The sequence below is a fragment of the Amblyomma americanum genome, chromosome 1, assembly GCF_052857255.1.
Source record: "Amblyomma americanum isolate KBUSLIRL-KWMA chromosome 1, ASM5285725v1, whole genome shotgun sequence".
Classification (NCBI taxonomy): domain Eukaryota; kingdom Metazoa; phylum Arthropoda; class Arachnida; order Ixodida; family Ixodidae; genus Amblyomma; species Amblyomma americanum.
In genome coordinates this window covers 331,247,862-331,392,040 of record NC_135497.1, presented here as the reverse complement: position 1 = coordinate 331,392,040, position 144,179 = coordinate 331,247,862, and the positions used below count along the sequence as shown (strand labels likewise).

Genomic DNA, 144,179 nt, shown 5'->3' with positions numbered 1-144,179 from the left:
CAGTGTCCCTTTAAGGCGAAAGCCTTTATGGCTCATCCTCGCGGTGTCCGTCCGTCCGTCCGTCCGTCCGTGACACTCTTCAACTCGATAACAAAAAAAATATTTGTGCACGATAGCATACGAACCAACATCCTTCCATTCCGCAGCTTACCTGCTAACGACTTCGCTACTTCCTGCCGACGTATATGTCGCTCTCCTCGCGTAGGACACTGGACTACGTTTCTTGGAAGGCGTCGAATCAGATGGATGCCTCCCAAACGCCATCCAGTGTCTCCAGCATTTAAGATTCACAAACAATTGTGTACTTAATCAACATCTTAACAGTGACACAAGCAGCAACACCGCGCTATAAAGGCTTTCGCCTCACCGCACTTTAGGTCAACAAGGTGCCCCTGAATTTTTTCATCTCGACGCATCAAAACAGAGGAAGTGGCTGAAGGAAGAATTAAACGTGCGTACGCCACAAGAAAAAAAAGAAAGAATAAACATTTAGTGTATTTGCAAGCTTTTGCCAGGTTTTATGCACAGAATGGTAGACACTTGGGCTTGTTGCGTCATTTCAAGGGTAGCGCAAAAAATACAGGGACACAGGAAGACAACACACACGTCGCTAAATTCCAACAAAAAGATTTTTTTGGCGAACGAAGGGTGGTTTTTTATACCGACTTACCATTCAACCCTTATCAAACCATGCGCTAGCAAAGCGTATCAAACAGATATGAGAGTTTCTTTGGCAACAGAGCGACTGAAGGGCTACTAATACAGTCATCTTCCAACAAGAAAATCCATTCCCTTTCAATTAGTCGCTCTGTTGCGAAAGGAGCTCTCATATCTGACTGATACGCTTTGCTAGCGCATGGCATGACAGTGATTGTATGATGAGTCGGTATAAAAAACCACCCTTCCTTTGGGAAATAAATCTTTGTAGGAAGTTAGCGCTGTGTGTGTTGTCTTTCTGTGTCCCTGTCTTTTTTGCGCTACGTTTTCTACCTTTATTTACAGACATTTAACTGTTAGTGATGTGATCAACCGAGGAAAGTTTAACGTCTTATTTGCACAACCGCATATTACACACGCGAGGAACCGAAGCGACGAGGGGGTAAGCGGCACGTCGTGTTCCTCTGTTTTTGGCGCGTGGAACCGCGGAAAGAAGAGCTTTTAAGTTTCGGTCGAGATCTGCAGCCAAAACTACACCCCCAGCTTCCTAGCCTCTCGTACCGCAGGCGTAGAGCAATACGTAGACGAGCGCGGCTTGAAGCAGCCTAGACCAGTAATGCAGCAAACTGTCCACTTGACCAAGCGCAGCCAATGGGACTAGCGGCGGCGACGAGAAAGCCAAGAAAACTAATATGGAACTGTCAAAGTCCTAGAGATGGCGCTCGCGACTCTCTTAGATGAAAGCGGCAACGGAAGTGGGGCCGCATCTCGGTGGCAAGTTTCCAACTTTCCTTATCTAAAAACGTTGGTTGGGGTGCTTCAATGACGCTGAAGTCAAGGCACCGTACGTAGTTGTGATTGTGATCTTACGTGCGCCGAACGACACTGCTGCCAGACATCTACGTCTTTTCTGGCAGAAATTCGGAAGCTTCGTGTCCACATTGCGCGTTACGCAGGCGCCACGTGCCAGCTGTTTTTGTAACAGGAGTAAAATTAGCGCATCTCTGTGCAACCGCTGTGCAAATGTGCCATCCATACCGCCGTCATCGCATTCAGTCAAATAAAAACTGCGTTTTCCAAAAGGAAATCTCTCTTGCATAAACAACCATCACACACGCGCACAAGCACACCACCGACGCCCACTTATACTCTGCACGAGTGTCTGCACAGGCCATGCGCCACGCTGTTGCCACTCGCGACGTAAGTGAAACGTTTAGCACTACCTGAAAAAACAGCTAAGGACGGAGGAAACCACAACAAGCGTTCCATTGCGATACATACCGCTGCGCTTCCGAAGTCGGTGCAGCATCGATGGCGGCGCAAATGCTGGTGATAGCTCGCTCAAACTGCGAGCAGATCAAGCTGATAGATCACGAGGCACCGGACGAATACACTTTTCGATTGGCGCACGTCGTGTCGCATGCCGCAGTCGCTTCCCATCGACGTACGAGTGACATTTGTGCTCGCTGCGCATGACCGGGTGCGCAAGCACCGGTTCGCGGCATTAGTGGGAGCGCTGGGACGTGCTTAACTACGTCTCGACATCGGCAACCTGATATTCAGTTGGCCGCTACTCGTATCGACATCTAGTTGGCACGAATATCAACGCTGAGGCGGCCAAGTAGTGCTCAGGATATTAATTGTTGCCTCCGTTCGCTTGGAAATTGGGCTTTTGCATCAAGCTGGAATAAACTGACTCATCGTATTTGGTCTCGTTGGGCTCCTCTAACGCTTCGACTGCTACTGACCTCAAGTGGAAGAAAGAAAAGCTCCAGTGCAGCTGCGCAACAGACTGCCACAGCATCACGCCACAGTCGTGAAGGAGACCCAGGCGACAACAGACCTCTTCCCGTCGCGACCGTGGGAAAAATTCACCGCTCGTTTACCGTTGTGCGAACGCGACTCTCAGCAACGGGTGGCTTTGAGCGAAGTACTTACAACAGTTGGAGTGTCATGTGACTCGATGCAAGGGTGTATACCTCCGTTGTGTTTGTGCCCCTACACTCGCAGTCGCGCACGCTCAAGCTAGAGAATGCGCTTTGCTTAACGTTATAAAATACAAGGGTGCAGTAACCAGTGCTGGGGTGCGGGGGGTGAGCGGTCATAAAAACCGACAATGAGGCCGTGATATCAACGAGCGTGCCTTCGACCGATGTGGATTGCGAGTATGTCTTGCTGTCCTGGTGAGCAACATTTTTTCTTGTCTTGTGACTGAGCACAGATATGAAGGGAGCCTAACACCCTCACAACGGCTTAGCGCGTGGCGCGATGGGAATTCCCCCCTTTGTCTTGTGTCTACGAAAAGCATTGTTTTCTTCTAAAGCCACGAAGGAGACGATAACAACTGGGCATTAGGCAACGATGCATAAGTTGATATGTTATCTTTCTTGGAACTCAGCATCCTGCATCGTTTTTATAGTGAACTTTAGTTGTGAATGGTTTCGCAAACAGGTACGCTGAGGGCAATAGAAATCACATATTCAGCAAGTGTTCAGGGACTACTTAGATTTTATAAAAAGTTAAACATAAGCACCACATATATAGGCGAAGTCATGCAAAAAGAAAATGCAGCACAGATTCGGCACGTGGCATTCTCACAGCAGGTGGAATTCTAGAATGCCTCGCTATACACGGTAGCGCATTGGTTTGGCAACCCAAGTGCATGATATCTGCAGTAGCTCCCTGATTAACGTTTATGTCTGAGCGCTTACTCATCCACCGGCTTCCCCCGCACTTGATCCACGCTGACTCAAGGTGCCTAGCTGCTCGGGAACATCAACGAATCTCGTTAATCCCGAGCAGTGATTTTAATGGTCAAAACATTCGTGGCGGCAGCTGCACTTGCCTGCCTCTGAGGTTCGTAGCGTTGTCACAGCAGGTGGAATTCTAGAATGCCTCGCTATACACGGTAGCGCATTGGTTCGGCAACACAAGTGCATGATATCTGCAGTAGCTCCCTGATTAACGTTTATGTCTGAGCGCTTACTTATCCACCGGCTTCCCCCGCACTTGATCCACGCTGATTCAAGGTGCCTAGCTTCTCGGGAACATCAACGAATCTCGTTAATCCCAAGCAGTGATTTTAATGGTCAAAACAGTCGTGGCGGCAGCTGCACTTGCCTGCCTCTGAGTTTCGTGGCGTTGTCACAAGCTGGAAATAGCAAACTCAAATTTAAAGCATGCATGTGTGACATTGCAGGGCGAGATCACAAGGAAACATATATGTTGGGGCAGAAAAGACAACGACAAGCAACTGGTATGCTTTCTATCTCGTTAGGTTGAGGCTGCAAACATAAAGCGTGCGTAAAAGTAAGCGTAACTAACTGGTTACTTTGGTAAGCGTAACGGCGCACGCATGCTTATTTTGTTCCCATAGGCACCTCAGGCGCCTCACCGTGAGGTCCTTGCCGCTCTCCTCTTGGACGCTTTATACGTGGCCGTTTTTAAACAGGCGCCCTCCTCGAGGCAATATCGCTGGCGGAAAATAGCCGAAAGGGCCCTCGAAGGCTTTAAAACCGTGAAAAACGGTCACCGCTGCCTTATAAAATGCCTTGCTCAACTGCCCGACTGCAGCCTCAAGGCTACTCGGCGCCGGTGTTGCTAGCGCGTTGAACGCTGTGCTCCAGTGGCTCTGCCTGGCCACTTAAGGTTGCCTGAAATCGTGTATTTACAATCGCGGATTTTGCGTAGCTGTATGCGGAAGCGTCGCCTAACGAGGTAATGAACTTGATGTTCCGCAGTTCCCGCATCGACAGAGCTAGGTACAGCCGGAGACGTACAAAACTGGCGGGCTACTCTTTGGAACTCCTTGAAAGTCGCTAATGTGGTGTGTAACTTTTATATGCTACGTCGGGAAAAGAGTGCGTAGAAGTAACATGACGCGGATATTCTGGACTAGAATTTAGCCATGAACAACAAGGACGTCCGCCATACCTTTATTGAGAACCAACTGGGAACGTTGGACGTATCTTTAGATGCTTTGTAATAATATTTAGTGACAAAGATGACGTCAAAGACCTGAAAGCCTGTACACCGTTTAGTCTGTTCGTCGTGCACAAGACATTGAAGGACTTAATACAACACGACTTGTAGCGGCAGTAACTTTAACTTGCCCGTTCTCAACTACTACCGCCATAAACCGTTTCATGCTGTTCACATGCACCGAATACCTCTACATCTTAAATTTTTAGGAAGTAAGCCACCAGGACGTCCATTTGACAAAGTTTCAATGTTTGTACGTTTTAGCCCATCTTCATCATATTTTAGTGCTTATAGTAAAGGGATCATAACGTGTACGCCAATCTGGCATTAAAACTGATATATCGCGGTTGGTAGATATATACTTCATTTCTACTGCACCACAACTCCCGAAATCGTTAGCGCTACTAGCAGCAGGCGCTACCATACCTTAATACGCCGGCAGCTGCTCACGCAGACGAGGCAGTAGTTGATTACCAAATTGCTCGCCTTTTGGGAGAGGTAATCAAGGTCCACCAATGCCACAAACATCTAGCTTCGCAATCGATTGGCTCCACCACCATCAATTACTGCTCGTCAGCGCTCTCATTCAATGACTGGATTCACTTATACTGTCTATGCTACCAAACATGTTTCTTACATCTCGGCCATGTTTTATAACCAATCAGTTGTCCAATCAGACACCCGTGCTTTTACAAACCGTGGAATTTTATCCAACCATGCCCTATACTTGCATTTCTGGTGTGGTTCAGTAGATCTACAGACGCCCTAAGGGGGAGAGTTAAAACCCATCTTCTTAGAGACAAGCGTAAGGAGCCCTACGCCTTGCCCACTCCGTCCGTACGGACAACCGTCGTTTGCACACCACGTTCCATCTCGTCCCCGCCAGGAAACGCGGCAGTGCTTTAGGTCAGCCTCCAGTACACCCTCTCGAGTTAAGGCTGCTTATTGTTTATCCGTTGCCATGTTCTTGGCGATTCAGGTTTTAGTACAGAGGGACTTTATCGCGCCGCATTGTACTGTGGTTACTTTTCTTGCAATCTCCGTGGCTGGCATGTGCGGGATGCCTTCGCGAACATGTTCCTTGTTTTGCTCGTTTAGCTCATTTCAGCCACATTTGCAATGCGACAAACTTGCGGTGCACCGCACTTATGGGCCGGATCTACATGCAAGCTGGGCTTTGATTCATGAAGTAGCGATCACGACACTGCAACAATACGCCTCCCCTCTTCAAAACTGGGGCTGCTGCGTCAAAAGCACCGCGCCGTGAGTTTGGACAACTTCTCCTCAACCATTAATGCTATCTTTCTGTGATGCCGCACTATACTTCGTTTCATGCATCAGGCGCAACACTGTCAAAGCTAGCGCACTTTTTTGCGCTGCCCGCATCCGCGACCAAAGAGTAGTGCGTTCCTTGTGCTGAGCGAAAAATAGTGGATCCTTTGTCTGCAGGCTTACGACAGACACATTTGTCATGAACTTGATCAAATGGACACTTACTACTGACGTCACGCTGTACCTCTCTCGTGTCTTAGACCACTCGGGCACAGAGCAAGCGCGGAGTAACTCGCCTCCCTTTATTTTCCCGTCCGGACTACTTCCATACCTTTCACAGCGTTGCACCTGATGTATGAAACGGAGTATAGACTTCCTTGACCATCTGCAAAGCGCACTCACCTGTGCGACTGCCACTATCTGCTAAGCATAGATAGGCCAAGGCCAGATTTTGGGCGGCTAAACTTAGTGGCACGCCAAGATGCAGAGCCGGCAGCTGGTCAAGATCGTGCTTCCCACACACACGTGCTGGCCCAAATGATCTTGGTCCACCATGAACTGGACCTATCGCCATGCCATCCACATATATGGCGTGAGGATGAGAATTGGCGACCGCCCCTGGAGCAGTTTATATTCCATTCTTATTTTCGAAGTGACTTTTCACGGGAAAATCACTTTTGGGTCATTCTACGCCAAACGTCCCAGACGTAGAGCTTGACCATCTGGAATTTCTTCAAAAAAAATTCATGGTAACTTATCGTAATCTGCGTAATCAAAGCCTGAAATTTTTCTGTCGAAAAAAATTTATTCGTGAGGTGAGGGCAGTTTGAACACTCAGAAAATGCAAGAAACCCGGCAGGCACTGCTCAATAATTAATAAGAAAATCATATTTTTACAAAACACTTCTACACTATTTCATTGGCATTTGCACAGATTATGCCTTTCGATATAATTCGGGGCATGAAGCTATACAGGGCGTAAATATTTTTAAAAATCGTAAAAAGTATGCAACTCTACCATTTTTGCCGTTTGTTGTTTTAAATATCAGCTTGCTATCGCAAAATTCGGAAATAACCGTTTTGTTTTTCTAGAGGGCTAGTACCTATAAAAAATGTTACAAGTGATGAAACTGCGTACATGGAAGTAAAAAAAAAATTACTGAAGTTCCAAAAAGTGCGTTTTTAGCCATAAACGCTCGTTAATTTCACCCTGCGGTGTTCCAAGCAAAATACAAGCAATAACGGGTTACGTAGAACAGTTTATTCTCTTTCATTTCTGAAATTTTTTGTCGACGTAATTGTTGTTAAAAGCGAGAAAAAAAATTGAAGTTGAGCTCTCGCGCCGCAAGTTGCGTCGTCTCCTGACACACATCGGCTCAGGGCCAGTTTGCCCGAGTTCAGAGATGGGAATCTGAGAGCGTCCTCACCCTAACCTCATGAGGATTTCAATCGGTGAGGTGAGGGTGAGGGAGGATGGGCACAAGAAAATTCGTGAGTACGAGGGTGAGGGAGGAAAGACATGGTGAGGCGAGGGCGAGGGAGTGCAAGATGTACTGTCTGATGACGAGGGTTGGAGTCCGAACTATACCCCTGGCTAACTTTTTTGTCTGTGCAGCACGTTTTAAATTCCAACTCTAAAGCACTAGCTCTTGGGATGAAGGCTCCCGGGGAAGGCGTAGTTTCTGCAGAATGGAGGTACACTAGGTGAACACGAAAGGCGGAGAGCCGCACGCCTTCTCCGTCGCCGCGATGTACTACACCACTGACAATGCTATGCCGAAAAAAGCGCTCTTCTAACTCGAAAAGCCTATTATTTGAAACGCTTAGGCGCCCATGTGCTGTGCGATGTCACTGCACGTTAAAGATCCCCAGGTGGTCGAAATTTTTCCGCAGCCGTCCACTACGGCACCTCTTCCTTTCTTCTTTCACTCCCTTCTTTATCCCTTCTCTTACGGAGCTGTCCTGGTGTCCAACGATATATGAGACAGATAATGCGCCATTTCCTTTCCCAAAATCCAACTTTCAATTCATTTTTTTCAATTTTTCGATGGAGGTGAAACGCTAAGGCTCCCGTGTGCTGTGCGACGTGAGTGCACGTTAAATATCTCCAGGTGGTCGAAATTACTAAAGCGAAAGCTTCACTGGGCGCGAACAGGCGATTTCGCCGTGGCGGTGCTCCGAGGAGGCACATGACGTCACAACGTGCGCATCGCCACGGATTATTTCTATCTCTCTCGCTCCCTATTCACTACTGCGCATGCGCCACTAGCTGCACCGAGCCACAGGTGTTCGACCGCTGCGCAGCGCCTCTCCTCAAAATCCAACTTTCAATTTTCAGTTGCACAAGCACAAGGCGCCCGTGTGCTGTGCAATGTCAGTGCACGTTGAAGATCCCCAGGTGGTCGAAATTATTCCGGAGCCCTCCACTACGGCACCTATTCTTCCTTTCTTTTTTCAGTCCCTCATTTATCCCTTCCCTCACGGTGCGGTTCAGGTGTCCAAAGATATATGAGACAGATACTGCGCCATTTGCTTTCCCCAAAAACCAATTATTATTATTATTATTATTATTATTATTATTATTATTATTATTATTATTATTATTATTATTATTATTATTATTATTATTATTATTCAGTTTTCTCTTTCTTCTTTATCCCGGGTTCGAACCCGACCGCGGCGACTGCGTTTTTATGGAGGCAAAACGCTAAGGCGGCCGTGTGGTGTGCGATGTCAGTGCAGGTTAAATATCCCCAGGTGGTCGAAATTATTCCGGAGCCCTCCACTACGGCACCTCTCTCTTCCTTTCTTCTTTGACTCCCTCCTTTATTCCTTCCCTTACGGCGCGGTTCAGGTGCCCAACGATATATGAGACAGATACTGCGCCATTTCCTTTCCCCCAAAACCAATTATTATTATTATTATTATTATTATTATTATTATTATTATTATTATTATTATTATTATTATTATTATTATTATTATTATTATTATTATTGTTGTTATTATTATTATTATTTCCCTCCCTCCTTAATCTCTTCCTTTACGGCGTGGTTCGGGTGTCCACCGAGATATGTGAAACGGTTACTGTGCCATTTTTTTCCCTCTAAAACCAAACAAAACAAGTGGCCGACGGCGTTCATAGTGTTCATTGCTGTTGACAAGTTTGCAAAGGCCGTTCATTTTCATGAAAGGAAGGGCGTACAAATCGGCTCAGTGGGTCAGTGGAGACATCAATCTCGCTTTCAGGTTCGTGGCGTTGGTGTCCAGCTGCAAAAGCCTGCTTTGATTGAGTTCGGCACACTGGATAGGCAGCGCGCCCTCCCTGACACCCTGGGAGGTGGCATACAGTTAATGGTTGCTAGCGAGAGATTGATCACCAAATGAACGCTGCGGCCAAGCTATTGCTGCAGTGCCGCATGTCAGCCACAACGCTGTCAGCGATAATGCATTCAGGCCACATCTCTCTCTCACCACCGCCAAATGTATCAAAGCACGAACGATGCGTCCCCATTTCCAGGGAGGCAGTTATGCGCTCTTCCTTTCCATAAAGCCATCGCCGCCTAGAAGATTGCCGACGCCAACCCAATGAACACAGTGAACGCCGACATCTTTCGCCTTGCATATCCTAGATTAGCTGAGCTAATCCACATTAATTTTTCTCGAGCCCTCCACTACGGCACCTCTTTTCTTCCTGTCTTCGTTCGCTCCCTCCTTTATCCCTTCTCTTACGGCGCGCTTCAGGTGTCCGCTGATATGTGAGACAGATACGGCGCCATTTCCTTTTCCTCAAAACCAATTTTCATTTTCTATAGATCGTCAGGTTTCATTGTGTTCATTGCCGCTGGCGTTGACAACGTTCTATAGACTCCGTCGATTTATAGAACCGTTGATTTATAGATCTATAGAACCCGAGAACTAATTCAATTAAAACGAAAAATCAAGCGCTGCAGGAAGAAAAATAATAGAAATGCATCACTAATTACAGAATTAAGCGCCTCCCTCAGGCATGGGTTGCTAAAAGCAAGAGACAGGTATTTTGTCGAGACACTTGGTCGTTTTGCAGCAGAGAATCCTCGAAAATTCTGGCAGTACCTTTCGAATAAGGACAATAAAAAGTTAGAGCAAGTAACGGTTGACGGAGAACTTGTCACGGACAAAAAGGAAATGGCAGACAGGTTCAACCTCTATTTTCAAAGCGTATTTTCCAGACCTGATACGAGGATTGATAACATGTCAGTCAGCAATGGCACAAGCAACATTACTATCCCTTTGGAAGGTGTTACCGAACTTCTATTGCGATTGGATCCAAAAAAGTCAGCCGGCCCTGATAATATTCCCGCTGCATTCTTAAAACGGTATGAAGAAATTTTGGCAAGGTTTCTCGTCGTAATCTTTCAAAAATCTGTAGAGTCAGGCGTCGTGCCCCATGACTGGCGTGTTGCGCGTGTTGTACCTTTATAAACGAAAGGAAATCCATCGGAAATCAATAATTACCGCCAAATATCTCTCACCTCTATTCCTTGAAAATTAATCGAACATATTGTACTCAAATACTTTAACAGTTCTTTAGACACGAATGAAATAATTAGCAACAGGCAACATGGCTTCCGGCAACGTTTTTCCACTACTACGCAACTAATTGATACCATACATAATCTAACAAAAACTCTTGATAGTGGCGGTCAGGTAGATATAATTTTTCTGGATTTCTCCAAGGCGTTTGATAGAGTTCCTCACTCTAAATTAATATCTAAAATGAAAGAAATAGGTATCCCTTACCATATCATTGCTTGGGTTATGTCATATTTACAAAATAGAAAACAATATGTGGAAATTGATGGCAACTGCTCCCGCTTCCTAGATGTTCATTCAGGTGTTCCTCAGGGTTCAGTCTTGGGGCTTGTTTTATTTAATCTTTACATTAATGACCTGTTAGGCGTTCTGCAACAAAACACGTCGGCCAGGTTATTCGCCGATGACTGCCTTATTTTGAAAACCATTCATTCTGTATCCGATCAACTTCTCCTAAATTCGATCTTGCAGCTTCTTGCAGATTGGTGTAAAAAGTGGGATATGACAATTAATTATGACAAAACCGTTTATTTATGTGCTACGAACAAGATCAACAAAATGAAATTTTCGTATGGCATTGGGGACAACATAATTAGTCAAGTGGAAGAATACAGAAACCTGGGCATGACTTTAACATCTGATCTTAAATGGTCATCCCATATTTCCAGCATCTGCTCCTCTGCAAGGAAAAAGCTAGTCTTCTTAAAACATAAATTAGGCAATTCTTCAAGCGCACTAAGACTTCAAGCGTACAAAACAATTGTTAGACCAACTCTTGAATACGCCAGCATAGTACGGAACGCACACACTACAATTAACATTGAAAAACTAGTAAAAATCCAGAGATTAGCAGTAAGGTTCATATATAACCGATATAAGCGAAGGGACTCTCCGTCCGCCATGTTACATGAGGCAGCCCTTGAGCCATTGGCTGGAAGAAGAAAGGCTACCCGGCTGCGTTTTTTTCACTCTTTGTATTTTCAAAAACTAGGTATTCAGCCACAGGACTACTTCGAAAGGGGCTCAACCTCACCTTCACGACAAAAACATAGTCATAGTATCAAGCCAATATTTGCCCGCACGAAGTTCTACAAATATTCATTTTTCCCGAAAACAATATCTGACTGGAATTCTTTGCCTCATGATTCACCTCTCCTTTCTTCAACCTTTTGAGAGCCTATACACCTGACTGTACGGTTAGAAATTATGATTATTTATTAACAGTGCATAGTGTGCTTCTTTGTCGATGTGCCTGTATTTGGGGCATGTACTTTCACAAAGTGTAGTTGCTTTATAACCTTGCTTACGTATGTTAATATTTTTCTTGTTGCAAATTGTAACTTCACCATTGTTGCTGATTCCAAGGCATAGTGCTTACCTTTAAGAAATGTCTGTACATCACATCACATCACTTTATTTTTCCTTAAAGACACCTTTTTGGGTGTTACATAAGGGGTGGGGTTTACAAGATGCAGGCGATCACAGAAGTCGAAAATGTGGATGGACAGGTTATGGCAGCGACATGGTGGGGAAGGCCGTTCCAGTCAGTTGCTGTTCGTGAAAAAAATGAGTTCATGAAGGTAGTAGTACGGGCTCGTGGACGCAAAACTTGAAGAGGGTGACCGATACGATGGGATCTGCGTGGTGGGGGTGCGCAGATGTATGGTTCTTGTCTTAGGGGCGAATAAAAAAACTTGTGATACAAAACAAGACTGGCAATGCGACGGCAAGCAGAAAGATCACACAAACCTGATTGTAATTTTAGAGATGATATGCTAACGTCGTATGAGTATGAAGAGTGAATAAATCTGGTAGCTCGGTTTTGTACAGCTTCGGTGGCATTTGTTAAATATGCTTGATGAGGGTTCCAGATGGGCGATGCGTATTCCAGTTTAGTTCTGATAAGTGAGATGTATGCTTGTAGTCTGACGTGTTGAGGGGCTTCCCTCAGGTGACGTTTTAAGAAACCTAATGTTTTATTAGCTGATGATATCAGATTAGTTACGTGCAGTCGCCAAGATAAATCATCAGAAATGGTGATACCTAAGTATTGGTAAGACTGGACGAGGTCAACAGGGCAGTTAGAAACGGAATATTCAAAAACAAAAGGGTTGCGACGGCGGTGAAAAGACATGTACTTACATTTGTTAGGGTTGAGTGTCATCATCCACTGCGAACACCAGTTTAGTACGAGGTTTAGGTTTGCTTGAAGGGATTCTTGGTCAGAAGGGTTAGTTACCGAACGAATAATAACGCAATCGTCAGCGAACAAGCGGATATGGCAAGATACGCGCTGGGGTAAGTCGTTAATGTAAATGAGGAATAACAAGGGACCAAGGACGGAACCCTGCGGGACGCCAGAGGTGACTGGGAGCGGGTTGGAGGATTGGTTATTAATGTAGACAGACTGAGAGCGATGCGTGAGGAATTCGTTAATCCACGCGATGATGTTTGGATGTAGGTTTAACTGGGAAAGTTTAAGAAGCAAGCGTTGATGAGGTACTTTACCGAATGCCTTAGCGAAGTCTAAGAAGATGGCGTCAGTTTGCAGATTAATATCAAGGTTAGCGTGAATGTCATGAAGAAAAATGGCTAGTTGAGTCTCGCACGAAAAACCCTTACGAAAACCATGCTGTGACGGATGAAAGAAGTTATTGGAATCTAAGAACTGCATGATTTGGGAGTAAATGACGTGTTTCATGATTTTGCAGGGAATACTTGTTAATGAAATGGGCCGATAATTAAGAGGTGAATGAGTATTACCTGTTTTGTGCACGGGAACGACCTTCCCCACTTTCCAGTCGTCTGGAATGGTTCCTTCGGAGAGTGATTGCGAAAACAATAAACAGAAAATACTGGAACAGGCTGGGTTAGCGTTTTTCAAAATTTTTGGATTGATGTCATCTATGCCGGCGGCAGATGAATGTTTTATTTTATCTATTATGCACGAAATTACACTACTGCTGAAAGTTATGGCGTCCATGGCTGTAGTAATAATAAGTGGTAATGTAAAACATGGTGCTTGGGATTCGTCGGTGAAAACAGATGAAAATGCAGAGTTAAAGATGTCTGCACAGTCGGAATCAGCCACGATTTCACCAGCATTGTTAGTGAGGGTGATAGCGCGCGATTCCTTCGGGTTTATCACCTTCCAGAATTTCTTGGGGGTTATCAACTATCATGTTTGGTAGTACTACTTCGAAAAATGAACGCTTAGCACTTCCAATCTCGGCCAAGTATGCGTTCTCAGCTTCATAATATTTTTCCCATGCGTGGGGGTTTGCGTGGCGTTTCGCTGTACGAAATGCGCGTTTTTTCTTGTTTTCGAGCCTTTTCAGTGTCTTTGTGAGCCAGGGTTTCTGATTACTCTTTCGTAAACTGCATGACGGAATATATTTATTTGTTAGTTCGATAACTTTATGTTTGAAAAGGGTCCAGTTCACATTTACACTTCTGGAAAGACAGGACGTTTCAAAGACCGACAGAAAGTTTGTTATTTCAGAGTTGATTGCTTCATAGTTTCCCTTATCGTAGAGCCTAATAGTTTTCTGGGAAGTTTGTCTTAATTCAGGTGAGAAGTTAAAGGTGTCATGGATTACTTTATGGTCGCTGATTTCTCGGAGGCCTGTAATGAAATTAAGACTGTCTGGATGAGTGGTCAGTATGAGAACCAGAGTGTTCGCTGCTTCCCCTGCGACGCGTGTCGGTTCCGATACAACTTGGGTCAAGTTAAAATTAAGGCAAACGTCAATGAAGTCATTCGGCTCTTCTTGACTAACTATGGGCTGAGGTTGGTTACTCCAGTCGATATTGGGGTAATTGAAGTCCCCAAATAGTAGGATGTGTGCTTTAGGGTGCTTTGATACTAGTTTGTTCAGAACATTGTGAAGCTTGCGGGGAAAGTCGGGACTTTTGCGAGGCGGCCTATAACACACACCAATTAATAACGTCAGAGGTGAGGCGCGGCACATAATCCACAGCATTTCTAAGTCTGACGCGATATCAATGGCAGAACAAGACAATTGTTCGCTGACTGCAATTAGGACTCCTCCCCCACGAGAATACTTGCGATCAGCGCGAAAAAGATTAAAGTTGGGCAGGTCAAACAGAATTTCTGAGTCAGTGATATCGCTGTTCAGCCACGTTTCGGTCAATATAAGTAGATTGCTGCCTGACGAAGTTACAAGGTTCGATACGATATCGCGTTTCGGCAGGAAGCTGCGAACGTTAGTAAAGATTACTGATAGTGAAACGTTGGCGCGTGGCGTAGGTGGGGGATGAGCTGAGGGCGATGATCGGCAAGGATGAGCTGATTGCTAGGGTATTTCTCTTACAGATTCTAAAAGTTCATCGAAAACGTAATGTTTGGGGCCAATATGCAAAGTTTTAAATCTCAGGGAAAAAGGCACGGACTTCGCCCTGGCAAAAGCGACAAGATGTTTCCGGCAGTTTTGAACGCGGCGCGAAAAGTCTTCACCTACGCTGTAGTCTGTACCTTTGAATTTAGAACCTTTAGAAAGAATTGATTCTTTAGTTTTAAAGGATGTAAACTTAACGATAATTGGGCGTTTCCTGTCCTTAGAGTGTCGTCCGAGGCGATGGGCGCGTTCAATGTCGTTAGGGCTCAACTGGGTGTCCAGGTGGTCAGAGCAGTGGCGAGTGATCAAGTCTTCTGTAAGCGAATACGTTTCGGTGGGGTTGGTATCGGGTAAACCATAGAAAAGTAGGTTATTGCGCCGAGAGCGATTCTCTGCGTCATCTAGACGAGCTTCCAGCACACCAACTAAACGAGACGTTGCAGTCGAAGTGGCCTGAATCCCCTCCAGATCATTGCGGAGTGTAGACAGACTTTCGTAGTGAGTTTCTAAGGCGCTGAGACGCGTAGTTAGATTAGTTATTTTCAGGTCTATTGAGAGCAGTTGGCCCTTAAGCTCTTGCACTTCCTTAACCAATTCTGTCTGGCCAGTAGACATCTTTTTTAGTTCGCCAAGGATTACGTCTAGCTTGTCGGGGCCGGGGTTGCTCTCAATGTCACTGCACATCAGTAATAGGGACCGAACAACATGAAAGCACTCGATACAGGTAGCAAGGCAACACTGGGGGCTCGGAAGCTGTACCAAAAAGTAGTTGCTGGTTTTTTTTTTTGTGAATAGTGTTCGATGGTTACCAACCTGCATGGCGAAGACAAGTGGGTTATGCAAACGTGTTGTGGCACAGCCGCCGAGCCCACAGGGTGCGGTGGATGGTCGCTGCTCCTTTATAGATGGCATGGTGAGTGTTGTTGCTGACGATGGGGCCTCCCAGTCTGCGCTGAGTGTCAAGTTGACTTGAATCGGCGGGTTGGTAGTTGCTGCGCACAATGTCCTTCCGTCAGCCGCGCCGCGCAACGGCGCACGCTCAATCGCGGTCGCCCAGGTAGCGCAAAAGACAGCATTGTCTAATGCTAGGACCGATTCGGTCTGCAGTATTCTGTAAATAAAATAAATAAAATGAACTCGCTCCCTGGGACAGTGGACGCCTCCATCGCGCTTTGATGTACGAGGCGGTGGTGAGAGATGTGGGCTGCATGCATTAGCGCTGACAACATTGTGGAAGACACGCTGCGCTGCAGCAATAGGCCGCAGCATTCATTGGGTGACCAGCCTCTCGCGATCACTCATTAATTTAACTGCCACTTTCCAGGGTGGCAGGATGGGCGCACTGCCTATCCAGTGCGCGGAACGCACTCAGCGTTAGAAACGCCAAGTCTTGTGTAGCCATGTAACATCACAACTTTCCGCCGCCTATGCAGTCTCCCGTGCGGCCAGGAAACAACCGATCGCTCGGTCTCCAGCAGGTGGTTTATTGGCTGTAGATGTGAGCCTTCAGCTGCTTGGCAGCAGAGGTGGGCAAATGCCCTCATTTTTACTTTTCCTCCCTCACCTTCACTTTTGAATACATAGCCCTCCCTCACCCTCATCCTCATTTTGAAACGTTATCCGGCCCTCCCTCGCCCTCACCCTCACATCGTCGGCCCTCCCTCAACCTCACACTAACAGTCATTTTAAAATTCGAGTTTTATTTTCTAGTCTGCAGCTTCTGGCGTTATTACTCAGTAATAAACATACAAGCAAGCCCTCAAGGCTCTGTTGAACGAGAGGTTAGATGCTTATACTGTTGTCTGTGTGCAGGTACGTGTGTGTGAGCTGTTTGAGCTAATACGTGAGACAAAACCGAGACAGTTACGAGTTTGGCCCTAAGATATCACTCTGGTTTTACTTCTGGCACGCACTGCATGCATACATGCGCCCTCCACTTATAACATTTCATGGTAATCTATATTTATTTTGCTTATACTGCAATCCCCACTAAGAATTTTAGAACGATTGGATACAGATAAGAAAACATGACTTAATAACGCAAGCAATGAACACAAGAACAAAGTATAATAACGTACCTTGAAAATTTTGTAAAATAAGAATACACAACAGATTTTAAACAATACTGGAAATAAATGTCGACATAGATGATTTCGAAACGTGGTCATTGGTTAAGAGTTTCCCTTCAATTACTGCTCGTGGAGAGAATACTTTAAATGGTTATTACGCGTGGTAAATGGCCTTACTGTGCGTCTATGCCTAGGGGCGTAACCAGATGAAAAAGAAATTATTCTTGTAAGATCTGTCTTATATGGCCGTTAATAAATTCAAAAGACCAATTTTAGTCGTGACACACGGTTTCTTTGCGTTGATGAGGCCAAGTTCGCTTTTGTTAACAGTTTTGTCACTTACGTGCGTCCACATCTATTTTAAATGAATCGAGCTGCTTTTCTTGGCACCATTTCTATCTTATTAGTGTAAGTTTTAGTGAAAGTGTCCCACATAACGCATGCATAGTTTAGTATCGGGAGAATTATGTTTTTGTATGCCAGCAGTCGGACAGAAGGAGTAGGAAGTCTCGAAGCTCTCTTCAGAAAGAACAACATGCGCTTAACATTAGCCGTTATATAATCAATGTGCTTAGTCCAAGTGAAGTCATTAATGATCAGGAGTCCGAGATACTTACAATGTATCTCGAGAAAAGCTCGAGAAAAGTTTCGATAGGATGAATGTTAAGGTTTCTTATGTAAAGCGGCGTCTGTAGCAGTGAGCAGTACAGCTTTGTGGTCCGATATTCTATCTACTATCTGGCTATATTTTTTGACAGTAATTCATCCGCTCACAGAAAAAACAGGTCGAACATTGATTGAGAATTTCCCAGAAATATGGTATTTTATTCTACAATCTGCAGTAAGTAGAAGACAAAAGCAATGCCCAAGATAGCTTCATCATGGGGGTCGTGCTTTTTACCTGAAATAATTGACCAGTCTACTTCAGGCAAATTAATATATCCTGACAGTATAATGCGATTATTTGGTTTAACATTCGTGCACAAGTATTGTTTCAGTTCCTATAACACGGCAACGGTAGAGTCGGGGGGCCTGTAGATTGTTGCAATAATATATCTAACGTTTCCATTGTACGTTGTGCAAAAAATGCACTCTACATTGGGTACATCAGTCATTGGTAAAATTCACAGGGATGATTTAAACCGAATGCTGACATCTCCACCTCTACCATCACGATCCTTTCGGTACGAACTGTAGCCAGTGGTAATGAACTCAGTGTCAAACACTCTATTGTTAAGCCAAGTTTCTGTGAAAACCGCTATTTCAGGGTCGTGCAAAAGCAGAAGGGTCTTCATCTCAGTTGTCTTGCTTATGACGCTTCTGCAATTAACATTTAGTATTTTCAGGTTCTGAAGTCTCTTAGACGGGGGTCAGTTTGATTTCTTTCTAAGCCTGAAGCGAGGAGCTCATGTTTCATCCCAACCATGCAGTACGCGATTAACGCTTAGCTTATCGCAGATTACCTTTAAAGTTTGGCGCCCTTTTTCCCCTCTTCTTCACAGCTTTGCCACTGCTGTTTCCGTATTTCCCTAACTTGTTCAGAACAGTGATCAGCTAATGATTTTGAGATTTTTGGTGTATCGATTTTGAGTCGATTTTGGTGTTTTTGAATTAATAATATTGTCACGTGCTGCGCATGGGCTCTGAGGAATAAAGAAGACGTGCGGCGGCTGGAAGTAGAAGAGGAAGTCAAGTTTCCTGCCGCCGGCGCACCAGGCTCCTCTCGACCTGCCTTGTAAATATTATTTGTAAATAGAACCTGTAACAGTGTGGTGGAGGTGCTGCCATTTCATGCCATTTTCGCCACTCGACGCCGTACCACCCCAGACTAATGGACTGGTTGAACGTACCAATCGGACACTCACGACCATGCTGGCCATGTATGTCGATTCCCGCCATAAGAACTGGGACGACGTGCTTACCTTCATTACATACGCCTATAACACGTCGAGGCATGAAATAACTGGTTGCAGCCCATTCTTCCTTCTTTATGCCCGTCCGCCTCGAAGCTCCCTCGACAGCATCTTACCTTTCTCTCTCGACACCGAGCCTTCTATTGCCAACACTCTATGTCGCGCTGAAGAAGCCCGTCAGATTGCCCGGATACGCACCTTGGCATCACAGCATCGCTCTAAGCAGCGTTATGACCGCCGGCGCAAGGATGTCTCCTACCTGCCCGGTGACGTTGTATGGTTGTGGACGCCCCTACGCAAGCGTGGCTTATCAGAAAACCTGCTATCCCACTACACAGGCCCGTTCATCGTTGTTGCTCGCCTCAATGACCTCAACTATGTCATCTCTCCCCAATCAACGCAAGGACGCCGCTCAAGGACAACCCAGGTCGTGCATGTCACACGGCTGAAGCCATTCCACTCTCGGGACCCCGATTGATTGACTGGCCCAGAGGGCTTCGTCTGCGAACGGGGAAATGTCACGTGCTGCCCATGGGCTCTGAGGAATAAAGAAGACGTGCGGCGGCTGGAAGTAGAAGAGGAAGTCAAGTATCCTGCCGCCGGCGCACCAGGCTCCTCTCGACCTGCCTTGTAAATATTATTTGTAAATAGAATCTGTAACAATATGATCGTAATGTTTATTTTTTTTTACCGAATTGGAGGAGTTTCAAAACGACTGGTCGCGCATTATTTATTTTTTTTACACACCCTGTGGCATCTTCCGGCACCGCTCACTGTTACACCTTGTTCTATTAAAAAACTCCATCAATTACTTCCTTTGCCAGTTCCTTGCTAGTCTGCTCGTTAAAATCTTTCATTTCGTAAATTATCAGGTTATTTTTCGTGCCTCTGCTTTCTAAATCGTCTATTTGGTTTCTACTGTACTACGCTGCTCCTGAAGTTCCGATATAATGCCGATTTCATGTCTTTTACCTCCGTGGCTAAGACATCTAGGCCCGACAACTATATCTCAGTGCCATCAATTCGCTGAGTTAAACCGGGAAGTTTTTAAACACCGCCACAAGACAACAGATCTTTTGATAATGCGATGACGCAAGAAAGGAAACGCTGAACACACATTCGCCAGGGCAGCCTACCTAGAAAGCGATCGCCACTCCTGCAGCACTGTGCAGATTTGGAATCACTAATCTGGATGGCAAAGGAAAAGCAAAAGCTTATCATGCTGCCCCGTTTGCTGCTGCCATGCTCACTGTGCTAAAATGGACTGCTAGAATCAGTCAGCACGTTGTTGTGCCTGTGTACAAAAACTAATGTACGTTAAGAGTATTTAGAAAACAAATCAGTAGCGATGACACAGCGATTGCTCTGGGTCTTTTCAATTTCTAATCTTCCGCCGTTTCATGCGGTTTGCTACATGCTCGTCTGATGACGCTTCCACGCGCAAGGACGGAAAATAATGATGACCACGCTTTCAAACTACAGTGTGAACTCCCACGTTGGGCCATTTGCTAAAAAGCCGATGGGCAGCTAGTGATGACATCACAACGTCACGTGACCAAGGTAGCCCACGTGCTAGAAGCAGGCTTCAGACAGACAGACAACCACTTTTGGGCGGATTGGAAGCATAACATAGAAATAAAGTAATTCCTCAAGTTCAGACGCTGAAGTATCTCGGAGTAATATACGACTCTACTCTATCCTGGCGTCCACACATTGAGCAAGTTTCTCCAATAGGAGTTCTGGCCATTGGCATCCTGCGCAGGCTTTGTATTTGCTAGGTCAGGCATGACAAGGCATACACTTCTGATGATTTATAAAATGTACATCCGCCCAATTTTGGAGTTCGGCTGTGTTTTATTCTCACGAGCTCCTGCCTATAAACTTCTCCCTCTTGTGCTCTTGGAGCGTGAGGCGTTGCGCCTCTGTCTGGGTCTTCCAAAACATGTCGCCAATGCTGTTGTGCACCTTGAGGCGCGAATCACATCGTTATCAGTTAGGTTTCGCCTTTTAACAGTTCAAACATTTTTAAAATTTTGCGACTCACCTCTTCACGCCTCGAGTATAATATTTCTTAGTCAACCTTCCGCCTTTTTTAGTGCCGCCATGTCTCGTTTTCATACTCCGCAGATATATTTCGTGCAGTCCCTGCTTGATCCCATAAACATTCATTTCACATATGACCGCCAAATGAATAACCATTCATCTGTCCAGAATGAATTCGATGAAATTTTCCGATCGAATGCAGAGCTGCAGCCCTTTCCTCTTCGTCAGGGTTTGTTGCAGGACCAGCTAAGGCATTTTCCCTCTCATGACCTTATTTCTACCGATGCCTCGCAGGATCGCGAAAAGGCAGGTGTGGGAATTTTTTTCCCCTTCACTGGGTTGGTATTTTTCTCTCCGTGTTCCAGACTTCACTCCAATTTATCTGGCTGAATTATTAGCCGTAATTTAACCTTACGAAAATTAGAAACTACCGTTTCTCAGGTTGTAGTTATGACGCACTCTCTGTCCATTTGTTTATCCTTATCCTCACCCACTGAGTCTCGGGCATTACGCTTCTTTAAGTTCCTGATTCGGCTCCACCTAAATTCTGTAAGCTTGCTTTGGGTAACAGGTCCCATGGGCTTTCACTTAAATGAGGTTGCAGATTCCTTAGCAAGGGCCTCTCTCTGTGGCCCAATTATTGCTGTCCTGCCAGCCTGTTCATATACAGCTGCGGTGAGGTTTCGCAGCTACACAATATTTCAGGAATTTCCTGCCTCAGCTCTTACATCATCTCTCCCGAATATCAGCATCTTCTGCATCCTTGGAGTAGCGCTAGCGCAGACTAGAGGCCTCTTTCACGCGTTTGCGTTGCCAGGTTCCCCTTCTAAATTTCTACCTTCACAGATCTGGCCTGGCGGTTTCCCATTGCGCCCTTTTTGTGCCGAACCTGAGAAAATAGATCACTTCCAGCTGTTCTGCCACCGCTTCTCTCATTTGAGGAAGCGTCTTTTGCAAATTCCAATTCATCAACTGGGTTTGCCTGTGTCGTCCGCGGCTGTTCTTTCCATTGGCGCTTCTTTGTTTGGATGAAGCGACAGGAGTGTGCGCTCTGCTGTGCAAAATTTCATTAAAGAAACAAGGACTGAGGACCCCTGTCCTTGCGTCTTCCAGTCTATCAGCCTACATGCTATTACTACTCCTTTTCCCGTTAAAACGTTTCTGTATCCAGCAATAACCCGCCTGTGTCTTGGCCACTCCCCCGCAGTGGGTATGTGCCAGCATTGCTTGAGGCCTACCTAGCTATCTACAATGTGAGAGACTGGCACTTTCAACAACTACTCTCGTGAACGCGGCTATGTGACGAAGACGACGACACTGCAAGCACAGTACGAGAGCTTGGCAGTTCGTATAGGCAGGATGGTAGGACTTCTCCCAACTGATTGTTCAAATTAGGGAAATGTATGAACCGACCGACTTAAAATCGGAGTGGCAATCCTTCTTGGTGATGCGCTCAGCCTTTACCTCGCGTCTACTGCTCTGTTGCTGTCTTTTTGCGACGTGTTTCGTGGCGTATCCTAAAAGCTTTGTAAATATATTAGTTAGTGCAAATAGAACATATTTTCAATCTTATAAATGTCATACTTAAAGAAAATCCGTGGCGAAGGCGTAACTGATTTTTTAGTGCCGCCGCGAGTTCGGATCCCGCTCTCTCAGTTCAAATGTTTGTTATTTCTTTACTGTCTTCCCCCGGTGCGGTGTCGGCTTTCCGCTGCAGTGAGGCCCTTAAGCGGTCACTTAAAATAAAACATTATTGAGGCCACTTTAAAATCAAACAGCTCGCTGAAGTGCAGCATTTGGGCTGAATAATAGTAATCACTAACTCCCCGAGTCTGAAGTGAAAGATTCCTGTGGTTGCCATTTTAGTGCTCTATTGCTTCCAATCCGCCGAAAAGTGGTTGTCTGTCCGAAGCCTGCTTCTAGCACGTGGGCCACCTTGGTCACGTGACGTTGTGACTTCGTCACAAGCTGCCCATCGGATTGTGAGCAAACGACCCAATATGGCAGTTCAATTTAATGATTATTCGCGAGAGATTCCTCAGGAAGAACATAGGTCTCACAAGCCCCAGTGCTCGCAACACCTGCCATCGCAGGCCAGTGCAACGTAGCTTAACCTCTGTACCTCAGCGCCTGGAGCGGAGTCAGGACTCCCAGGCATATGTGATTGTAAATAATGACCAAGTCTACCGCAGTACACGTCTAAAATGATGCAAGAACACGCAACCTTACATCATATGACATATCCACCAAAGTAAGCATGTTCTTCAAATCAACAGCATAGAAAATCAGGATAAACCATGCGAAATAGGACTAACGATGCTGGCGCACGATAATTTATGGTTAACCCCAAGCGAAACTGCCCGTGATTTTTTTGCTTGCACGTCTACGCCTTACTCAAACACTGAGTGCCAATTACCTGTCATGTCTGCAAGACATTTAGTTCACAAAATCAGGCGCGCGATTACGCGGTCACAGCTCTTACCAGGGACAGAATTAAACCTAGAGACGTTGATGTTATTTGGAGAGCAGTACAACCTTTTCTTTTAGCACATCGTACAATGCAAGGCGGAGCGAGCGATGATTCAGACCAAGGTTGTTAAGGTGCTGCTTTATTTTTGTGATAAGACTACAGCGGTGGCCCTTGCCCACGACACTGCGGCACCCCTTTCCAGTACCGCAGTTCCAGAGAAAATAGACTATAGAAAGAAGATATGACATTACTGAACTACTCACAGCGTGAATAAAAAAATTCCACACCAACGCCGCCAACAGGCTTTGATTTGACAGTGGAATGCCGCAAAAGCTTATTTTGCGCTGCAACCAATACTGTAAAACCTCACTCAGTTGAAATCTGACTTCGTTTCGGCAAAGAAGGTCTAGAACTTGGCCTTACTAGGCATAATTTCAACGTGTTTTACTTTTCATTCTGAACATCCGACAGACTCGGGGCTGATAATGAAAAATGTTGACTACGGTACAATGGTTCCCGTTGGACTGGCAGTCACCCTCACCGCCCTCCCAGTGGCCCCTTGTTATCAAACTATACACGGTGTTTCATCGAATCCTTTACAATATGTAAAAAGAAAGGTTTCTGAGTTAGAAGAGTACATTTTTCGGCGGTGTAGTACATCACAACAACGGAGAAGGTGTGCAGAACCCGCGTTTCGTGTTCACCTCGTGTACCTCCTGAGTGCAGAAACTACGTGTTCCCCGGGATCTACACCCTACTAAGTAGAGTTTTAAAACGGGAATTCATAACAGACGGCACAGGCAAAAGCTTTATCCCGGAGTACGGTTAGGGCCACAACCCTCGCCCTCGAATAGTGAATTCTGCCCTCCCTCGCCCTCACCTCCTGATGTCTTCCCTCCATCGCCCTCACTTCACCATGCCTTTCCTCCCTCACCCTCGCCCTCACGTATGTTCATCCGGCCATCCTCCCTCACCCTCAGCTAACCGAGTGAAATCCTCATGAGGTGAGGGTGAGGACGCCCTCGTGAGGATGCCCATCTCTGTGTCCGACAGAAGCATCCATAGAGAGTGCGCTGTGACGCGGAGCGGACAGGCGCCTTTTTACATAACGAAGATGACAACAAAGATTGCGGTCCGCTGCAGGCGGTGTTTCCCAGTCATGACTCGGCACTGATTTATCATAGATAATGAATCATGAACACGATCCCAGACGCGCCAGATCACTCCCTGCCTAACTCATAGCTTGCAAAAGGCTAAGAGAGCAAATCAAAGCAATTCTCGCCTACCAGAGCCAGCGCGGCGTACATTGATGAAGTGAACCTGTGAAAAAATAGCGTGTCACTACAAAACTTCTCTATGTATGGTGATCGAATAAGTTTTTCATGTTGTCAAATTCTTTAATCACCGTGATAATACGTACGGAAAAGGCGATAAGGAAAAAAAACAAAAACAGTGGAAATTGCTGAGCTCGATTCTTCCTGATAATAGTGTATTTATTGTTGCGATGGTCGTGACAGGTGTCGTATACATCTACGGCTCGCTAAGATTTCTGTAGCTAATAACGGAACTCAGAGTTGGGACTAGCGAAAATACACTCGCACTCTTTTCATTTTTTGAAACTGTACTAGACTCCGTGGTCGACTTGCAGAAATGACCCATTAACCACATGAACTAGAATAATTACTCCAGTGCTTTGTTGAATTTATTGTCTACAGTCAATTTTAATGCCTACAGCGGACTTAATAGATCATACAGCAGCGATCAGGGCCAGGTTCCGTCCAGTTAAGTAAGCAGTTGCCTGTCATGAACAGCTGCTTGTCGACAGTGTATACCACAATGCACCTCTCGGCAAAGACAACAAGAGAAAAGCGATAAACTGTTCAGACTATTTCTTAACATTAGCTATAACTCCCAGCGCACGCTGGGAGACGGTTTATTAAAAAGATTAAAATATACCCAGTCTTGGCATCGTCCTTTCTGTCCATAAGTGTTCGGAACGGATCTCTGTCAGCGAGTGAACAACAGTTGACGCAGTGCACTGCAGCTCTCTGACACCACCATCGCATTTTCTTCTGGCGCAGTGGTTGTCGCCATGGGCAAGCCTCAAGCTGGCATAACCCTTAAACGTATCGCGATGTACGGCCAGTACGACGAGTGCCTCGGCATCCGGCATCAAGAGGGTCTCTTCCAAAGCAGGTACTGCAAGGTACACCTGTACCACGACGCCTTCCCAATGCCTCCCAAGCTGATGACGGCCGCCGAGAAGTTCATCAAGCACCACAAACTCTAAGTGAGTGCCAGCAGTTGGCGCCGCAGAAATTGGACGCATGTGGCGCGTGCTTCCTTCGCGGTATACACTGCACTACGGAAAACATCAGTACGATGCTGATCGCATTTGCACGACTTGCAGCGCTCGACGGAACCGAAACTCTTACGGAGAGGATGGTGGCAAAGAGCGCAAGAACTGAAGCAAGGATAACACCGTCAAGTCATGCACGCCCTAAAAGAGTACGGCATTCGTGCATTCAAAACATGTGCATGAATGCTTTTGAAAATCAACGGCTTTCGATTGACGACAGTCGGATGTTGTACGTTAACAATACAAGCCTTCATTGTTGCCCCCTCAAAGTGTTCGTGTTCTCTAACGGTGGATCTAGCATCAGTCGCTAAAACATTAAGTGGGCCATCACCGCTAGAGTTCATGCCACTGCATCTCTGGGCTGTTTCAGAGCTTCAGTTGGAGGGTCACATATTTAGAAGGGCGAATTTTATTGCGTTTGAGAGCGCTGAGGTTTTCAATGGTTTTATGTCGGCGCCTCACAGACAAATTTTAATGCGACTTTTCTGCTTAGTTTTGTTAGTTTTTTGTGTGTGTCCGTTTTTATGGCTGCTTAACTTACGAGTTCCTTTTGTTCTTTGCGTCTTTCATCTCTGTTGTAACAGTATCTCGGCAGTACAGTGCTTGCATACCTTGCGTGTGTCAGCAAGAAGACGTGCAAGTCATCATTGATTACTGTAAGTACACCCCGAGGTGCGAGGAATCACTTGCGTGTGTGTTCCAGCAGCTTCCACCACAGGCCTCGTAGCTTATGAGACCAAATCAAACAAAGACGACACCAGTATCGTGGTGCTCTTGTAAGGCTCCTCCTTTTGCCATAATTCAGCTAACCTTACAGTATTCCCATGTTCAAACCGATGTACTGCTTCTCATACCACCAACTCTTACAAAAGGCATCTCCATTTCTTCAAAGCAGCAGTGGGTGATCTCAAGGTAAATCTCAAGGCTCCGTGGTGCAAGATTGACCAGCCAGTCAAGCTCGACCAACGCCAAACCCTGATTGTGTAAGTAATGAGGAATATGTGCACTTTGAGACGTTGATTTATTTATTTTTTTTATTTTTTTATTTAATTTTAATGGGACCGACGGCAGCAGTTCAAGCAGAGCAGCGAAGAGGTAGACGAAGTGCAGCTGGGATTTCGAGTGATGCCGGTAAGTGTATCCATCGCGTCGCTGTTCGACCAACGCCCACCGACCTGCGCTTCTAATAAACACCTTTACACTTCGTGGGTGTGTCTCGGTTCCCGTCCCGCTCCTCATCCTGGAACTCCCAAGCGGAACGCTTCTCGTCCCAGCCACCATGCCGCAAGGTCCAAGCGAACCATCGCAGCCCATCCCTACCACCGTCCCCTGTTCCGGCTTGCCGCGCCAGCGTGAACAATCTTTAGAGGCACCAACGACCAGGACGTCCACGATTGGCTGTTCTATTACGAGCGCGTCAGCAGTTGCAATCTGTGGGACGATTTCGTTAAACTGAGCAACGTCCACTTCTACCTCACGGACGTTGCCAACCTACGGTTTCGCAACCATGAAGCCGACCTTTCCCACGTGGTCCTCCTTTAAGACGACCTTCCCCGACGTTTTATGCCGCCGCGCTGTCCGGAAACTTCGCGCCGAGCAACGTCTTCGTGCTCTAGCTCAGCTACCGCCAGAGGCATTCACTAGTTATATCAAGGATGTCGTTGACTTGTGCAAGCGTGTCAACCCGTCCATGACCGAAACTGATAAAGTCAATCGCATCCTTAAAGGGATCGCCGATTACGCTTTTCAGATGCTCCTGGCGAAGAACCCCAGCTCCGTCCCTAAGTCATCCAACTGTGCCAAAGCTACGAAGAACTACGAAAGCAACGCGCTTCTACGCGCCAGTCCGGCACGCCTGCGAAGTGTCTTGCTGGCTTGTCCCATAGTGTATCGTCTTCTGAACAGTCCCTGTTCATGCAGCACGTCGAAGACTTCGTCGGCGAAGAAGTCACTCGCCAGCTTTCTCTGCAACATCACATTCTCGACCTCCTCTGCCCTACTCCCGACCGGGCAGCATCCCTCACGGTCACTATCCGCCGTGCTATTCAGGAGCAGCTCGCTGCAGTTTTGCTATCCAGCCGCCCATTTCCACCTGTGGCAGCACCGCTCACCTATGCTGAAGCAGTCACCTGTACACGGCGGTCGCCCACCCCTGCCGCTTACCGTAGCAGCCCGGCCTTTTATGCTCCACCGGCGTCCATGCCACCGCCACAAGCCCCGTTTCGTCAGCCCCACCGACACCCTACGAACCCTAGGCGTACCGACGACAATCGACCAATGTGGACGCTTGCGGGCTTCCGGGCCATGTCGCACGTCTTTGCCGCCAGCGATCCCGTCGTTCTGGGGATGCCGTGCTCACGTTCCGCTACGATTCCGAGCGGCGCCCTTGCCTAGTGTCACTTCTGGCTCATCTACGCTTCGCCCCCAGTATCCTACTCGCCCCTCGACTTACCTCGCCGACGTCCCATTTCTCCGATGCTCCGCCGCCTGGACCCCGTCCCGGTCGAAAACTGAATGCGGCAGTTCTGGAGGTATTATTTATTTATTTATTTATTTATTTATTTATTTATTTATTTATTTATTTATTTATTTATTTATTTATTCATTTATTTATTTGTTTATCTATTTATTCATTTATTTAAATGTTTCTCTTTTTGAAAAACACAATCGTGCTTACTTTTTCCTAAGTGTGTGCGCGTGCATTCCATTCAGCGTGTATGCATTTCCTTTTTCTCCCTCAACTACCGATTGCTTTCAGCTCACTCTAGACCCATTTACGGCGCTGTGATTGAGCGCATAGCTTCTATTACGCCAGTTTCGCAGTCTGCCCTTGAGCAACCTATTGTAAAAAGGCTCGACCACTAAACCACGTCTGACTAGTATTGCAGGCAGCAGCAATTACGAGTTAATATGCGATTGCATTCCTCTCATATCAACGTGCTTGTCCTCTGGTCAACGTCTCTGCAATTGCAGCCAAAACGTGCCGGTGCCCAAAATAGTATCCGGAAGACGAACATTACAACAAAGCTTAATTATTGAGCAGTATAAGCGCGTAACCACTAATTGATAAATGTTCTCCGCACTTTCTTGCGAGACATGCATCGATGCCTGCATGGTTGTGCCTGTACGTAGCGAGGTAATCCAAGTTTTCCGCGATTTCGGCGCTCCAAAAACTTCTCTGGGCGCATAGATTTCCTCTCTTGTCACTACGGTAAACTGCCGTCGACTCAAAATTTTCAAAACTCTGTTTTGTTGTCCTTCCTATGTCGCTGCTGTGGGAATGCGAGTCGTCTAACCAGTTTTTGTAACTCGCCTCTTGGTGGTTGTGGGCTCTTCGTAAGTTGCGTTGCCTGTACGCACAGCCTAAGACACTTCTGTTTTACGCACTTTTTGCAGGTACATATTTGTGCTGTGGACGGATTTGGTCCGCTCCGGAAGTGCATAAAACATTTATACTACGGTGGTGGCGGCAGAAGACGACAAGTTGCCGAAATACAACGCCTTCGCAGTAAGAAAGTTTTTCGGTCGTGTGTCTTCGCTCAAACGAATGGCGCGACAAAAACAGGACATTGGAATAAGAACACAGCATGCGCGCGTGTTTGTCTTCTAACATTACCTTTTTTTTTGGCGCGCAATTCATTCCTGTGAAACTATGTATAACAACAAGCCGAAAGAGCCAGTCTTGTCGAGTTCATTTTTTCGCTCTCCAGTCGCGAGTGCAGTATCTGCAAACTCCACGCATGCGCGCACGAAGGCAGACACACGCACACATAGTGTCTGTGTGTTGTGAGTGTGTGTGTGCGGGGGGGGGGCGGGGAGGGGTCCTACGGTGCTCCTTCTCTCCTGAAAGTTATTTTGTACTCCCGATAGCCAGTGCCGCATCGACTGCAGTCGGCAGTGCACTCATAGGCGCATTCGTCAACTTGAATTATTGCTTCAATGTAGAAAGCATAGTAGTACAGCACTAATTATTTTGATAAAAAAAGTAAATGAAAAAGTAAGGCGGAAAATAGAGGCATCCAAGCTTAAAAAAGAAACTTTCGGTGCTTGTGTAAAAGGTTATATCGTATCCGGCCGCAAAGAACAGCCTGGGACTCTATCAGAACGTTGAAGCCTCAAGGAAAGTACTTTTACAAGGTTGGCAGACAAGAATAAGTGAACAGCTTCCAGCAAACCTCACGACGCGTTCTGTGATTCGGCAACGCGATGATGTCTGATGGCTTTGCCTCTGTCGCAGCTGTGAACATCGCTGGCGCCTTTTCGCAGGCTTCGTGCACGAAGCCGTGCAGTCTGTCTCCCTGCGGAGGGCCTTCAAGAAGCTGATGGAGATGTCCAACTGGGGAGACTACTCAAACAAGCTCGGATTCATCCACGGCGTTCGGGTCTTCTCGGCCACGTGGGTGGTGCTGGGACACAGCCACATGCTTCGAGACCTTCACGCCAGCTGTGAGTATCAAGGACGCTCCAGGGTGCTGGTGCGAAACCTAAAGGGAAGAAAAAGAGGAGGGGGCGCCAGAATCCTGGAAGGCAACAGTGTTGTTTAAAAAGCGTACTCACGTTAGTGTGAACAGAAATGATAACGCAGTCGTCGTTTAATTTGATTAGGCGCTCCGGCAAACCTTAAACAGGACTAGTAGGCTGGTGGTCGTCCTTGACACGCAACCGGACTCCACCTGGCACTCACTGAACGCGGCTAATCCAGACATGAAGATACCCTATACCTGATATTACCCGCCGCGGTGGCTCGGTGGATGTGGCGTCTGGCTGCCGAGTCCAGCGACGTGGAACCGAATCCCGGCCTGATTTCGACAAAGGCGAAATGCAAAGGGCGATCGTGTGCTGTGCGCTGTACGCGTACGTAGAAGTCCCCCAAGCAGTCGAAATTAATCCGGAGTCATTTACCATGGCGCTTCTCATAGCCTGCGTGGAGCTTCGGGACGTCGAAACTCATGTACCACTTACAAAGATACCACAACATGAACTTAACACGACAGATACGATTTAGTTGGGTCAAAAGTATGCCAGAATTAATGCAAATTCTCGCCTGGGTAGTTCAGTCACCAGATCTCAGCAGTGAATCAAGATGACAATAAACAGTTGTATATTTAGGATTTTTCAATTCCGTTCAGCTAATATGATTCGCGTCCTGCGTCGGGTACAAGAGGACTTCTTGCTTACTGTCCAGTTGAACTCCTTCATGGCTGTCGAGACATTTCTCGCCATAACGTGAGTATTGTAATGTCTTTGTTTTAGCGAATAACCGTTTAACGGATGAGAGGGCTATAGCAGCGCTTGAACTGGGACTGATGGCGACAGTAGACGGATAACACTTCGGGACTGATGGCGACGGTAGAGGGATTAAACTTCGGCAGGCACTGTCGCTACTCTTCTCTGATGGTTCCAGGCTGAGCGGTTGTCTGATGAATGAAGAATCGCGCACGACTGCGAGAAAAAAGTTCGTTTATATCCTTAATTCCACGCTTGTTGTAAAACAGCCAGTGAAAATGGCCGCGCGGAGACATTGCCTTCTACTCCTGCCGTTCGAATTTCCCGATTGAAAACTATCACCGGGACAAGGAAAGTGTTAGACAGCACAGGAAGCGAAAGCTGAAAATCTGGTTCTGTTTCAACCCCTGAATTTCGGAGGAAAAAGAAATGTCCGAATTATTCTTCTATTCTTGCAGTTCCGTGACATATGAAGTTTATTGGTTAAATCGACATAAAACAGGACTGAAATAACTCAGGAATAAGCTCCTAACTTAAATACGTAATACCCACACTAAATGCTAACAGGACTTCCCATAGTGACCCTGATATGTTTTGTTCTGCTTTTCTCGGTCTGTTTTCTTCACGAGAACCCCTTGAATGAATGAGAGATGCTTCATCTGCAGCAAAATCAAACTTTTGCAGCGGATTCCTTTCCAGCTATCTGGTGGCTAAGGCTCCCATGGTGGACGTTTCCCCGGTATTGCTCTACATCGTGGCGCTTGTGAGACACTATATCAGGTGAGTCGGAATGAGAAACAATGCCGGCATGTATTGCGCCGATACATAGTATAGAACTGAATGATTTACGCTGCATGGCTTCAACTACGAGCTTCGATTTGTGACGTGCTTTACTAAACGAATAAAGAGCCTAAGTAGAGTGTTTTGCAGAATATCAATGCGTAGAAAACAATGCGCACTTAACCTCTCTCCATATACTTCCTGTGTTTCCTCCCATAAGAGGGAATATGTTCACTTCTATATTTTCACTAAGCGCATTGTCCAAGTCACGGGACTGCAAGAAAACTACGACGACTTTTTGTTTCTTCCGGCTGCACTCACCAAGCTCTTTTGCCGCTTTTCTGTGGCGGTGAGCCCCATGCCTATCGAAAGCTTGGGTGACAACTGCCTACGTAGAAAGGAGCGATAATAAGGCAACAAACGCACGCGAGTTCACGCCAGCACTTCTCTTTTTTTTCGAAACGGTGACTGTGAACAGCCGATGGCCGTTGATGTTCCGAAATAATAACGGCACTGCTGTATGTAGTTACACACCCACAGGTAGTTCGTGTTTCAAAGCGTGGTTATGGGCGCCAATAATTCTCTCGGTAGACTTCGTGGCACTCGTTTCCTGAGAGGTACACTGTTGATCCTGCAAATGCCACTAGCGCAATCAGCACAGAGGACCTATACACAAGCACTCTTCACTTGCGCCGCCTTTATCCATATCGCCCAAGGGTCATTCTGTAGCAGCCACACTCTTTCTTAGTTGGTCTGTTTCTCAGTTTCCGTTTGAGGTGTTCCTGTGTTTCGGGATCACCTCTGGATAGCTTGCACCGACGTCACAGCAGCTGCCATGTTGGCGGATCCAGACCACGGTAAAAGGCTGCGCGCTCTTCAAATCCGCTTAGTGTCAAATACGCCAACATGTACTGAAAAAGCGTGGTCCACTTTCACGGCGAATATGACGTCACGCCCAAGCTATCTCCATAGCTGCTTGCACCTGTACGCGCGCTCGGGTAGGCTATAACGCGCGCATCCGCTGCATCTGCGCAGGCTGATGGTGCCGATGGCTGCTTTGCTGGGATTCGTGTATCTCATACCGGCTATCGTGGATGGACCCCCGCTGCACGACTACTGGCCGCTTTTGATGAAGCCCTGCGACAAGAACTGGTGGAAGATATTCACCATGAGCCAGAACTACATGGACTACTACACGGACCCTGTGAGTGTTCGCGTCGAAGTACCTTCGGCTTCGTGCGCAGAAGTCCAATTTTCATACTAGAAACGATAACTGGGAGCCTGTGACGTGTGTCGTCATTTAACAGGCACGCTGACAGACCCGGCACCGCGATTTGTTGTGTTTGGGATTGAAGTCTCTTTCTATGGCAGTATGGGCAGTCGCATTATTATTATTGCCTTAAACTTAGATCCGAAAGCTATTAAAGTTCCCACACATTCAGGCACGTATAAGGATGCAGCGATGTAAACTGACGTCACTCTGCTGTCTAATGCGCCTGAAGCCGTTACATGTAGAACAGGAGTAAACGTGGACGTTGTTTGTTCGTTGACGTACAATTCATTTTTTTTGTCCCATTAAACAATGTAAAAACTGAACTGTAGCCCGCCGGGGTGGCTCAGTGGTTATGGTTCTCGGCTGCTGACCCGAAAGCTTCGGGCTTGATCCCGGCCGCGGCGGTCGAATTTCGATGGATGCGAAATTCTTGAGACCTGTGTGCTGTGCGATTCCAGTGCACGTTAAAGAACCCCAGGTGGTCGAAAATTCCGGAGCCTTTCACTACGGTGTCTCTGATAGCCTGAGCCGCTTTCGGACATTAAACCCCCATAAACGATAAACAATAAAAACTTAACTGCAACGTGTAACCGAAACAGGCGTATTTTGTGTCACCCGCTTGTCAGCAGGTATTTTGTGAGCTGCTCATGGTTTATTCTCTGCAATTGCAGTGCAGGCCACACTACTGGTACATCTTCATGGAATACCAGAATGAAATTTACAGCACTATAATCTTGGTTGCCATCTCCCTCAGGAGAACATTAACTCCCGCGCTGTCACTGCTTTGAGAGACTTTGCTTGCATGAGATAAACTGCAATTTACATCGAGTTACACGTTTTCCATCTTTGCCAAAGAGACTAAGTTTAAGCATTAGAGCGGACGAGTTGCTATTTTGATCTATTTCAAATAGCAACCTATCTTCTTTTGAATCAATGTGGGGTGTATTCGGAAGCTTATAATCTGTTTGAAATTGAAGTGTGCTGCTATGTTTAGTCGTAACAGGCAATTGATAATCGTCTACATAAGCGTAAAGCAAACGGAGCCGCTGATTCATACGCAAGAATGTCATTATTGTGTAGTATCAGCGTGAAAGCCTTTTTGTCGCTCAGTTCCTCCAACATGCCCTAAAAATTGGCATTACCGACGGTCTATGCTGCCAGCCGGCGTAAAAGAAAAACCATAAAGCCTGGCGCATCAACGACATCTAGTTAAGCTCTTCTCTTTTTGATCCCTTCGCGTCTTCCTCTGAGTTTGTCTGCGCACGTTCAGTTATGAGTGAAAGAGAAATGTGAAGAAACGTTTCTTTCATGTGTATTTTTCAGGTGGCCTATGGTAGCTTTGTGGCTTATGGGAGCTTGCGTTGCTGTGACTTGCCTGACGACGGGCATCCAAGTCTACATCAACAACTACACACCATTCAACGTTGTCTTTACGACGGACGGCCAGTAAGTCTTTCTGGCAGTACACGTGATGGCTTGTTTTGCGAACGCGACGTAAGTCTTTGAAAAAGTGGGCGTTTATATGATTCTTAGTAGTTGCGACAAGCGGTGCTGAGCAAGAATGAGCATGATACTGGTGAGGCTATGGTAACGACGACGCAGAGGAGGAGCAATGCAAGCTCCTGGAGTACAGTGTATACATAGCAAAGGATATGCGTACAGCTTCATATGCGTCTGCCCGTAAGCATGAACAGAAAGCTTCGTCGTCAGATTGGGGCTTGTACAAAGAAGCAGCTGTGAAATGCTGTTAAAACCGTCATGGCCCTGAAGGGCGTGCACGGGGTGCAGCACGAATACGTCAGGAGCTCACAAAACGTATAAACTCTGCACGATCGGCATAGCTAGAACGAAAACGTCTACAACGTGAAACAGATTCTGAATTTGCCCCCGACTGCAATGAGTATACCTGATCGCATTGGTTGCATTCGTGTGGCGATCATGCCGTTAAAAGAAGAAAAGCACGAGATGGTGGTTGAAGCGCCTTTTTTTTCTCCTAATTTCACATTCTGTGGTAGCTGGAGATTCAGAGAGCCTCGTTCCCTTGGTTTCCGTCTTTCAGTGTACCTGCGTACCTATCATTAGCGGCTTTTAACGTTTGCTAGATCGTCTCTATAGAGGATGAGGGCATGCCATTAGACCTTCTACCTCTGTGAACTGCACAGGAGTATCATCGACTCGTCGATGAACATCTACATCAAGGCGTACACGCATGCGGCTCCCATGTTCATCGGCATGATCTTCGGTTGCCTTGCCGTGCGGCGGAACCAGCTGTCGAGGCTCATCCAGGGCGCCGCGTGGGCTCTGGCCGCCACCGCATCCCTGGCCGCGCTGCTGGGAGTGCGCTACCTGGTTCGATGGCCGGCAGCCGGAGAGGCTGGAGTCGGGCTTCTACACGGGCCTCCACCGCGCCTCCTGGAGCTTGGGCGTCTCTTGGGTCATGTACGCCTGTGCCACGGGCCACGGCGGCTTCGTAAACAAGATCCTCGCCTGGCCCGTCTTGTACCCCCTGGGAAGGCTCTCCTTCTCCGTCTACCTCGTGCACGTCATCCTGATGGGCTGCAACGCCGTCCTCAGCCGAGAGAACATCAGTCAGCAGCCATTCCTGCAGGTACGTGAATGAAACGCGTCTGACTCGCACGCGTCGCTTGAATCCCGAAACAAGCACTAGCATATGGTCCACTGTCACAAAGATCGGCTTACTATCACCGACCAAACTGCAATGAGAGGATTCGTTACTAACTTGATTACACGTTAAGGATCTTTAAGCAGTACTGCCTTTGTGTTTCATGGGTAGCCTCTTGATGCGGCATTCAAATGTGGGACAGCCGCTTGTTAGTCGCTGGCGCTACAGCGGCAACGCAGAGTAACTACAGCTCGGTGTGAATACACACTGCTGACCTCAGCCATTTTTGATGTTTGCAGGCTGAAGCGTACCTGTCCCAGGCCATCATGTCCTATGTAGTGGGTTCCATCGTCTACATCTTCATCGAGTGCCCGTGGCCTGTCTGGACAATGCATTATTCACCAAAATCATACCAAAAATCGATTACGCATGGCAGCTCCAAATTTAAGGACGAAAATCAGGAACTGAAAGCCATCCAAGTCTCCAGCGGAGACGCTGTCGGCAAAACATGGGACGTGGTGCTGCCCATGCATGAGTGCATGAACGGCTTCCCTGACGTCCCAAAAAACGCTATCAACGGAAGTCACCTCAACGGCTATGTCAAAAGCGTATGTGAAAGCGAATCTAGCGAAAAGGACACTGCACCCGGTGCCTCCATGGTCACAGTGAAGTTTTTAGGGCGTGTTGTCTGTCTAGGTGCTGAAATGTGAAATAGTTCGTTTTCCTTCATTTCGGTGGTTGCTGTGTTTATAAAACTTATCACGGAGGGCGGGAAATATGCATAGTTATTTCGTGAAATATGCAAGTTTATTTCGTAGCGACATCTATCCTACCATCCAACCATCAGGAACCCAGTCGTGCAAATTGCAATTGTTTGTTTTTCCCGCTGCATTCCTTGCCTTGTCGTTTTTCTTTTTTTATTCGAGATGATGAACGTGCTATGCGATGCTTATCTCACTTCTTTGACCCACCGCAAAGCAAGGGCGTCTTCTTTGAAGATCAGCACCTTTTTTTTCAGTGTGATTTTTCTTTGTTGCTTCTTTTGGTACAGGAATAAGGATTTCGGCCACCGTAGACTACGAGGCCCTCTATCAATGCCTCCCTTCAGGCAGTGAGAGAAGGCTTGCATGTCCTTGCGAACGGAATAACTACTTGTGCTTTCGCGGCGTTCATGGAGGCAAATCACAGTCCTGCGATATTTTTTTTTGAAGGGAGTTGAATAGGAGCAGCGAAACCGGTACTTTATCTGATTGTTCTGTATAGAACTGAGAATTTTGATTTCACCGGCAGTCTGCAATCTTCGCAGTGCAAAAAGAAAACAAAAAATATAAGCAGGAATGATTGTTTGCATAAAACTTTTCCTAAACTTTTCTGGAAATATATAGGCTTTCGAGTAACGGCCCGCGAAATATTCCTTTACTTGTTTTCTTTCTTAATGACGCTGAGAAAAAAATTGACGCGGAGGAAATGTGAGAGCATTTTTCATTCATTTGCCAGTCAATTCCAATTCAGTTTCCGTTGTCTTTCACTCACAATTTTATTGCAGTTACGATTCTACCCCAATTCCAATTCTATTCTGATTCTATTCTTATTCAATTTACATCCGTAATTGCTTTTTATCCATTTTTGCTCGGGCATTCTTAGCCCTGCATCTCCCGCCGAGGGGGTAGGGGAGGAAGACCGGTTGGCAGGTGGCAGATGGGGAGAGGGAAATCTCCCTAAACACTTCCTGCCACGGTTGGCAGATGTAGGCTTCACGCAGACCTCCAGCGCTCCAGTGCTGCTGACGACGGACAGTTTTCGCCTGCATGGCCGTTCTAATGCTGCCGCTTTAAAAAACCCTTTTAAATATCGTGTGATGCGGTGCTCTCAGTGCGAGCGATAAACCTGCTCCTCAGCGCTATGGACTAACAGTCACAGATTAGTGCCAGGGGTACAGTGACGAGCAAAATAGATTAGCCGAAGCGATCCATCACTGGAGCGCAAATAATCTTCAGTCGCGACGCTCCGCTTCACGCAAACGCCAGTAAGGAGAACGACCGGGCTTCCCCAGTCCTCCGTCATGCGGGAGCCTCAGCAGAAATTTGATCGCCTGCAAAGAAATGTATTTTCTTTCTTCTTTTCGCCAGCAGGTCTTCGGCCACTTGTGCTAATCTTTTTACTGGCTACTGTACTTGGAGGGGTCGTTCTCCCTCCTGTGAGGTTACATATGTACGCGATTCGTTCCGGCTACCATCTTTTCCGCGATCCACTTGGCACTCGGGAACACCTGCGTCAAGTGTGGCTTGTGGGCAAGCAAAGTGTATAAAGATTCGTTGTTTGCACGGAGAGTCTGTTGTCACCTTTGCTTCTGTTGTGATGGTTGTTGTTTTTGCTGTTTTTGTTGTTGTTATTTTGTGAGCGCTAAAGCAAGCACGTTGCGGGCCACACATGGGGACGAAGGTGAGAGGCCGTAATGGCTCGTCCGTCTTGGCGAAAACTGTTTGCAATCGAAGCCCAGTGCTTATATTGCGATTGCGTGGTCGCTGAGTTTGAGTGCTTGTGGTTAGATATGCGAACTAGTCAGTGATGCAAGCTGTTTGGCGTACCCCAGACACGGACTTAAAATCAGCTCGTAGGCTCTCTCACTTCCTTCTTTTTTTTCCTTCCTTTGGTTATTAATTGATATGTAAATAAGAAACCTGGGCTTATTATTGGGCTCTATATGATGATTATACGCAGTGCTAGTTCTAGTCAGCAACTGAAGGGCTTCTAAAAAATTCTCCCTTTTTTAAAGGGAGAAGAGGTGCATTCAGTTACTAACCAACCATACGGAAACCGAGGGAGTTGATGCACGGAGCTCGAAAGTTCTTGGACCACTTCGCTCCCGGACCGACGTCGTGCCGCAGTTTTCTGCCTGCTCGAAGCTCGACATCTTTTTTTGCCATAGAAAATCTAGTGCAAAACCTAGAAGCCTTTGTTTACGTCATTAGAATGGGGAAGTGACGGCCGAATAACGCGGCATCGCAGTTACTTATGAAACGTCCACAGATGTTTACTGGGGGGAGAGGGGGGAGAGGCAAAGCGAAAGGAATAGGGAAAGGTTATGTGCCTCGCTCGCCTTGCGCGCCGAAGTTAGTCCGAAATTCGAAGTCAAAGTTTCAGACCTAAATTATGGAAAAGAAAGTATTCGACATTCAAAACCATTTTTGCCCGAATCGATAGTGCACATTTCTCCGCTCTTTCCCGCTGTGATACAGTAGCGATTGTCTGTTAGCGCGTGTAGTACAGCGTAAAGCCATATGTTTCCGTGATAAAGCATCTATTCTGAGGTGCCATAAGGCTCAAGGGACATTGTTTGATTACTGCCGCCATTGACGTTATTTATCTAATACGTGCGTTTCGCAGCGAGGAAGCACGCTGTGATAAGCAGGGACCGTGTTGTGCACCTTCCCTCTGCGTGCGCTCGTTTTTAGGCCCCGTCCGTGTATTCCTCCCTGTGTGCGTCTGTGCACGTGTGCTATGAAATTCAGTGATCCTATACGCTACTCTTGTTGTGTAATGCTGCGTGGGAGGAGTAAGGAAGCTGCGAAGAACGAAAGCCAGCTTCCTTTACAGACGACGTGCGTGCGGAAGAGCAAGCTCTAGCATCGGTTGTGACACAGATGCATTTATGCTTTTTGTGTTCTCCGAGCATCAAGCGCGCGCTTTTATCTTGTTTGTGCAAGACGTAGCTCTCGGTGAGTGTAGCCAAGTTGTGTACAGTGTATAATAAAATTGTGTTTTGTTCCTTCAGACAGGCCAGTCATTTTGTGTTCCACTGAAATTCTTGAAGAAGCAAGAAGCAAACAACGGGTAGCCGACAATAGGAAGCGATGAATCCACGCCCTTTTGATCCGAGATGATACAGGAGCTCTATTATTACTCTATCCTATTTTTATTTTTTCGGTCTTGGTCAATGAATCGAGCGGCGTTGGCCCCTACTGTCGCCGGAATCTGCCAGTTTCTCAGGAAAATATGGGCATACAGTGGAATTTCACATCCAGGGAGAGAGATAGAAAAAGAAGGATGCAAAAGGCATAATTGTTAAGTTATTATATCCTAAGGGTCCAAGAAGATCTCATCATTCTGGCTCCAACGATAAATGAGACAGATACTGCGCCATTGCCTTTCCTCAAAAACCAATTATTCTTATTACTGTCATTGAAGAGGATCCTTGTACATCGGTTGATGTTATCTCACTCTCTTCTTGACTCCACGAAATTTCATAAGAACCACCAAGCTTAAAGAATTCGTTCGAGCAAAAGAATTTTCATGAAAATTACACAACATGCATTGAGTGTCCCTCACTCCCAATCGTGCTAAGGCAAGGAGAGAAGATTGCAGTTCTGTGGGCACTAGTTTTTTTTTCCTCGAGAGAGGGAGGGAGAAAGCTGTTAGATTAGCTGGAGCAACAGGAAGAAAGAGGACAGCGCGCAGCCAGAAACCTTGACCATGACCTTGACCAGAAACTTACGCATGCACATGCTTTCTTTAGACACGTTCACTGTTTTTCTAGCGGAAAGCATGTAATTAGTTTCGCCTGTAATGACAATACCGCCATTACAGGAGTACCGAAAGTTTTGCGCGGACGGCAGGGGAAATGCACCACTCCACACATATGTCAAGATATAGAGCGCGCGAGCCATGCACTGCGGAGCACTTGGGCTCCATTTGCGAGTGACATCAGGCTCGAAACAACATCTCATTCGATCCTAAGCTTTTGCACGTGCCAGTTCAATTGAATTCACTTTATGTCACCAGTTATACACTGGAATAATCTCCGCGCTAAAAAGTTTGTCTTGACCTTGAATGAGTCCAGGAGACGTTTTACAGAGTAATGAAATCCAAAATATACAAAAGCAGAAACCTATTGAACCTGTTCATACACGGCATATCTTAACGAAGGAAAAAAACAAGGTGATGCAAGGGATATGAAAGATACATAGATAAATACAAAGGGTACAAAAGATGACACGAATGCATAGACACGAAACCAGAATAAAGAAATTGTAAAAAATATCAGGTTCAAAACAAGACATGAAATATTAGATTAAAGAAAGTACAGTTGACTGAAATAATGCCGGAGTTTTCTGTGTTAAATATTTTTCATTTTTTTACACCGATTCCATATAACAGGAACATTGTGCTTTGAAGATTGAGCCTGATATTGGTGCGAAATCGAGGAATGAACGACTTCTCGAAATGACGTACACTGTCGTGTTTTTCTTCTCGCCTAATAATATGGCGCTACAGGGCACGGTTTAAGGATTTCAACTGATTAAAGCTCCTTCATGTCATTTGTGTTTGTAAGTGAGAAAAAGAAGCAGTGGGGAATTCCATTCTGAATAGAAAATTTGTTTGCCAAGCAGCACCGAAAGTTCTTCATGTTACACTCTTAAAAAAATTAAAAAAGAAGTACAAGACAAAATGAGTGCACCCTCACTGTTTCTTTGCCTACACGGATTTGTGGTGGAAGCCAGGGTTGCCGCATTGGCCAGTTTGTTTTTCCCAGTTGTCGGCTCAAAGTTCGATATTTTCTCGCACAAACGTAATTATTTCACAATATAGTAACTTTAAAGTGAATACAGCCAAGGTAATAAATGTAAGAATGAATAAAATAAAAAATGCAAAGCTCATAAATAATGAACAACAGGGCTGAATTGTTCTTGATCGCATCATCTTCAATCACAAATTCGTGTTTATTAGTTTTTGCGTTCGGAGGTTTCATTTAAAAACATATGCTTCAGCCTGCTTGAAAAATCTCTCGCGGGACGTTCTCATGACGTTCGTACTGCCTGAACCAAGGACAGGTACATTGATGCTTCTCCTCAATGCGACATAGTATGCGGGGCAGCATCTTGGCTTGTAAGGGGCATCAGGCGCTCGTCGCCACCCATCTCGTCTCCAGTCTTCATCCGATGCACGAGCGGCGGAAACGATGGCTAGAAGCCCGACCATAGCAGGGCAGATACTAAAAATCTTTGCTGTTAACCACAGGGGTAGTAAACGTGGGAAAATGTAGCAGCACGATTAGGCGATCGAAGGGAGCCATGTGGGGAGGTGGAGGAACCAAAACGGCTCTTGCGGCGCAGTATAACCAGGGTTGGCGGACAGCAGAAAACCGGCGAATCGTTTGAAGTAGTAAGACATCTGAATGCCTTTTTTAATAATAACTGTTTAACTTCTAGAGTTAGCCGCCTAGTTGCAATAAAGATTTGGAGCCGATCGATAGATATAGCCATAGCAGTTAATGTATACATGTCAGTTATTTTCAAATGCCGGCTAAAATATCTGACATTATTTGAATAGCATTTCCTTCTTTCTCCTTCTTTAATTAGCTATCAAAAATTATGCTTTGCCTAAATATTGTTGATCCAAGCAAGAGAGCGAAAGAAACTGTCGAGGAACTATCGAAATAGAATATTAGGGCACATATATAAACAAAACGTGCGACAATACATAAAATAAGGTTTTATTAAAGAGGCGGGTGACCATGCTCCGGGATGTGCGTTGCTCGTTGTTACTATTAGAGGTGAAGGGAGAGGTGCATAATCGCAGCGCTGCGCTCCACCTCGAGCTAGGTCACTCCTTATGCTACGGGGACCAGCTGGGCTATTCCCTGTCCTGCCTAGCCTCTCATGTATAGACCGTAGAAATTTTCGGGAATTCGTTTACAACAACATGCCTACATAGGGAATTGTGTGACTAAAGAGCTTGGAGTGGTTGGGAGCAAATAATGGAAGGGTCATTGAAACTATAGCTGGAAGAAATCCAAGGACTCAGCACTCGAAGCCTGAATGAACCTGAATTTGCCTGGGCTTTATATACAAGGCTAGGCATTAAATAAAGGGAAACATCAAGCCAAATTTCTTCTCGCGACTCTAGTCAGGCCGCCATGATAACGACATTTTCTCTTCATTTCTGCACATTTTCCCGAGAAAGCACATTTAGAACACCAGTCTTTAGCGAAACCAAAATTTCCCATTTTTTCAATAGGTTATAAAAAAAATTGCCTTTTTCCTTCAGTTGCATTATTTTCCCACAATATGGGAAATTTCCCACGATTCGGCAACACTTGTGGAAGCTGAGGCTGCATCCCAAAAAACTCAATTTCGAATACAATTACGAGTGTTTATACATGAAGCAACGCGGACGAGGAAAAAGCCCACGAAAAGCGTTATGCGCAGGAACAAGATCCCAGCGTAGAATCCCAAACGGTTCTCCCCTTTCCCATTCAAGGGTGCATGGACCGCTTATTCACCGACTAAACTTGTTCAGTTTTTCATACAAGCAGCCATGCTGGGAAAATGAATGAATGCGAAGAAACAGTATTCCAGCAGCTCAGACGTTCTCCACCGTCCCCCCTGTTGCTTTTTATGTGGGAACGTATAGACAGATCCTACTGACGCACGCCAGGATAGCCATCGTGTTGGCGGACAGGGATCACGGCAAAAATCCGCGCGCTTGTCTAAGCGGCTTGTCGCCACTTCAAGTGTGAAAGCTTCGACCCAGTGAGGCGTGTTGTTTCACTGTGGCGCCCTTAAAGTCAGATGCAAGCAATCTATACATCAGTGACAAGCTTACAAACATAAGAGAGCACCCGGATTTGAACCCGACCGTGGCGGCCGCATGTCGATGGAGGCGGAACGTAAAGGCGCCCGTGTGCTGTGCGATGTCAGTGGACGTTAAAGATCCCCAGGTGGTCAACATTATTCCAGATCCCTCCAATACGGCACCAATTTCTTCCTTTCTTCTCTCAGTTCCTCCTTTATCCCTTCCCTTACGGCGAGGTTCAGGTGTCCGCTGAGATGTGAGATGGATACTGCACCATTTCTTTTCCCAAAAACCAATTTACAATTTACAGTTTACAATTTACAAACATAAGCTCCGCCGCAGTGCCTCAGTGGTTACGGCGCTCGGCTGCTGACCCAAAAGACGCGGGTTCGATCCCGACCACGGCGGCTGAATTTCGATGGAAGCGAAATTCTGCATGCTCGGGTGGTGTGCGGTGTCAGTGCACGTTAAAGTACCCCAGGTGTTTGAAATTTCTGGAGCTCTTCACTACGGCGTCTCTCATAGCCTTAGTCGCTTTGGGACGTAACCCCCCCCCCCTCCAAAAAAAAAAAAAACAAGTTACACACATAAGGTGCATTTGCGGATGGCGGGGCTCTAAACCGTCGTCTGCCACGGTTTGATTAGCCAATCAAATCACAGTCTCATACAAGTAAAATACCTCGAAGAAGTCTACCTTACTCGATATTCAATTTTACATGCCTCAATATTCAAGTTTGAGTAATCCGTTACTTTTAATTAACTACATTTTTATGTAGTTTTGCATCTAAAGATAAACCTTACAGCGAGTCGCTGTAAGGTTTATCTTTAATAAATACCGCCGAAACCATTTTTCAACAGATCTCTGCCAGCAAGCCCAGCTACCATTGCTAGAATCCATAAGCAGGTATGAAAGACTAAAAACTTTTTACCTCATTATCTATAATTATCTTAATATAAATAAATCAGATTACTTTGAGATGAAAACTAATGAAACATCAAGGTATCATTATAGGAAGTTTATCCCATTACCCACTATAAAAATTATTATTTCAAGTTTAGTTTTTTCCCCGAACTTGTAAAGACTGGAAATCTCTTCAAGATTCTGCCGTTCGGTCCTCATCTCTAGCTGCATTTCTACGCCACTTAGAAAATTTCATCTATGGCGCTAGCACAGAGTGATAAGGACAGATTGCTTCTGCATAAGATGGCTGTCGTTCTGATTTCTGTGTGATGCACTTTTGTTTTGTTTCTGTGTCTATTTCAGAGACAAGTTTTTGATTGACTAATATTTAACTATGGTTTTCAATATGTTCTGTATTACTTACTTTGCTGTTCAGTTTCGTTTTTTTTTTCCACTCCTGTTACAGCATCTTAAGGATGCTGACAGTATGAATGAATGACTGAATGAATGAATGAATGAATGAATGAATGAATGAATGAATGAATGAATGAATGAATGAATGAATGAATTACATTTTAAAACGGTAAATTTTGGGGGCATTCAGTTACTGTCCTGTAATCGATTACCGGCAATCAATTACTTCTTTGCAAAAAAGGCTACTGGGGCGAAGCGTCCGTGTCGATGCGATTACGCTAAATAGTTCGGCCGCGCACGAAAGCGAGCATGGCTGCCTGGCGTGTTGCGTTTTACACGGTCTTCCTTCCTAGTGTACCCAGCTAATTCGTCGTATTAAAAAAAAATCTGCTTTTTCCTTGAACTGTTAGAAAGAGCGCCGAGATGGCGTAGACGATGAGAAGGGATATTTACAAGGCGGGCGCTGACTACCAACTCATTTATTTAGTTTCAAAAGAACATAGGTAAATCCATCACCCGTGCAAAACATCTATCACACGATCCAGCGATAAACCTTATTTCTCCGTACAATCTTTAATTATTAACAGCACACGCCACAGTTCTCAACAGCAAAAAAAAAAAGAAAATTGATATAAACCGGGCTTATAACCTGTAATAAAGAACAAATAAGCTGGGTTTATCCACGTAGAATGGTATTTCTGTTAGCCAGGCTTCATCCAACGAGAAAAAGGGAAGAGGCGAAAACAAGTAACCAGTGTAGACCATTAAAGCAATTCGTAGCAAAGCAGTGTCAAAAATAAAGAAGGCGATCCCTGTCAAAGGGTCATCAAGACATAGGAAAATCGCAGAAAAGACGGCAGAGGAATCTCTAATGGGCAGCGGTTGTCAGTAAGCGCAGGGCCATTAAACTGGTTTTTACTCATGCTGGCCAGGCCAGAGGCAAAAACTTCGTTGGAGGCACTCGGGTATCTCTTAACTGCGGGAAGGCGAAAACCGTTTGCGACTCATTGCTCTGATTGGAATTAGCCGCGCTAGAATACATTTCACGACAGAGGAGAAGACCTTCTGGTGCGAGCGTGCAGAGAGATGACATGACATAACAACGCGCTACAATCACGTGGATCAAAGTAACGTGACCTTGTGATGTCACGTGATCTAAAGGTCATGTGGCCTAAAATATAACGGACGGACGCCGGTACGAGCCATCGAAGGCTAGCGCCTTAATAAAGCGTGTTTCGGTGTTGTGACAGTAATGGCGAATGTGCAACCGCTCTCGTGCGCGGTCCGGTGCTACCCCGGAGACTGCATCTGCGACATTGTTGCGCACTCGCATATTATGCCCCCCCCCCCCCCCCCAACTTCCACTGAAGATCAGCGTGCTCTGCCCAAATCTCTCAGCGCATATACTTTCCTTAATGGGAAATAATTTGTGGTTGCCTTGCCATGAAGGCCACCTCCAATATAACTGACCGAACATCGACCTTCACACAGCCCTTTATTCTAACTAGTGGATCTCAGCGTGTGCTTTGCAGATTAGGCCATCAACTGCACCATATCAGCGCAACCTTCACGTGCACATGATGACGAACGTGGCTCTTGCCGACACTCCTAAAATGCCGGGATTTGGTCACAGTGCCGCATTTTCTTCCTTAAAACCGTTCTCAGTCATCCAACAACGCCACGAACCAAAAGCAAGTACAGTTGTCAGCACTTCTCAGGTCGGTTACGGAGTGCCTACGAGGCGGTTGACCGTGCGGGTTAGGAGGGGAGGAGACATGATTCTTCGCAGCGGAACTAACGGTTAACTAGGCAGTGTGAGGTTTTCAAATTGCATCGATATGCGCACAGACCGGCCCGAGAACAACATAGTTCCGCTGTGTTCCGTATGTCTCATTGGCTGCATCCTGTGTGCCGAAGCGTGCGCCGATGCTTCCTTCATCTCACCCTCGAAGCGCAGGGGCCAGGCTGGGCCACAGCTTTGTTACCCAGTGAAGATAGGCCTTTTACAGGGTTGAGAACGGCGACGTGGGCTGTAGAAGGTGCGGCGCCCGTGTGTATAACGTGCCTCACCTTGCGTCGATGAAATCGGGCGAACACACGCGCGCATTCAAAGCACAGCTTACAAGCTGCTTGCGTAGGCGGTGTAAGTACGTGCAGCGCTGTTTACGTTCTGCTGTTTGCACTCCACAGTTCGGAATAAGCATCCACGGCTGATGACCGCTCAAGCCGTCCTCTTTCCTCGTTAAGCCATCGGTGAAAGGAGTAAGATAGTGTCCCTCGAAGCATTCCTCATCCGTCGTCTTCTTGGCGCATTTTCCAGCTTCTAACACTTGGGTACGGATTCTTCGAGCCACTTTCCTTGAACCACTACTTTGTGCAAAAGGTGGTGCTAAAAGGGCGTTTAGCGTCGCTTGGAACCATTCTTGAGCTCTGAGAATTTAATAGCCTTGCTTTGATTCACGACTTCAGCGTTTCAAAATTTTACAAAAACAATTTAGTTCTAAAGACTTTCGCCGACTCTCGAACGGACGAGTTAGACAAGAAGTTACCTCTATCACTGTCCAGTCTAACCATAACTAGTCAACCAGTTCCCAAGAAGCATCAAGTCAATAATCCTGGGCTGCCCATCGACCGTCGCCTCACCTGGCTGCCCACTGTCCATGGCTTGGGGGCAGCTCGGAAGCTTCTGGCAGGTAGCTACGGGGTCACAACACAACTGTAGCTCCTCTATAGAGCATCATGGTGATGTCCTAGTTGCCGTATGTTTTCCCGCTGGTACAGTTCACGATTGCTCAATAGGTTCTCGTCGAGGGGAAGCAGAGATCTGCTATTCCCCTCGGCCTTTCTCCAAGCTCCAACACCGACTTTGGCTGAATCATGCGCACGGCTAATGGAATTCACGGCGCAACGCGCCAGTTTCCACTATTGTAGAGAGGGCCATACGACTATACTTTCCCGGATTTCCTCCGTGGTACGCTGCATACTCAGAAAGGCTGCCCTCGACTTCAAGCATCTGGCTGGTGCTCAGGCTCGAAGGCCTCTCCTTCTTTCCTACTTAATATCGGCCATCGGTTCCAGATATATCTCACTATACAAGAGGACAGGAGAGAAATGGACACATCCAAGGCGGTATTGTGGAACAAGATGGCGGCGGTACTACGCGAGAAGTGACCAACCACGCGCACTTCCAGCAGACACCTTGTTCCTTTCCGACAGCTACCCGTTCCCATCGGCCGCCTGTGTCGCACCGTCTAATGGGATGTGCAGGCAAGCCAGGCTGCCCTTTCTCTCAGCTATACCACCGAAGAGCTGGCGGCTTTTCACTTGGTAGCCAGCACCCTTGCCGACCACTGCGATTAGCGCACAGCAGCCTATTACGACTATAGGGATGCCCCGTAGCTATTGCAACAACCCAGTCGATCCATCCTCGTCACACGGGAACTGGCAGCCAGGCTTGATGCGCTTTGACACCCGGGCAACGACCTCTGCGTCTTTTGGTTTCCGGGTCACGCCGGGAACCTTCAAACCAGGCTGCAGAAACACTGAATAAAGCGGAGCAAGGAGCCTGCTGTGGTACCGTCAGACTTGGGGAGACCCGTTATCGAGCACCAGCTGCCGCTGAACACCTCGCGATCCCGGCGTCTCCAACGCCTCTCCGCCCAGCTGCAGGCAGGTGCTTCAGATGCCTGAACAGGTGTGGCTACGAGTGGTATGCTGCTGGACTGGCTCGCGTCTTTGCCGACATGACCTCCTGTCCCTGGCGGGCGATTTCCCACGTTGTGGCGCCTCTGAGGAGATGCAGATCACTTGTGTGTCAGTGTCTCAACTTCGTTCCACGACGAATTGCATGCAGGTTCCGACGCCTGGGCCTCCAACAGATACCCCGACGTGCATTATATTCCTTCTACCAAAATCCTTCTTGGATTTTCTGGCCTTCTTGGCGGACAGAGACTTCAACGGCCACCCAAAGTCGAGCTTTCTTGTACAACACTTTTATTTGCGAGGAAACTGTGGACTATTATAAGATACTGTTATGAACATACTGACGGGAATGGTGAAACGTACGTCCCGACCCGTAGGAAAATCTTGTTTTTAAAGTTTGTCCAGCGCTCACGCCGAGTTGTAATTGCCATTGAAAACGAATGAGGGGCGCCTTTGACAAAAATAAGCAGAAAAGTACGAGCATCCCAAGGAGAGGTCTGTGGATGTATTTTTGTATTTATTTATTTGCGAATACTGCACGCCCTTCTCGAGCCCATGCAGGAGTGGATATAAGGCACAAAAAATTACAATGGCGATCTAACAAGGGAGACAGGTATATGCACAAATAATTACACAATGCAATTTCATCATTACAGAAGCATCACGGTGAGAATGTTGGATCAAGGTGATTACCATGTTGAAAGAAAGATTCGACCGTGCTGCAGTTCACAACAGTGGATGGTAGTTTATTCCAGTAATGGATAGCTGAAGGGGACAAGGAATATTTGTGAACATTAATGTGGCTTATGGGTTGACGAAGTGCTTTCGTATTGTTAGTCCTTGAGGATTGCTAAATGGTTCCGGAAGGTATGTTTCTTTTTTTATGTTGAAGTGTCCGTGATAAACTAGGTACAAGAAGTTCAGTCTTGATACTACTCTACGCTGAGCTAGGCTGTGTAGATCTGCTTTCTTTAGTGGGTTAGAAATGCTGGAGTGCCTGGAATAGTTCGAGTATACAAAGCGTACTGCAAGGTTCTGAATTCGTTCTAATCTGCCTATTAAATATTTCTGGTGGGGACTCCAAATATTATCAGCGTAGTCTAAGGACGGTCTCACGAGGGTTTTGTATGCATTAAGTTATACAGCAGGAGGAGCATTGCGTAATCTTCTTTTGAGGAAATACAATTTTCCCTGGGCCTTCTTGCATATGCTACTTACATGTTGTTCCCAGCTCAGATTTCTTGATAGTGTCACCCCTAGGTATTTTACAAAATTGGTTTTTATGTCTGGGACACTATTTAAAGTGTATGAAAAATCTAGTGGCGTTTTTTGTTGGTAAAAACTATGCTATTTGTTTTGACGGCATTAAGTTTCATTCTCCAATTAATGCACAGAGTCTGAATGGATGATAAAGAATCGTTTAGTTTAATCTGATCTTCTACAGAATCTATTACCTTGTACACTACGCAGTCATCCGCGAAGAGTTGGATTTGTACCCCTGGCTCAACGCATGAATGAATATCATTGATATATATTAAGAATAACAAGGGGGCAAGCACTGAACCCTGAGGTACTCCTGAATAAACATTCCAAGTTGCCAGATACTAAATTTTTCAGTATAACACATTGTTTACAGTTTTTCAGAAAGCAGTCAATCCATGAAATTACGTCATTTTCAATACCTATAGCCTGGAGTTTTGTAAGTAAGTCTTGATGAGGAACTAATTCAAATGCCTTAGAAAAGTCTAAGAAGATGGCATTTAACAGATTCCTTACATTGAGGGCATTTGCGATATCGTAAGTTATCTCTGCCAACTGTGTGGTTGTTGATCATCGTGATCGAAAGCCATGTTGCCGACTGTAGAGTAGATGATTAATTTCTAGGTGATTAATGAGTGCTTTGCAAATAATATGTTCTAGCAGTTTACAGCTAGAGCTTGTTAGCGAGACCGGCCTGTAGTTATTTATTTCGTTGTTGGGACCACCCTTATGAATTGGAGCTATTTCAGCACAGCGCCAGTCATCCGGAATTGTTATGCATTCACAGAGTGAGTATTCTAAATAAATATTTTGAAGCCCATGATGCGTACCTACTTGCAAAACTATTTGTGATATCATCCAGCCCCGTAGACTCCTTTGTGTCTAGTTTTCGCAGTAAGCAGAGATTGCCATCCTCGCTTATGCTTATTTCAGGCATAGGGTGAGTGATGGAGTATGCTTGTAGGCAAGTTCCCACAGCCTTACGTGAAAAGACCGACTGAAAGAAGGAGTTGAGATTCGTAGCAATGGTGTCACGGTCAGTAAGGATACCGCTTGGAGTTTTTATTTCGGAAACTGTGGATTGCTCGCTTGCAAGATACCGCCAAAACGTGTGAGGGTCGTGCTTCATAGGACGGCAGCGTCTGCGAGAAGAAACGTGTTTTAGCATTTCGAATTTTATCGTGCAGCGTACTGATAAGGTCTTCAAGGTCGCCTGACGAGCGATGTTTGCGCCACCGCTTAATCTTTCTTTTCAGGTGAATAATTTCTCACGTTGTTCACGGATATTCTCGGTTGGGACGTTTTTTTTCGCAAAGGAATATAATGCTGCTCGCAGAAGTGAACAACTTCTTTGAAGTAAGACCATAAAGCGCAAACGTCACTCAATGTTTCATATTCTGGGAAACAAGCTTCCAGGTGAGCTAAAACAGAAATATCATCAGCCCGCTTGTAATCTTTGACAAAGGTAACGGATGGTTTTACAGGGCTGTGTGAAATATGGAATGGGCATGAGAGGATTATCATTTTTATGGCACGAAATTCCATCGTCGATATTTCCCGAACAGTTTTCCAGTCTGCTGCTAACGAGCATGAGGTCAAGCAGAGAAGAGCATGTGCCGACAGTTCGAGTATCAGAGGTAACTAATTGATTTAACTGGAAACGATCTGCACTTAGTAACAGCATTTCAGCACTTTTAACTTCTTTGTTGTCATGGGAGATTTCTGACCAATCAATTTCAGGTAAGTTGATGTCTCCTGTGTTGATTATTTTTGATCTTGAATTGGTATGCTGTGTCAGATAGTCGTGCATTACATCGAGATACTCGGCGGGAGCGTTCGGTGGTCGATATACACCTCCGAGCGGTATGTGTTTGCCCGCGTATTCTAAATTACAGCATACACTTTCGTGTCCATCAATGTCATCCATGCGGGAGAATGTAATGTTGTTTTTAACTGCAATTGCTACTCTTCCGCCTCTTGCACCTCGGTCTTTGCGGATAAGCTTGTACGATGGTGGGACAACTTCAGAGTCCTGCACCTCTGCATGCAACCACGTTTCGGCAATAACCAGGATGTGTGACTGATAAGATAGTATTAGGCGTTCTAGAAGATCGAATTTGTTTAGTACACTTCGCGAATTAAACGATATAACTCTCAGAACATTATTGTCGCCTTGTCATTTTTCAGTTCGAACTCTTGATTTGCGAGGGGTAGAATTACAGGGACGAGTTGCCTTCATTCTGCAATTTCGTTGTGAATTCCAGATGTACAACTTTCCGTCCATATTAAATTTGTCAAACTTAAGATTCGCTTTCGATCCATTTGCTCTTTCATCTGCTGTGGAACGCCAACGGTTTGAGCGTATGTCTCTTATCCTTTTTTGAAAAGTCTTCAGCTATTGAAATATTTGATCCTTTCAGCTTGAAGCACTTAAACAAAATCTTAGTTTTTTCTGAAAAATCAAACGGCCTCAGCATGATCGGACGGAAGCTGTCGCTCTGGCGATTGCCGATTCTGTGTACTCTTTCTATTGACACTACGTCAACTCCAAGAACCTCTTTGAAAATATCTTGATTGACTTTATCCTCTAGTGTTTTTGAATCTTCCTCCGGTTCTTCTTTCACACTGTATATGACAAGGTTGTTGCGCCGGCTTCTATTCTCTAAATCGTCTACCTTGGCTACTAACTCTAGCATCTGTTTATTAGTACTCTGACAGGTTGCGTCGCATTCTGCAATTTTATCTTCACATTGCTTAAGTCAACTCATTTCTGTCTCAATTACTGTGATCCTGTCTTGGATGCTACAAACAGTTGATTCTACCTGTTTCAGGTCCGTTGTTAGTTGTTTCAAAACTTTGTTGGTTTTCGCTTATTCTTTCAGAATTTTTTTCAGTATTTCAGTATTACAGCTACAGTCTAAATTTGAATCAGAACCCGGTCCCGGGTTCAGTTCTAAATCACCAGATGTTAGTAACAGCAATCTAATTACATCAATCCAATCAGCCAATGCAGAAACAAGAAATTGTGGACTTGGTTGCATCATCAAAATAACAGTCATCTCGAATAGAAGAGAATGAGTATTTATCACCAACCTGGGCAATCAAGAAGAAATGGATGAGCATCCTTTCTCTTTCGGTGGCACCAAGTCCACTGAAGGCATGGCTGTTGGTGCTCCTGGTTATATAGCTGTGCTGACGTGCTTCTGATGACGTCACTGCCTGGGTCAGCTGGTATGGGCGTAGCACGCGTGGAAGGGAGTTGAACGGTGGCGACTGTGGTCCGCCGATGATAAGCCTATCAGTTGAGCGGTTCACAGGATCCAAAATGCTCGCATCTGGGCAAGCATGCGCCGAGTGTCCATCGACGAACCCGGCTGACGACAGGGCCATCTGGAAAATCAAGAAGAAATGGATGAGCATTCTTGCTCTTTCGGCGCCACCAAGTCACGGCGCAATTTATGATATGCCAAACGTTGCGGTCAAAATTGTTTATAACCGAGAAGTTAATTTTCTTTCGTTTTCAACCTCCTTTTTTTAGGGCATCTCCAAAAATGTTCGCTGAAACACTCCCTATTCCTAGGCTCTACTCAAACACTCTCAACCAGTTCATATGACGCTATTCCTGTATCGGCAGCAGCAGGCAAACACCTTTCTCTCGCCCCAAAACTGGCACGCAAGTCACGCCACCGACACACCTCCTACTTGTAGCTTGTGCACTGGCCCTCCGACCCTCTACCACTTAATATCATCATGAGCGGGCACCCCAACCGCCCATCCGTCACACCGCACGAGCCCCGTGGGAGCTCTGGCTGTCCCTCTTCTTGGCAGGCCAACAGCTTCTGGTGGAGATTGCAGCCAGTGCTGGGCTTATGAATTAGTATCTCATCCTTGAAGGCGAAAAACTATTTTAATAAAATTTCCTTTCTCACCTTTCTCTTTCTATCTCCAAAAGAGCGTCAGTGTTTCGCCTCTCGGTAACATAAGCGAATACTTATGTCTTCCACTTCATTACACTCCACGGCGTCTCCAAGAACCGCGTCATCAGCTTCAAAATATATGAAGCGGCCCGTCATCAACGTGCTTAAGAATATAATCTTTAGTGACCTAGGTTTTCTTCGGCTCCCTCTTATTTCCTGTTGTCCGGAGTGAAAATGCGAGCCTCTATTTTTCTTCGTCGCTGCTCCATGCAAGTGTTTCATTCTCTGGAGATTGTGTTACTTAAGAGAGCGTTTGATTGGAGGCGTTTGATTGACGTTTCCTTGTGATCTCTAAAATTATTGTTACTTGGAGCTATCGTTATTAGGGTAGACCTCATAAACGTGCTTGGTACTCTCTCCCGTATGAAATAAGGGACCGTTTTGTTCATTCTTAAGAGAGGTTTATCCCAGATTTTGTATTCAAGAGTTCAATATGGAGTTAATATCACTAGGTATGAAGACCAATCATCATCTATTAAGGCTAATCATTGGTCATTATCTTTACCAACTGCATCAGAGAACATGGTCTTGCTGTGGGTTTACAACAAACTCTGTGAGAGCACATGATTTAAAACGGCCCTTTTTAATTACTTTGGACATATTTATTGCCCGTAATTGAGGGACATGAAAGATTTCATACGGGACAACATTTTTGGCTGCTTCTGCACTTGGGTTGGTGTCACGAGAGCGAAGACGATGACGAATGGTGCGTCGAGCTGCTGGGAGGAGCCCCAGAATTTTCCAGGCCCTTCCTCAAACTCGGAAGAATGTCACGTAAGACATGCAGCGCAGCCTTCAGATATCCTCAAACCAGCGGAAAGGAAAGACAGCTGGCAGCTTCTCGGCTCCTCAAGCTGGGGCTAGAACCACCCAGAATCAAGGTGACGCCTACAACGTGCGAGATGTTACCGTCTGAAGTGCTGCCTGTGTTCGGGCTGGAATTGAGCCAGCAGCCTCAAGACAAGTCTCTGCTTATCCCAGGGCGCCGTATTCCCTGGTTTTTGAACCAGTCTGTATCCGAGCTAGTGCTCCGCGCATCTACAGAAGGACGGCTTCAGTGGGACGCGCCTCGCCAAAGCATTTGGCTCCTTAAGGTTTCTCTAAATCACTGCAAGTCCCTTGAAGCTGCTAACCTGGAGCTCATGTCTGCCACCACGAACGCAGTGGCAGCTCTGCTGAAGGAGTGGCTCCAGCAACTTCCGATCCCCCTGTTGCCCTTGCCCATCGTCAGGTACCTCGTCAGGTGCCGGGAGGAGGCCGGCATAGACGCAGTGCTCCTGGGGTTGCTGCTGCTCCCCGAAGATCGACTCTCTTGCCTGCGGCACCTTTTAGTAGGGCTTGGAAAGGTAGCAGATACTCGGAGTGGCTCCAAGAACTCCCTATGGACCGAGATCGCACCGTCCATCTACGGTATCTCCACGGTGGAAGAAGCAACCAGAAAAGGCTTGACCGGCTTCGTGTCACTCGTGGAGGCTCTTATTGGATCTGCGAAACTCGTCGGCTACATCCCGCCACCAGGGCCGGAGAGTCACTGCAACCGCAGCACCTTACGGTATCCTTCAATACACCCGCTGTTGAAGACTCTGCGCAGCATAATACCGTTTCACAAGACGCACGTCATCTTAGGCGACGAGCCAGTGTCTACCACCAACGACAGCTTACAACAGCGACGAAAACTGGTGAGAAAGTTTCCTCAACTACTTCTGTGCTGGAAGAATACGACGTGGCATAAGAAGGCGACCAGCAAGGAGCAGCTGACGAACGCCGGCCCTGAACACAAACTGTCGGAGGAATGCATTGGTGAAACCTCTGCAGAAAACACTGAACTGGAAGGCCAAGAGATCTATCAAGCAGCGGGTCACACTGCCAAGAGTGGAAATGCTTACTTCGGTTCCGCAAGCCCGTTGTCTAAGCCGCTGCGACTAAGCCGGGAAGTGCTCTCAGAAGCTGACATGTGCGACCTGTCATGTGCTTATGACTTCTACTGCGGGAGCATTCCTACTGGTGGCAGCCATCGAAATGGAGTCCTAAACTCCGTGCCATCCACGCCTACCACTGTGAAGCCACCGCGTGAGATGCGGTCCATACTTAAGCCCCCCAGCAATAGCGCGACGCGAAGAAAGCGCGTCAGGAAATGCCCGCGGAGATCCACCGAACTCAGAGTGCACTTTGCACCGGAGTTGGGCTTTGAACACTCACCTCCATTTATGCACAAGGCTGGTGTATCACACGTAGGTAGTGCTCAACTTGAAGCCGAGCGAAGAACTATCGGCGTTGGCGGCTATGTGAAAGACAGTCGACACTCCTCGCCGTACCGCACGCATGGAGATTTGAATGCATACGAGCGGAGGACCGCACTTTCTACGCCTTGGAGGCCATGGTTTGAAACTGGCTCCAACGACATGTCGCCTTCAACAGTAGACCGAATTCGTCTGCAAAGTCAGTCAAAGTACGAGCTCACTACACCGCCTCGAGCTGTGTCTGTGGTAGGCTCGGACGCCGCTCCTAGACCGCAACAGCTGCGTAGCGAATGGCACGTAGAGAACATGAGTTCTTCTAATGGCGCGGCGAGAAATACACGATGTAGCCCTACCAGGATGAGATTTCGTAACGTGTCACAGGCTTCCAGCAGCACGGAGCCGATGCGCATAGCCCCGGCTTGGACAAACGTAAAGTCATCCAAGCGCTGTCCGCAAACGCCTGCAAGGCCATTTGGACAGTCAGCGGCGCTAAACATGACACTCAGTGAAGTGTCACCGCTGCCCAACAAGTGTTTCTTCGCCGCCAGTCCGCACTCCGGATGGAAGAATGAGCGCCCCTGTACGACCCTGAAGTAGCGACGCACGTATCACTCTGCCGGCGCAAGCACATTTGCTTTTTTCTCTTTATTTGAAAGTGTGTTGAGTGCTGTACGCATTTTCGCATAACGTTACGTGGCTCCGAAGAAGAACAACTTAGCGCTGTGTTCTTGAAATTTTTCACGAAGTAGTCTACTGCGTTTAGGTTGTGGTGCTGCCGCGTTCACGGCCATTTCGAGGAACACCAGCTGAGAAAAGAAAGGCAATATTTCTAGTGACTTACTGGAGTCTGCGAAAGTCTTTAGAACTAAATTGTGTTTGTAAAGTTTTGAAACGCTGAAGTTGTGAATCAAAGCAAGGCTATTTAATTCTCAGAGCTCAAGAAAGGTTCCAAGCGACGCGAAACGCCCCTTTGAACACCTTATTTTGCACAAATTAGTGGTTCAAAGAAAGTGGCTCAAAGAATCCGTACCCGTGTTAGAAGCTGGAAAATGCGCCAAGAAGACGACGGAGGAGGAATGCTTCGAGGGACACTATCTTACTCCTTTCACCGATGGCTCCACGAGGAAAGAGGACGGCCTGAGCGGTCATCAGCCGTGGATGCTTATTCCGAACTGTGGAGTACAAACGGCAGAACGTAAACAGCGCTGCACGTACTTACACCGCCTACGCAAGCAGCTTGTAAGCTGTGCTTTGAATGCGCCCGATTTCATCGACGCAAGGTGAGGCACGTTATACACACGGGCGCCGCACCTTCTACTGCCCACGTCGCAGTTCTCAACCCTGAAAAAGGCTCGTCTTTTACTGGGTAACAAAGCTGTGGCCCAGCCTGGCCCCTGCGCTTCGTGGGTGAGAAGGAAGCATCGGCGCACGCTTCGGCACACAGGCTGGAGCCAATGAGACATACGGAACACTGCGGAACTATGTTGTTTTCGGGCCGGTCTGTGCGCATATCGATGCAATTTGAAAACCTCACACTGCCTAGTTAACCGTTAGTTCCGCTGCGAAGAATCATGTCTCCTCTCCTCCTAACCCGCACGGCCAACCGCCTCGTAGGCACTCCGTAACCGACCTGAGAACTGCTGACAACTGTACTTGCCTTTGGTTCGTGACGTTGTTGGGTGACTGAGAACAGGTTTAAGGAAGAAAATGCGGCACTCTGACCAAGTCTCGGCATTTTAGGAGTGTCCCCAAAAGCCACCCTTCATCATCGTGCGCACGTGAAGGTTGCTCTGATAAGGTGCAGTTGATTGCCTAATCTTCAAAGCACACGCTGAGATCCACTAGTTAGAATAAAGCGCTGGGTGAAGGTCGATGTCCGGTCCGTTATTTTGGATGTGGCCTTCATGGCAAGGCAACCACAAATTATTACCCATTAAGGGAAGTATAGGCGCTGAGAGATACGGGCAGAACACGCTGATCTTCAGTGGAAGTTGGGGGGGGGGGCATAATATGCGAGTGCGGAACAATGTCGCAGATGCAGTCTCCGGGGTAGCACCGGACCGTACACGAGAGCGGTTGCACATTCGCCATTACTGTCACAACACCGAAACACGCTTTATTAAGGCGCTAGCCTTCGATGGCTCGTACCGGCGTCCGTCCGTTACATTTTAGGCCACATAACCTTTAGATCACGTGACATCACAAGGTCACGTTACTTTGGTCCACGTGATTGTAGCGCGTTGTTATGTCATGTCATCTCTCTGCACGCTCGCGCCAGATGGTCTTCTCCTCTGTCGTGAAATGTATTCAAGCGCGGGTAATTCCAATCAGAGCAATGAGTCGCAAACGGTTTTCGCCTTCCCGCATTTAAGAGATATCCGAGTGCCTCCAACGAAGTTTTTGCCTGTGGCCTGGCCAGCATGAGTAAAAACCAGTTTAATGGCCCTGCGCTTACTGACAACCGCTGCCCATTAGAGATTCCTCTGCCGTCCTTTCTGCGATTTTCCTATGTCTTGATGACCCTTTGACAGGGATCGCCTTCTTTATTTTTGACACTGCTTTGCTACGAATTGTTTTAATTGTCTACACTGGTTACTTGTTTTCGCCTCTTCCCTTTTTCTCGTTGGATGAAGCCTAGCTAACAGAAATACCATTCTACGTGGATAAACCCAGCTTATTTGTTCTTTATTACAGGTTATAAGCCGGTTTTATATCAATTTTTTTTGCTGTTGAGAACTGTGGCGTGTGCTGTTAATAATTAAAGATTGTACGGAGAAATAAGGTTTATCGCTGGATCGTGTGATGTTTTGCACGGGTGATGGATTTACCTATGTTCTTTTGAAACTAAATAAATGAGTTGGTAGTCAGCGCCCGTCTTGTAAATATCCCTTCTCATCGTCCACGCCATCTCGGCGCTCTTTCTAACAGTTCAAGGAAAAAGCAGATTTTTTTTAATACGACGAATTAGCTGGGTACACTAGGAAAGAAGACCGCGGAAAACGCAACACGCCAGGCAGCCATGCTCGCTTTCGTGCGCGGCCGAAGTAATTGATTACCGGTAATCGATTACAGAACAGTAATTGAATGCCCCCAAAAGTTACCGTTTGAAAATGTAATTCATTCATTCATACTGTCAGCATCCTAAAGATGCTGTAACAGGAGTGGAAAAAAAAACGAAACTGAACAGCAAAGTAACTAATACAGAACATATTGAAAACCTTAGTTATACATTAGTCAATCAAAACCTCGTCTCTGAAATAGACACAGAAACAAAACAAAAGTGCATCACACAGTAATCAGAACCACAACCATCTTATGCAAAAGCAATCTGTCCTGATCGCCCTGTGCTAGCGCCATAGATGAAATTTTCTAAGGGGCGTAGAAATGCAGCTAGAGATGACGGCCGAACGGCAGAATCTGGAAGAGATTTCCAGTCATTACAAGTTCGGGGAAAATAACTTAACTAGAAATAATTATTTTTTATAGAAAGTAATGGGATAAACTTCCTGTGATGATACCTTGGTATTTCATTAGTTTTGATCTCAAAGTAATCTGATTTATTTATATTAAGATAATTATAGATAATGAGGTAAAAAGGCTTTAGTCTTTCATACCTGCTTATGGATTCTAGCAATGGTAGCTGGGCTGGCTGGCAGAGATCTGTTGAAAAATGGTTTCGGCGGTATTTATTGAAGATAAACCTTACAGCGAGTCGCTGTAAGGTTTATCTTTGGATGCAAACCTACATAAGAATGTAGTTAAATAAAAGTAACGGATTACTCTAAACTTGAATATTGAGGCATGTAAAATTGAATATCGAGTAAGGTAGACATCGTCGAAGTATTTTACTTGTATGAGACTGAGATTTGATTAGCTAATCAAACCGTGGCAGACGACGGATTAGAGCCCCGCCATCTGCAGGTGCACCTTATGTGTGTTAATTGTTTATTTTTTTTTGGGGGGGGGGGGGTTACGTCTCAAAGCGACTACGGCTATGTGAGACGCCGTTGTGAAGAGCTCCAGAAATTTCGACCACCTGGGATTCTTTAACGTGCACTGACACCGCAGAGCACACGAGCATGTAGAATTTCTTCTCCAGCGAAATTCAGCCGCTGAGGCCGGGATCGAACCCGCGTCTTTCGGGTCAGCTGCCGAGCGCCGTAACCACTGAGTCACCGTGGCGGGGCTTATGTTTGTAAATTGTAAACTATAAAGTGTAAATTGTTTTTTCGGTAAAGGAAATGGTACAGTATCTGTCTCACATCTCAGCGGACACCTGAACCGCGCCGTAAGGGAAGGGATAGAGGAGGGACTGAGAGAAGGAAATAAGAAATAGGTGCCGTAGTGGAGAGCTCTAGAATAATTTTGACCACCTGGGGATCTTAAACGTCCACTGACATCGCACAGCACACGGGCGCCTTTGCGTTCCACCTCATTTAAACGCGGCCGCCGCAGTCGGGTTCAAATCCGGGTGCTTTCATGTTTGTAAACTCGTCATTGGTGTATAGATTTCTTGCATCTGACTTTAAGGGCGCCACAGTGAAACAGAACCCCTCACTGGGACGGAGCTTTCACACTTCAGGTAGCGACAAGCCGCTTAGACAAGCGCGCGGATTTTTGCCGTTATCCTTGTCCACCAACACGATGGCCATCCTGGCGTTCGTTAGTAGGAGCTGTCTATACGTTCCCACATAAAAAGCGACGGGGGGGGCCGGTGGAGAACGTCTGAGCTGCTGGAATACTGTTTCTTCGCATCCAATCATTTTCCCAGCTTGGCTGCTTGCATGAAAAACTGAACGAGTTTAGTCGGTGAATGAGGGGTCCATGTACCATTCAATGGGAAAGGGGAGAACCGTTTGGGATTATACACTGGGATCTTGTTCCTGAGAATTTCGCTTGTCGTGGGATTTTTTCCTCGTCCGCGTTGCTTCATGTATAAACACTCGTAATTGGCTTCTAAATTGATACATCGTTCTGGCGCACGAAAAACACGGACGAAGGAAGAACAGACACACAATCGCCGGACATCAACTGAAGTTTATTCACAGAAACCAGTCCTATATGTACACATGTGACCACCAGGTAACTGATATCAAAAGCACAAAATCGGGAAAACCAAAAGGCAATCAACCAGAGCCACAGGTTCCATATCGCACACGTGCCTTCATGCAAATCGCCCACAATTTCTGTGCCTAGCTGACACGATCAACACCGTTAGCCTTCAGATAATCTAGTTCCTTTCTTTTAAGCACAATAGAGGGAGTACTGACGCAGTGATCTTTATCATTGGCAATACAGAGGGCTTCAAAAATTTCCCGGCTTTTCTGAGTCCTGAACTTTCTTAACACACTTGTTTCTTCCAAAAACGCCTTGCATGCTGGCTTATACGAACAACGGCGAATGTGGTCAGCTAAATGACCTCCGCCACTAATCGAAGTTACTGTCCTGCGATGCTCTAGCAAGCGTTCGTTGATACAGCGCCCGGTTTGTCCAATGTAGCGTTTGCCACAGGCGAGAGGGATGTTATACACCACGCCAACCTTGCAGTCGACGAGGGCTTTGGTGTGCCTAATTTTGCAGGCAGACCTCTTTTTGGGTTCGTTTACTAGGCGGCACAGGCGTCCCAGCTTCTCCGGAGCTGAAAACACTACACGGACGCCGCACTTGTCCCCGACCTTCTTGAGGCGGTGCGAGACCTTGTGCCAGTAAGGCACAACGACAGGTCGCTGTTGCGGGCGTGTGTTATCCACCTGCCTGTGCCGTCCACCAGATCTTACTTCGCTAATCTGGCTTTCGACCACTGAGGCCACGATATCTCTCTGGAAACCTGCCTTCTCCAGACGCCTTAGTTGGGCATGGACACTCTTCCGGACTCGATGCTCACACGACTTGGCTAGAGCAGAGCGGATGCAGTTTTTTGCAATAGCTCTCTTCACGAGCTTAGAATGAGCCGATTTGTAGTTAATAATTTGTTTTCTCGACCGTGGCTTGTACTGCCAGCACAAGCGCGTTTCCTCAAAAATAAAGCACACATCTAGATACTGGATGTGCCCTTCCTGCGGCAGTTCGTGCGTGATTTTCATGCCAAAGGCGTTGCAAACAAAAATGTCAATAATGTCGTCCACGACAATACCCCTATCCCGAGCCTCAGTCGCGTTCATTACTACAAGGTAGTCGTCTACGTATCTAAAAACTTTCAGCACGCTGGCGTTGTAAAGGGACGCCTGAATGCGCTTGTCAAGGGTGGATAAAAATATATCGCTTAAAAGCGGTGCTAGGCAAGAGCCTATGCACACTCCTTCTTTTTGGATGAGGCAACGATCATTGAAGGTGACAATGGTGGATGAAAGATAAAATCTTAAAAGCTCTAGAAAATTGCCGGTAGATAACCCTGTCATATTCTGAAAAGCCACAGGCCCGGCGTCTTCAATGAAAGTTCTGACCGCGCAAAACAGCTCGGGATGAGGTATTGAGTAGAATAAATCTTCAACATCAATTGAAAAGGCAAATCTTTTTGGGCATGAAGCTTCTACGCCAGAAAAATATGCAATGACTTGAGTGGAATTTTTTACCAGAAAAGGGTCGTCTAAAGGAATGGCACTAAGGTGCTTCTGCAGGAACCTTGACAAGGAGCCCTGCCAGGATCCCTTTTCCGTAACGATAGCGCGGAAAGGCGCAGATTCTTTGTGGGTTTTTACCGTGAAGAAAACACTAAGGGAGTTTACATCAGAAGCGGAGATACTCTTTCTTAATCTTTCCAAGTTCATTTCTTCACATAAAGCGATGGCCTTCTTGGCGATGGCAGGAAGGGCACATCCAGTATCTAGATGTGTGCTTTATTTTTGAGGAAACGCGCGTGTGCTGGCAGTACAAGCCACGGTCGAGAAAACAAATTATTAACTACAAATCGGCTCATTCTAAGCTCGTGAAGAGAGCTATTGCAAAAAACTGCATCCGCTCTGCTCTAGCCAAGTCGTGTGAGCATCGAGTCCGGAAGAGTGTCCATGCCCAACTAAGGCGTCTGGAGAAGGCAGGTTTCCAGAGAGATATCGTGGCCTCAGTGGTCGAAAGCCAGATTAGCGAAGTAAGATCTGGTGGACGGCACAGGCAGGTGGATAACACACGCCCGCAACAGCGACCTGTCGTTGTGCCTTACTGGCACAAGGTCTCGCACCGCCTCAAGAAGGTCGGGGACAAGTGCGGCGTCCGTGTAGTGTTTTCAGCTCCGGAGAAGCTGGGACGCCTGTGCCGCCTAGTAAACGAACCCAAAAAGAGGTCTGCCTGCAAAATTAGGCACACCAAAGCCCTCGTCGACTGCAAGGTTGGCGTGGTGTATAACATCCCTCTCGCCTGTGGCAAACGCTACATTGGACAAACCGGGCGCTGTATCAACGAACGCTTGCTAGAGCATCGCAGGACAGTAACTTCGATTAGTGGCGGAGGTCATTTAGCTGACCACATTCGCCGTTGTTCGTATAAGCCAGCATGCAAGGCGTTTTTGGAAGAAACAAGTGTGTTAAGAAAGTTCAGGACTCAGAAAAGCCGGGAAATTTTTGAAGCCCTCTGTATTGCCAATGATAAAGATCACTGCGTCAGTACTCCCTCTATTGTGCTTAAAAGAAAGGAACTAGATTATCTGAAGGCTAACGGTGTTGATCGTGTCAGCTAGGCACAGAAATTGTGGGCGATTTGCATGAAGGCACGTGTGCGATATGGAACCTGTGGCTCTGGTTGATTGCCTTTTGGTTTTCCCGATTTTGTGCTTTTGATATCAGTTACCTGGTGGTCACATGTGTACATATAGGACTGGTTTCTGTGAATAAACTTCAGTTGATGTCCGGCGATTGTGTGTCTGTTCTTCCTTCGTCCGTGTTTTTCGTGCGCCAGAACGATGTATCATAATGCGACTGTGAACCAACTAGCCCGGCTGTCTACGCTTAGTTCTAAATTGAGTTTTTTGGGATGCCGCCTCAGCTTCCACCAGTGTTGCCAAATCGTGGGAAATTTCCCATATCCTAAGAAAATAATGCAACTGAGAAAAAAAGGGAACTTTTTTAATAACCCATTGAAAAAGTTTGAAATTTTGGTTTCGATAAAGACTGGTGTTTTAAATGTGTTTTCTCGGGAAAATGTGCAGAGATGAAAATGCTGTTATCATGGGGGCCTGTCTAGAGTCGCAAGACGAAATTTCGCTTGATGTTTCCCTTTATTTGATGCCTAGCCTAGGATATAGAGCCCAGGCGAATTGAGGTTCATTCAGGCTTCGAATGCTGTGTCCGATAATTTCTTCCAGCTATAGTGGCAATGACCATTCCATTAATTGCTCCCAACCACTTCCAGCTCTTTAGTCACATAAATACCTATGTACGCATCTTGTTGTAAACGAATTCCCGAAAATTTCTACGGTCTATACACGAGAGTCTACACAGGACATGGAAGTAACCAAGCTGGTCCCCGTACCATAGGGAGTGACCTAGCTCGAGGTCGAACGCAGCGCTGCGATTATGCACCTCTTCGCTCACCTCTAAAAGCAACAACGTGCAACGCACATCCCGAAGCATGGCCACCCGCCTCTTTATTAAAACCTTATTTTATGTATTGTCGCGCGTTTTGTGTATATATGTGCCCTAATATTCCATTTCGATAGGTCCTCGACAATTTCTTTCGCTCTCTTGCTTGGATCAACAGTATTTAGGTAACACATAATTTTTTGATAGCAAATTAAAGAAGGAGAGAGAAGGAAATGCTATTCAATTAATGTCAGATATTTTAGCCGGCATTTGAAAATAACTGACATGTATACATTAACTGCTATGGCTATATCTATCGATCGGCTCCAAATCTTTATTGCAACTAGGCGGCTAACTCTAGAAGTTAAACAGTTATTATTAAAAAGGCATTCAGTTGTCTTACTAGTTCAAACGATTCGCCGGTTTTCTGCTGTCCGCCAACCCTGGTTATACTGCGCCGCAAGAGCCGCCTTGGTTCCTCCACCTCCCCACCTTTGTTCCTTATAAATACATGGCTCCCTTCGATCGCCTAATCGTGCTGCTACATTTTCCCACGTTTACTACCCCTGTGGTTAACAGCAAAGATTTTTAGTATCTGCCCTGCTATGGTCGGGCTTCTAGCCATCGTTTCCGCCGCTCGTGCATCGGATGAAGACTGGAGACGAGATGGGTGGCGACGAGCGCCTGATGCCCCTTACAAGCCAAGATGCTGCCCCGCATACTACGTCGCATTGAGGAGAAGCATCAACGAACCTGTCCTTGGTCCAGGCAGTACGAACGTCATGAGAACGTCCCGCGAGAGATTTTTCAAGCAGGCGGAAGCATATGTTTTTAAATCAAACCTCCAAACGCAAAAACTAATAAACACGAAGTTGTGATTGAAGATGATGCGATCAAGAACAATTCAGCCCTGGTGTTCATTATTTATGAGCTTTGCATTTTTTATTTTACCAATTCTTATATTTATTACCTTGGCTGTATTCGCTCTAAAATTACTATATTGTGAAAAAATGACGTTTGTGCGAAAAGATGGGAAATTTTGAGCCGACAACTGGGAAAAACAAACTGGCCAATGCGGCAACACTGGCTTCCACCACAAATCCGTGTAGGCAAAGAAACAGTGAAAGTGCAGTCATTTTGTCTTCTACTTCTTTTTTAATTTTTTAAAGAGTGTAACATGAAGAACTTTTGGTGCTGCTTAGCAAACAAATTTTCTATTCAGAATGGAATTCCCCACTTCTTCTTTTTTTCTCACTTAGGAACACAAATGACATGAAGGAGCTTTAACCAGTTGAAATCCTTAAACCGTGCCCTGTAGAGCCATATTATTACGCAAGAAGAAAAATACGACAGTGTACGTCATTTCGAGAAGCCGTTCATTCTATGCTTCGTACCAATATCAGGCTGCAATCTTCAAAGCACAATCTTCCTGTTATATGAAATTGGGGTAAAAAAATGGAAAATATTTAACACAGAAAACTCCGGCAATATTTCAGTCAACTGTACTTTCTTTAATATATTTCAGGTCTTGTTTTGAACCTGATATTTTTTACAATTTCTTTATTCTGGTTTCGTGTCTATGCATACGTGTCACCTTTTGTACCCTTTGTATTTATCTATGTATCGTTCATATCCCTTGCATCATCTTGTTTTTTTTCCTCAGATAAGATATGCGGTGCATGAACAGGTTCAATAGGTTTCTGTTTTTGTATATTTTGTTTTTCATTACTCTGTAAAACGTCTCCGGGACTCAGTCAAGGGCAAGACAAACTTTTTATCGCGAAGATTATTCCAGTGTATAACTGGTGACATAAAGTGAATTCGATTGAACTGGCACGTGCAAAAGCTCAGGATCGAATGAGATGTTGTTTCGAGCCTGATGTCACTCGCAAATGGAGCCCAAGTGCTCCGCAGTACATGGGTCGTGCGCCCTAAATCTTGAGATATGTGTGGAGAGGTGCATTTCCCCTGCCGTCCGCGCAAAACTTTCGGTACTCCTTTAATAGCGGTATTGTCATAACAGGCAAAACTAATTACATGCTTTCCGCTAGAAAAACAGTGAACGTGTCTAAGAAAGCATGTGCATGCGTAAGTTTCTGGTCAACGTCGTGGTCAAAGTTTCTGGCTGCGCGCTCTCCTCTTTCTTCCTGTTGCTCCAGCTAATCTAACCGCTTTCTCCCTCCCTCTCTCGAGGAAAAAGAACTAGTGCCCACAGAACTGCAATCTCCCTCTCCTTTCCTTAGCACGATTGGGAGTGAGGGACACTCAATGCATGTTGTGTAATTTTCATGAAAATTCTTTTGCTCGAACGAATTCTTTAAGCTTGGTGGTTCTTATGAAATTTCGTGGAGTCAAGAAGAGAGTGAGATAACATCAACCGATGTACAAGGATCCTCTTCAATGACAGTAATAGGAATAATTGGTTTTTGAGGAAAGGCAATGGCGCAGTATCTGTCTCATTTATCATTGGAGCTAGAGTGATGAGATCTTCTTGGACCCTTACGATATAATAACTTAACAATTATGCCTTTTGCATCCTTCTTTTTCTATCTCTCTCCCTGGATGTGAAATTCCACTGTATGCCCATATTTTCCAGAGAAACTGGCAGATTCCGGCGACAGTAGGGGCCAACGCCGCTCGATTCATTGACCAAGACCGAAAAAATAAAAATAGGATAGAGTAATAATAGAGCTCCTGTATCATCTCGGATCAAAAGGGCGTGGATTCATCGCTTTCTATTGTCGGATACCCGTTGTTTGCTTCTTGCTTCTTCAAGAATTTCAGTGGAACACAAAATGACTGGTCTGTCTCAAGGAACAAAACACAATTTTATTATACACTGTCCACAACTTGGCTACACTCACTGAGAGCTACGTCTTGCACAAACAAGAGAAAAGCGAGCGCTTGATGCTCGGAGAACACAAGAGCATCAATGCATCGGTGTCACAACCGATGCTAGAGCTTGTTCTTCCGCACGCACGTCGTCTGTAAAGGAAGCTGGCTTTCGTTCTTCGCAGCTTCCTTACTCCTCCCACACAGCATTGCACAACAAGAGTAGCGCATAGGATCACTGAATTTCATAGCACACGTGCACAAACGCACACAGGGAGGAATACACGGACGGGGCACTAAAGACGAGCGCACGCAGAGGGAACGTGCACAGCACGGTCCCTGCTTACCACAGCGCGCTTCCTCGGTGCGAAACGCACGTATTCGATAAATAACGTCAATGGCGGCAGTCACCAAACAATGGCGCTGCAGCCTTATGGCACCTCAGAATAGATGCTTTATCACGGAAACGTGTGGCCTTACGCTGTACACGCGCTAACACACAATCGCTACTGCATCACTGCGGGAAAGAGCGGCGAAATGTGCACTAAGGACTCGGGCAAAAATGGTTTTGAATGTCGGATCCTTTCTTTTAGATAATTTAGGTCTGAAACTTTGAGTTCGAATTTCGCACTGACTTCGGCGCGCAAGGCGATCGAGGCACATAACCTTTCCCTATTCCTTTCGCTTTGCCTCTCCCCCCTCTCCCCCAGTAAACATCTGTGGACGTTTCATAAGCAACTGCGATGCCGCGTTATTCGGCCGTCACTTCCCCCTTCTAATGACGTAAACAAAGGCTTCTAGGTTTTGCGCTAGATTTTCTATGGCAAAAAAAGATGTTGAGCTTCGAGCAGCAGAAAACAGCGGCACGACGTCGCTCCGGGAGCGAAGTGGTACAAGTATAATCGAGCTCCGTGCATCAACTCCCTCGGTTTCCGTATGGTTGGTTAGGAACTGAATGCACCCCTTCTTCCTTTAAAAAGGGAGAATTTTTTAGAAGGCTTTCAGTTGCTGAATAGAACTAGCATTGCCTATAATCCGCATATAGAGCCCCATAATAAGCCCAGGTTTCTTATTTACATTTCAATTATTAACCAAAGGACGAAAAAAAACAAGGAAGTGAGAGAGCCTACGAGCTGATTTTAAGTGCGTGTCTAGGGTACGCCAGACAGCTTGCATCACTGACGAGTTCGCTTATCTAACGACAAGCACTCACACTCAGCGACCACGCGATCGCAATATAAGCACTGGGCTTCAATTGCAAACAGTTTTCGCCAAGGCGGACGAGCAGTTACGGCCACTGTCACAAAGCATGGCGAAAATAGAATCGCCTTTATCCCTACATGTGGTCCGCAGTGTGCTGCTTTAGCGATCACAAAACAACGACAACAAGAACAACAGCAAAAACAGCAAACACTTAATGAGAAGCAAAGGTGACAATAGAGTGTCCGTGGAAACAACGAAGCCTTAGAACGTTTGCTTGCCCACATGCCACACTTTGCTCGCCCAGAAGCCACACTTGGCGCGGGTGTTCCCGAGTGCGAAGTGGATCGCGGAAAAGATGCTAGCCTAAACGAATCGCGTACAGACGTAACCTAACAGGAGGTAGAACGACCCCGCCATGTACAGTCGCGAGTAAAAAGATTAGCTCAAGTGGCCGAAGACCTGCTGGCCGAAAAGAAGAAAGAATATACATTTCTTTGCAGGCTATCATTTTTCTGCTGAGGCTCCCGCATGACGGAGGACTGGGGAAGCCCGCTCGTTCTCCTTACTGGCGTTTGCGTGAAGCGGAGCGTCGCGACAGAAGATCATTTGCGCTCCAGTTATGCATCGCTTTGGCTAAGCTATTTTGCTCGCCACTCTACCCCTGGCACTAATCTGTGACTGTTAGCACATAGCGCTGAGAAACAGGTTCATCACGCGCACTGAGAGCACCGCATCACTCGATATTTAAAGGTGTTTTTAAACCGGCAGCATTAGAAGGGCCATGCAGGCGAAAACTCTCCGTCGTCCGCAGCGCTGGAGCGCTGGAGGTCTGCGTGAAGCCTACATCTGCCAACCGTGGCAGGAAGTGTTTAGGGAGATTTCCCTCTCCCCATCTGCCACCTGCCAACCGGTCTTCCTCCCCTACCCCCTCGGCGGGAGACGCAGGGCTAAAAATGTCCGAGCAAAAATGGATAAAAAAGCAATTACGGATGTCAATGGAATAAGAATAGAATCAGAATAGAATTGGAATTGGGGTCGAATCGTAACTGCAATAAAATGGTGAGTGACAGACAACGGAAACATAATTGGAATTGACTGGCGAATGAACGAAAAATGCTCTCACATTTCCTCCGCGTCACTTTTTTTCTCAGCGTCATTAAGAAAGAAAACAAGTAAAGGAATATTTCGCGGGCCGTTACTCGAAAGCCTATATATTTCCAGAAAATTTTAGGAAAATTTTTTTATGAAAACACTCATTCCTGCTTATATTTTTTGTGTTTTCTTTTTGCACTGCGAAGATTGCAGACTGCCTTCGAAATCAAAATTCTCAGTTCTATACAGAACATTTAGATAAAGTGCCGGTTTCGCCACACCTATTCAACTCCCTTCAAAAAAAATATCGCAGGACTGTGATTTGCCTCCATGAACGCCGCGAAAGCACAAGTAGTTATTCCGTTCGGAAGGACATGCAAGCCTTCTCTCACCCTGAAGGGAGGCATTGATAGAGGGCCTCGTAGTCTACGGTCGCCGCAATCATTATTCCTGTACAAAAAGAAGCAACAAAGAAAAATGACACTGAAAAAAAAGGTGCTGATCTTCAAAGAAGACGCCCTTGCTTTGCGGTGGGTCAAAGAAGTGAGATAAGCATCGCATAGCACGTTCATCATCTCGAATAAAAAAAGAAAAACGACAAGGCAAGGAATGCAGCGGGAAAAACAAACAATTGCAATTTGCACGACTGGGTTCCTGATGGTTGGATGGTAGGATAGATGTCGCTACGAAATAAACTTGCATATTTCCCGCCCTCCGTGATAAGTTCTATAAACACAGCAACAACCGAAATGAAGAAAAAACGAACTATTTACACATTTCAGCACCTAGACAGACAACACGCCCTCAAAACTTCACTGTGACCACGGTGGCACCGGGTGCAGTGTCCTTTTCGCTAAATTCACTTTCACATGCGCTGTTGACGTAGCCGTTGAGGTTATGTCCGTTGATAGCGTTTTTCGTGACGTCAGGGAAGCCGATCATGCACTCATGCATGGGCAGCGCCACGTCCCATGTTTTGCCGGCGGCGTCTCCGCTGGAGACTTGGATGGCTCTCAATTCCTGATTTTCGTCCTTAAATTTGGAGTTCTCACTCATGATAGATTTTTCGGTATGATTTTGGTGAATAATGCATTGTCCAGACAGGCCACGGGGCACTCGATGAAGAGGTAGACGATGGAACCCACTACATAGGACATGATGGCCTGGGACAGGTACTCTTCAGCCTGCAAACATAAAAAATGGCTGAGGATAGCAGCGTGTTTGGACACCGAGCTGCAGTTACTCTGCGTTTCCGCTGCCGCGCCAGCGACTAACAACGGGCTCTCCCACATTTGAATGCCGGATCAAGAGGCTACCCAAGAAACACAAGCAGCACTGGTTAAAGATCCCTAAGGTGTAATCTTGTTAGTAAAGAATCCTTTCATTGCAGTTTTGTCGGCGATAGTAAGCCAATCTTTGTGGCGTTGGACGATATGCTAGTGCTTGTTTCGGGATTCAAGCGACGCATGCGAGTCAGACGCGTTTCATTCACGTACCTGCAGGAATGGCTGCTGACTGATGTTCTGTCGGCTGAGGACGGCGTTGCAGCACATCAGAATAACGTGCACGAGGTAGACAGAGAAAGAGAGCCTTCCCAGGGGGTACATACGGGCTAGGCGAGGAGGTTGTTGACGAAGCCGCCCTGGCCCGTCGCACACGTGTACATGACAAAGGAGGCGCCCAAGCTCCAGGAGGCGCGGTGGAGGCCCGCGTAGAAGCCCGACTCCAGCCTCTCCGGCTGCCGGCCATCGAACCAGGTGCGCACTCCAAGCAGCGTAGCCAGAGATACGGTGGCAGCCAGAGCCAAAGCGGCGCCCAGGATGAGACTGGACAGGTGGTGCCGCCGCACAGCAAGGCAACCGAAGATCATGCCGACGAACAGGGGAGCCGCATGCGTGTACGCCTTGATGTAGATGTTCATCGACGAGTCCATGACTCTCCTGTGCGTTTCGCAGAGGTAGAAGGTCTAATGGCCCTCATCGTCTATAGGGACGATATAGCAAACGTTAAATGCTGTAGATGATAGGTACGCACGTACACTGAAAGGCGGAAGCCAATGGAGGGAGACTCTGTGAATCTCCAGCTATTCCAGAATGTGAAATTAGGAAAAAAAGGCGCCTCAACCCATATCTCGTGCTTTTATTCTTTTAAGGGCCTGATGGCCAGAGGAATGCAACCAACGCGAAAAGGTATACTCATTGCAGTCGGGGGCAAGTTCAGACTCTGTTTCACGTTGTAGACGTTTCCGTTTTAGCTATGCCGATCGTGCAGAGTTTAACCGTTTTGTGAGCACCTGACGTATTCGTGCTGCACCCCGTGCACGCCCTTCAGAGCCATGACGGTTTTAACAGCATTTCACGCCTTCTCCTTTGCACAAGCTGAAATCTAACGACGAAGCTTTCTGTTGCTGCTTAGGGGCAGACGGATATGAAGCTGTACGCATATCCTTTGCCATGCATACACTGTACTCAAGGAGCTTGCATTGCTCCTCCTCTGCGTCGTCGTTACCATAGCCCCACCAGTATCATGCTCATTCTCGCTCCGCACCGCTTGTCGCAACTACTAAGAATCTTATAAACACTCAATTTCTCAAAGCCTTACGTCGTGTTCGCAAAACAAGCCTTCACGTGTACTGCCAGAATGACTTACTGGACGTCCGCAGTAAAGACAATGTTGAATGGTGTGTAGTTTTTGACGTAGACTTGGGTGCCCGTCGTCAGGCAAGCGGCAGCTACGGAAGCTCCTGTAAGCCACAAAGCTACCTTAGGCCACCTGAAAAATGCACATGAAAGAAACGTTTCTTCACATTTCTCTTTCACTCATAACTGAACGTGCGCAGACAAACTCAGAGGAAGACGCGAAGGGATCAAAAAGAGAAGCGCTTAACTGAATGTAGTTGATGCGCCAGGCTTTATGGCTTTTCTTTTACGCCGGCTGGCAGCATAGACCATCGGTAATGCCAATGTTTTAGGAAATCTTGGAGGAACTGAGCGACAAAAAGGCTTTCACGGTGATACTACACAATAATGACATTCTTGAGTATGAATCAGCGGCTCCGTTTGACTTACGCTTATGTAGACGATTATCCATTGCCTGTTACGACTAAACACAAGTGCACACTTGGATTTCAACAGATTATAAGCTTCGGAATACACCTCACATTGATTCAAAAGAAGATAGGTTGCTATTTGAAATAGATCGAAATAGCAACACTTCAGCTCTAATGCTTACACTTCGTCTCTTTGGCAAAGATGGAAAAGGTGTAACTCGATGTAAATAGCTGTTTATCTCATGCAAGCAAAGTCTGTCAAAATAGTGACAACGCGAGAAATAATATTCACTTGGGGAAGATGACAGCTATGATTACAGTGCTGTGAATTGCAAGCTGGTATTTCATGGAGATGTACCAGTAGTGGGGCGTACACTGCAATCGCAGAGAATAAACCATGAGCCGCTCATAAAATAGCTTCTGACAAACGAGTGACACAAAATACGCCTGTTTCGGTTACACGTTGAAGTTAAGTTTTTATTGTTTATGGTTTATGGGGGTTTAACATCCGAAAGCGGCTCAGGCTATCAGAGACGCCGTACTGAAGGGCTCCGGAAATTTCGACCACCTCGGGTTCTTTAACGTGCACTGACATCGCACAGTACACAGGTCTCAAGAATTTCGCATCCATCGAAAGTGGACCGCCGCGGCCGGAATCGCACTTGACGCTTTCGGGTCAGCAGCCGAGCACCATAACCACTGAGCAACACAGGCGGGCTACAGTTCAGTTTTTACATTGTTTAATGGGACAAAAAAATGAATTGTACGTCAACGAACAAACAACGTCCACATTTATTCCTGTTCTATAGGTAACGGCTTCAGGCGCATTAGAAAGCAGAGTGACGTCAGTTTACATCGGTGTATCCTTATACGTGCCTGAACGTGTTGGATCTTTAATAGCCTTCGAATCTAAAGTTTATGGCATGTATAATAATGCGACAGCCAACACTGCCATAGAAAGAGACTTCAATCCCGAACACAATAAAGCGCAGTACGGGACCTGTCAGCGTGCCTTTTAAATGACCACACACGTCACAGGCTCTCAATTATCGTTTCAAGTAGGAAAATCGAACTTCTGCGCAAGATGCTGAATGTGCTTCAACACGAAGACTCACCAGGTTGTTGTAGTCATACATGCAGTTCTGGCTCATGGTGAACATTTTCCGCCTGTTCTTGTCGCAGGGCTTCATCAAAAGCGGCCAGTAGTCGTGCAGCGGGGGTCCGTCCACGATGGCCGGTATGAGATACACGAATCCCAGCAAAGCAGCCATCGGCACCATCAGCCTGTGCAGATGCAGCGGATGCGCGTGTTATAGCCTACCCGAGCGCGCGTACAGGTGCAAGCATCTATGGAGATAGCTTGGGCGTGACGTCAGAGGCGCCGTGAAAGTGGACCACGCTTCCTCAGTACACGTTGGCGTAGTTGGCGCTAAGCGTATTAGAAGAGCGCGCAGCCTTTTACCGTGGTCTGGATCCGCCAACATGGCAGCTGCTGTGACATCGGTGCAAGCTATCCAGAGGTGATCCCGAAACTCAGGAAAACCTCAGACGGAAACTGAGAAACATGCCAACTGAGACAGAGTGTGGCTGTTGCCGAACGACTCTGGGGCGATATGGATAAAGGCGGCGCAAGTGAAGGGTGCTTCTGCATGTCCTCTGTTCTGAATGTGCTAGTCGCATTTGCAGGATCAACAGTGTAACTCGCAGAAAACGAGTGCCACGATGTCTACCGACAGAGTTATAGGAGCTAATAACCACGCTTTGAAACACAACTACCTGTGGGTGTGTAACTACATACAGCAGTGCCGTGATTAGTTCGGAACATCAACGGCCATCGGCTGTCCACAGTCACCATCTCGTAAAAAAGTAAAAAAAATACTAGGGATGGCGTGAACACGCGTGCGTTTGTTGCCTTATTATCGCTCCTTTCTATGTAAGCAGTTCTCACCCGAGCTTTCGATAGGCATGAGGCTCACCGCCACAGAAAAGCGGCAAATAGCATGGTGAGTGGAGCCGGAAGAAACAATAAGTCGTCGTAGTTTTCTTGCAGCCCCGTCACTTGGACAATGCGCTTCGTGAACATATAGAAGTGAACATATTCTCTCTCATGGGATAAAAAACACAGGAAGGATATGGAGAGAGGTTAAGTACGCATTCTTTTCTACGCTTTGATCTTCTGTCAAAAACTCTATTTAGGCTTTCTTTTCGTTCATTAAAACACGTCACAAATCGAAGCTCGTAGTTGAAGCCATGCAACGTAAATCATTCAGTTCTAAACTATGTATCGGCGCAATACATGCCGGCATTGTTTCTCATTCCGACTCACCTGATATAGTGTCTCACGAGCGCCACGATGTAGAGAAATACCGGGGAAACGTCCACCCTGGGAGCCTTAGCCACCAGATAGCTGGAAAGGATTCCGCTGCAAGAGTATCATTTTCCTTCAAATGAAGCCTCTCTCATTTATTCAAGCGGTGCTCGTGAAGAAAACAGGCCGAGAAAAGGAGAGCAAAACATATCATGATCACTGTGGGAAGTCCGGTTAGCATTTAGTGTGGGTATGCCGTATTTAAGTAGGAGCTTATTCCTTAGTTATATCAGTCCCGTTTTAGGCCAATTTTACCAATAAACTGGATATGTCACGCAACTGCAAGAATACGATAATAATTCGGACATTTTTTTCCCCCTAAATTCAGTGGTTGAGTACCGAACCAGATTTTCAGCTTTCGCTTCCTGTGCTGTCTAACGCTTTCCTTTTCCCTGTGAAAGTTTTCAATCGGGAAATTCGAACGGCAGGAGTAGAAGGCAATGTCTCCATGCGGCCATTTTCACTGGCTGTTTTACAACAAGCGTGGAAATAACGATATAAACAAGCTTTTTTTCTCGCAGTCGTGCGCGATTCTTCAATCATCAGACAACCGCTGAGCCTGGAACCATCAGAGTAGAGTAGCGACAGTGCTGGCCGAAGTGTTATCCGTCTACTGTCGCCATCAGTCCCAGTTCAAGCGCTGCTATAGCCCTCTCATCCGTTAAACGGTTATTCGCTAAAACAAAGACATTACAATACTCACGTTATGGCGAGAAATGTCTCGACAGCCATGAAGGAGTTCAACTGGACAGTAAGCAAGAAGTCCTCTTGTACCCGACGCAGGACGCGAATCATATTAGCTGAACGGAAGTGAAAAATCCTAAATATGCAACTATTTAATGTCATCTGAGTCACTGCTGAGGTCTGCTGACTGGACTACCCGCGCTTGATTTTGCATTAATTCTGGCATACTTTTGACCAAATTAAATCGTAGCTGTCGTCTTAAGTTCATGCTGGGGTACCGTTGTTTGTACATGAGTTTCGACGTCCCGAAGCTCCGCGTGAGCTATGAGAAGCTCTATAGTAAAGGACTCCGGATTAATTTCGACTGCTTGGGGGACTTCTACGTATGCGTTTAGCGCACAGCACACGATCGACCTTTGCATTTCGTCTTTGTCGAAATGAGGCCGGGATTCGGTTCCACGTCGCTGGACTCGGCAGCCAGACGCCACATCCACCGAGCCAATACGGCAGGTAATATCAGGTACAGGGTATCTTCATACGCTGCATTAGCCGCGTTCAGTGAGTACCAGATAGAGTCCGGTTGCGTCTAAAGGATGACCACCAGCCTAGCCCTGTTTAATGGTTGCCGGTGCGCCTAATCATAGTCAACGGCGATTGGGTTATCTCTGTTCACACTAACCTGAGTACGCTATTTAAACAATACCATTACCTACCAGGATTCCGACGCCCCCTCCTGTTTTTCTTCCCTTTAGGTTTCGCGCCAGCACCCTGAAGCGTCCTTGATACTCACAGCTGGCGTGAAGGTCTCGAAGCTTGTGGCTGTGTCCCAGCACCACCCACGTGGCCGAGAAGACCCGCACGCCGTGGATGAATCCGAGCTTGTTTGAGTAGTCTCCCCAGTTGGGCATCTCCATCAGCTTCTTAAAGGCCCTCCGCAGGGAGACAGACAGCACGGCTTCGTGCACGAAGCCTGCGAAAAGGCGCCAGCGATGTTCACAGCTGCGACAGAGGCAAAGCGATCGGACATCACCGCGTTGCCGAATCACAGAACGCGTCGTCAGGTTTGCAGGAAGCTGTTCACTTATTTTTGTCTGCCAACCTTGTAAAAGTACTTTCCTTGAGGCTTCAACGCTCTGATAGAGCCCCAGGCGGTTCTTTGTGGCCGGATACGATATTACCTTTTACACAAGCACCGAAAGTTTCCTTTTTACGCTTGGATGCCTCTATTGTCCGCCTTACTTTCTTCCATTTACTTTTTTTATCAAAATAATTCGTGCTGTACAACTATGCTTTGTACATTAAAGCAATAATTCAAGTTGACGAATGCGCCTATGAGTGCACTGCCGACTGCAGTCGATGCGGCACTGGCTATCGGGATTACAAAATAACTTTCAGGAGAGAAGGAGCGCCTTAGGACCCCACCCCACCAACCCCGCACACACACTCACTATGTGTGCGTGTGCTTGCCTTCGTAAGCGCGTGCGTGGAGTTTGCAGATACTGCGCTAGCGACTGGAGAGCGAATGAACTCGACAAGACTGTCTACTTCGCCTTGTTGATATACATAGTTTCACAGGAATGAATTGCGCGCCAGAAACAGTTAATGTTGGAAGACAAACACGCGCGCATGTTGTGTTCTTATTTGAATGTCCTGTTTTTGTCGCGCCATTCGTTTGAGCGAAGACACACGACCGAAAAACTTTCTTACCTGCGAAGGCGTTGTATTTCGGCAACTTGTCGTCTTCTGCCGCCACCACCGTCGTATAGATGTTTTATGCACTTCCGAAGCGGACCAAATCCGTCCACAGCACAAATATGTACCTGCAAAAAGTGCGTAAAACAGAAGTGTCTTAGGCTGTGCGTACAGGCAGCGCAACATACGAAGAGCCCAAAACCACCAAGAGGCGAGTTACAAAAACTGGTTAGACGACTCGCATTCCCACAACAGCGACATAGGAAGGACAACAAAACAGGGTGTTGAAAATTTTGAGTCGACGGCAGTTTACCGTAGTGACAAGAGAGGATATCTATGTGCCCACAAAACGTTTTGGAACGCCGAAATCGCAGAAAACTTGGATTACCTCGCTACGTACTGGCACAACCATACAGGCATCGATGCATGTCTCGCAAGAAAGTGCGGAGAACATTCATCAATTAGTGGCTACGCGCATAGACGGCTCAGGAATTAAGCTTTGTTGTAATGTTCGTCTTCCGGACACTACTTGTGGGCACCGGCACATTTTGGCTGCAATTGCAGAGACGTTGACCAGAGGAAGGGCACGTTGATATGAGAGGAATGCACTCGCATATTAACTCGTAATTGCTGCTGCCTGCAGTACCAGTCAGACGTGGTTTAGTGGTCGAGCCTTTTTAGAATAGGTTGCTCGAGGGCAGACTGCGAAACTGGCGTAATAGAAGCAATGCGCTCAATCACAGCGTCATAAATGGGTCTAGAGTGAGCTGAAAGCAATCGGTAGTTGAGGGAGAGAAAGGAAATACATACACGCTGTGTGGAATGCACGCGCACACAACTAGGAAAAGTAAAAACGATTGTATTTGCCAAAAAGAGAAAGATTTAAATAAATAAATAAATAATACCTCCAGAACTGCAGCGTTAAGTTTTCGTCCGGGAGGGGTTCCGGGCGGCGGAGCATCGGAGAAATGAAACGTCGGCGATTTACGTCGAGGGGCGAGTAGGATACTGGGGGCGAAGCGTAGATGAGCCAGAAGTGACACTAGGCAAGGGCGCCGCTCGGAATCGTAGCGGAACGTGTGCACGGCATCCCCAGAACGAAGGAATCGCTGGCGGCAAAGACGTGCGACATAGCCCGGAAGCCCGCAAGCGTCCACGTTGGCCGATTGTCGTCGGTACGCCAAGGGTTCGTAGGGTGTCGGCGCGGTCGACGGAACGCGGCTTGTCGCGGTGGCATGGACGCCGGTGGAGCATAAAAGGCCGGGCTGCTACGGTAAGCGGCAGGGGTGGGCGACCGCCGTGTACAGCTGACTGCTTCAGCATAGGAGAGCGGTGCTGCCACAGGTGGGAGTGGGCGGCTGGATAGCAAAACTGCAGCGAACTGTTCCTGAATAGCACGGCGGATAGTGAGCATGAGGGATGCTGCCCGGTCGGGAGTAGGGCAGAGGAGGTCTAGAATGTGATGTAGCAGAGAAAGCTGGCGAGCGACTTCTTCGCGGACGAAGTCTTTGACGTGCTGGGACTGCTCAGAAGACAAGCCACCAAGGGCCAAGACATCGAGACCCTCTGCAGACGCGCCGGACTGCCGCGTAGTTACACGTTGTTTCGGAGTTCGTCGTAACTTTGGCACAGCTGGATGACTTAGCGACGGAGCTGGAGTTCTTCGCCAGGAGCATCTGAAATGCGTAATCGGCGATCCCTTTAAGGATGTGGTTGATTTTATCAGTTACCGTCATGGACGGGTTGACACGCTTCCATAATCAACGATATCTTCGATATAACTAGTGAATGCCTTTGGCGGTAGCTGAGCTAGAGCACGAAGACGTTGCTCGGCGCGAATTTTCCGCATGGCGGGGCGGCCGAAAACGTCGGCGAAGGTCGTCTTAAAGGAGGACCAAGTGCGAAAGTCGGCTTCATAGTTGCGAAACCGTAGGTTGGCAACGTCCGTGAGGTAGAAAAGGACGTTTCTCAGTTTAACGAAATCGTCCCAGAGATTGCAACTGCTGACGCGCTCGTAATAGGACAGCCGATCGTGGACGTCCTGGTCGTCGGTGCCACTAAAGAGTGGTCACGCTGGCGCGGCAAGCCGGAACAGAGCAAGGTGGTAGGGATGGGCTGCGATGGTTAGCTTGGACCTTGTGGCATGGTGGTTAGGACGAGAAGCGTTCCGCTTTGAAGTTCCAGGATGAAGAGCGGGACGGGAACCGAGACACACCCACGAAGGATAAAGGTGTTTATTAGAAGCGCAGGTCGGTGGGCGTTAGTCGAACAGCGACGCGATGGACACAATTGTTGTTGCTGTTGTTGTTGTTGTTGTTGTTGTTGTTGTTGTTGTTGTTGTTGTTGTTGTTGTTGTTGTTGTTGTTGTTGTTGTTGTTGTTGTCGTCGTCGTCGTTGTCGTTGTCGTCGTCGTCGTCGTCGTCGTTGTTGTTGTTGTTGTTGTTGTTGTTGTTGTTGTTGTTGCTGTTGTTGTTGTTGTTGTTGTTGTTGTTGTTGTTGTTGTTGTTGTTGTTGTTGTTGTTGTTGTTGTTGTTGTTGTTGTTGTTGTTGTTGTTGTTGTTGTTGTTGTTGTTAGCCTATCAAAAGATGGCACATACCCACACTGGGGGATTGGACACACAGGCATCACTCGAAATCGCAGCTGCCCTTCGTCTACCTCTTCGCTGCGCTGCTTGAACTGCTGCCGTCGGTCCCATTAAAAATTAAATAAATAAATAAAAATAAATAAATCAACGTCTCAAGGTGCACATATTCCTCATTACTTACACAATCAGGGTTTGGTGTTGGTCCAACTTGACTGGCTGGTCAATCTTGCACCACGGAGCCTTGAGATTAACCTTGAGATCACCCACTACTGCTTTGAAGAAATGGAGATGCCTTTTGTAATAGTTGGTGGTATGAGAAGCAGTACCTCGGTTTCAGCATGTTAATACTGTAAGGTCAGCTGAATTATAGCAAAAGGAGGAGCATTACAACAGCACCACGGTACTGGTGTCGTCTTTGTTTGATTTGGTCTCACATGCTACGAGGCCTGTGGTGGAAGCTGCTGGAACACACGCGCAAGTGATTCCTCGCACCTCGGGGTGTACTTACAGCGATCAATGATGACTTGCACGTCTTCTTGCTGACACACGCAAGGTATGCAAGCGCTGTACTTGAGTAGCGGGACTATGGTTGTGATATAGTTGGTTGCCAGTTCGAAGACACTGCCGACATACTATTACAACTGAGATGAAAGAAGCAAAGAACAGAAGGAACTCGTAAATTAAGCGGCCATAAAAAACGAACACACACAAAAAACTAACAAAACAGAGCAGAAGAGTAGCATTAAAATTTGTCTGTGAGGCGCCGACATAAAAACATTGAAAACCTCAGCGCTCTCAAACACGATAAAATTCGCCCTTCTAATTATGTAACCCTCCAACTGAAGCTCTGAAACAGCCCAGAGATGCAGTGGCATGAACTCTAGCGGTTATGGCCCACTTATCCCTTTAACGACTGATGCTAGATCCACCGTTAGAGAACACGAACACTTTGAGGGGGCAACAATGAAGGCTTGTATTGTTAACGTACAACATCCGACTGTCGTCAATCGAAAGCCGTTGATTTTCAAAAGCATTCATGCACATGTTTTGAATGCACGAATGCCGTACTCTTTTAGGACGTGCATGACTTGACAGTGTTATCTTTGTTTCAGTTCTTGCGTTCTTTGCCACCATCCTCTCCGTAAGAGTTTCGGTTCCGTCGAGCGCTGCAAGTCGTGCAAATGCGATCAGCATCGTACTGATGTTTTCCGTAGTGCAGTGTATACCGCGAAGGAAGCACGCGCCACATGCGTCCAATTTCTGCGGCGCCAACTGCTGGCACTCACTTAGAGTTTGTGGTGCTTGATGAACTTCTCGGCGGCCGTCATCAGCTTGGGAGGCATTGGGAAGGCGTCGTGGTACAGGTGTACCTTGCAGTACCTGCTTTGGAAGAGACCCTCTTGATGCCGGATGCCGAGGCACTCGTCGTACTGGCCGTACATCGCGATACGTTTAAGGGTTATGCCAGCTTGAGGCTTGCCCATGGCGACCACCACTGCGCCAGAAGAAAATGCGATGGTGATGTCAGAGAGCTGCAATGCACTGCGTCAACTGTTGTTCACTCGCTGACAGAGATCCGTTCCGAACACTTATGGTCAGAAAAGACGATGCGAAGACTGGGTATATTTTAATCTTTTTAATAAACCGTCTCCCAGCGTGCGCTGGTCAGTTATAGCTAATGTTAAGAAATAGTCTGAACAGTTTATCGCTTTTCTCTTGTTGTCTTTGCCGAGAGGTGCATTGTGGTATACACTGTTGGCAAGCAGCTGTTCATGACGGAACCTGGCCCTAATCGCTGCTGCATGATCAATTAAGTCCACTGTAGTCATTAAAAATTGACTGTAGACAATAAATTCAACAAAGGATTGGAGTAAGTATTCTAGTTGATGTGATTAATGGGTCATTTCTGCAAGTCGACCACGGGGCCTAGTACAGTTTCAAAAAATGAAAATAGTGCGAGTGTATTTTCGCTAGTCCCAGCTCTGAGTTCCGTTATTAGCTACAGAAATCTTAGCGAGCCGTAGCTGTATAAGACACCTGTCACGACATCGCAACAATAAATACAGTATTATCAGGAAGAATCGAGCTTAGCAATTGCCCGTATTTTTTTCTTATCGCCTTTTCCGTACGTATTATCATGGTGATTAAAGAATTTGACAACTTGAAAAACTTATTCGATCACCATACATAGAGAAGTTTTCACAGGTTCACTTCATCAATGCACGTTGCGCTGGCTCTGGTAGGCGAGAATTGCTTTGATTTGCTCTCTTAGCCTTTTGCAAGCTATGAGTTAGGTAGGGAGTGATCTGGCGCGTCTGGGATTGTGTTCATGATTCATTATCCATGATACATCATTGCCGAGTCATGACTGGGAAACACCGCCTGCTGCGGACCGCAATCTTTGTTGTCATCTTCGTTATGCAAAAAGGCGCCTGTCCGCTCCGCGTCACAGCGCACTCTCTATGGATGCTTCTGTCGGACACAGAGATGGGCATCCTCACGAGGGCATCCTCACCCTCACCTCATGAGGATTTTACTCGGTGAGGTGAGGGTGAGGGAGGGCGGCCGGATGAAAATACGTGAGGACGAGGGTGAGGGAGGAAGGACATGGTGAGGTGAGTGCGAGGGAGGGAAGACATCAGGAGGTGAGGGTGAGGGAGGGCAGAATTCACTATTCGAGTGCGAGGGTGGTGGCCCTAAACGTACTCCGGGCTAACGCTTTCGCATGTGCCGTCTGTTATGAATTCCCGTTTTAAAACTCTACTTAGTAGGGTGTAGATCCCGGGGAAGACGTAGTTTCTGCACTCTGGAGGTACACCAGGTGAACACAAAACTCGGGTTCAGCACACCTTCTCCGTCGTCATGATGTACTACACCACCGAAAAATGTGGTCTTCTAGCTCAGAAAGCTTTTTTTTAAAATATTGTAAAAGATTCGGTGAAACACCCTGTATAGTGCGACAAGTGGCCACTGGCCGGGCCGTGCGGGTGGCTGCCAGTACGACGGGATCCATGGTACCGCAGTCAACTTTTTTATTATCATCCCCGTCTCTGTCGGATGATCAGAGTGAAAAGTAAAACACGTAAAAATTATACCTAGTCATCATCATCAGCCTTACTACACCCACTGCAGGGCAAAGGCCTCTCCCATGTCTCTCCAATTAACCCTATCCTTTGCCAGCTGCATCCACCCTTTGCCTGCAAACTTCTTAATCTCATCCGCCCCCCTAACCTTCTGCCGCCCCCTGCTCCGCTTACTTTCTCTTGGAATCCACTCCGTTGCCCTTAAGGACCAGCGGTTATCTTGCCTTCGCATTACATGCCTGCCCAAGCCCATTTCTTTCTCTTGATTTCGACTAGGATGTCATTAACCCACGTTTGTTCCCGCACCCACTCTGCCCGCTTCCGGTCTCTTAACGTTACGCCTATCATTTTTCTTTCCATGGCTCGCTGCGTTGTTCGTAACTTAAGCTGAACACTTTTCGTTACCCTCCACGTTTCTGCCCCGTAGGTGAGTACCGGTAAGATAAAGCTGTTGTACACTTTCCTCTTGAGAAAAATTGGTAAACTGCCACTCATGATCTGCGAGAATTTGTCATATGCGCTCCACCCCATTCCTATCCTTTTAGTTATCTTCCTCTCATGATCCATATCAGCTGTCACTACCTGCCCTAAGTAGACGTATTTCGTCACAACTTCTAGGTTCTCGCTACCAATTGTGAACTGTTGTTCCCTTGCTAGGCTGTTGAACATTACCTTGGTTTTCTGCATGTTAATTTTTAGGCCCATCGATCTGCTCTGCCTGTCTAACTCATTGATCACGATTTGCAGTTCACCTCCTGAGTGACTCAGCAAGGCAATGTCATCAGCGAATCGCAGATTATTTAGGTATTCTCCATTTATTCTTATTCCCAATTGTTCCCAATTCAGGCCTCGAAATACCTCCTGTAAACATGCGGTGAACAGCATTGGCGAGATCGTGTCTCCTTGCCTGACGCCCTTCCTTATTGGAATTTTATTGCTGACTTTATGGAGGACTATAGTAGCTGTGCAGTTGCTATATATATCTTCCAGTATTTTGACATAAGGCTCTTCTACCACCTGATTACGCAATGCCTGTATGACTGCTGAGGTTTCCACTGAGTCGAATGCTTTCTCGTAATCAATGAAAGCTATATATAGAGGTTGGTTATATTCTGCGCATTTCTCTATCACCTGATTGATAGTGTGAATATGATCTATTGTGGAATATCCTTTACGAAAGCCTGCCTGATCATTTGGTTGATTAAAGTCTAACGTTGCCCTGACTCTATTAGCGATTACCTTAGTAAATACTTTGTAGGCAACGGATAGTAAGCTGATCAGCCTGTAATTTTTCAAGTCCTTGGCGTCTCCCTTCTTATGAAGTAAGATAATGTTTGCATTCTTCCAAGCTTCTGGTACAGTCGAGGTCATAAGGCATTGCGTATACAGGGTGGCTAGTTTTTCTAGCACGATGTCCCCTCCATCCTTCAACAGATCTACTGTTACCTGATCCTCCCCAGCTGCTTTTCCCCTTTTCATTGCTTCTAAGACTTTCTTTACTTCATCTTTCGTTACAGGCGGGATGACGCATTGCTGTGCACTGCTGTCTTTCTCATTAACGCTCTGATTACATTGGCTACTGTACAGGTCTGTGTAGAACTCTTCGGCTAGGTTAACTATCTTATCCATATTGATAATGACATTGCCCTGCTTGTCTCTTAATGCATACATCTGGGTTTTACCTATGCCTAGTTTCCTCTTCACTGTTTTTAGGCTACCTCCATTCTTTATAGCATACTCGATTCTCTCCATATTAAACTTCCTTATGTCAGCTACCTTGCGCTTATTTATAAACTTTGATAGCTCCGTTAGTTCTATTCTATCGGTAGGGTTATATGCCCTCATGTTTTGGCGCTTCTTAATCAGATCTTTCGTCACCTGATATAGCTTCCCGGTATGCTTTCGAACTGTTTTACCGCCTACTTCTACTGCGCACTCCGTAATGATGGCTGTCAGATTATCGTGCATTGAATGAACATCAATATCATCTTCCTCAGTTAAAGCCGAATATCTGTTTTGCAGCGCTATCCTAAACTCCTGTGCTTTCCCTGTTACGGCTAACTGGTTAATGGTCTTCTTCTTCACTAGCTTCTTCCGTTCCCTCTTCAAGTCTAAGCTAATTCTATACCTTACCATTCTGTGGTCGCTACAACGTACCTTTCCGAGGATGGCCACATCCTGAATGATGCCAGGTTTAGCGCATAGTATGAAGTCGATTTCATTTTTAATCTCACCATTGGGGCTCTTCCAGGTCCACTTCTTGTTTTCTCGTTTGCGGAAGAAGGTATTCATGATCCGTAAATTATTTCTATCCGCGAATTCGACTAATAACTCTCCCCTGCTATTTCTAGAGTCTATCCCATAGTCACCTACCGCGTGGTCGTCAGCCTGCTTCTTGCCCACCTTCGCATTGAAGTCGCCCATCAGTACAGTGCACTGCGATTTTACTTTATTCATTGCCGATTCTACGTCCTCATAGAGACTTTCAACGGTCTGGTCATCATGGCTGGATGTGGGTGCGTAGGCCTGCACCACTTTCAGCTTGTGCCTCCTATTCAGCCTAAATACTATAGCTGCTACCCTCTCGTTAATACTGTAGAACTCCTCTACGTTGCCAGCTATATCCTTATTAATGACAAATCCCACACCTAGTTCTCGCCTGTCCTCTAACCCGCGAGAGCACAGTATGTGTCCGTCCTTTAGTACTGTATACGCCTCACCTGTCCTCCTAACTTCGCTCAGCCCTATCACATCCCATTTAATTCCCGCTAGTTCCTCAAACAGCACTGCTAGGCTAGCCTCTCTAGCTAAAGTTCTAGCGTTAAACGTTGCCAGGTTCAGATTCCAATGGCGGCCTGTCCGGAGCCAGAGATTCTTAGCACCCTCCGCTGCGTCACAGGTCTGACCGCCGCCGTGGTCAGTTGCTCTGCAGCCGCTGGGGACTGAGGTCCGAGGGTTAATTGGTTTGATCATAGAAGGTTGTGGCCAAGTATACTACACCAGGGTGGCCAAATCCTGCTCTGGTGAGAGCGTGCGTTGTCGGTTCTGGTTACCGAGATCAGGCCGCCCTCCAGGCCTGGTTATGTGATTCCATCGACACGCGGATTTTTTTTATTTTAAACCCGGTGGAGAATTGCGCAGCACCAGGATTTGAACCCCGGTACTCTTGCACGCGAGGCGGATGTTCTACCTCTACGCCATCGCTACCTAGTAAGGTAGTAATTATACCTAGTAAGGTTGTTGAATTCCCAAGTTCTGGGCCTTCGTTGCGGGAACGAAGTCAGATTTTATCGCAGTTAGGTTTTACAGTATAGGCTGCAGCGAATAATAATTGGTTTTTGGGGAAAGGAAATGGCGCAGTATCTGTCTCATATATCGTTGGACACCTGAACCGCGCCGTAAGGGAAGGGATAAGAGAGAGTGTGAAAGAAGAAAGGAAGAATTAGGTGCCGTAGTGGAGGGCTCCGGAGTAATTTCGACCACCTGGGGATCTTTAACGTGCACTGACATCGCACAGCACACGGGCGCCTTAGCGTTTTTCCTCCATAAAAACGTACCCGCCGCGGTCGGGTTCGAACCCGGGAACTCCGGATAAAAAAAAAATGCTTTTGCGACATTCCACTGTCGAATCAAAGCCTGTTGGCGGCGTTGGTGTAGAATTTTTTTTTTCACGCTGTGAGTAGTCAGTACAGTCATATCTTCTTTCTATGTGCTATTTTTTCTGGAAATGTGGCATGGGAAAGGGGTGCCGCAGTGTGGTGGGCAAGGGCGACCACAGTAGCCTTACCCTAAAAATAAAGCAGCACCTTAACAACCTTAGTCTGAATGTCGCTCGCTCCGCCTTGCATTGTACGATGTGCTAAAAGAAGTTGTACTGCTCTCCGAATAACATCAACATCTCTAGGTTTAACTCTGTCCCTGGTAAGAGCTGTAACCGCGTAATCGCGCGCCTAATTTTATGAACTAAATGTCTAGCAGACATTGTAGGTAATTGGCACTCAGTGTTTGAGTATGGCATAGACGTGCAAGCAAAAATATCACGGGCGGTTCCGCTTGGGGTTAATAATGAATTATCGTGCGCTAGCATTGTTAGTCCTATTTCGCATGGTTTATCCTGAATTTCTATGCTGTTGCTTGGAAGAACATGCTTACTTTGGTGGATATGTCATATGATGTAAGGTTGCTTGTTATTGCATCATTTTAGACTTGTACTGCGGTAGAATTGGTCATTACTTACAATCACAGATACCTGGGAGTCCTGACTTCGCTCCAGACGCTGAGGTACAGAGGTTAAGCTACGTGCCACTGCCCTGCGATGGCAGGTATTGCCAGAACTGGGGCTTGTGATACCTATGTTCTTCCTGGGGAATCTTTCGCGACTAATCATTAAATTGAACTGCCACGATGGGTCGTTTGCTCACAATCCGATGGGCAGCTTGTGATGACGTCACAACGTCACGTGACCAAGGTGGCCCACGTGATAGAAGCAGGTTTCGGACAGACAACCACTTTTCGGCGGATTGGAAGTAATATAGCACTAAAATGGACACCACAGGAATCTTTTACTCCAGACTCGGGGAGTTAGTAATTACTATTATTCAGCCCAAATGCTGCAGTTTAGCGAGCCGTCTGATTTTCAAGTAGCCTCAGTAATGTTTTATTTTAAGTGACCGCTTAAGGGCCTCACTGCAGCGGAAAGCCGACACCGCACCAGGGGAAGACAGTAAAGAAATAAAAAAATTTGAACTGAGGGAGCGGGATCCGAACTCGCGGCGGCACTAAAAAATCAGTTACGCCTTCGCCACGGATTTTCTTTAAGTATGACATTTATAAGATTGAAAATAAGTTCTATTTACATTAACTAAATTATTTACAAAGCTTTTAGGATACGCCACGAAACACGTCGCAAAAAGACAGCAACAGAGCAGTAGACGCGAGGTATAGGCTGAGCGCATCACCAAGAAGGATTGCCACTCCGATTTTAAGTCGGTAGGTTTATACATTTCCCTAATTTGAACAATCAGTTGGGAGAAGTCCTAACATCATGCCTGTATGAACTGCCAAGCTCTCGTGCTGTGCTTGCAATGCAATGTCGTCGTCTTCGTCAGATAGCCGCGTTCACGAGAGTAGTTGTTGAAAGTGCCAGTCTCTCACACTGTAGGTAGGTAGGTAGGCCTCAAACAATGCTGGCACATACCCACTGCGGGGAAGTGGCCAAGATACAGGCGGTTATATGCTGGATACAGGAAAGTTTTGACGGGAATAGGAGTGGTAATAGCATGTAGGCTGATAGATTGGAAGACGCAAGGACAGGGGTCCTTAGTCCTTGTTTCTTTAAAGAAATTTTGCACCGGACAGCGCACACTCCTGTCACTTCTTCCAAACAAAGAAGCGCCAATGGAGAGAACAACCGCGGACGACACAGGCAAACCCAGTTGATGAAATGGAATTTGCAAAAGAGGCTTCCTCAAATGAGCGAATTGGTGGCAGAACAGCAGAAAGTGATCTATTTTCTCAGGTTCGGCACAAAAAGGGCGCAATGGGAAACCGCCAGGCCAGATCTGTGAAGGTAGAAATTTAGAAGGGAAACCCGACAACGCGAACGCGTGAATGAGACCTCTAGTCTGCGCGAGCGCCAAACTTCTACTCCAAGGATGCAGAAGATGCTGATATTCGGGAGATGATGCAAGAGCTGAGGCAGCAAGTTCCTGAAATATTGTGTAGTAGCGAAACATCACCGCAGCTGTAAATGCACAGGTTGGCAGGACAGCAATAATTGGGCCGCCGAGAGAGGCCTTGCTAAGGAATCTGCAACCTCATTTAAGTGAAAGCCCATATGACCTGTTACCCAAATCAACCTTACCGAATTTAGGTGGAGCGGAATCAGGAACTTAAGGAGGGAGGAGCAGCAATTTTTTTGAAGTGAGGGTGAGGGCGAAGGAGGGCCAGCAAATTTTTAGAAGTTGGGGTGAGGGCGACGGAGGGCAAGCAAATTTTTTCGAAGTGAGGGTGAGGGCGAGGGAGGGCCAGCAAATTTTTCGAAGTGAGGGTGAGGGCGAAAGAGGGCCAGCAAATTTTTCGAAGTGAGGGTTAGGGTGGTGGTGGTGGTAGTGGTTTTATTAAAAATAATAGTAAAAAGGAAGGAAAAGATTTTTGCTAGCCCGGCATCTGCCATCGATACTGAAGCACCTGTGCTGGGGCAGCGGAAATAAAGGATAGCAGGCATAATGGAGAACTGAAATGAAAGAGGTGAGGGGACAGGAAGAGAGGATAGGGGGAGAAGTAATATGTACAAACTATTTACACAATAAGAAATGTGTCCATGTTGTGCGTGGGATTAGTTCATTTTAGAGGAATTAAATCACACACGTACAAACTATTTACACAATAAGAAATGTGTCCATGTTGTGCGTGGGATTAGTTCATTTTAGAGGAATTAAATCACACACGCGCACAGCACTGTGATTGTTACAACTGGAGTGGGGCGTCCACTTATTAATCGTTCAAGGTAGAACTCGCGGAGCGTTCGGTCATTGCGTGTAACTACCTGACGGAGAACAGACGGGACGTCAAGCCCGTGTGTTCGAAGAATGCACAGAGGCTCACCAAAGTTCGCTCACGAGTGCGCGCACTGCCCTGCGGCCACAATAGCGTCTTGATGAAGTCTGGTAGTATGCCTTGCGCCCTATAGGCCGCGAGCATATCGCGACGAGCATCGGCGAACGTGGCACAGTGAAGGAGCAGGTGTTCTAGTGTTTCCAACTGCACCGCATCCGTCACACACATCACTCGTCGCGATTCTGTGACACACCCGTCGTTCCCCGGGCCACACGCAGCGAGGGAGGGTCAGCAAATTTTTCGACGTGAGGGTGAAGACGAGGGAGGGCCAGCAAATTTTTCGAAGTGAGCGTGAGGGCGAGGCAGGGCCGGATAACGTTTCAAAATGAGGGTGAGGGAGGGCCATGGATTCAAAAGTGAGGGTGAGGGAGGAAAAGTAAAAATGAGGGCATTTGTCCACCTCTGCTGCCAAGCAGCTGAAGGCTCACACCTACAGGCAATAAACCACCTACTGGAGACCGAGCGATCGGTTGTTTCCTGGCCGCACGGGGGACTGCATAGGCGGCGGAAAGTTGTGATGTTACATGGCTACACAAGACTTGGCGTTTCTAACGCTGAGTGCGTTCCGCGCACTGGATAGGCAGTGCGCCCATCCTGCCACCCTGGAAAGTGGCAGTTAAATTAATGATTGATCGCGAGAGGCTGGTCACCAATGAATGCTCCTGCCTATTGCTGCAGCGCCGCGTGACTTCCACAATGTTGTCAGCGCTAATGCATGCAGCCCGCATCTCTCTCTCACCACCGCCTCGTACCTCAAAGCGCGATGGAGGCGTCCACTGTACCAGGGAGCCAGTTATGCACCTTCCTTTCCTCAAAATCAACGGAGTCTATAGAGCGTTGTCAACGCCAGCGGCAATGAACACAATGAAACCTGACGATCTATAGAAAATGAAAATTGGTTTTGAGGAAAAGGAAATGGCGCCGTATCTGTCTCACATATCAGCGGACACCTGAAGCGCGCCGTAAGGGAAGGGATAAAGGAGGGAGCGAACGAAGAAAGGAAGAAAAGAGGTGCCGTAGTGGAGGGCTCGAGAAAAATTAATGTGGATTAGCTCAGCTAATCTAGGATATGCAAGGCGAAAGATGTCGGCGTTCATTGTGTTCATTGGGTTGGCGTCGGCAATGTTCTAGGCGGCGATGGCTTTATGGAAAGGAAGAGCGCATAACTGGCTCCCTGGAAATGGGGACGCATCGTTCGTGCTTTGATACATGTGGCGGTGGTGAGAGAGAGATGTGGCCTGAATGCATTAGCGCTGACAGCGTTGTGGCTGACATGCGGCACTGCAGCAACAGCTAGGCCGCAGCGTTCATTTGGTGATCAATCTCTCGCTATCAACCATTAACTGTATGCCATCTCTCAGGGTGTCAGAAAGGGCGCGCTGTCTATCCAGTGTGCCGAACGCAATCAAAGCAGGCTTTTGCAGTTGGACACCAACGCCACGAACCTGAAAGCGAGATTGAGGTCTCCACTGACCCGCCGAGCCGGTTTGTACGTCTTTCCTTTCGTGAAAATGAACGGCCTTTGCAAAGTTGTCAACACCATGAACACAATGAACGTCGTCGGCCACTTGTTTTGTTTGGTTTTTTAGGGGAAAAAATGGCACAGAAACCGTCTCACATATCTCAGTGGACACCCGAACCGCGCCGTAAAGGAAGGGATTAAGGAGGGAGGGAAAGAATAATAATAATATTATTAATAATAATAATAATAATAATAATAATTGGTATTGGGGGAAGGAAATGACGCAGTATCTGTCTCATAGATCGCTGGACACCTGAACCACGCCGTAAGGGAAGGGCTAAAGGAGGCAGTCAAAGAAGAAAGGAAGAGAGAGGTGCCGTAGTGGAGGGCTCCGGAATAATTTCGACCACCTGGGAATCTTTAACGTGCACTGACATCGCACAGCAGACGGGCGCCTTAGCGTTTTGCCTCCATAAAAACGCAGCCGCCGCGGTCGGGTTGGAACCCAGAATAAAGAAGAAAGAGAAAACTGAAAATTGAAAGTTGGATCTTGAGAAGAGGCGCTGCGCAGCGGTGGAATACCTGTGGCTCGGCTCGGTGCAGCTAGTGGCGCATGCGCAGTAGTGAATAGGGAGCGAGAGAGAGAGAGAGAAATATCCGTGGCGATGCGCGCATTGTGACGTCATGTGCCTCCTAGGAGCACCGCCACGGCGAAGTCGCATGTTCGCACCCAGCAAAACTTTAGCTTTAGTAATTTCTACCACCTGGGGATCTTTAAGATGCATTGACGTCGCACAGCACACGGGCGCGTTAGCGTTTCATCTCCTTCGTAAAATTCGAAAAATGAATTGAAAGTAGGTTTTTGGGAAAGGAAATGGCGCAGTATCTGTCTCATATATCGTTGGACACCTGGACCACGCCGTAAAGGAAGGGGTAAAGGAGGTAGTGAAAGAAGAAAGAGGTGGCGTAGTCGAGGGCTCCGGAATAATTTCGACCACCTGCGGATCTTAAACGTGCACTGACATCGCACAGCACAAGGGCACCTTATACCCTCTTTACACGGGCAGCCTTAACCATGGTTAAGCTTAACTGTGGTTATAGGGCTTAACTATGGTTAGCGCAAACCGTAGTTGGCCGCGCTTACACGCGGTTTAGGCATGTCGGTTAGTGTGACGGAAACCACCATGTGATCACCTCCATTGCGAATTTGTGACTGCACCTATACCTGTGTATTATTAAATACGGTTACTTTAAAAAGGATAAATGAAAGAAAAAAAAGGTTGTTTATCGCACTACCCCCTGCGGGGCAGAGCTTTGGTTACGCATGTGGCGGAAATTAACGAAAAGCAAAAAGAAGTCTACAAACGATGGTTTTAGCTGACTTTTTAGCCGGCATAATAGCCACTGGTAGCCACTACTTTGCTGGGAGCCGTCGTGGGAGCATTGTGCCTCTTTTGATTGCAAGCGCACCTCGTGTACGTGATCAGTACAGTCACGTTCGGCGTCTAATTACCTGCTTACGTTCTGTGTGCAATATCGTGTATTGTGAGTGTGTCGACATTCAGCATTCAGGCTGCGATGGCTTCACGCGGGCCTGTGGCGGACGGTGGGGACGACGCCGACGTTGAGTTTTGGGCTGTGTTTGCGGCGCATCAGGCAGCACTTCAACGTCTCCGCATGCAGCAGCTTGCTCTGAGCGTCGAAATCGACATGCTGGAAGCGAAAAGTAGGCGTCATCGCAGGCGATCGAAACGCCTTTTGTTGGCGGCGGTTCTTCAATGCACGCGGCAGCGAGCGTTATGGATGTATCCACGCCCAAACTCGTGGTACGAGACGACGCTGCCCCATCTTCCGGACAGCGGCTTCCGCGATAATTTCAGAATGAACCGCCCCACATTTCACTATATTGTGGGCGTTTGCGAGAACATGCGTCGGCAAGACACCAGCATGCGAAAGGCAATCGCTCTGGAAAAACGCGTGGCGATTGGCCTTTACCGCCTCGCAACGTCAGCTGAAGTGCGGACTGTAGCAAATCTTTTTGGCGTGAGCCCTGCCTCTGTGAACATGATATTTCGCGAGTTCTGCGCCGTAATTGTGAACAACTTGGAAGCTCAACTCGTGTGTTTCCCGAAGTTGCATGAATTGCAGGAGCACATGCGCCAGTTCGCTGCAGTTTGTGGCTTTCCTCAAGGTGTTGGTGCCCTGGATGGCTGCCACATCAAGGTGTGCCCTCCAAAGGAAGAGGGGGCAGATTATTTTAACTATAAAGGGTGGTACAGCATCATCCTCCTCGCTGTGGTTGACCACAGGTACAAGTTTTTGTACACCAACAGTGGGAGTCCTGGCAGAAATAATGACTCTGCAGTGTTTCAAATCTCACGACTTCCGCGTATTTTAGACAGTGACCTGTTTCAATTAGAAACAAGGACAATTCAAGGGGTGCAAGTTGGCCCAGTGCTTCTTGCTGACCAAGCGTTCGCCCTGCAGAGGAATGTAATGAAGCCCTACCCCTTTCCTGGAACTGCTGGGTCGCCCGCACAGACCTTCAACTACCATCTGTGAAGTGCCAGACGTGTCGTGGAAAATGCGTTTGGACGTGTTAAGGCACGCTTCAGAATGCTGTTGAAGGGCCTCGAGTGCAGTATTCACAATGTGAACATTGTGGTCCGAGCTGCTTGTGTGCTACACAATGTCTGCGAGCAATTCAGTGATGAGTGTGATGCAGGATGGCTGAGTGCGGTGCAAAGTGCAAACGAAAGGCGTCCCCAACCAGTATGCACGAGTAGCCGAATAGAGCCGTCAGGAGTAGCAATAAGGAATGCCCTGGCGAACCACCTTGCAGGCAACTGAAACATTTCGCATAAATCTGGCAAATCTGGCATAAGGTGGCAGAATCTTTAGCTTTTCATGAGAGCTACAAAAACAGACGCTTAGTTTTTTGCTGATCGGCAGAGATTTGGTTGTTTCATTAATAGTTTATAAAAGAAAAGAAGAGCGTCCACTTCTGAACAGGCCATAGCAAAGTTAAGAGAAAAGTGACTACAGAGATGAATGGTAATGTATGCATATTCAAATAACCTAAAATGAGTGATATCAGAAGACATTGTTGTAAGACTGGACACGGGCTTTAGAATCTTCAGACGCTGGCGCTCAACGAAGAAGACGACGAGAAGCGCCGAACACTGCGAAGCTCGAGCGCCGAACACCTTCACTGGATTGGTCTTTTTCTCTCCGTCTTCCTGACTTCACTCCAATTTTTCTGGCTGAATTATTAGCAGTAATCTTAGCCTTACGAAAATTAGAATCTACCGTTTCCCAGGTCGTGGTTATGACAGACTCTCTGTCCATTTGCTCTTCCTTATCCTCGCCCACTGACTCTCGGCCATTACGCCTCTTTAAGTTCCTGATTCCGCTGCATCTAAATTCGGTAAGGTTGCTTTGGGTACCAGGTCACATGGGCTTTCACTTAAATGAGGTTGCAGATTCCTTAGCAAGAGCCTCTCTCAGCGGCCCAATTGTTGCTGTCCTACCATCGTGTGCATATACAGCTGCGGTGAGGTTTCGCAGCTACACAATATTTCAGGAATTTGCTGCCTCGGCTCTTACATCGTCTCCCGAATATCAGCATCTTCTGCATCCTTGGAGTAGCAAAGACTGGCGCTCACGCAGACTAGAGGTCTCTTTCACGCGCTTGCGTTGCCGGGTTCCCCTTCTAAATTTCTACCTTCACAGATCTGGCCTGGCAGCTTCCCCACTGTGCCCTTTTTGTGCCGAACCTGAGACAATAGATCACTTCCTGCTGTTCTGCCGCCGCTTTTCTCATTTGAGGAAGCGTCTTTTGCGAATTCCATTTCATCAACTGGGCTTGCCTGTGTCTTCCGCGGTTGTTCTTTCCATTGGCGCTTCTTTGCTTGGACGAAGCGACAGGAGTGTGCGCTCTGCTGTGCAAAATTTTCTTCAAGAAACGCAGCGACTCCCATTCTAATTTCTTTTTCCTGATCTCTGTCAGTAAGACATTGCAACATTACAGGCATTGTGTACTATTATGCACATTAAGCAATTGTCCCGTCTTCGATCTCCAAGTTAACTGGACCCCTTTCCTTCCCTCTTCCAATCTATCAGACTACATACTATTTCCACTGCTTTTCCCGTCAAAAATTTTCTGTATCCAGTAATTAACCGCCTGTGGCTTGGCCACTCCCCCGTAGTGGGTATGTGCCAGCAACGTCTGAGGCCTTCCTTCCTTCCTTCCTTCCACTCCGAAGCTCGTGGGTTCTCTGGACTGAACGCGGTCTCTGATCTGTGCCTAGATGGTTCCGCTGGTTGTTCGTGACGCTGTGCTTATCACTGTGCTGTGCTCTTATTACTGTGGTGTGCTGTGGTGTGCTGTGTTTGCTGTATTAGTAGTGTGCTGTGTTCTTATTACAAGTGGTGGAGGTGCCAACGATCCCTCGCCCTGGAGCTTCGCACCCGCGCATTGCCTACCACCTGCGGTCGCGGCCCTCACCTGCTGCCCGTCTACAGGCCACCTACCCGGCAGTTAGAACCCCAGCGACCTGCAACCCCACCTTACCGTCCGGTTGCCCGCCCCCGATCACAGCCGCAGCCACTCAACCCCTGGTGCACACAGGACAACCGCACTATTTGCTACGCCTGTGGCTTCGCTGGTCACGTGGCTCGTTTGTGTCGCAGTCGTGACCACCGTCCCTACGATTATAGGCGTGAGCCGACGTACGACCTTCCGCCGTCGTCCTCGCCTGCATCACACTTGCCGCCTCCGAATTCCTCTCCTAATTACCATCCCCGCTCCCACCGCTCGCCGTCTCCTGGCCGTCGTTCCCGTTCTCCAATGCTCCGCCGCCAACCCGCCGTCCACGCGGAAAACTAACCACCGCAGTTCCGGAGGCAAGAACTGCGTCATCAGCGGCTCACTCAAGACCTGTTTCTGCACCTGCCAATATTATTACCGTTTTCGTTGAAGGAGTCGCCGTCGAAGCACTTGTTGACACTGGCGCAGCTGTTTCGGTTCTCAGTCACACCCTCTGTCGCAGACTCAAAAAAGTGACGACGCCCCTTCCTCCCGTTTCTTTCCGCACAGCCAGCGCTCAGGACATTCGACCGTTAGCCGCCTGCACCGCCCGCCGGCTCATCGGGAACGTTCCCTACACAATCGAGTTCATCGTCCTCGCCCGCTTCTCTCACGACGTTATCCTTGGTTGGGACTTCCTCTCCTCACATCACCCTGTTACTGACTGCGCCCGTGCTCAGCATGACTTGTCGCCTACAGTGACGCCCCCTTGGACGTAACCGGTGCTGCTGCCGCTACTGTGGTCGTCTCAGAGGACACAGACGTTCCACCTTTCTCTTCAGTGCTGGTGCCTCTTTCTTGTGCTGTGCTCTCGGATGCAACTGTGACTTATACCCCCTCTTTACGATGCGCTGACCAGAAGTCTGTTTTGCTGCCTCATGCTGTGCTGACAATTGTTCGTGGCTCCAGCGCTATTTATGTGGCCAACCCGTTCTCCTGCCCTACCACTTTACTCCGTGGCCAATCGCTTGGTAACGTTGCCGTTCTCGATCCCGCCTCTGCATACCCCCTCGTCGTTAGCACGGCCGGCCTTCACGTCAGCGCCATTACGCCTGTTCCCACCACGAATCAGTCGTCTGTCGATATTTTTCACCATTCCGTCGACGCCGCCCGGACGTCTACTCAACGAGACCAGCTTGTAGCCGTTCTGCAGCGTTTTCAAGCTTTGTTTGACTACCGGCAACCTTCCTTGGGCCACACCACCACCGTTACCCACTGTATTGACACTGGAACAAATGCCCCTTTGCGCCAACGTCCGTACCGCGTGTCAGCCTCTGAGCGCAGGCTGAGCGCAGCATCATTGACGCCCAGGTGACCGACATGCTCCAGCGTCACGTGATACAACCGTCTCACAGCCCGTGGGCATCGCCACTGGTTCTGGTCGAGAAAAAAGACGGTTCCATCCGTTCCTGCGTGGACTACCGTCGTCTGAATAAGATTTCACGCAAGGACGTTTACCCTCTCCCCCGTATCGACAATACCCTTGACTGCCTGCAGGGCCCTGAGTTCTTTTCTTCATTGGACTTGCGCTCCGGTTACTGGCAGGTGCCGATGGCGGAGGCCGATCGCCCAAAAACTGCATTCGTCACACCCGAGGGGCTCTATGAATTTAATGTCATGCCCTTCGGCCTCTGCAATGCACCCGCCACATTCGAGCGCATGATGGACAACATACTCCGAGGGCTCAAATGGCACACATGCCTTTGTTATCTAGACGACGTTGTAATCTTTTCCTCGGACTTTCCGTCTCGCCTCCAGCGCCTCGAGGCTGTTCTTCGCTGCCTGGCTGACGCTGGCCTCCAACTTAATTTGAAAAAGTGCCGCTTCGGAGCTCGGCAGCTCACCATTCTCTGTCATGTTGTGTCGAAAGATGGCGTTCTCCCGGACCCGGCGAAGTTGAGAGCTGTGGCTGAATTTCCGAAGCCCAATTCTGTAAAAGACCTCCGCAGCTTCGTCGGCCTCTGCTCCTACTTCCGCCGCTTTGTCCGCAATTTTGCCACTATCGTCGACCCCCTGAACAAGCTCCTTTCCAGCCACGACCTTTCGGCCTGGTCGCCAGCCTGTGACGAAGCGTTTACGACACTCCGTCGCCTCCTCACCAATCCACCAATTTTACGTCACTTCGACCCTCGTTCTCCGACGGAACTCCACACCGATGCCAGCAGCGTTGGCCTCGGTGCAGTACTCGCTCAACACAAGCAAGGCTTTGACGAATACGTTGTCGCTTACGCTAACTGGACACTCACAAAAGCTGTAGCCAACTATTCTGTCACCGAGAAGGAGTGTTTAGCCATCCTTTAGGCGATTGTCAAATTTCGCCCCTATCTGTACGGGCGCCCTTTTGACGTTGTCACCGATCACCACGCCCTCTGCTGGCTCTCCTCTTTGAAAGATCCCTCTGGTCGACTGGCGCGATGGGTTCTGCGACTCCAAGAGCACGACATTCGCGTTATCTATTGTTCCGGCCGCAAACGTGCCGATGCTGATGCCCTCTCACGTTCCCCTGTACCATCTGAGGAAGCGCCTTGTATATCCGCCCTGCCTTCTTTGAAGTTTGAGTTCGCTGATATGGCTTCCGAGCAATGCAAAGACCTGTGGATCATTTGCCTTTTTGATCTCCTATCTGGCCAATCGTCTCGACCTCCTTCCCGTGCTCTCCGTCGTGAGTACCACCATTTCGCCATCCGAGACGAGCTCCTTTACCGCCGCAACTCTCCCGGATGGTCGCAAGGGGCTTCTCGTCATTCCGACACATCTGCGCTCCTTCATTTGCTCTTCCTGCTACGATGATCCCCAGTGTGCCCATGCCGGATTCTTGAAGACCTTCATCCATCTACGACAGCGGTACTACTGGCGTGGGATGGCCCGTTATGTCCGCCAGTACGTTCAGTCCTGCACTGCATGCCAGCGACGAAAACATCCACGTCGCAAACCCACCGCTCCTATGCAGCCGCTGCCTTGCCCAGTACAGCCCTTCGAGCGTGTTGGCATCGACCTCTATGGCCTTCTTCCCAGCACATCAACCGGGAACCGCTGGATCATCGTTGCCATCGACCACCTTACAAGTTACGCTGAAACATCGCATTTACCATCCGCTACAGGCCACGACATCCCTATCGGAAAAATACACTCTACTGGGCATGTTGGTACCCGGCACCCGACATGACGGTGGATTATGGTGATGGGCAATGCTGGGTGCCCACCATATGCTGGGTGGTGGGTATCATGGTGGGTGCCCAGCATAGTGCTGGGTACAGCTGGGTGCCGGGTAATGCACTGTTGACTGCCCAGCATAGTGGGGGGTGCTCATGTGTGTTACGGGTAACATGTCGGGCACTGTTGGGTGGCCAGCATAGTACCAGGTACTGGTAGGTGCAAGGCATTATGGTGCTCATTGCTGAGTGCCTGGCATAGTACAATGTAGAATGCTGTGCATTGCTCAGGTACAGCTATTATGGCAGGCATAAACAGAATATTGAGTGATGGCCATAACCGAGCAAGCTGGGTAGCAGCACGACTGGCATACGCATGGTACTACTGCTGTATACTGTGGCTCGGCATGCTCGACGCCAGAAATTTGATGAAACAGCATGTGGAATGGGACTCAATAAAATATTACAGATACCGGATATAATTTTAATGAGAGACGCTCTCTAAACTCTATATGATGCATTAAACTAAGATTAAGGAGCACATTCACTGCATGATAAACCATAAACTGATGCACTGCAACCTGCAGAGCATAAATTATGGTGATGTAAAAGGAAAAATATGGCTGTCTCCTTGGCCTGTTTGCAAACAGAGAAAAACAACCTGCTACCATCAAAGGTTTATTTGTCTGCAGAGCTTGTACGGCACAGCCGCTGGCTTAGATAGATCTGCTCAACAATACTTGTGCACTCACGCACAGCAACGCTCCTGGGACAGCATGGTGTGGAAAGGTCATCAATGTCTTGCCCAAGTCTGTAAAAAGGAATGAGGATGATCACCTACAGGAATGGCAGCCGTACAGAAGTATTCTTGCCACGTTACGATTCCTTCGGGCTGCAATTCAGTAAACTACCACAAGAACTCATTCCCTCATATAGCCTCCGCAGTTAAGATGGGCAAGTACTATTTAAGGATGCACTGAGGACTCCATCTAATTTTTGTTTCATGCAAAAACTGAGTCACGGACTGTGTGGCACTTTCTGTCTATGTTAATCGCATTTATTGCAGCCAACCGAATTTAAAAATGGGACATTTTTTCCCACTACTCAGTTTCCATTTGTGACGTCAAGACCAAAAAAGACTCCGTGATGACTGTTTTGAAGTGAATGGCGGTGCACCGTACCTTCAAGCATATGCTCACAATAACTGCCATGAGAGCACCAGTTTGCTTGTGAAAACGACCACTGGTAGTGGTACCTGCATTTTATTAGACACTGGCTTCAAAACCTCTTTTCAGTGAAAGTAGGTTCCTTCAAATTAGAACGCAGGAATTTATCAATACAGACCATCATCATCAGCCTGACTATGCCCACTGCTAGGCAAAGGCCTCCCCCATGTCTCTCCAATTAACCCAGTCCTTTGCCAGCTGCACCCACTGTATGCCTGCAAACTTCTTAATTTCATCCCTCCACCTAACTTTCGGCCGCCCCCTGCTACACTTGCCTTCTCTTCGAATCCGCTCCGTTGCCCTACCAACATTTATTGATTTGTTTATGTTACCCCTAAATGCCCTCTACTGGAGCAGCTGGGATACCTTTTAATATTACATTAAACAGAGGAAAGATTAATAAACAAAATTAGCATAGCCAAACGCAAGCAGGCCGCTACTCATAGCTATTTGTACCTAGCACAAAAATATGGATACTCTTTTCATCCAACCATTCGTACTTCATCAAAATACAAAAATATGATTTCAAGACAGTTTTCAAATGGAACACTTGTCGTAAAAAAAAAATTCCCTGCAAAGAGGTAGATATTCAAACAATAAACCTGAAAGCAAACTGAAAATACATGGTTACCTTTAAAATCCTTCAGACCCGAGAAAAGAATCCTTTGGCTGCAGCGCATACTTAAGTCTGACTAAGCGTAACTCTAGTACTGTACACAGAATATAAAAAATCTGGTCAGGAAATCATTTATTTCTGCTTTAATTACTATGTAAGTATTCTACCTACGCACTATAAAAGCATTCAACCATTAGCTCCTTAGCTTGAGCAAAGGTATACAACAGTTAAGACGGCGAAATGGACTAGTTGGTAAGAATTCATACTCAAGTAAAACAGCGCAAAAGACACTAACACCGAGAGAACGTAAACCCAGTCCTGACTCGCAGTTTAATACACAACAGAAACTTATTTACAACCTCAAGATATGCAGTGCGGGAAGGTGCGCAATCCAAAAAGGCCGCAACAGCACACATGTTCGCCGTCACTGCTGCGCTAAAAATGCAGATTCCTTATATTAGTGAATGAAGAGACTGCTGATGAAATCACCTCCATTTCCCCTGATATGAAAGCCTTCTGACACTTCCCATATTAACTGATCCCAGTGAAGGAATATGAAAGAATAAAAATCTGATCCCAGTGAAGGAATAAGAAATAAAAATCTTAAACCTTATGCAACAATTTTTCTTTCATCCTTTCAACTACGCCGTTCACACGAGGCACAGTGCGCTGAAAGATGTGAACCTGTCAGCGTAACTACGTGAAAAATTCTCTTCCTGCTGCCCGCTGACACCACGGTGTCCGACTGATATAATATTGACCACAAAACATTAGCACCTATGGCACCAACAATGGCAGGTAGCCTGTCTTGTGCCTGACACCAAACTCAAGCGGTATGCAATCTTCCTTGGTGCGAGAAACCGCACATACTTTTACCTCTAACTCACATTGCCAAGGCAATGAGATAGCTTATTAAGGTAGTACGACAGCAACCATGTTCCCTACCAGCCTATCCTGAGCTGGTGTCTTCACTTGGCCTTGTGTCAAACCTGCACACACATATACAACCAGATCTTGTGAATAGCTGGTTATTGCTAATTTTTTAGACTGAATGGCAATAGCATATGATGGTGGCAAAATCTACTGAGCATTTACCTGAAGTACGAGACATCACTCTTCATCAACTTCGAATATGTCAACAAGAAACTCAAGATAGGTGCTTTTGTCCTTGGATAGTAAGCCTAGCAAACATGCCATGCTTTCCCCTCCATAAGAGCATCAAGGAACTGCAGTCTCTTCGTCTGGCACTTTAACACTGAAGTCCAATCCATGCTTTCCTTTTTGAAGGCCTTACAAACATGAAGTAGTTGTAACTAAACACTTCTAAGGCAAAGCCTTGCAAACTGCGCTAAATGTTTTGGTCCACACACACAAAGAAAATATTACTCAGAATAGAAGCCATACCTGAGCCTGTCCAAACTTCTTTCTTCCACACATAAAGGCTCTTCTGTTCCCTCACAAACATAAAATCAAGGTGAAATTGCAAAACCTTGGAGACTGCACCAACAAAAATACCACAGTTGTGGGCAGAAGAGCTTTTGCACGAAGAAAAAGAAAAATGAGCTTGCATGCATTCAAGAGTGGTTCCTACCGTGAGAGATATTTCCCTTGCTTGTGTAGACCAAAACATTGAGCACAGTTTTAAAGGCTTCGCCTTGCAGGTGTTTAGGTATTACATCGTGTTTGGAAGTTCTGCCAGCCAGCCTAGAGCCATAGTTGCAATGCTGCGGGTTATCAATGTGCAAGGCTGGGGATTAGATTTCAGTGCTGAAGCACCACATGAAGGGATTCAGTCGTTCTTTGATGTATGGCCTTTGTCAAAAATTACAGCCTAAGGAGTTTGCTTCCAAGCTGCATAACGAGGCCCTTGTAGCAACCTGGGAAGCCCTAGATTTCAAGGGTGTGAGGATGAGAGCTCTTCTTACCTTCATGAGGTTTAGAAACCTGGTGATAGGTAATGAGACACACACCATGGCCGAGAAGCAGACTTATTGGGCTCAAAATTTTTGAGAAAGGATGCATGTATGCAGGTGAGACCAAAACACATTTGCTGGGCGTATCACCCAAGGTCAAACAAAAAGCAAACTTGTTTTGAGCTTCACGGCAGCGTATTCAAAGGAGGTAAAGAGGGGTATTGTAGTCTTATGTTTCAAGTCAGTGCCCATGAGGCCTTGCCACTGTCAGACTGCCTCTAGCTTTGGCCTTCAGCATTTTTGGTCTGTATGATGAAGCCGGCAAGCTCACACCTGTTACCGCGTTGTGCCACGTGTGGACAGCAGAGGGAAAAGGATGAAATTAAAAAAAACAGCGTAAGCCTTTGTTCCATAGTGCTAAGATTTTTAATCTGTCATCTGGACCAGTAACGTGGGAAGTGTGGACAATGTTTCATATAAGCAGAGGTGGAGATGGCTGCATCAGCTTTGCCTCTGTGTACTTGTATGATAAAGGAATCTGCATGTCTGACCTGGTAATGTCAGTGAACACATGTCCAGTTGTGGCCTTTTGGTTTGCGTGCGGGTTTTTTCCACAGCCTGTTTTTGGCACAATGATTTCTACAAAAAAGCACAATTCTGAAACGTTGTAGGGAGCAGAAAATATCAACTTGACATCATATTTTGCCACCATGTATTCTAGAATCTTGCCAATACTCTCCTACGGGGCAGAAACATGGAGGGTAACGAAAAGTGTTCAGCTTAAGTTTAGGACAATGCAGTGAGCTATGGAAAGAAAAACGATAGGTGTAACATTTAAGAGACCTGAAGCAGGCAGAACGGTGAGGGAACAAATGCGGGTTATTGACATGCTACCGAAATCAAGAGGAAGAAATGGGCTTGGGTAGGGCATGTAATGTGAAATCAAGATAACTGCTATTCCTTCATGTTAACAGAGTGGATTCCAAGGGAAGGCAAGCATAGCAGGGGGTTCCAGAAAGTTAGGTGGGCAGATGAAGTTTTCTGGGATGCGGTGGCAACAGCTGTCAAAGGAAATATATGGGAGAGGCCTTTACCCTGCAGTGGGCATAGTCAGGCTGATGGCAATGATTCAAGTTATGAGAATTTGCGTAATTATGGTTGTAGTAAACACTTTGATCCAGTTCTCTGTTCAGTTTTTCTCACACTGTTGGTCACACTGTAAAACTGCTTTTACACTGTTTCTACCACTGCTTGCAAAAGAGGCAAAGGGAAGAATCCTGTTTACTGTCTCGACTTGTATTTTACTCAGCTCTGCCGTTAGAGGGTATGAGCTTACGACACGGTCATTTAACCAGATAAGACTGCGAAAAATAAATCGCCATGACTTCTTTCAATATTCTAGAAATATGAGCTCAACATATGGTCCTGTTTAAAGGAGCACTAAAGAGGATTCTGAGCTCACCTTTTTATGATGGGAACTCGATCTACACGCTGCAAGCTTTCTTAGAAACTTTGAATAGTCCTGTGGAGCTGATTTTCATATTACATCAGATGAAACGTCCCGTTTCCCACCTTTTTTGTTTCTTTATAATTGACCAAGAGTAGGAGTCAACCAATTTGAGGAGTGCCTCACAGTCAGTCACATGGTGGCTTGCCACTTGCCATCGGCGGTGTGATATGTAGTAATACGGGGAATGATTTGTGAAAACAGTTCACGGAGATTTTTATTTCTGTGGGCCTAATTGGCAGCTATGCTGTCTGCAACTAAAACTATTCATAGAAACCTGAAAGCAAAGCAAAAGCAAGAGCTGCCACGTGACTGGCTGAAGGCACTCCCCGCGCTAGTTGACTCCTCCTACTCTCAGAGGTCAGTTAAAAAAAATGGTGGGAGCTAGGACATCTAATCCAATTTAACAGAGAAATTGGCTGCACAAGACAAAAATTTGAAGTTTCCAAGAATGCTCGGAGCATGTAGATAGAGTTTTCACAGCAAAAATACCAGCTCAGAATCCTCTTTACTACACCTTTAAAGAACTGCGTTCTATATAAACATTTCACACTTTCCTTGCGGCACTTCCAAAGCACAGTGAACGTGAATAAATACTGAGACTTCAGGAACAATCAAGGAAAGTTGGCATCATTTAACAAACCATTAAACCAGTAAAAGATCATTTACATATCTCACCATTGTTAAAATCTGGACATCACATAAGGCAATTGCTAGCTGTTTTGTGAATGTTGCTATAGTCGGATACATATCAAGAGAGAAGCAGCAGATACCATTCAAAGGAGGTGCTCCGGCCGATGACGTCGAACGATTTTCCTTATGCCATGGTTAATTTGCTTTCGTCTGGCTCCCCCTACGACGCCACCCTAGCAGGTCAAAGGGGATTAACCACATTTTGAGAATAAGTCCTCGCCATTGGCTGGGTGCAATCATTTGAGGGGCATTTGCTGCTTTGTTCTGAATTTCACCCAACTATATAATAATTTCACGAAAGTTGTTACACCCGACCAAAAATCAAAACGTCAATCTTGCACAACCACAGGCTTTGAAATCTCAACATTTTTTCACATTCACTATGCACCACTTTGGAAATTCCACAAGACGAGTGTCTCAGGGGTTTAGATTCAAACTAGTCACTTGAGTGCGACGTGCTACACTGATACGCCTAGAATAGTGACAGAAAGAGCGCATATTTATTTTCCGTATCCTTAACCTGTTGCACGGGCAAAGAACCTTCCTCCTGTAATTCTGCTGTCATCAGCAACTAACAACTTCAGACAGAGCCGAGTAACATACAAGTCGAGAGCCTTCAAAAAGCAGGCTTCCCTTACCGCCTTTGCAGGCAGTGGCAAAAACAGAGCTGAAGCAGTGGTAGAAAGTAACAATAAATAAATAATAAACTCGAAACAGGTACAAAACTGCGATTTTTCAATTTTTGATGTAATTTTATGTTCTCACAGTAATCATTACAACTACTTTCTAAGTTGCCTGCCAGACAAAGAAGCCAAAAAAATGTTTCAGCGATTAGAAACCGTAAGCACTAAGAAAAAAAATTTCTTAATTTAAGTAAAGTAGCTTTTTGTGCCATATTAAGGTGTGAATTCATTGTGAGGCGATAATAGTAAAAATATGAAAGGTAGTAAGCTGCACATTACCATTGAATGCAATTTATTCTGGAGAGTGATTGAAGTAATTTTTGTATTAGGCGAGAAAACAGTGTTGAAAGCTGAGCACCGATGCCAAACCTCAATGTTGCTCTGTGCCTGCTCTTTACTGCAGTGCTCACTAGAGCCGGTTGCAAACCATATATAAACAGTGCTGCAAGGTGCTCCAAATGGATGTTCCCGTGTTTGTGGGTTGAAAGGCCTGGTGGCATGTTCATCCATGTTTGAACACTTGAAACAATTGGGTCACTGATTACGATGTAATTCTAGCATGCACAGTTGAAGTACCACTGGCTGTTTCACACGTAGAGAGAAACTGGCAGTGCGACACCGCCACACTTTGAGAACCGCTGCTGCCAAGGGCCAGCTAGAACGGGCGCATATTTATTGTGCATGTACCTTTGCCATCAATTCTCCCCAGCTGTCAGCAGCTGTGCTTTGCGAAGCACGGTAGCCATCCACTCCCAGTTTTCCCTTAAGTGGGAAAGAGCCTGCACATGAAGACGATGTGATGAAACACTACTGTTCTTTCCAAGGTGCTCTTTTAAACCACTTAGTGAGTTCAATTTGTTTTTCTTGAATGACTTCAAGGAAGCAGAAGACAGCCCCATCATTTCATAGTGCTTCTTGAATCTGTGCAATGAGGAGCGTGGCTGCAGCGGTCTTTGGTCCACATCTCCAGTTACCACGAGGGTTGACTTGATGCTTCTCCTTAGTGGCCATTTAATTTTTATTTTTTGTAACCGTGCCCTTGAGTAGACCTCTGTACTCCAGAAGATGGAAGCATTCAAGCCCAGCACACCACCTGCAGCACTGCTTAAACCTACACTTGCAGCTGGCTCCAGCATGCACTGTACTGAGGAGCAGGCAGGGAGCAATACCACGGTAGGGCATTGATGCTGAACTTGCAGAATGATGCTTTTTAGAACAAAAATTAGTCGAATTAAACTTGTGATAATAAATGCGACTGAATGGTATTGTGCAGCTTACTACCTTTCTTATGCTTACCAGGACCACATCACTACGCAACTGACAGCTGAATATGCCACAGAAAGCAACTTTTCTCCAATTTAGGATTTTTTCTGGCATGGCTTAGGTTTTCTCATCGCTGAAACATTTTATAGGCTGCTTTGCCATTCATACAACTTTTGTGAGACCATAAAATTTGGTAAATAATTTCAAAAATGGATAGCTTTCCACCTTTTACAGTTTAAAAATAATGAAACATGAAACAAATTAATTTCAAATTTTTGTAAGTGAAAGCATAATGTCTAGTCTAAAAAAATTGATAGTCATGCGTTCTTTATTAAGCCAAATGAAAATAAATAGTGCATGCATGTGGTACTTCAGATATCTTTAGAACATTCACCTTTCCACTGTGCAGAAAACATATAAGATCATGCACCTGCATAGTGCTTCACATGTTTATGATGTGCATGATTGCATGTCTGCGCGAGCACATACTAAAAATAAAAAAAACACTTCGCTATTTCATAATGCCCGCTGCCAGCCCAGAGTAGCTGATTCGATGGTTGAATTGAGAAAGAAGCTGCTTCACCAGCCGCACAGCAAGCATACACACCATGAATGTAGTTCTGAGCTTTGCGGTTCTGATCTTGCTGTGTACAATGGCTGTACACAGCCAGAGTGCACAGAATGTCCAGCGAAAGCTTCAGCGCTGATGTTTGCAGCTAACCTTACTTTCAGTTATCGCTTTTGCGCTGTTTTAACTACGAGACCCTTCGCACTGTCGGCTATGCTCACCATGCTGCCTTCTTCGCATTTCGACGCTAATGGCCCCATATGACGATATAGCATTCCTCCAGAAAGCTCACGAGTACGCCACTCGCTATCACGGCTCAAATCTACAATGGACGTTACCACGTGTTTCTCGCTTTTCTTACACGTATATCTATAAGTGTTGTTTTCTGGTTAAAATGACGTAAGTGCTTTCATGTGATCCTACCTTACCAGCCTAGCCTGACTTAGTATTTCCCTTTAGTGCCCCTTAAAGATGGGGCCACAGCACAATTTTTTTTTGCAAAAACAAGCTGGCTTCTAGTAATAGAATAAACTATATGCATTTTTTAAAGGAAATCGAAGATGGTCGAACAAAATCTGGGTCAGATGGCTTGGAATGACCCAATTTCAAGTTTATAAGCTAAAATACACCATCACAAAGTTATTCAGTCTTGTCACATGTCAGCTGCACAAAAAACATGCACTGACGTCTCATCAACTGGTGTCTGCTGAAATTGCTATTTTTGTGTTGTGTGCCCAGATATCTCATCCAATCCACTAGATACATCATGATACTTATGTGAGCACACTTATCAGTTGTGTTATAGGCAGCACCTTTCCCACAGAATGATGTATGAAGTTTTCAGCATACTTTTCTGTGAATACATCACAATGAAGGGATAAGGAAAGGCAGCTGCTCTACAACACAAGAATGCATAAATAATAATGCACCACAGGTCTTTTCTCCTCCAACTGCACCAATAACCCAAAGTGTCATTAAAAACTTAAGGTGCTCTTTGAATGACACGAGAAAGTTTTACTGGCTGAAATGAAACAGTTATGGTATTAGTGTGGCCACACCTGGATGTGCAGGTAAAGCAGTCAGACCCCATGACACAGTACAGCTGTGCAACAAGCAGGCAGTGATATTCTTGCTCTCTGCAGTAAAAAAATGAGATAAGAACATCATCATAAGAATCAGAAGCATTCAAAGCAAATAAAAAAATATAGACACTATACCACATGCAAAATGGTTTTGGGGCGGTTGGTTCAGCATTTTCAAAAACAGCGCTCGAAGAGACAGACAGAAGGATGAGAAGCACTACACACATTGCACTGAATTAACAGAATTTTATTCATTAAGCATTACAATATACACAGTGCAGAAAAAAGAGCCAACAATCAGTCCCGTCACATGCTCCATCATTATCTTCATCTTTCCCCTTCCAGAAATACCCTTTGTTTCACTAGAAGCGATAGCAATGCACTGCTCATGCATGTGTCTTTATAATCAAAGATTATATGCAATACAGTGATAGTTGACTGAAACCGAGATGAAAAAGCACAGGAAATTATTGAGCGTAAAACAATGATTATAAAGACACATGCATAAGTAGCACCTCCCTATCACTACTAGCAGAAGAGGCATTTTTGGAAGAGGGAAGATGAGGGTAACGATGGAATGTGACAGGATTGTTGACTGTTTTATCTGCATTGAACATCTAGAAATGCTTCATGAATAAAATTTAGTTGCCAGTTCAACATAGCGTGTGCGTCATCATCATTCTGTCCACATCTTCCAGCATTGCTCAGAATAATATATACCAAAGCTGAAGTACATCCAGCACACGAGGTTTTCCTCTTGGGTTGGCCCATACAGAAACTGCAGCTTTTTTTTGCTTTTCATCACAACATTCAACACACTGACCGCTCTCGCTACGCCAGGCAGCCTGCAGACTGTCTTTAACCTTTTATAAGGTACAAGCTGCACGCATGTCTCCCCATGGCCGGTCTAGAGGAGAACGTGTTCTCTATTTCTTACGGCCTGTGCAAAGGGGTCTGTTTCTGCCTCTTGCCACATCGCGGTGGGGTCGTCACTGCCCCACCGCTGCATCCGCCATTCACGCGGGAGGAGAAGGTTCCTGATAAGGTTCCTGAGTTTTTCCTGATACTTGCTAACACATTAGTCATTAGTATTCCTTCGAGGTATCGATACAGGTCTCTCGTTTAAGGAAGTTGTGAGGTATATGGGGGTAAAATAATTCAGGACACGTGAAAAGTGATATCAGCATAATGAAGTATTATATACATTGCCCCGCAATATTTATTTGACAGTCAAATGTTAGTGTATGTGAGTCTGACTATGCTCTACAAGTATCGTCTCAAGCCAGCAGCCAATAATGGCGGTACAGGATTTACCACTCGCACATTGCGGACACTTTTGCCCCCGATGGTACATTTTCACGAGGTGAGCTTCAAAACTCACTATCTGAGTTTTCCGTTTCTTCCCCTTAGCATTAAGCATCATTTAATCATGGACCATGAGACGTGCAAGAAAATCATCAGAGTACTTCCTTCTGGATGAGGAATGAGTGATTCCTGCTTTTAAATATTTTCACCGAGCACATTTTGTGATGAATCTGTGTGCATGTGGGCTGCACTGAAGACTTGCAGGCTCAGCATTGTTTTTTTTTTAAATTTCGGTGTTGCACTCACCATGAACCAGTGGTCGACAGCACGAACCAGGTGTATGCCACCCACCACCGCAGATACAGGCAGGGAGCAAGCAGTCGGGTCTTTCACGTCTCTAGCAACAGCAGACGAAGTAACTTCTGGAGAAAAACTCCCATTGCTTCTGCGGTGATTTTAAAGGCCGCAGGAAAGAGTGAAGTGGTCCCCTTGACACCAGCTTGGCCTGATATGCATACAAATGGTAAAAGTGCATTCAGAATGGTTCTGAAAATCCAATGACATCATTTTCAAGCCGTTTTGACCACACGTTTTGTAGAAGAATGGTGAACACATTTGCACCAATGACTTCGTTTTTTTTAAAAAGACCTCAAATGCGATGCCTATGTTTTATCTACCTATAAGAACACTTGCAATATATTTGAAGATTACTTTGAGGCAGTTTACTGATGGAAAAGGTTGAAACGGTCAACAATTTTTTCAAATTTATTTTCCCACCAGTGCGGGCCACATCAAACTGAACAACTGTAACCCTTATTGATGTACTTCATGTCTACCCCTCATGTAATAATACCCTGTAATGGGGCCTTTGAGTATGAATATATAAATAAACAAGTAAATACCCATGCTTGTAAATACACACAGAACACCAGGGGGACCATTACCAAAAGAGAAAAACATTCTGAGTGGTTTGTTTTATTGTTAGGTAGTAATGAGCACGTAAAATATGTTATGTAATGTATCATATTCGTTTGCCAGCACTTGAAGCAAAAGGAACGCGAATCCCCGAATCCTACAAAGGGTTCAACATTTTTCACATACTGTAATGGCTGAAATGCAATTCGTTTAAATCAGCATGATTATCCAATGTGTACTGAAATCCAAAAGCTTATTTAAATGCTGCACTGAAACAAGCCATAAAATAACACTTTGCCGGAATTCACGCGCTCCTTTTCATTCCATACAACTCACAAAGTTTACTTTACTTTTACGAGGAGGCAAGACCCGTGCTGTAGGCTCCAAAGTGGATGCAGACGAGCCGCATGCGACGGGCCACGATCCATTTGCGAACACTCGTTATTAGAGAGCATAGTGATATAAGAAATGAAAGAATATGTCACAACATTGATTCCCCTCAGTTATGAATAGAGAAAAAGAGAAAACTAGGATATTTAACGCAATCAGCTCCCCTAAAATTGCAGTCTGTCAACACAAGTACTTCTGTTATCATGACAACTGCCAAAACCTGTTAAAGCACCAAGTAAACCCCAGAAAAATAAATGCAGCACACACAAAATGCGAGCATGAGTGAAAGGATTCAGCAGGCATTAATTACGCATTGTAACACGCAACAGACGTGACGCCCTTTATATTCCAATCATGATGAAAATTTACAGGAGGAAAAAGACGCAGGAACACAAAAAGCTTGACAAATGAGTGTTCAATTTTTAACAGTGATTAGCAAATGGTAGACAGACTTGCGCTGAAGCTTCTCCACATACTAAAAGCCTGTAAAGAGAAGCCCATTCCTGTATATTATGGCATTCCTTTTGTGAAAAGAACCACACAGGAGAACTGAATGGACATGCTCCGAATTATAATGCATCTTTTCAGCTAATGATAAGGATTGCAAGCGAATAACTCTCCGAGTTGCACAATCGCAGCATTTGAAAGCTGGCCTGCAAGTACTCTCGTTGCCGCTTACTTTTGAACTAACTGAGAAATTTTACATTGTGCAAAATAGGCGCACTAAAGTTTCCGTTCAACGGATTCGCAACAGGCATGCAGCATATATTATAATCGGCGACAGCTTTCTGTGGCTGCGAAGCAGAAAATACGAGCGCGAAACGCCGGCTCTCACAAGCGCGCTGCACGCACGCGCTCACGAACCAACGACGCAAGCTTGTGAGCCGGCGGTGAGAGCTCGTAGCTTCCGCTGCATAGTCACTCCTTCAGAGGCAACTTCACAGAAAGCTGCATCCGAGTCTATAGAGAATATTCTTACCTTGAAAACTCCGTTCGTGACGAAGTCAACGGCACCGAACCATTGGCGCAGACATCGGCACAAGACCTGCTACACAATGAGCACATTCTAACACATAAGAAGCACATTAACAACGTCCATGCACTGCGATTTCAAAACTGAGACTGCACCGACTTCTTTGCGACGACCTAGAACAAAGGGGACACTGACGGGAAGAAGCTTCGTCGGCTGCCACTGACCCTGTTTGCCACGTACGGCGCGTTTACAGCGGTACGCGAACCTACACTCTTCTGTGGTTACATACGTGCACGAGCCACACTACAATGCAGGATGGTACTGCACAAAACACTGAAAACCCGTCCTCATTACACCCGCGCAAATAGCGGCGCACGCCATAATAGACGGGAAAATAACGTCGACGGTTTAGGTGACGAAGGCCTCTGGCTGGCCTGGCCCCCTGCCGGGCAAAAACGCGATGCTGAGTTTCAGTTTCGGTGTTTTGCGAAACGACTGGCATTTCTTCACGACGGGCACAGGGAAATTTTACACGCAAACTTTTGCAGGTATTCTACCGCTTTGGAGGGCGCAAAATTGCCAGCAGCAACTAATATCGCGAGGAAAAGCTAACGATGCAACGATATTTTTATACTTGGATGGCGGTTCAGAATTAATGCTTGAGGAAACAGTGTCTTGATAGATAAGCAACGCGCATTCACGCGGTACGAATTCTGTCTACTATTTCGTTTGCCCTGCGGCTGTCACCGTCTTCTCTCTCTCTTTTTTCTGGGGGGGAGGGGTTTGCGATGCATCTATTGGGATGTTTAGTGCATTACACAGTTTCTTAGCTGCAGCCCCTACGTTATAAAGACGAGCCGTCGTTCGAAATTATGTTTTCGTAAGCCGCAAGTAGAGAGAGTGTAGAAGTCAGCGTCGAAGTGGTAGTATAAATACAGCAATTCCTCGAATGCAGTCAACTCGCGCGTGCCATGCAGATATCCAGCTCGAGCGCAGCAGGTTCAGATTTGATGGCGTTGCCAATTACACGATCGCTAGCTGCCCTGGCTCGGTGTGTGCCGGCTTACCTGCCAGTCGGAATTTAACACGACACACCACCGCTATGGGTGCCCGCATGCCCAGTATCGTTTGTTCTGTGCCCACCTAACCTCCCAACATTTCCTGCTCCCAGCATCAAATGCGTTCACATGGCCACCATCGTGTCCGACATGCCCAGTTAGCTTCCCAACAAATGTCCGGCATTGCCAGCACGTTCCAGTATGGAAGTCTTTCTTCCCGGCATGCCCGGTACTTTCGCGACCATGTCCATTATGAATGCCAGCATAAATCATGCTGGTTTTTCCGACAGGGATTGCATCCTTCATTCTCCATCGCATCTTCTTCGCCATGGTGCGCCCAAAGAGCTACTCACTGATAGAGGTCCGGCCTTCCTCTCAGAAGTTGTAGAAGCTCTCCTTCAGGAATGCAACTTTGTTCACCGCACCAGCTCCGCCTACCATCCCCAGACAAATGGCATGGTTGAGCGTTTTAATCGCACCTTCGGCGTCATGCTGGCCATGTATGTTGCTTCCGACCATTGTAACTGGGACCGCGTTCTCCCTTTTGTCGCATACGCTTATAACTCCGCTGCTCAAGCCACCACCGGATTCTCTCCGTACTTTCTCCTGTACGGCCGTGAGCTTTCTTTCACAATGGACACCATTCTACCTTACCGCCCTGATGCTTCCGAATTTACAACTCTTTCTCAAGCCGCAACTTATGCCGAAGAATGCCGACAGCTTGCCCGGTCCTTCACTTCTCGCGCCCAGCAGCAGCAGAAAAGCACCTGTGATCCCCCTGCACTTCCTCCCGCTCACCTTCCTGACTCTTTGGTCTGTCTCTGTGTACCATCCTCAGGTCCCGGCCTTTCGTCCAAACTTGTTAGCAAGTACCAGGGACCCTACCGTATTCTTCAGCAGACATCCCCCGTCAATTACCTCATCGAACCCCTTACGCCATCCTCTGATCATCGCCGCCGAGGCCGCGAAATTGTCCACACGACACGCCTCAAACCTTACTACAACCCCGCCGTCGTCACATCGCCCTAGGCCGCCAGGATGGCGCCCTTTCGCCCAGGGGGAATTGTAAGACTGGACACAGCCTTTAAAATCTTTAGACGCTGGCGCTCAACGAAGAAGACGATGAGAACCGCCGAGCACTGTGAAGCTCAAGCGCCGAACGCTCGGTCGCTCGTGCGTGCTCTGGACTGAACGCGGTCTCTGATCTGTGCCTGGACGGTTCCGCTGGTTGTTCGTGACGCTGTGCTTATTACTGTGTTGTGCTCTTATTACTGTGGTGTGCTGTGTGTGCTGTATTAGTAGTGTGCTGTGATCTTATTACATTGTTTACATATATATTACACAAAACTGGCAACAAAACTGAACTCCGATGTCGACCAGATTGTAAAACACTTGAGCTAAAGTAGTAACCTGTTTGAATGACCTGAGCATAGCTACAAAGGTAGTTGCAAAAAAATAATAAATACAATTTTTCACAAATCTTTCATATCCTGTTTTGCACTGCGCTTTCTATTCTTAAATACTCTGAAAGCAACAGTGATGTTACTGGTTACCTGCACCCACTCCTTATTGACATACTACTCTTGTAGTGCATATGCATGCTTACTGTTTTGAAGTTATGCCTGTAAAATATCGGTATTGTGGCTGCAGGGCAGTGCGCACACCCGTGAGCCAACCTTGGTGAGCCTCTGTGCACTTCTCGAACAGAGGGGCTTGACGTCCCGTCTGTTTTGCATCAAGTAGTGCCGTGCAGTTAACGGACGCTCCGCGTGTGCAACCTCGGACGATTAACAGCCAAGCACCCTGCTGCAGCTGTTGTGTGCAAACTGTTGTGCGCGTGTTTTTCCGTTCTTTTATTAACTCTGCACGCGCGCGACTTGTACAAATGTATTATGTAAATAGTGTATTTATCACCTCTTCCTCTATCCTTTCTTACGGTCCGCTCACCTCTTTCATTTCATTTCTTGAAACTGCCTGCTGTCCTGTATTTCCGCTGCCCCAGCTCAGGTGCTTCAGTATCGATGACAGATGCCGGGGCTGGCAAAAATCTTTTACCTTCCTTTTTGTTAATTTTAAAATAAACACTTACTGCTAATCACATGCTGTTGTATCATGAATGCAAACCAACAAATATTGAGCATTCATAATGAATGTTCAGTTTATTTATTTAAAATATCCCAAAAGGCCCTCATTCGAGGTTATTACATGGGGGGGGGGGGTGGAGGTGGGTACAAGGCATTGTTTCAAGGTTATAATAATGCACTAAACCAAACCGGTGAAATCACAAATATCTTTTTTTTATGTTGCAAAGGCATCTATGGCCAAAGAGCGCCATGACACAAGGTAATTTTGTTTTTCTCAAGGTGGGGTCAAAGACCCATTTCCCAAGCATTTCACCCTAAATAAACCGAGCACCAGGGCAGGGGAAAGCTTGTACCCATTGTATCACCGGTGGGTACCCGGCGGCACTGGGGATCGAACCCCGCACCTCTCGCATACGAGACGGATGCTCAACAACTTGGCCACCGCTGTGGTTTCACAAATATCAATGAAAAATAGACATCCACAAGAAGAGTCTGAACAATGCACATAGCAGCAGAATTTTAGGAACAGATAACAGCACCGCAAGGAAAAGACAACGCTGGAAAAAGTGCGCTGAAGTACATATGAAAAATAAAAGAAGACAAGACAGAAGACAGTACGCTGAAAAAAAAAACCTTTCTAGTGGTTGAAACATGCGTGATTAAGGTGTTGGAACTTATTTAGGTCGCATATGGCAATGTGTGATGGTAAAGTTCAGTTATTGTGCAGGGTAAAAAACAATATGCATAATGGGATGACTGGTAGTTAATGTGTTTAACTTTGTGAGGATGATCACGACATGGAAAGGTAATAGGCAGTGGCTGAAAGAATTCACCATGAATGAAAGGATGGTGATAAAGGTTACGGAAAAGTGATAGGCAGGAAATTTTCTTACTCGGCTGTAAACTTCACTGAGGTGACACTGGTGTAACATGAATAATCAGAAAAGATAAATCACGCAGCACAGTTTTGCAAGGCTTTGATGTTACTTATGATATAAGTCTGATGAGGATCCCAAATGGCAGACGTGTATGAAGAGTTTCGGACTGAATAATGTGGTATGCGCAATATTTTTTAACATGTGTTGCGGCCTCTCAAATTATGTTTGAGAAGTCCGAAAGTACGATTAGCGGAAGCAAGAGTGAGATTAATGTGATGATTCCATGATAAGTTGGACTGAAGGTTCACGCCAAGATACTTGTAACTTGTGGCGAGTTCTACACTATAGCTATGAAGAGAGTAGGTGGTAGGAACATGTGGCTTGTTGGTGAATTACATGACCTTAGATTTGGAAAGATTTAATGGCATTAACCAATTAGAACACTATGTGCTTATCGCTTCTAGATCAACCAGCAGTAATTTGTTGTCAGCGTTGCAGGTTATACATCGATAAAGCACACAATCATAAGCAAATAGCCTGATTATAGACGTCACGTAACTGGGTAAATCCTTAATATAGATGAGAAAAAGTAAACTGCCTTCCAGACGTAACATTAGCAAAACATGAGTTTGAGTTGTTAACTGCTGTGAATTGGATTTTAGATGAGAGGAAATCTGCTATCCATGCAATAATATAAGGGTGAATGTTCAGTTGTGAAAGTTTAACAACCTTTGGTGAGGAATTTTTTTTTCATGGGGGTTTAACGTCCCAAAGCGACTCAGACTATGAGGGACGCCGTAGTGAAGGGCTCCGGAAATTTCGACCACCTGGGGTTCTTTAACGTGCACTGACATCGCACAGTACACGAGCCTCTAGAATTTCGCCTCCATCGAAATTCGACCGCCGCGGCCGGGAACGAACCCGCGACTTTCGGGCCAGCAGCCGAGCGCCGTAACCACTCAGCCACCGCGGCGGCTATGTTTGGTGAGGAATGCAATCAAATGCTTAAGAAAAATCGAAAAATATTGCTTCAACTTGAAAACCAGCGTCAGTCAGTGCATGTATGTCGTAAATAAAACCGGCAAGTTGGGTGTCGCATGAGTAGCCCTTGCGAAAACAGCCCTGATGATCGAAGATAATGTTATGATCGTCAAGGTAGTTGATGATACGAGTATGTATGATATTTACTGCATTTACTGGTCATTTGACTTGAGGGGATGCTTGTAGCGAGACAAAAAAACAGACAAGGGACAGAAGACGAATGGGACAAGTGCTACTCTCAACTAGTTTTATTGAAAGATCGATGGCACACATTTATACAATTTCTTTTTTCCTTCAAGAACACAATCACCAGAACACTCATGCGAATGACACACAAATTTCACACGCTTGCATCAGATCAGGCTATCTAAAAGCTTATATTCGTTAGAGTACATCTTCACCGAAAGGCTGCTGACGCAGTCCGACCCTTTCTTTTTAGCACCAGATGTAGAAAAATACATAACCTGTAGTAATCAAAATTTATATATACGATCAACTCGTATCATGTTACATGCAGTAAAGTATGCATAGTTGTGTGCATTAGCTGTATATTCGCCACATGAAGGATTGCTTTTTGTGAAGAAGTAGAACTTCGTTTGTTTTAGTTGTACCCCAGACTAACATGCAATAATTTATATACGAAGAAACAAGGCATGATATATTTGGAGTTTAGCAGTTTGAGGAAGGATCATTCGGCAACGTGACAATATTCCAGTAACAGCCGAAAGCTTTCGCAGGTAGTCTGCATGACTGTCCCACTGTAGATGAGAGGAGAAATAAACACCAAGGGTTTTATGTTTCAGTTTCAGTTTATTTCTTGCTACAGAGCAGTGGGCCCCGGGAAAAAATGCCGTAGCTTGACAAGCTCCCAAGGCCCACAACATCCAGCAACAGTGGCACCATTGGTCACATGCAAACAAGAAAGGCATACATAAACCTAAGGCATAATTCACAATCCATGAATGAATAGCGGAAACACAAACTAAGCGCGCAATATAACATAAAGAACAAGTTATATACAAAATTCAAAGCATGCACTGGAAGCATGATTTAAACATTCTATATCCCCTTCAGCGGCGGTGTGTACAATTGTACACTTCAAATTTGGCGCCACTTTGCGCTCCCGCCCTTGCTTCAAACGGGCCGACACCCCACGTGAGCATTGATGAATGCCTTATAAGTGAACAACTAGTGAAACCTAGTTTCACCTAGTTCAGACGGCATGGCTCATGACTTTGAGCTCTACAGCGCCTTCGAAAGAGATCTGAGTCCCGGACGTACTTGGCTTTAAATACTCTTCGTTCTCTGGGTCTCGACCTTCGAGATCGACCTAAGACGTTGACGCCACCTTGGTCCTTTCCGAGCCTCGATTGTTCCTTGACAATTCCCCACGTTCGCGCTAAGCTGAATTCTCCTTTAGCGGCAATGCGTTCGCTCGTACTGGAACATCTTGAGACCGAATATGCCAGTCATCTTCAAATTTTTACAGACGGCTCTGTGGACAAGGTCAGAGGATCTAGTGCAGCTGCTTTTCATATTCCGTCTTTGAAGTATGATTGGTCTGTTCGTTTTACTAAAGTCGTGTCCTCCACAATGGCCGAAAGCGTTGCCATTGAGGCAGCTCTAAAGAAGCTACGGTGTTGTACGCCTCAACCTACTGTCATAATTACGGATTCAAAATCTGCCCTTCAAAAATTAGAGTACGGGTTCCCCACTGATGCCTTGAGTCTTAGATCCCTAAGATTGGTGCAGAATCTCCATAGCAAAGGCTGCTCTATACGTTTTCAATGGGTGACCTCGCACATAGGTGTCTTAGGCAACGAGATAGCAGACAACCTCGCCCATACAGCTCTCTCCGGGATCCCAGTACATAGAGTCCCTCATGAAGTCAAGCAAATGTTCGGAGATATGGTGTTGTGCCACTTCAGTTCTTTGTGGAGCTCTCCTCATCAGCCATGTGTGACCAAAGGTCTCAAAAGGTACCAAGCCACTTTGCTGCACCGCGTTCGCACGGATTCTGCTCGTACGCCGGCGTGGATGTATAAGACTGGCCTAGCGTTGTCACCATTGTGTGCAACGTGTGGTGTGTGTGGTGACATAGAACATTACCTCTTGTGCTGTACATTGTACAACGCGGAACGGGCTGTGTTATTCGGATCCCTCAAGAAGGCAGGAGTTCCTCACAGTTCTCTTCAGGACATTGTTTTCCCGCGCGGGAGCCAGTCGAGTAGAAGGGATGCTTCTCGCCTTCTTCTACTTTACCTGCAGGACACGGACTTGGCCTCCACATGGTGACCTCAGGAGTGTCTATTTGGGTTTTTGCGGACAGCGTTTCTGTGATTTCTATTTAAGTGTCGCTACGGTGGAGCAATTGCCGGCAGCAACTGCAAGGCTAATCCCACCGGTAGCTTACAACCACTCAACTCAACTCAACTCAACTCTATCAAGGGAAAGGCACTGGCGTAAGCAACGACCATCCACATTTGGGCCTTGGTGGTTCGGTTGTGATGCGGCTTGTGGAAGCGCTCCCGCATGGTCTCAACATGAGATGCTACATGGACAATTATTTTTCTTCTGTGCCGCTCTTCCGAGAGCTGAAATCGCTTGGAATTTTAGCGTCTGGCACGATGAGGGCCAACAGACTTCTAGGCTGTGAGCTGAAAAGCGAAAAAGAGCTGAAGAAGGGAGGGCGCGGAAGCTACGACTTAAAGATTGTTGAAGAGGAACACGTGGTCATTGTTCGCTGGCACGACAATGGTCCAGTCAACATGATCTATACAGTTGTAGGACTAGGCACGATCACCAAGGTGAAGAGATGGAGTGAAGCAGCAAAGGAGCATGTCGACATCAACTGCCCGCAGGTAATCGCCGAGTACAATCGATTTATGGGTGGCGTTGACAAGCTGGATTTTTTGATGTCGCTCTATCCCCTTCATGCAAAGACGAAGAAATGGCTAGTAAGAGTAATCTCCCACTTCATTTTCTTTGCAGTTTAAGACAGCTGGCTTGAGTACATTCGCGATGCTAATGCAGAGGGACTGCCAAAAAAGGATGTGAAGGACGTTATGGCCTTTCAGTCCGACATTGCAAGGAGCTTGATTGCAAGCAACAGGACTGCACCAAACAAGAGGGGAAGACCGAGCACCAGCTCTGCAAAGCCTGCCCGAAACTCACATATCGGCATGCCCATGCCGACAAACTCTACGAGGTTTGACGGAAACAATCACTGGCCCATTCACATGAATGCCAACTTCCCGCAAAGGTGCCGAAACACAGGCTGTGTTTCGAAGTCTCAAGTTTGCTGTCGCAAATGCGCAATTTTCCTCTGCCTAAGTGCCGCAAAGGATTGTTACTATGAATTTCATGCCAAAAAGTAGAAGCAATCGAAGTGGGCAAGCTGAGAGGCATTGAAAATTCATTCTGAAGTACTTGTGAAGAGTCACAGCACCTGGAAATAGTTCTGCCTATGTAAGTGGTTGTCGACATACTTTACGGCCTAGAGGCGCCATGTGTACAAATGTCCACATCACAAAAAATTTCTGTTGAATTAATAAACATGTTTTTCTTCATACCACTCAGTTTGGGTAGCTGTTTATAGGCAATATTTGAAGGAATCACAATTTTCCTTCTTGTCTTAATTCGCGCCTGAAAAGGATATACAGATTATAGCACTTAATTTCACAGCAGTGAACACATTGACAAAGTATAAAAAATAACAATTTTCAAAATACATGAATGAAGACAACATGATATTGGCGTGCTGTCGTGTTACGCTAAGCTTTCAACGAGCCTGCATATTTCGACCATATACGTAACAGCCACAAACCATAAAAATGAGAATTATTTAGTGAAAGAACGCCCGGAGGTCAGCATTGCTGCATTTATTAATGTCAATGCCTGCATCAAAGAGGCGGTTGAGTAGTGCGGGTAGATAATATCTAAGCATCTGTATCCCGTAGTTAGTTCGTGGCGTGTTAAGGTTGTAGTGCCGCAGACGGCGTAGCGGGTATGTAGGTACAAGGAGCTCAAGCTTAGCGATTTGAGATAGTGTTGAAATTTTGTCCCAAGTTTCCTGTTTGTAGCGCAAGGACAGACGTATATCAAAGAGACTAAATATTCTCGGCACGTTACTATTGTGAAAAAGGGCGGCGGAAGGATAATCATAAGGTTGGTTAAAAATAATTCTTAAGGCCTTCTTCTGAAGGAGGTAAATATTTTGAAGAGTGGTCTTTGGAGCAGATCCCCAAACTAGGTTTCTCTTCAATGCACTTAAGAACAGAGGTAAACAGTTCTTTGTGGGGAATAGAATAGTAGAGATCTTCAACGTCTATGGCGGCAGCCAACTCTACCGGCACCAGCCCTTTCCTTATGCAATACGCCAAGCATCTTGCCTTGCATGTTGTCCAAGTGATGTGGGTGATTAACACAGACTCTTGCGATGGAGACGAAAACACGAAAGAAGGGCCCACTGTACTAGAAATGAAGTTCAATAAAACTTTTTGCTGGGCAAGTTGGTTCATTTTACTTGAGGCGATGCTTGTATCGCAACAAAAAACAGAAAAGGCACAGAGATGAACGGGACAAGCGCTACTCTCAACTAGTTTAATTGAAAGATCGATCGAACATATTCACATAGTTTCCTTTTTCCTTCAAGAACACAATCACCAGAACGCTCATGCGAATGGCACACAAATTTCACACGCCTGCATCAGATCAGGCTATCTAAAAACATACTCGTCAGAGTACATCTTCACCGAAGGGCTGCTGATGCAGTCCGGCCCTTTCTTTTTGATATGGGACGCCTATATCAGTTCCCGCTTTAGCGCGCATTTGCTTTGACCAATGACCTCTGTCTTTTTTAGGAATGACGAGCATTTTCAAGACGCAGTGAACTACCGGATTCGTTCCACTCCCATTCTCGGCGCATTTTTCATGCTCGCACTAACACGGGAACTGATAGAGGCGTTCCATATCAAAAAGAAAGGGTTGGAGTGCGCCACCAGCCCTTGGGTAAATATGTACTCTAACGAGCATAAGTTTTTAAATAGCCTGATGTGATGCGTGTGAAATTTGTGTGTCATTCGCATGAGTGTTCTGGTGATTGTGTTCTTGAAGGAAAAGGGAAATTGTATAAATGAGTGCGATTGATCTTTCAATAAAACTAGTTGAGAGTAGCACTTGTCCCGTTCGACATCTGTCCCTTGTTTGTTTTTTGTCGCGCTACAAGCATCCCCTCAAGTCAAATGAACCAACTTGCCCAGCAAAAAGTTTTATTGAATTACCTGTCATTGTTTTCTTTATCCTCTGTTGATTTCATGTACTTTTCTAACAGCCGAACCAAGCTGGCGTTAATATCATTGCCCTCTTGTGTCATTCTAAGCATTTTCTTTCTAAATTTGTGGGCCCTTTTCTCCGCTTTCACCGCCTGTGCGGCTTCGTCTTTATGAAGCGCAAGAAGCTGGTGCACAACGGAACTGCTGTCCCGCTTGCGTCAGCTTCTGCCGCCTCCACTTGTTCCACCTCGGTTGCTGCAGCCCATAGTTCCACTCGTACTGGGTAGCACAGCCAGGGGAGACGTGCTCAGCAGTTGGGGGTCCGCTCTGTCTCCGAGGGGCTCGTCTTCCCCTGACGCCAGTACCTCGGCAGTGCCTGGCACCTCATTGACGACTGGCAGCTGCACACGACCAAACATAGCATATTGCATTTTTCATCTTCCCAGGTGAATGGTCAAAGTTGCCGTAATAGTATGCAATCATCAGCTGCCCCAACCTATGCCAGCCAGAACAAAGGGACAGTTCAAATCTTTTATCTGCATATAACTGCGTAGATATATTATTGAAGAACTTAACACAGTCTAGTAGCTGCATAGATATATTATTGAAGAACTTAATTATAGAGTCTAGCAAAAACTAATCACTGAACAGCAATAATGAATAGCACGTTTAAAATGAATGAGACATCGATAATGTCATTGGTAATATATAACCAGTCTTGTACACGTTGCATAAAATAAGTTACCAACTACAATTACAATAACTCCATCTGAAATGTAACTGATTACAGTGGTCAATTACCACCCCAGTATGGCTAAACGGCTCTGTTCCTGAGACCTGGAAATTGGCCACTGTGATCCCAATTACAAAAGCAGGGAAGCCACCGACGGATCTTGGCAACTTCCGGGCTATTTCTCTAAAATCAACACTGTGCAAGCTCACAGAGGTATTTTAGCCGCACGACTGAGCGGCTAACATTATTATATATGTTAAAATAACGCGGCTCAATTATTATATATGTTGATGTCAGTATCCAGGGCTGTGTAACAACAACTGCAGTTTACTGTCCCTGCAAGCGTGCACTTGACAAGACGGTCAGGTTTCGATTCGCGGAACCTTCTTCCTTTTGTGCTGAGCTGGTTACTATACAAGACTCGCTTCCCTCTGTAGCCGCAGTTACCTTGCTCCCTACAGCCCACATTATCATCCGCACTGACGCCCTTCAAGCAATACGTCTACTCCGACGCGTCAGCCGGAGCCCAGAAATCTGCCAGAATATAAATCGCCTGGTGGCTCGCATCCCGCAAGCCATTCGAATTGAGTGGGTCCCACGTGACCTAATCAATTCACAAAGCTCGATCTGCAGATTCTGCAACCTGCTTGCCGACCCTACCCACATCAATGCCTCAATTCCTTAGTATAGATGATGCTACCCTCCTCACAAGGAACACCTACGGCGCCACACACGTGCTCTCGTCCCTCAGAGTGCGATAACCCTCCGCCCCACGGTCTTGCCCGTGCAGAGTGGATTGTGCTCCGGAGGATCCGGGTAGGGGTTGCCCTCACTCCTGCCGTAACTGGGACGTGCCCTCAATTTCGCCACTTATATCCTTTCTCTTTTCTTCCCAACTCCCCTTATGCCCAGAGGCAATAAACAATGCTATAAAAATAAAGGATAACTGTATAACCCGTAATGTTAGTCTGAAAAAGTAATTGATTACAAAATTACATAAAATGTATTCAATTACAAGTATCAGATTACAAGTAATCAACTACGTACAACTTGGTATATAACATTGGCAAGAGGCCAAACCAATGAACCAAAGTAGATAGAGATGAGGTGGTAACTGCAGTATGACACTGGATTGAACTGCTGTGGGCTAAGAACCTTTTGTTCGCGCTTGCCTGACAACCATGGTTGTACAAGTGTCGTTTTTTTTTTCTGTGCAACCTCTTCCCTCCCTTTTCTACTCAGTTCTCTAGTATATGCAGCCGGCGTGCCTTGTGCAGTATTCTGTACATTTAAAAAATTCATAGTGATGGAATTCCACAGTGACTGAGCGGTCTAATAATGGGTAATGTTTGAAATTGTAAATTACCTCCAAACTTTCCTCGACCCGCCCATCATCATTGATGGGTAGGCTGCCGAGGAAACTGTGCAGCTGCCAGTAGAACTGCCACGGGACACCAGGAGAGCCATTGGCAGTTCCAGTTCGTCTCAGCTGCCTGGAAAGATAGATATGATTTCAATAATAAATGTGCTCTTGGTGATCTCTTTAGGCCATCAAACTTCCTGTGAACACTGGTACTTAAGACAAATGTTACATCAATACGCAGGTACCAACTGGCAGGTACTGGTGAAAATGTCACTATACTGCACCAGTTGGAGCTTTTCAAGTGATTGGTTCAGCTGATAGCATTCTAGCAATATCTGCATAGTAGGCCAGTGAGGCCTAAAGTTATATATTTCAGAAAATCGAGAAATTTGCTGAACTGTTACCTTAGCTGGTAGCCAGAAGTAACCGAGCACTCTATAAAGACACCTTAACTCAGAAAAAAAAAGAGTGAAATTTTGAAGCACGTGTATTCGGTTCTGCACGCAATGCTTACACTTGAGCGGAAGTTGATTGACTGAGAATTTTGCCTGCCAATCAATCAGTGCAAGTTAAATAAGAGATAAGTAGTGATCACAACGCTGATCATGCGTGCTGCCATGCGTGCTGGCGGCTGTATGACAAGGTCACTATAGTACAGCGCTCTGTCAGTTTGAAACAAAAGCTTTGAACGACAACAGCTGCCGCGAAAATGAGAGACAAAGTTTGCATGCAGAGCGGTGCATGCACGCGTACACAAACGAAGACGAAAAGGTGCTTTTCTTTTTTATTAACTGAGTACAGGTGAATAGCCACCCGATTCTTGGCCGATCCCCCAGTGTGGGTATGTGTCATCTTTTGTTAGGCCAAAAACTACGCAGTTTATGAAGAAAAAAAAAACGGACTGGCGCTGTGTTTCGAGTGAAACATACGCTGCTCCTGTCACAAGGCACTCGTTGTTCAGTTCTTATATGAGTACATACATAATTGAAACAAACATCTTGGGCGCTCGCGAGGTAAACAATACGCGACGACGGCGAAACGTTTGCACGTTGCTGAGCCAACACACTGCTGCCGCACACGTGGGGCTGACGTCGCGCCATAAAAACAGCGCTAGATGAGCAATGCAATGAGAGTAAAGGTAGCACTTACCGGTATTTTTTGTTCAGGTTATCCATTTTTTGCTTGACCTGCTTTGCAGTGTAGGGGCCTTCGCCCGGCGCTAGCCCGGCGTTCAGCTCCGCCGCCATGGCAGCGTCGCGCATTGCGCGTATTTCCCCGCAGAGCGGGTAGCTGGTCCTCCCAGATGCCAATCAAAGCCGCTGCTGTTACATCAGGCCAGTTGACACGCCTCTGGGAGGACGATTCCTGCGACACTGCTGCTGTTGCCTCCATGCCTTCCGCCGACGCCGCCATTTTGTCGGTTAAGCGCAAACGGAGGTTAGCCAGCTCGGTTTACGGAAACTACGGTTAGTGGCGTAACTACAGTTTGGCTTTCCGTGTGAGCGCGGCTAACTATAGTTAAGGGTAACCGCAGTTTACTTAACCATGGTTAAGGGTGCCCGTGTAAATGCGGTTTTAGCGTTTCGCCTCCATCGAAACACAGCCGCCTCGGTCGGGTTTGAACCCGGGTACGCCGGATCAGTAGCCCAGCGCCCTAATCACTCAGCCACCATGGTGGGCAGGTTAGGGCACCCCAAGTTTGACCTTGAAATGACCTTTGCCGGATTTGGCTGGCGGTGATTATGGTGTGGGTGTAAGACAGGCTCGGGTGGAAGACAGGCATGACCTAGTCTCAAAATGGAATTGACGCACCTCCAAATATGAGGTTGGCCACCATCGGAAATTTCAAATTTGACTTGGTCCACGTTCGGATCCGACCTGGGACAATGGCAAAATTGGCTTGGCCGACCCCCGAAAATTTGAAAATTAAGTGACCATCGTTCGGAAGGTACCTGGGACACTCCCGAATAGGGTTTGGCCCACCCCCAAAATTCGGGTTGCCTAGCGTGCTTTCACACAATATTTCGTGCATAGGAATGCTAATCCACCAATCATTGTTTTTAGTGCGAAAAAACTTCTAGCCGCACTTCCTGGGTTACAGTGGTGTGTTCATGTCTGTGAAGCCTCCGAGAAGCAAGTGTAGCTGGTTCATTCGTTCAGTGGAAACCTCAATAGCGCTGTGACTAAACGGTGGCATCCACCTAAATATTGAGGCAGTTATGCGCCTTTCCTTTTCTCAAAACCAGCGGAAGGTTTATTATCCGTTGGTTTTGAGGTGGTGGTGGTAAAACTTTATTGGATGCACTGGGACGGGTTTTGGAGGAGGGTGGAAGGTTTCACCGCTCCCTTGCCTGAGTGGTGCTCCTCATTCCGCGACACCATTGGCGGTAGCTGCTGCCCGTACTCTTTGAACCAGAGCCCTCTGCGACTCCATGTCCAAGCGCCAGGGCAAGGTCGGCTCCCAGCCCTCTCTCATTGGTTGATTTCCTCTCTTTATTTGCGGATTTTTCTGGCAGGCCCATATCATATGATATGCGTCTGCCCACATATCACAAAATTTGTGCTATTGGGGATATGCAACTCGATTCCTTCATTAGTAATAATGTCCATCGTCCTTCGTTTCGTTAAGAAGGTAAACTGACACAAGTTCTATGCTAGGGCAGTGTTGTGGGAATTCAGTAGCCGGAGGACAAACATCACCGTCTTGCAAACCTCACAGGACCAGCAGTACAGAAGCAGACCTCAATCCTGCACGTTGTGTGCAATGTCTTGAAACTGTGTCTACGTTTGGGTGTACTCTGTGCTACATCAGCAACCTGTCATCATTGTTTCACAACGTCTCCTATTGTTTCATGATCTGGACTATATTCTCTTTACTCTCTGACCACTATCCATTTGCTGATAAACTGCTACACTCTTAGGTGGTAAATGCTATAAATATGTATACACAGACTAAACGATACCGCAAGAACATTTCAATCATGTAACTTCCTTGCAATATAGCTGTTGGAAGGAGCGGCATGACCGTATTCTCGATGTATGAGACTCTCTTTAATCCATAGGCGCACTCCCTCTACGCTGTCCCTATTACCAAGCATGCACTGCCAATATATTAGCGACTTTATCTATAAAACTGCAGAGGTACAGTGCCCGCGTGCTCATCCTCTTTACTTTGCGACGAGAGCAGAAATGCCACAATTTAGGGTGAAAACCCGATGACCTCCTAAATGCCTCGTATTTCTAAGTCTAGTGGAGGTGATTGCGGCTGCACTCACCTTTTTTCGCTTTGTATTTCCACATGGTACCCCATGGGAAAGATAAGTACTTTTATATATATGAGTTTAACGTTCCGAAGCGACAAATGCATATCTCGGCTTGGAAACTTAGTGTCGTTTCCGTGCTTTCAACTCAACAATGTAGATTTTCACTTCGCTTTCCTATGTCTCTCCTTTCGCCGTGCATTGCACTCTCCTACACCCTCGAGGCTGTGAGCCTAACAGCATTTTCGCGCATTACGCGACAGCGTATACAGCTCGTTCGGTCGAAAAGCCGTCGGCGTAGTATTAGTCGGCACAGCGAGGTGGAAATAATCGGGGGTTGCGGAAAAAAATCGTAGCATGGTAATTGGTGGTTCTAGTGATTTATGATTGATTGGTGTGTGATAGTCATTGTAATTTATTGAATAATAAAGAAAAATAAAGTGGCAAAATTGGGAAAAGGTGGTTCAATGGTATCAATATGCTCAGAATGAAACGCCAATGCTTGATTATGTTGATTAAGAAAATTTAGTGTGTGCAATTGATTGAGTAATTAAATCAAAGAATTTTAAGAAATGAAAAAAGCGTTCAAAGGTGTCAAACTTGTCAAACTACTCAGGATGGAAAGCCTAACCCACTGCGCTACCACGTCATACCCTTAAGGCGGAGCATAATTGTCCTGTCCAATATTTCTTACCAGAGTGTCCAGTACTTCTTCCAGACATGAAAATCTTATTTCGGATTAAATATAATTAACCCGCCGCGGTGGCTCAATGGTCAGGGCGCTAGACTACTGATCCGGAGTTCCCGGGTTCGAACCCGACCACGGCGGCTGCGTTTTTATGGAGGAAAAACGCTAAGGCGCCCGTGTGCTGTGCGATGTCAGTGCGCGTTAAAGATCCCCAGGTAGTCGAAATTATTCCGGAGCCCTCCACTACGGCACCTCCTTCCCTTCTTCTTTCACTCCCTCCCTTGTCCCTTTCCTTACAGCGTGGTTCAGGTGTCCAACGATAATTTGAGACAGATACTGCGCCATTTCCTTTCCCCAAAAAGCAGTTATTATTATTATTATTAATAAATATAAAAGCGTCTCATTAATAATAATAATTGGCTTTGGGGGGAAACGAAATGGCGCAGTGTCTGTCTCATATATCGTTGGACACTTGAACCGCTCCGTAAGGGAAGGGATAAAGGAGGGAGTGAAAGAAGAAAGGAAGAAGAGATGCCGTAGTGGAGGGCTCCGGAATAATTTCGACCACCTGGGGATCTTTAACGTGCACTGACATTAATGCAATTGGCGTAATCCATGTGATTCAGTATGGCGCCTCCCGATCGAACGATCAGTGTCGCCACCCTACCAAAGGCATGCTCTATCTATGCAGCATGAGAGATTATAAAAAGCGCCTTTTGAGGAAAGTAAATGGCGCAGTACCCCTCTCACTTCTCAATGCACTCCTCAATCGCGCCGTGCCACTCGGCCCAGCAAGTAAAAAGAAAAGGTGCAGAAAAGATAGTTTTTCTTGTATTTACATTTTACACTATTGTTATTTCAATTAACAATTTTGTGCAGCTCCTTGAGGACAGCGATTGTGTTTGCAGTTCCCGAGCCTTCGATGAGGATTTTAAGGAAACTCTGCCTAAATATTTAGTTGAGTGAGCAGACCTTTTAGCGCTGAGTACTAATACATTCGGTAGAAAACTTCGGGTAAGACGGCGTCGGCGAACGTTTGGCAGCATTTGTAGTGCAACGCCGCAAAGGCTACGGAAATAGATGTAATAAACATATAAGACAAGTCCCCAAGGCACTACTGGACGGAAGCCTACATGCTTATATTGTTGTGCGTGTGCTATCGCGATGGAAAGAAATGCGAACAGAGCGGAGCCTAGGCACACCGCTGTTTGAATTTCTTTTGATCGCGTTTTTACCTGGGTGGCAATGAAACGATATTATAGTCATCCCAGAATGATTGACGGACGACTCTAGCGTCGTCTTCCTGCCACCTAAGTAAAACCGCGATGAAAAGAAATGCGAACTGTGGAGCGCCTAGGCCCCGCTCTGTTCGCATTTCTTTCCATCTCCCCTGTACGTGTGCGTAGTGTTATTTGAGCTAATACGTGAGAAAAAAAACCGAGACAGTTTGAGCCCCAAAATATACCTCTGCCTTTACTTCTGCCACGCGCCGCATACATACATGTGTCCTGCACTTATAACATTTCATTGTTATCTATATGCGCTGCTCAAATGAGACAGAGCGTTGTTATGTCTGTGTAAAGAAAGTAATGTACGCCAAGAATATTTAGAAAACAATGCAGTAGCGTTTACCACGAAATTACAATAAGTGCTAAATACAGAATAGACTCACAACAAGGAAAGTTAGTAGGTCGCTTAATTACCCTTACCCGATGACATTGCCACAGCACTGGGTCTTCTAAATTTCACTCTTCTAATCTCCCGCCATTTTGTTCGGTGTGCGGCATGCTCGTCTGACGACGCTTCCACGCGCACCGATGAAAGGGGATGAAGACGACACTTTCAAACTACAGCATGAGAGACTGGCAGTTTAACGCGTGTGAACGCGGGCACGGGACGAAGACGACATCGCAAGCACACCTTGAGAGCTCGGGAGTTTGCTAAGGCAGGAGGATATTAAGATTTCTCCACACTGATTATTCAATTAAGGGAAGTGTATGAACCAACGTGCTTTAAACAGGAGTGGCATTCCCTCTTGGTGGCATGTTCAGCCTTATCTCGCGTCTAGTGGTCTATTGCTCTCTTTTTGCTATGTGTTTCGTGGCATTTCCTTAACGGTTTGTAAATAATTTAGTTAATGTAAATGGAATATATTTTCAATGTAACAGATATCATGCTTTAAAAACAGTTGTCGTGATGGCATATTGGTCGGAAGCAGAGGCCAGCGGAACTTATTTTTGAGCGCTGCCGCGGTTTAGCATCCCACTCCCTCAGCTATGAAGTTTTTATTTCTTTAGGGCTTTTTCCCAGTGTGATCCCGGCTTTCCGCTGCAGAGAGGCTTTTATGCAGTTGCTTAATGTAAAACATTATTCAGGCCACTTCAAAATCAAATGGGTCGTTAAATGCAGCAATTGGGCTGAATAATGCTAATAAATAACTCCACGAGTCGCGAATGAACAAATCCTGTCGTTGCTATTTTAGTGCCCTCGCGCTTCCACTCTGCCGAAAGCGGCTGTCTGTCTGTCCGAAGCCTGTATATAGTACGTGGGCCACCTTGGTCACGTGACGTTGTGAGGTCATTACAACCTGTCCCCGGATTGTGAGCAAACTGCCCACCGTGCAGTTCAATTATTGATTAGTCGCGAGAAGTTACTCAGGAACAATGTGGGTATGATAGGCCCCATCGATGGCAGCCCCTGCCATCGCAGAGCAGTGGCGCGTAGCTTAACTGTTGCACCTCTGCGTCGAGATCGGAATCAGGACTCGCAGGAATCAGTGAATGTAGGGGCTGACCATTTCTACCGCAGTGCAAGTCTAAAATGATGCAATTTCACGTAAACTTAAATCGTATAATGTGTCACCCTAAGTAAGCCAGTTCAGGTCAAGCAAAAGCATAGAAAGTCAGGATAAACCATTCAAACCCGGGGCTAATGGTGCTAGACCACGATAATTCGTAGCTAACCCCAAGCTAAAACGCCCGTGATTTTTTTGCTTCCACGTCTACGCTTTATTCAAACACTGAGTGTCAATTTTCAACAATGCCTGCAAGAAATTTGGTTCATATAGTCAGGCGCGCGATTACGTGGCTACAGCCCTTACCAGGGAGAGAAATAAACCAAAAGATGTTGTTGTTGTTAGCCTATCAAAAGATGGCACATACCCACACTGGGGTATCGGCCAAGAATCGGGTGGCTATTCACCTGAACGCAGTTAACAAAAACCAAAAGTGTTACTGTTATTTGGAGAGCAGTGCAACTTTTTCTTCTTTAGCACACCGTACAATGCAAGGCGGAGCGAGCGATGATTCCGACCAAGGTGATTAAGGTGCTGCTTTATTTTCATGGTAAGACTACAGTGGTAGCCCTTGCTCAACACATTGTGGCACCGCTTTCCTATACTGCAAATCCAGCGAATATAGACTGTACTTAACTACTCACAGTGTGAATGAAAAAAATTCCACAGCAACGCCGTCAACACGCTTTGATTTGACAGTGGAATTTCATAGAAGCATTTTTTGCGCCGCAGCCAGTTCTTTGAAACCTCACTAAGCTGAAATCGAGTGTCGTTCCGGAAAACAAGGCTTAAAACGTGGGAATTCAACCACAATACGAGGCATAATTTCTACATGTTTTACTCCCCACTCTATCATCAGACAGACTCGGGGCTGTTAATAAAAATGCTGACTGCGGTACCACGGTTCCTGTTGGACCGGCGGCCACCCGCAAGGCCCGGCAAGTGCCCCCTTGTTAGCGCACTATACAGGGTGTCTCTTCTATGAATTTACACAATTTTAATTGTTTTTTTTTTGTTTTTTGGAAGGAAGGGGGAAATGGCGCAGTATCTGTCTCATATATCGTTGGACACCTGAACCACGCCGCAAGGGAAGGGATAAAGAAGGGAGTGAAAGAAGAAAGGAAGAGGTGCAATAGTGGAGGGCTACAGAAAAATTTCGATCACCTGGGGATCTTTAATGTGCACTGACATCTGACAGCACACGGGCGCCTTAGCGTTTTAAAGAATAGGCTTTTTGAGTTAGAAGAGCGCTTTTTTCGGCATAGCATTGTCAGCGGTGTAGTACATCGCGGCGACGGAGAAGGCGTGCGGCTCCCCGCCTTTCGTCTTCACCTCGTGTACCTCCATTCTGCAGAAACTACGTCTTCCCCGGGAGCCTTCACCCCAAGAACTAGTGCTTTAGAATGGGAATTTAAAACGTGCTGCACAGAAAAAAAAAAGTTAGCCAGGGGTATAGATTGGACCCCAACCCTCGCTCTCAGACAGTACATCTTGCACTCTCTCGCCCTCGCCTCACCATGTCTTTCCTCCCTCACCCCCGTACTCACGAATTTTCTTGCGCCCATCTTCCCTCACCCTCACCTCACCGAGTGAAATCCTCATGAGGTCAGGGTGAGGACGCCCTCATGAGGGCTCGCCCTCGTGAGGATTCCCATCTCTGGGCTCGGGCAAACTGGCCCTGAGCCGATGTGTGTCAGGAGACGACCCAACTTGCGGCGCGAGAGCTCAACTTCAAATTTTTTTTCTCGCTTTTAACAAGAATTACCTCGACAAAAATTTCAGAAATGAAAGGCAATAAACTGTTCTACGTAACACGTTATTGCTTGTATTTTGCTTGGAACACCGCAGGGTCAAATTAACGAGTGTTTATGGCTAAAAACGCACTTTTTGGAAATTTAGTATTTTTTTACTACCATGTACGCAGTTTCATCACCTGTAACATTTGTTATAGGTACTAGACATCTAGAAAAACAAAACGGTTATTTCCGAATTAGCGATAGCAAGCTGATATTTAAAACAAAAAACGGCAAAAATGGTACGGTTAGATACTTTGTTCAATTTTTTTAAAATATTTACGCCCTATAAAGCTTCATGCTCCAAATTATATCGAATGGCATTATCTGCGCAAATGCCAATGAAATAGTGGTGAAGTGTTCTGTAAAAATTTGATTTTCTGCGCAGTGCCTGGTTTCTCGCATTTTCTGAGTGTTCAAACTGCCCTCACCTCACGAATAATTTTTTTTTCGACAGAAAAATTTCAGGCTTTGATTACGCAGATTACGATAAGTTACCATGAATTTTTTGAAGAAATTCGAGATGGTCGAGCTCAACGTCTGGGACGTTTGGCGTAGAATGACCCAAAAGTGATTTTCCTGTGAAAAATCACTTCGAAAATAAAAATGGAATATAAACTGCTCCAGGGGCGGTCGCCAATTCTCATCCTCACGCCATATATGCGGATGGCATGGCGATAGCTCCAGTTCATGATGTACCAAGATCATTTGGGCCAGCACGTGTGTGTGTGGGGAAGCACGATCTTGACCAGCTGCCGGCTCTGCATCTTGGCGTGCCACTAAGTTTAGCCGCCCAAAATCTGGCCTTGGCCTATCTATGCTTAGCAGATAGTGGCAGTCGCACAGGTGAGTGCGCTTTGCAGATGGTCAAGGAAGTCTATACTCCGTTTCATACATCAGGTGCAACGCTGTGAAAGGTATGGAAGTAGTCCGGACGGGAAAATAAAGGGAGGCGTGTTACTCCGAGCTTGCTCTGTGCCCGAGTGGTGCAAGACACGAGAGAGGTACAGCGTGACGTCAGTAGTAAGTGTCCATTTGATCAAGTTCATGACAAATGTGTCATGTCGTAAGCCTGCAGACAAAGGATCCACTATGTTTCGCTCACCACAAGGAACGCACTACTCTCTGGTCGCGGATGCTGGCAGCGCAAACAAGTAGTTTGTGGTTTATGGGAATGTAACGTCCCAAAGCGACTCAGGCTATGAGGGACGCCGTAGTGAAAGGCTTCCGAAATTTCGACCGCCTGGGGTTCTTTTACGTGCGCTGACATCGCCCAGCACACGGGCCTCTAGAATTTCGCCTCCACGAAATTCGACCGCCGCTGCCGGGATCGAACCCGCGTCTTTCGGGCCGGCAGCCGAGCGCCATAACCACTCAGCCACCGCGGCGGCTGCAAAAAAGTGCGCTAGCTTTACCAGTGTTGCACCTGATGCATGAAACGAAGTATAGTGCGGCATCCCAGAAAGATAGCACTATTGGTTGTGGAGAAGCTGTCCAAACTCACGGCGCTGTGCTTTTGACGCAGCAGGCCCACTTTTGAAGAGGGGAGGCGTATTGTTGCAGCGTCGTGATCACTACTTCCAGAATCAAAGCACAGGTTGCATGTGGATCCGGCCCATAAGTACGACGCACCACAAGTATGCCGCATTGCAAGCGCGTATGAAATGAGCTAAACGAGCAGAACAAGGGACATGTTCGCGAAGGCATCCCGCACATACCAGCCACGGCAGTTGCAAGAGAAGTAACCACAGTCCAATGAGGCGTGATAAAGTCCCCTCTGTACTAAATCCTGAATCGCCAAGAGCATGCCAACGGATAAACTGTAAGGAGCCTTAACTCGAGAGGGAGTACTGGATGCTGACCTAAAGAACTGGCGCGTTTCCTGGTGGGGACGGGGTGGAATGTGGTGTGCAAACGACGGTTGCCCGTACGGACGGAGTGGGCAAGGAGTAGGGCTCCTTACGCTTGTCTCTAAGAAGATGGCTCTTTAACTCTCCCTCTTTGGGCGTCTGTAATTCTACTGAACCACACCAGAAATGCAAGTATATGGCATGGTTGGATAAGATTCCACGGTTTGTAAAAGCACGGATGTCTGATTGGACAACTGGTTGGCTATAAAACATGGCCGAGATGTAGGAAACATGTTTGGTAGCATAGACAGTATAAGTGAATCCAGTCATTGAATGAGAGCACTGACGAGCAGTAATTGATGGTGGTGGAGCCAATCGATTGGTAAGCTAGATGTTCGTGGTATAGGTGGAACTTGATGACCTCTGCCGAAATGCGAGCAATTTGGTCATCAACTACTGCCACTTCTGAAGGAGAAGCTGCTGGCGTATTAAGGTATGGTAGCGCCTGCTGCTAGTAGCGCTAACGATTTCGGGAGTTATGGTGCAGTAGCCATGAAGTATATGATCTACCAAACGCGATATGTCAAAGTTATAATGCCAGATTTACGCACACGTTATAATCTCTTTATTATTAGCACTAAGATATGTTGAAGTGGGGCTAAAACGTGCAAACATTGAAACTTTGTCAAATGGACCTCCTGGTGGCTTACTTGCTAAAACTTTCAGATGTAGAGGTGTTCGGTGCATGTGAAGAGCATGAAACAGTTTATGGCGGTAGTAGTTGAGAACGGGCAAGATAAAGTTACTGTCGCTACACGACGATTTGTATTAAGCCCTTCAATGTCTTGTGCACGACGAACAGACTAAAGGGTGTACGGGCTTTCAGGTCTTGGACGTCATCTTTGTTACTAAATATTATTACAAAGCATCTAAAGATACGTCCAACGTTCCCAGTTGGTTCTCAATAAAGGTATGGCAGACGTCCTTGTTGGTTCATGGCTAAATTCTAGTCCAGAATATCCGCGTCATGTTATTTCTACGCACTCTTTTCGCCACGTAGCGTATAAAAGTCACACACCAGATTCGCGACTTTGAAGGAGCTCCAAAGATTAGCCTGCCAGTTTAGTACGTCTCCGGCTGTACCTAGCTCTGTCGATGCGGGGACTGCGGAACATCAAGTTCGTTATCTCGTTAGGGATGCTCTCGCATACAGCTGCGCAAAATCCGCGATCCTAAATAGACGATTTTAGGCAACCTTAAATGGCCAGGCGGCGCCACTGGAGCACAGCGTTCAATGCGCTACCAACGCCGGCGCAGAGTAGCCTTGAGGCTGCAGTCGGGCAGTTGAGCAACGCATTTTATAAGGCAGCGGTGACCGTTTTTCACGGTTTTAAAGCCTTCGAGGGCCCTTTCGGCTATTTTCAGCCAGCGATATTGCCTCGAGGAGGGCGCCTGTTTAAAAACGGCCACGTATAAAGCGTGAAAGAGGAGAGTGGCAAGAACCTTATGTCGAGGCGCCTGAGGTGCCTATGGGAACAAAATAAGCATGCGTGCGCCGTTGCGCTTACCAAAGTAACCAGTTAGTTACGCTTACTTTTACGCACACTTTATGTCTGCAGCCTCAACCTAACGAGATAGAAAGCATACCAGTTGCCTGTCGTTGTCTTTTCTGCCGCAACATATATATTTCCTTGTGATCTCGAGCTGTAATGTCACACCAGGCTTAAAATTTGAGCTTGTCTTTTGCAGCTTGTGACAACGCCACGAACCTCAGAGGCAAACAAGTGCAGCTGCCGCCATGACTGTTTTGACCATTAAAATCACTGCTTGGGATTAACGAGATTCGTTGATGTTCCCGAGCAGCTAGGCACCTTGAATCAGCGTGGATCAAGTGCGGGGGAAGACGGTGGATAAGTAAGCGCTCAGACATAAACGTTAATCAGGGAGCTACTGCAGATATCGTGCACTTGTGTTGCCGAACCAATGCGCTACCGTGTATATCGAGGCATTCTAGAATTCCACATGCTGTGACAACGCCACGAACCTCAGAGGTAAGCAAGTGCAGCTGCCGCCACGACTGTTTTGACCATTAAAATCACTGCTTGGGATTAACGAGATTCGTTGATGTTCCCGAGCAGCTAGGCACCTTGAATCAGCGTGGATCAAGTGCGGGGGAAGCCGGTGGATATGTAAGCGCTCAGACATAAACGTTAATCAGGGAGCTACTGCAGATATCATGCACTTGTGGTGCCGAACCAATGCGTTACCGTTTACAGCGAGGTATTCTAGAATTACACCTGCTGTGACAATGCCACATGCTGAATCTGTGCTGCATTTTTTTTTGCATGACTTCGCCTATATATGGGGTGCTTATATTTAGCTTTTTATAAAATCTAAGTAGTCCCTGAACACTCGCTGAATATGTGATTTCTATTGCCCTCAGCGTACCCGTTTGCGAAACCATCCACAACTAAAGTTCACTATAAAAACGATGCAGGACGCTGAGTTCCAAAAAAGATAACATTTCAACTTATGCATCGTTGCCTAATGCCCAGTTGTTATCGTCTCCTTCCTGGCTTTAGAAGAGAACAATGCTTTTCGTAGACAGAAGACAAAGGGAGGAATTCCCATCGCGCCACGCGCTAAGCCGTTGTGAGGGTGTTAGGCTCCCTTCATATCTGTGCTCAGTCACAAGACAAAAAAAAATATTGCTCGCCAGGACAGCAAGGCATACTCGCAATCCACATCGGTCGAATGCAGGCTCGTTGATATCACGGCATCATCGCCGGTTTTTATGACCGCTCACCCCCCGCACCCCAGCACTGGTTACTGCACCATTGTATTTTATAAAGTTAAGCAAAGCGCATTCTCTAGCTTGAGCGTGCACGACAGCGAGTGTAGCGGCACAAACACAACAGAGGTATACACCCTTGCATCGAGTCACATGACACTCCAACTGTTGTAAGTACTTCGCTCAAACCTACCCGTAGCTGAGAGTCGCGTTCGCACGACGGTAAACGAGCGGTGAATTTTTCCCACGGTCGCGACGGGAAGAGGTCTGTTGTCGCCTGGGTCTCCTTCACGACTGTGGCGTGATGCTGTGGCAGTCTGTTGCGCAGCTCCACTGGCGCTTTTCCTTCTTCCACTTGAAGTCAGTAGCAGTCGAAGCGTTAGAGGAGCCCAACGAGACCAATTACGATGAGTCAGTTTAGTCCAGCTTGATGCAAATGCCCAATTTCTAAGCGAACGGAGGCAACAATTAATATCCTGAGCACTGCTTGGCCGCGTCAGCGTTGATGTTCGTGCCTACTAGGTGGCGATACGAGTAGCGGCAAACTGAATTGCAGGTTGCCGATGTCGAGACGTAGTTAAGCACATCCCAGCGCTCCCACAAATGCCGCGAACCGGTGCTTGCGCACCCGGTCATGCGTAGCGAGCACAAATGTCACTCGTACATCGATGGGAAGCGACTGCGGCAGGCGACACGACGTGCGCCAATCGAAAAGTGGATTCGTTCGGTGCCTCGTGGTCTATCACCTTGATCTGCTCGCAGTTTGAGCGAGCTATCACCAGCATTTGCGCCGCCATCGATGCTGCACCCTCTTCGGAAGCGCAGCCGTATGTATCGAAATGGAACGCCTGTTGTGGTTTCCTCCGTCCTTAGCTGTTTTTCACATAGTGCTAAACGTTTCAATCACGTCGCGAGTGGCAACAGCGTGGCGCATGGCCTGTGCAGACACTTGTGCAGAGTCTAAATGGGCGTCGGTGGTGTGCTTGTGCGCGTGTGTGACGGTTGTTTATGCAAGGGAGATTGCTGTTTGGAAAACGCAGTTTTTATTTGACTGATTGAGATGACGGCGGTATGGATGGCACATTTGCACAGCGGTTGCACAGAGATGCGCTAATTTTACTCCTGTTACAAAAACAGCTGGCACATGGCGCCTGCGTAACGCGCGATGTGGGCACGAAGCTTCCGAATTTCTGCCTGAAAAGACGGCGATGTCTGGCAGCAGTGTCGTTCGGCGCACGTAAGATCACAATCACAACTACGTACGGTGTCTTGATGTCAGCGTCATTGAAGCACCCCAACCAACGTTTTTAGATAAGGAAAGTTGGAGACTTGTCACCGGGATGCGGCCCCACTTCCGTTGCCGCTTTCATCTCAAAGAGTCGCGAGCGCCATCTCTAGGATTTTGACAGTTGCACATTAGTTTCCTTGGCTTGTCTTCGCCGCCGCAAGGCCCATTGTCTGCGCTTGGTCACGTGGACAGTTTGCTGCATTACTGGTCTAGGCTGGCTCGCGCCTCGCATCGTCTGCGCCGGGTGCGGCTGCTTCAAGCCGCGCTCGTCTACGTATTGCTCTACGCCTGCGGTACGAGAGGCTAGGATGCTGGGGGTGTAGTCTTTGGCTGTAGATCTCGACCGAAACTTAAAAGCTCTTCTTTCCGCGGTTCCACGCGTCAAAATCGGAGAAACACGACGTGCCGCTTACCCCCTCGTCACTTCGGTTCCTCGCGTGTGTAATATGTGGTTGTGCAAATTAGTCTTTAAACTTTACTCTGTTGATCAGATCACTAAAAGTTAGGTGCATGTAAATAAAGGTAGAAAACGTAGCGCAAAAAAGACAGGGACACAGAAAGACAACACACACAGCGCTAACTTCCTACAAAGATTTATTTCCCAAAGGAAGGGTGGTTTTTTATACATACTAATCATACAACCACTGTCAAGCCATGCGCTAGCAAAGCATATCAGTCAGATATGAGAGCTCCTTTCGCAACAGAGGGACTAATTGAATGGGAATGGATTTCCTTGTTGGAAGACGACTGTGTGAGTAGCCCTTCAGTCGCTCTGTTGCCAAAGAAGCTCTTATATCTCTCTGATACGCTTTGCTAGCGCATGGTTTGATAGTGGTTGTATGATAAGTCGCTATAAAAAACCACCCTTCCTTTGCCTAAAAAAAACCTGTCTTGGAAGTTAGCGCTGCGTGTGTTGCCTTTCTGTGCCCCTGTATTTTTTGCACTACGTTTTCTACCCTTGAAATGAAGCAACAAGCCCAAGTGTCTACCATTCTGTAAATAAAAACTGGGAAAAGCTTGCTAATACACAAAATGCTTATTATTTCTTTTTTTCTTGCGGCGTACGCACGTTTAATTTTTCCTTCAGCCACTTTCTCTGTTTTGATGCGTCGAGGTGAAAAAAATTCAGGGTGCACTTTGTTGACCGAAAGTGCGGTGAGGCGAAAGCATTTAGCGCGGTGTTGCTGCTTGTCTTACTCATGTTTGGTTAAGATGTTACGTACAAAATTGTTTGTGAATCTTAAATGCTGGAGACACTGGATGGCGTTTGGGAGGCATCCATCTGATTCGACGCCTTTCCGCGAACACTCTCCAGCGTCCTAGAAAAGGAGAAGTACATATACGTCGGCAGGAAGTAGCGTAGTTGTTAGCAGGCGCAGCTGCGGAACGGAGGGATGGTGGTTCGAATGCTGTCGTGCACAAATATTTTTTGTTATCGAGTTGAAGAGTGCCACGGACGGACGGACGGACGGACGGACGGACACCGCGAGAATGATACATTAAAGGCTTTCGCCGTAATATAATCGTCCTGGTGGTTGAGGCATTTTCTGTAAGTAAACTGATCGACACTGGGAGCTCGGTAGCTTTATTTCTTGAAAGCGTATCAAATACGCATGTGATAAGCTGTTTGCCAACGCGTCTTCAACGTGCCCGGCTAATGTTATGGTTATAAATTCAACTAAGCCGTCTTGTTTCATTAATGCAAAAGAGATGAAGGCGAAAGTTGCGTTTGTGTTCATTATAAATACGTTTCTGTACGCACCCGAGTCACCGTCTGCTGACGCTCCTCAAGCTGGAAGTAGCAGACGACGCGCCGATCTGGCGCGCCGCCGCTGTTTTCCAACTGCCCTTATATTAAAACGTTGACCCCGACTACAAGGCTACACCCGCGCCATCCCTTGACTGAGTCCTGCGGCGCCGCGCGGATGCAGTTCACCGTCGCACCGACTGATGGCGGCACTATGCGTGGGGAACATATCGGGCGCGCAGCTTGACAAATTCTATCTGCGTCATCCGTTCTAGCCGTCCGTCATTAACTCCACTAACTGTTCAGCTTCTTATGAGCCTTTGAAGTCTACTTCACTCTGATTATTATATTTAGTGCCTCCATATTAGGGTGTGCAGTGCGTCTTGGACAACCGCGTCGAAAGCTTGACTACGTTCCCTTAACCCTCTTCTTTGATGATGATGACGATGAATTTTTTTGGCGCAAGGGCATCTGAGGCCAAAGAGTGCCATGGCACAATGTATTTTCGATGTCTCAAGGTTGGATCAAAGACCCATTTCCCAAGCATTTCACCCTAAAGAAGCCGAGCACCAGACGAGGGGACGGTGGGTACCCGGCGGCACTGGGGATCCAACCCCGCATGCAAGGCAGATGCTCAACCACTCGGCCACCGCTGCGGTCCCCTCTTCGTTCGTTTCTCCACCGCCGACGACAACGTTGTCCTAACACTGGTTTTCGTTCTTTTCTGAACTTGCTTGAAAAAGCTAGCAGTTCGTGCCGGTCAATATCTGCATATATTTAGACCTTTTAATGCAAAAATTATGGAAGAACGGAGTGAAGAAATAACAACTGCTGCACCTGCACCAACATTGCGCCAGTGCATCAACATTGAAACACGCGGTGTAAATCCGTTAGCGCATCTGAAAAACGGCACAATTTTGCGAATTCGAGACAGTGGACAATGAAACTAGTCTACTTTCTCAAGTTATTGGTTTTCTCATAAGAGGTCCCGCTGCAGTTTCGGGACCTCTTGCTGTATTAATTTTTCAATTCAATTTTTGTATTATATATGTCTTTATGATTAATAATAATAATAAAAACTGAAAGCGCAAGTTCTGTATACTAACTAGGAGGGTTCTATTGTTGGGTGAAGTAGCGCAAAATGTAGTTGTTCTGACTCAGACAGACCATCGCATTTCATTTGAACTGACAGAAGCCATCTCTTTCTGGCGTCCCGTTGCAGTTTGAATTATGTTATTCGGAGCAGTTTGTTCTCGTCTACTTTACTCCTCCTTTTCCACTATATTGTCGAAAAAACTAAGACGTCTCTTTGGTTGTGTCACTGTTTTCGCCATAATGGTAGCTGCTGTCACAGTTTTGTATTAGGCGCATGAGGTCTCTCTATAGTAGGATAAAAATTTAAAAAAAAGCAGCAGTTGCTAACAACGGGCCACGGTCCGCAGCGTTCTGTATTCCGCTGACCAATCACAAAAGGAAAAAAAAAACAGCTTTTAGAGTTTAACTATATCAAACAAGCCAGATGCATGAGATTTCTTGGGCTATGATTTCGTCTCGTGAGTCTGCTTTTTGTCACAGCGGAATTCTGGCTGTCGGTCCGGTATGTGGGAGAACTTCAGTTGTATCTGACTACGGAGCGCACGTGCATTCCAAGTAGTCGCCTGTGCTGTCAACCTGAAAGCAATTAGACTTGCTTTAGTATTTGCTTTGCTAGCTATGTTAACCGAGGTCAAATGACGACTGCTGCTCCTGTTGCTGACAGGAAGAAAAAAAAAGTAAAGCGCGTGGGCCTGCCTACTGGCTCAAGCCGAGCCAAACTCGGAGCCGCGTGCTGAAAGTAGGAGAGTTAAAGGATAGGAGAGCGAAGATAGAAAGAAAACAAGTGTCATCAGCCTAGTGAACCAGTGAGAGCTTGTAGTATTCATTGTCTGTCGCAAAAAACGAAATGTTTTTCAGCACAGAAAGTTCACAGTAATCTCTCAGGCGTGGACTAAGGGGCCTCAATGTTCGCAGTCACGAATTCACTCGAAATAAAAAATCTACTCCTTATTTTCCAAAAAAACCTGCGATACATTAGTCTCGTACCGCAACAGGGAATCTTGAAGGGCTCAACGATATAAATAAATATTTTTTTTTGTGCCTCAGATTTCTCCCGTGCAAAAGTTCCTGCGAAACGAGAAACGAGTGCTTGCAGGCTGACTTGCAGCGGTGTACCCGTGCCCCTTTCTCCTTCCTACGTTTCTCTCGCAGGGATGCCAGGTGAGTGCACTTAGACGCGCTGCCTGCTGTCAAGTGGCAACACGTTGGCGGCAACGCGGCATGTATTGGTGTAATATAGAGACTGGAGCGGTGCTATACGCAGAGCAGAACACACAGCTCACTCGCTAACACTCAAATGGATATTTATTGGAGGAAGAACACCGTAAAAGGAGAAGTCATCCTTGGCACACGAACAAAACATAAACCAACAAAGGAACGAGGCCTTGCACGAGGCACCCATAAAGGCAATCGCATTATCATGCAAGTTCAAAGAAGGAATGCTTACACACTTCCCATTGCGCCTATTTGTGCAGATAGCTTCAGGGTCTCACTTTTGGAATCTGATTAGCAAGTTTGAAAGGAATACCGCTTTTTTCAAACTCGCGATAGCAGGGACACGATTTGCTATGGGGAGCCAAGTGCACATTCGTGTTCGACCACAGTGAATTTCTGTGTTCTCTTAGTCATGTGTTTGCATCCCGCCCCGTTTTGCCCATGTACACTTTGCCACACGACAGCGCCCGTCTGTTAACAACACCCTTCGAACACTGCTCAAGCAGCACGTGTGCTTTGCAGAGCACTTCTGTTTTGTTCTCCGGGGGTCTTCAGCCCGGTGCTTCTCTGTTCTTTTTGTGTATTTCGTCCGCTGTGCCACAATCATGTGTTCATGCGATGACTTGTAGCTCCCAGGAACAGGTTAGAAGACTCTAGCAGGCGTTCTTGCCTGCATATATTGTTAAGGTTGCTTATGTTAAGTTACTAAAAAAGTGGAAGTCAGCAGCCTGGGACCCTAGGAATGCAGAACCTCAAGAAAGCAAATTCTATCAGTTATACTAGTTTTTCAGATAACTGCGACCGGCTCTTGACAATCAGAGTAACAAAAACGTGATACGTGAGCACCTTTGCCTGTCTTCAGTGCATGAGCAAAAAGATATAGGCAAGAACGGTGCGGCTACGTTTACGTACCATATCTGTGACGTGTTATCGCCTGAAGAGTGATTGATTGCCCAGAAACAGCAGTGTATCTTAAACATGGTGACAGCAGACATTCGTTTTGATTTCTTAACCCCCCCCCCCCCCCCCCAAAAAAAAAAAAAAAACATCACCACGTTGTTGTTTGCTGCGAGCCCCACAGTGCCCTTGAATATGGGTGCTTTTCGGTTTACTGCGTTTTTCTTTTTCATATCGCTCCCAGCGGGGCCGGCGAAGAGCAAGAAATCGTAGTGCACGAGCCATATTTTCTCAGGTCAGCAACAAGAAATGGCTGGGGAAAAAATAGATGTAAAACTTTGGATGATGACTTGCACCAAGCAGAGTGCAGAGGAGGCTAGGTAATGTATGGCTCTTTTGAACGTGGGCAAGCGCGTAGTATATAAACAAGAAGTTAATGCACTGTAATAAAATCTGTCAATGGCATGGGATGACTATGACACCTACTGTCGTCGTTGCTGGCTATGCATAAGGGAAACGGCTTCTACCTGCTGTGTACGATATGGCCACTAATACGCGGCGATGAAATAGTACAAAAAAAATGGCTGTGGTTTAGCTCTGGTTAAACTTAA

The 144,179-nt window shown here is 46.5% G+C and overlaps 1 long non-coding RNA gene and 2 pseudogenes across 2 annotated transcripts; 1 reads left to right on the top strand and 2 right to left on the bottom strand.

The window, feature by feature from the left end:
• Nucleotides 1-15,660: 15,660 nt before the first annotated feature.
• LOC144120895 (nose resistant to fluoxetine protein 6-like) lies at nt 15,661-36,309 on the top strand (annotated as a pseudogene).
• Nucleotides 36,310-70,109: 33,800 nt separating this feature from the next.
• On the bottom strand, nt 70,110-98,728 carry LOC144120886 (nose resistant to fluoxetine protein 6-like; annotated as a pseudogene).
• Nucleotides 98,729-99,262: 534 nt separating this feature from the next.
• LOC144099335 (uncharacterized) lies at nt 99,263-112,108 on the bottom strand. Of its 2 annotated transcripts, none has more exons than XR_013307386.1 (4): nt 111,727-112,108; nt 109,749-109,947; nt 108,114-108,191; nt 99,263-99,397 (listed from the first exon to the last, which is right to left on the bottom strand). It is a non-coding gene; the product is annotated as an uncharacterized LOC144099335 (long non-coding RNA). The 2 variants fall into 2 exon arrangements; XR_013307387.1 differs by lacking the exon at nt 99,263-99,397 and adding an exon at nt 99,427-99,841.
• Nucleotides 112,109-144,179: the final 32,071 nt, after the last annotated feature.